This window comes from Python bivittatus, unplaced genomic scaffold (genome assembly GCF_059951505.1).
Source record: "Python bivittatus isolate LINGU-HERP-01145 unplaced genomic scaffold, Pbiv_v1 ctg000330_np1212, whole genome shotgun sequence".
Classification (NCBI taxonomy): domain Eukaryota; kingdom Metazoa; phylum Chordata; class Lepidosauria; order Squamata; family Pythonidae; genus Python; species Python bivittatus.
This window is the reverse complement of record NW_028277058.1, coordinates 58,652,836-58,796,281: the sequence shown is the minus strand read 5'-3', so window position 1 is coordinate 58,796,281 and position 143,446 is coordinate 58,652,836. Positions and strand designations below refer to the sequence as shown.

At 44.9% G+C, this 143,446-nt stretch overlaps 2 protein-coding genes across 4 annotated transcripts; both read left to right on the top strand.

The window, feature by feature from the left end:
- Window positions 1–45,260: 45,260 nt before the first annotated feature.
- On the top strand, window positions 45,261–58,794 carry RBM17 (RNA binding motif protein 17). 2 transcript variants are annotated; one of them, XM_025172215.2, is made up of 12 exons: window positions 45,261–45,411; window positions 46,916–47,045; window positions 48,077–48,193; window positions 49,659–49,825; window positions 51,759–51,856; window positions 52,611–52,667; window positions 53,245–53,386; window positions 54,558–54,709; window positions 55,790–55,863; window positions 56,199–56,297; window positions 57,997–58,069; window positions 58,490–58,794. In XM_025172215.2, the coding sequence occupies exons 2-12, from the start codon at window positions 46,923–46,925 to the stop codon at window positions 58,591–58,593; spliced, it is 1,206 nt and encodes a 401-aa protein (XP_025027983.1). In that variant the 5' UTR covers window positions 45,261–45,411; window positions 46,916–46,922; the 3' UTR covers window positions 58,594–58,794. The 2 variants fall into 2 exon arrangements, with proteins under 2 accessions (XP_025027983.1, XP_025027982.1); XM_025172214.2 differs by having other exon boundaries at window positions 45,262–45,411; window positions 55,787–55,863.
- Window positions 58,795–61,841: 3,047 nt separating this feature from the next.
- PFKFB3 (6-phosphofructo-2-kinase/fructose-2,6-biphosphatase 3) lies at window positions 61,842–122,109 on the top strand. 2 transcript variants are annotated; one of them, XM_088141417.1, is made up of 15 exons: window positions 61,842–61,986; window positions 102,474–102,599; window positions 102,909–103,005; window positions 105,500–105,566; window positions 106,089–106,163; window positions 106,692–106,748; window positions 107,029–107,153; window positions 108,312–108,519; window positions 109,096–109,242; window positions 109,673–109,777; window positions 110,254–110,383; window positions 111,335–111,397; window positions 112,706–112,770; window positions 114,547–114,723; window positions 119,035–122,109. In XM_088141417.1, the coding sequence occupies exons 1-15, from the start codon at window positions 61,971–61,973 to the stop codon at window positions 119,062–119,064; spliced, it is 1,488 nt and encodes a 495-aa protein (XP_087997543.1). In that variant the 5' UTR covers window positions 61,842–61,970; the 3' UTR covers window positions 119,065–122,109. The 2 variants fall into 2 exon arrangements, with proteins under 2 accessions (XP_087997543.1, XP_087997541.1); XM_088141415.1 differs by lacking the exon at window positions 61,842–61,986 and adding an exon at window positions 95,266–95,798.
- The last annotated feature ends 21,337 nt before the right edge of the window (window positions 122,110–143,446 follow it).

The following is a 143,446-nucleotide window of genomic DNA, read 5'->3' as shown; positions in this document are numbered from 1 at the left end:
TCTGTTTTAACTGATAAAGTTACTGGCTATATCAGGTACTCTTCACTGCACGGTCATACAGGACAAGCTTATATTCTCAAACATTTTTTTTTAATTGGGACATAATCCAGAAACTGCAATTAACAAACACTTCTTTATGAAGTCACCTTCAGAAAAAGACTTCCCAGCAGCAGCAATTTCTTTAGAAATCTGAAAACTAATCTTAGTAGCCGCCTCATTTTCTGAGTATATTTTCTTGAAAAACTATTGTTCCCCACTGAGAATTTTCAACAATTTGGATGCTTTAATTTTTCATTAGTGTCCAATTTGGCTAAGTCGGGATGTTTTGATTCAATATGGCAGAGATTGTATTCCTTAGGAACGGCCATTACGTCTTGGCAAACAAGGCACAATATTTTGTCTCTGGCGTACGTAAACAAGTATCTATTTGTCCACTCCGGATTAAACACTCTATGTTCTGGTTCGATCTTCCGCTTCTTTTGATCATCCATTTTACAAAGGTATTAGTCTTGTAGGTCGGGGTAGTGCATACACCGTGTTATGGTGTTCTGTGTGCGATGCAACAAAATAAACAGCCCAGAGTCTGTTGTAGCAAAACTATACACAGACCTTTACTGTACAATATTTACAAGCAGTCTACAGAACTTACAACTGTTTACCAACCGGTACTCCGATGCCCAGCACTCCAACACCCCGCAACCAACACCCATGATGCATTGGGCTATATGCCTTGGTTTGTGCTGTGTCATGTACCTGCCACACCCTACAGGTGTGAGCCCCTGGTACCCTGAGCTAGCAGAGCTCAGCTGTGCTCTGTCATTCCCATTCACACAGACAAAAAAAATTCCTACTCCAGGGTATACCCTGACTTTGTAAATTTACAATTATCAAAATGGCCATTCTTCCAGAGCTGCTTCGGTGAGCAATTTTGCCGCCCTTGTTGCTGTCATAATGTGTCAGCGCTCACAGGCTGAGCGAGCGCTGAGTGGTTATTTCCCGGAAATCACCCCTGCGACAGTTCATCGCGGAAACTTTATTTAAAAAAAAAATACTGCATTTTCAGACCTTGCGCTCATGAGTGATGCGGGCTGCGTGAAATCCTTTGGCGGGCCATATGTTGTGCAGGCCTGGTTTATGACCATATAGTTCCTCCCAGAGTAAAGGATTTTAAAGAAAACTAATGTTCCCCATGTTTCAGAAAATATGATTTGGGGGCTCCTCTTCTTGTGGGGCTCTAGGCAAATGTCTAATTTGCCTTCAGTATAACACATCACTGCCCTGGTTTGCCTTCTTTCTTCAGCCAACCATTGTGGATGAATTCTCATTCTGTCATCAGTGGGGTGTGAAATGAAGTATTCATTGGAATACGAGGATTAAAAGAATGTGTGATGCATATTGTCCAAAGTGTGCTGAAGTGATTGTGAAACATTGTCATTAACAAATTGCCCTTGACCTACAGCCTTGGATGGGAAATAACTCCTGCATAATTAGGAGCAGACTGGAAAGGGATCCTTGAAAGACCACTCCATTTGCTGACCAGTGAAAGCGTTGATTGTTTGATCTGGAGCATGAAAGGACTTACATATTCATGCAGAGGTGCCATTGAGGTGAATGGTCATCAACCATTCCTGCATCAGCCTGTGCAATAACCACTTGCCCTGGACAAAGTATTTTGAGTGATGCACTAGGCAACCCATGACCCGTGTGGTCATCGTTTCAGAGATGCCTCCTTAGCAGATTCCTCAATTCCTTTGATAATGCACTGCTGCCTTTACTGGAAAAGTTTTTTAAAATTCAGAGAGAGGTATCTGCCTTGAAAATAGTCCATGTTGTTCATATAGATTAGGGTTTCAAAGAACATTGAGAATTACCTCTTCCCATATGATCTCACCTTAAGCACTCTGTGTTCCTGGGCCCTAAGCTGCATCATCAGACATACTAGACTGAGTGCAAGATCTGTTGGGCCCTGTTACAGCTCCTCTTTCAGAGGCAATTAAGATCTTCCTTTCCTGTTCGTTGCCTTTAAAGACTGTGCCTCAAGCCACACACTCAAATACGCAGAGAGGTTTGCAAACTTTACTAGAAAGGTTTAAGCAAATAGCAAGGAGTAAAGGAAAGGTATGTGCAAACACACGCACACACAACAGAAACCAAGTCCAACAAGCTTGTCTCGAGAGAATCCAAATCGAATCCAAATCCGTGCAGTATGCACGGGTCCAAATGTTGTAGCGGGGTCGTCCGCCAGTCCAGTTCAGAATCAGGGTCACAAGGCTTCACGTTGAAGGGCACGGAGTTGAGGCTCCTTGTTTACGAGAAGCCGTGCAGACCCCCTTTGCTCTGCTCTCCTCTCTGCACGGTGAGGGGTTCGCCCAGCAATCCTGGCCGTTCGTTGTCACATCAGAGTCTGAGCTGGCCGTGACGGACTCTGGGCAACTTGAGAGCTGGCTGCTTTTAAATCAGGACTACTAGTCATTCTAGATCGAGTTTTATTGTATGTGTATTTATTATATACTGATTTGCTTGAACATCTCTGAAAGAAAAGGAAGATGTATGCGCTAGTGAAAAGGTGCTGATTCTTGGTTTTAACGAGGCAGCAATTCTAACCCCAGGAATAAATCTCACTGGACGCTCTGGAATTTACTTCTGAATAAATATGCACAGGATTGCAACGCAAGTTGAAATGCTAGCACTAAATAAATACATTGCTCTGGCTATTTGTTTTAAACAGATTCCATTGTGGGATTTATGTCTTTTAGACTCATGGCCCCCTTCTGACCTTCATTTATCTCTGGGACCCCCATCATCACCAATAGCTGTAAAAAAAACTCTTCTACCATTTGCACTGTTCTTTAATTTAAGCTATCCTATAATATTGGTGTCTTTATATTATAAAGACAAAGTATTCGTAGTAGCTACCAAAAGTGATCAATTCTAGGCAGACCTAACTCTGCAATAGCAAACAAAATTCTTAAAGACATCAAATATCTAGCAGCAGCATAACCTCCCCCCCCCACTAGAAATATGGCATGGCCCCCGGGGAGCCCATATGGTCCATGCTGAGAACTACTATTTTAGAATATACTATTAGTTCCAACAGATTCCGGATAAGATATACGTGTGTTAAACAGCAAACTGAGGGTTTGAGGTCACACAGAATCTTCCAGATACGGAAGTTGGCCTCATCTAAATAAAGAATATTTTATTTATTTATTAAATTTATATGCCACTCATCTCCCCCAAAGAGAGATTCTGCCTCTTTCCCATTACTGACAGACCCCACCCCAATCCACTGGAAGAAACATGACAAGGTCCAAAAACAGGCACAGTTCTGTCTTCCTCTTCCTCCTTGTTGTATAACTAATGTAATAACCCCGTACTAACATAAACTAGATTTTTATGTTTCTGGTCCATCTGTTGGCACATTTACAGGCAGCGACCTACATCCAATCTGCAGCTTTCCTATTTGTGACTAATAAAAGCAGATACGTATATCTGAAGCACCATTATGTACGTACCGTAACACTGAGCGCTGTTCCTAGTTTATGAAGTTAATGGACTTACCAACTAAGCTACTATGGTTTGTGGTCGTCATTCCTCCCCTGCTTAAAATAAATAAAACTCAAGGTAATGTGTAAGCAGCCAGATACACGTATACTCTGAAATCTCATTTTCAGATGAAATTACTCACTCTCTTTACGCCAGCCTGTTAACCACCTGGCTTTTGCACTGCAATGGTTCTCAGTCTGAGGCTGCTTTTTCCGGTACTGCTTTGATTGTTTTTCTCTTCCATCTGCTGAAGCCATTCCCTGGTTTCCATCGTGCTCGTCAGCCATGGATCCATCTGGGATCCTCTGGTTTCTCTCTTCCTGGTTAGGATCTCCTGCAGAACCAGAAAGACTCCTTTTTTAGCCCTATGCAATACTTCGGTAGCCCTATACAGTCAAGTTTGTTTATTTATTTGTTTATTAAATTTGTCCCCCGCCCATCTCCCCCCAATGGGGGACTCTGGGCGGCTCACAACACGTTAAAACAATAAATAAATATACAATTAAAACGTATAACAATTCACATTCACAAAAATAAAAGGGAAAAAATCCAGGAGGCCGATGGTTCAAGGCTGCAAAGTTTCCTGCGAAAATATGAAATTCTGCAAACATCCATCCTTACTTGCCCAAATAGCCCCAGGCATTTTCTACGTATGCTTGAACAGTGAACACATATGCCTAAAGTTAAGTAAGGGTAGCCTAGCGTAGGCACACACAACATGCAAAGCTTACAAACTCTCCTCAGATGACACTGCAATTCTTCGTATGCTTCTCATCTTAATTCACTATGGTGAAACCAACTGGGTATTTTCTGACAGTAAAAATCCAGTATTTGCTGGTAGCTTAGCCACTGCATATTGAATGCACTGTGCCAGCGAATGAGAGATACATGAGTTGCACACAGAAAGGAGATACAGCACTGAGTTGTTGCATCCAGCCATGTTTGATGTACCATCCAATGCAAAACTAATGCAATTTGGAAGACTCCGGCCACATCTTTTTATTTCCTTTTTATTTATTTTATTTTTTATTTTTATTTCCTCATCAATCAAATTGAATGTATTCTTAGCCTCTTGCACCGGATTTAACTCTATACAGTGCATTCCAAGAGTATTCAGACCCCCTTTTTTCAATTTTGTTTTGTTGCAGCCTGATGGACTTTAAATAATAGGATACTAAAAGAAAAAGATTTTAAACAGAAAATAGAGAAAGAACTTGCCTTCTTTTTTAAGGAAAATAAAAAAGAGGATACATCATTACAGAATCTTTGGGACACAATGAATACAAGAGGTTTAATAATAGATTATACAAGGAAAAAAAACACAATGCAGAAAAAGACCTTCAAATTATTGGAGGATGACCATAAAAAACTGGAAGAAGAGTTACAGAAATCCCCGCAAAAAAAAGACATCAAAACTAAAATGGATTTAATTAAACATAAAATGGGACTAATGGAAAAGGAGGAACTAGCACAAAAAATCAGAAGCGCTAAACAGAACTATTTTGAAGATGCAAATAAACCAGGCAGATGGCTAGCTTATAAACTGAGAAAGGAGAGAGAATCAAAAAGGATTAATCAATTGATAAATGAAGAAGGACAGATCTGCTTTGGTAATGAGGACAAGAAAAAAATTATACAAGATTACTATGGAAAATTGTACTACCAAGAGAATGTTCAAGAAGAAGAAAGACAATATTTACAGAAAGCAAAATTACCCCAGATACCTAAAGATATTGAAATAATGTTAGAGGGGAATATAACTATGATGGAACTAACAGAAGCTTTAAAAAAGCAGAATGTTGGGAACGCCCCAGGTCCAGATGGGCTGCCAGTGGGATTCTACAAAACCTTCCAGGAAATATTGAGCCTCCAACTATTGGAAGTCATGAATGAAGTTATGACAAGAGGATACCTAAAACATGGACTGAAGCATACATTACACTTATACCGAAGGAGGACACTGACCCGCAACAGGTTACAAATTATAGACCTATGTCTCTATTAAGTTCAGATTATAAAATTTTTGCTTCAATTTTGGCAGAGAGACTGAAAAGATATTTAAATAATTTTATTCATGCCGATCAAAACGGATTTCTGCCAAAGAGAAAGACAATATGAGAGTAATTCTGGACACTTTGGAATATTATGAGGCACATCCTAAAAAGCAAATGGCCTTGATATTTTTAGATGCACAAAAAGCCTTTGACAACGTGAGTTGGCGATTTATGTTACTGCAATTGGCACAAATGGGCTTTGGCAAAAACTTTACTCAAGCCATTGAAACAATATACCATAAGCAGACTGCAAAAGTTATGATAAACGGAGATTTAACAGAACAGATAGATATAACAAAAGGGACGAGACAAGGCTGTCCACTATCGCCCCTGTTGTTTGTTTTAACATTAGAAGTGTTGAATAGGAATATAAGAGAAAAGAAAGAAATAAAAGGAATGAAAATCAAAAAGGAAGAGTACAAATTGCAAGCTTTTGCGGATGACCTAGTATTTATACTAGAGGATCCATTGGAAACAGCACCCAAATTAATTGAAAAGAGGGAAGAATATGGAAAAGTAGCAGGTTTAAAAATAAAGATAAAACAAAGATATTAACAAAGAATATGTTAGCAAGGCGAAAGAAAGAACTGGAAGAAGTCCTAGAAATACAGGTGACAAACAGGGTTAAATACCTAGGGATATATATTACACCAAGATGTAGTACATTGAAGGAGGATAATTATGTTAAACTCAAACAACAGATTGCAACAGATTTGACAAAATGGGAGAACTTACAATTATCAATGGTTGGGAGAATATCCGCCATTAAGATGAATATATTGCCTAGGATATTATATTTATTCCAGACAATTCCTATTCGTCTAGGGAAAGAGTTCTTTGATGACTTAAATAAAATTGTATTGAAATACATTTGGCAGGGTAAAAAAGCAAGAATAAAGCTTAAACTACTACAAGACGCAAGAGTAAGAGGTGGGTTTGCCTTGCCTAACTGGGAATTATATTACCAGGCGACAAATTTGATGTGGGTGAAGGATTGGATAACTTTAAGAAATAATAGATTATTGACGTTAGAGGGACATGACTTGTTGCTTTCCTATGGTATAAGGGAACGAAAACACAGGGCTATTTTAGAAGGCATTATATTCGAAAGGCATTGTTTTTAAACTGGGAGAAGACAAGATGACAATATTATTCAAAAGTTCCACGATGGATATCCACTATTGAAGCCTTCTCTTATCCAATAACATATAAAAAGGAACAAACAGATATACTGAGATATTGAATGAAAAGGGTGAACTTAAAACTATGCAAGCGTTGGAAGAACAAGGTATAAAAATGAATTGGTTTTCATATTTGCAAATACAATCTAGATTTGATAAAGATTTTAAAGCAGAAGGCATTTATGATAAGCTGACTGTTCTAGATAAAATTTTGATGGGTACTGATGAAAAGGTGATTAAAAAACTATGGACATTTACTAGAATTTAAAATGGAGGAAGAACAGGTCAAAGAAACAATGATTGCATGGGGGAAAAATTTTGGATATGGAATTGATTTAGAGAAGTGGCAAAAACTATGGTCTCAAAACTATAAAATGACAATGTCAACTGCATATAAAGAAAACTTGTATAAGATGTTTTACAGGTGGCATTTACCCCCAGTGAGGATCGTGAGAATGTCCGATAAATGTTGGAAGTGTCATCAGATACCCGGCTCATATTACCATATGTGGTGGACATGTTCAGAAGCCAAAAGATATTGGATTAAAATCTACACATGGTTAGAAAAAATGACAGAACAACACATAGACTTTAAACCAGAGACATTTTTACTGGGAATTATACCGGAAACATACAGTAAAGAATTGAAATATCTGATTGTAAATGTTTTGACAGCAGCTAGAATTGTATTTGCTAAGAATTGGAAGAATGAAAAAGTACCTATGCAGGAGGAAGTTATTAAGAAAATTGTGGAATGTGCTGAGATGAGTAAATTGACATTTGAAATTAGAGAGCAAGAAGACAAACAATTTTATATGATATGGGATTTGTTTTATCAATGGTTGGACAAAAGATACAGTAATGTAATAGATTAGGAAATTACATAATAGAAACTCGATAAACTGATATAAATTACTATATATATATATAATCAATGGAAAAAAATGATACAAATCTTATAATGAAAGCTGGTGTTATAGACTAGTCACAAATGATTAATAATTGATAACTGATAAATATATAAATATACGTTGGATAGATAACATGAGAATCTATATAAATGGTGAGTGAAGACTATGAAAGGATGGCACAAATGATTGGTAACTGGCTGACACACGGTTTAAGATGGAAGATGGTTTTTGTTCATGTTCTTGTTTGTTTATGTTTGTGTTTGTTGTAAAAAATAAAAAACTTTTAAAAAAATTCAAATTCATTTTTTTCTCATTAATCTACACTCAGGCCCCATAATGACAAAGTGAAAACAGAATTTTAGAAATATCTGTAAATTGATTAAAAAGAAAAAATTGAAACATCACACGCACTTGTATTCAGACCCTTTATTCAGTACTTTCTTGAAGCACTTTTGGCAGCAATTACAGCCTCGAGTCCTTTTCGGTATGATGCGACAAGCTTTGCACACCTGGATTGGGAGATTTTCTGCCATTCTTCTTCGCAAATCCTCTCAAGCTCAATCAGGTTGGATGGGGACCGTCAGTGGACAGCCATTTCCAGGTCTCTCCAGAGATGTTCAATAGGGTTCAAGTCAGGGCTCTGGCTGGCCCCCACTCTAGGACATTCACAGAGTTGTCCCTAAGCCATTCCTGTGTTGTCTTTATGATGTCTAAACAGTCCTGTACTTGAAGGGAAACTCTTAACCTTGCATCCTACATTTGAAAATTCCTATTCAACTTTGGAATTACAAATATGCTGTTATTACTTACACCCTGTTGGAAACCTTGAGTAGATGGAGTAGCTCCATCTGTTAAAGTGCCTAAGGTTACAGACATTTTAAAATTACTCTGTGCAAACTCCTCTGCTAAATTCTCCTTTAGTTTAAAATACTTACTGTCAATAAAACACTTACATAAAACACCTTATCTCTTTAAAAATTTCTTACCATTAAAAAGGAAAAAGGGCTCTTTGCTTTGCTGTCTGGATCAAAAGGAAAAATGCCAAACTTAATAATAACTTTCTTGTTTTCTCTTAAAAAGGTTTATCAGCTTCTCAAGCCCAACCATCCTCTACTACCAATTTGTTGGGTAATGAGATTAAGAGGAGACAAGGTGTATAATATCAACCTTTATATCTACTTAAAATATACAAAAGTAAACTTAAATATAAAATACATCCTCAACAATACAGAAGTGACAACAAAGTATATAAATAATACAATATAAATATATACCAGACAGCAGGGTAAAATCAGGAAAGCAGCAGAACAAGTAAGAGGAAGGATAGTTCTCTTATACAGAGTTTGCCACCTGATTCTAATGGTTCACAGCTTAAAACAATCTCTATGGTTAATGTTGTTAAAGGTGTACATCTTGCAAATGTCCAACAATGCTGCCACCACCATGCTTCACTGTTGGGATGGTATTGGGCAGGTGATGAGCAATGTCTGGTTTCCTCCAGTCATAACATTTAGGATTGAGGCCAAACAGTTCAATCTTGGTTTCATCAGACCAGAGAACCGTGTTCCTCACAGTCTGAGAGCCCTTCAGGTGCTTTTTTGCAAACTCCAAGCAGGCTTTCATGTGTTTTGCACTGAGGAGAGTCTTCCGTCTAGCCACTCTGCCATAAAGCCCAGATTGGTGGAGGGCTGCAGTGATGGTTGTCCTTCTGGGACTTTGTCCCATCTCAACACAGGATCTCTGGAGCTCAGTCAGAGTGACCATCGGGTTCTTGATCACCTCTGTTACTATGGCTCTTCTCCCCCAACTGCTCAGTTTGGTTGGGCAACCAGCTCTTGGAAGAGCCCTGTCGTGCCAAGCTTCTTCCATTTGAGAATTATAGAGGCCACTATGCTCTTGGGAACCTTCAGTGCAGCAGATTTTTTTTTGTGGCCTTCCCCAGATCTGTGCCTTGCAATAATCCTGTCTCTGAGCTCTGCAGGCAGTTCCTTTGACCTCATGGCTTTTGCTCTGATACAGTATGCATTGTCAGCTGTGAGGCCTTCTATAGAGAGGTGTGTGCCTTTCCAAATCATATCCAATCAATTTAATTTACCACAGGTAGACTCCAAGGTCTAGAAACCGCTCAGCAATGATCAAGAGGCACCTAAGCTCAATTTCAAGTGTTGTTGCAAAGGGTCTGAATACTTATGCCAATGTGATTTTGAGTTTTTCCTTTTTAATAAATTTAGACATTTCTAAAATTCTGTTTTCATTTTGTCATTATGGGGTACTGAGCGTAGATTAATGAGAAACAAAAGAATTTGAACAATTGTAGTATCAGGCTGCAACATAACAAAATTGAAAAAAGTGAAGGGGTTCTGAATACTTTCAGAATGCACTGTAAATCTAGTTACAATTTCCTTTGTCCTATCATTTAAAATTTGAACTAAAATACATGTGTTTTTGTGTTGAAATGTCAGTAGATTCATCCACAGTGATGGCATATTTCTTGTTCTGAAAGTCATCAGTGAGATTAGTTTTCAGTGCAGGTGAAATGTTTTTGATTAAGCCTGCACATTTAAGTTCTATGTAACTTTATGTGCTCCAGTGTACTCCCATGCCTGTGTGCTGTTATGATTTCACTCAGGTGGTCAACTGTACATATTGCACAACAGCAGGTCAGTCTTACAACATTTTGCAGCCCTACTGCTTTATCGTTATCTTGCATAGGAGTCTTTCTTACATTAAGTTTCAAGTGGCCTTGTAATGGAGTTCTCCCACTTGTTGTTTCTCCATTTTTTCATGATTTGAGAAGTTACTAATCCTTGGTACAATGTTGAAGTGCACAATTTACAGTAAGCTTCCTCTGTCCACCAGTAGCTTTTTGGACCCGTTTGCTATTGTACTAATGATTGCTATCGTAAAAAGCTTTTCACTTCTTTGACAACACGCCCATGGCTGTTGATAATAAATTGATGGCCACAATAATGGTAATATCCCCGAAGACTCCAGGCATGAGAAAGTTCTGTTCAACCGATTTATTTGGTACCAAGCAAAACAGGGTCCCTCCCCAAGAGAGGGAACCCCTATCTGCGTGCACATAATTCTTACGCCTTGTCAGCCTGTTGCCTATTGGCCATATCCTTGCGCGAGCATTCTGCAGCTTGTGGTTATATAGGTGTTGACTTTCTTCTGACCAAATAAGGTTCCCCCCCCCCCCAAGCTGTGGAATTGCATAATTGGAGTGTTGCTTTTACTATTGTGATGGAAAAATAATAAAATAAAACTAGACACTCTTCCCCCCTCCCCCTTGCCTCTCCTGCAATCTGTTTTCTCCACTTCTTTCTGCCATTCTTTGCTCATGCAAAACAGGATCAGCTCCAGGCTATTGCATGACTCAAGAGTGATCATGTTCTGCTGCCAAAAATAGCCTTCTTAATATTATTCTACTGAAACAATGGGAGGGCCATCACCTGTTAACTAACCTGTTAACTGTTAACTAACCCTAACCCTTAAGGGTTTGCTGTGGTTCTTATCTCACAATAGAAAAACCATTTATCCCTCATTTAACATTTATCCAAACCTATCCTTGAATGAGATCCCTCAGATTTCCCGCCTCTCAACCTCAAAAGTATATAAATTCTATGCTTTTCTGTTGTTCAGAGTCCCTCCTTCTTGAAAGCAGTCACCCTAGTGATCGTTGCAATAAACATGGTTCTTCTCAGCGTTGCGCTCCTGTCTTTGACAAAAATTCCATGACAGTTTTGATGTCGGAAGTGGGATCCAGCGATCTGCTCTGGGGAGTTCTGGCTACAACTGAGACTCAGGTACCCATGGGATCCTTTGCATCCCTTCCTCCCTTGAGTCAGCACCCCCCAGATCACCCCCTGAGGAGAAAGCCAAGAGATTGCCAGAACAGCACCGGTAGGTAAGAGTTGCAGACGGTTTAAGTTGCCACCAGGGTAGTTTTGTGCATCAATAGGTTGTGTGCACGGTTTAGGTGGTGGTTGCTGGGCCTGTCGCTCCAGACAGCTCTGCTGGTTCCCCTTCCAAGCGGGATTCGCGGTGGGAGAAGCTCTGTTGGTTCCTCTTCCAAGCAGGGCGCGGTAGGAGTAAGAGAAGGGTTTGGGAAGAAGCAAAGCCAACCAGCATCGTGAGGGTGAGTCCTGGCGTGGCACCTCCCCGGGCCTAAAGAGAGTGATTGGATCCAGGTTATCCACAGTTGTATGCACACATGTTGTCTGTGTGTTGTTTGTGAGCTCATTTTTATCTCCTTTTTGCTATTAATAGCTCTTGTAGTAACTGATGAAATATGCTCAGAATGCTTCCTTTCCTTTGTCAAAAGCGTTCTTGCTGCAAACAGCTCTTGTAGTAACTTTGATGAAATTCACTCCTCTTGCTGATGCTTTTTTGCCTTTGGGTGCTTTCTCTTCATCCCTTCTTCCATCACCATTTGATCTAATGTTCTTTTCCCTTGGAGAAAATCTTCAGTTCCAGTGGTGTCTGGGCCTATCCCGGTCCAATATTTCAGGTCGCCGTTTTCTCCGGTCCCTTTCTGCCGCACAGTACGTCGACCACAGTGCCTATTAACCCGCCTGCAAACCCATTGCCTTTCTTGGTCTTTTTTTCTTCCGGAGGCTTCGGGGCGTCATAAGGGCTCAGTCTGAGGGGGGCCTGGGAAATTCCCCACGGCGCGCCTGCCCTCCTCAGTTAGCAACCTGCCCAAAGGATATTTTTAGATTTTGGGACCCTCCACCCCATAACCCTGTATTTAAGTCTCAGCCCCTATAGCCAATACTTTAGCTGAAAGTGTAGGGCTGCTCTTTCCTTTTTCCTCTTTCCTTGACTTTTCCTCCTCTGATTTTTGCTTTCCTTGCTGATTTCTTTGCGATTGCTCCACCCACTCTTTCAGGCTCCTGGTGGAGACCCCATCCCACCTCTCTGTGTTTTCTCCTGGACCTCTCTAGCTTTTGCCACCTTTGCACAAGCTCATCTCCATTCCCCACTCTCTCCCTCCGGTTGCTCCACAAACTCTTATGGGGGGGGAGGGAAAGGCACCACCAAGTATAGGAATGGGCAATAAAATCTGAATAATGACTGGAATTCTTTACTTGGTGGTGTGCATTCCTGACATGCCACATATTTAATCTTTCCTTTTAATTACTTTTGTACCTCTTCTTGTACTTCAATTTCTGTGTATTTCTTTTTTTGGGAACTGACCTTTTCTACTTTTCATTTCTCTTCTTGATGCATGTGTGCTGGTGTACTGTTTGTTATATATACTTAAAGCCAATTCAGAACATTACCAGCTGAAACAAATTGTTCAGGGTCCCTCTTTCTTGAAAGCAGGCACCCAGTGATCATTGCAATAAACATGTTCTCCTCCCCAGTGTTGTGCTCCTGTCTTTGGCAAAAATTCCACAACACTCTGCTAATGGACTTGTTGGTGACCTTCAGTCAAAGATAACTTTCTACTGCCTTTACCAATCTAACCCAGTTTCAGACAGCCTTCTCTACATTGCTGGCAGGTGCAACACTCACTTCCCGTGTCACCGCCCTCAAAATGATTGATAAAAACAGCCAGTTGTATCACACTTTACCCACAAAATGATATTATGTATAGAAAGTACACTTCACGGTTGATTTGTATGATTATAAATCCCATCCAAACACTTCGGAGGTCTGAGACTGTCAGAGTCGCGCTTTGTGCCAGTCCTTGAGTGGTACCGGAAGAAAGACAACTTGGACTCTGCTTTAGTTACCGTATTTTTCCATGAATAAGATGCCTCCATGTATAAGACGCCCCCCACTTTTCCAACCCCAAATTAAGAAATCGATATTTTAAAGATAAAGCAGAACACATTTTTATTTAGTAATTAGGTAACATTTACATGATACACTCAGTGGGAGGAGGTCCAAACTCTCTCTTTGCAGCTCTATTTCCATGCTCTTTTGCATAACTGATTACATTCAGTTTGAATTTTGCAGAGTAAGACATTCATTTATTTTTTTATTTTCTGACATCTTTATGGGCTCAGAATGCTCTGACGTTACCAGTCTCTGTTGCATCTGTGCACTGCCTACACCATTGGTTCTCAACGGGGGCGGTGGGAGGATGCTGAGGGGCGGTGAACTTGTTTTGGGCGGTAGGGGGGCAGTGGGCATGTTTTGGGTGGTAGGGGGGCGGTGGGCATGTTTTGGCATTCAAACTTAATTTTAAAACTCCCCCCAAAATTTATTAAATCGATTATCCGGTTTACACCATTTGTACCAGCAATAAAACAAACTTACGCGACGGCTGCCCTCACGCACTTCTAAGAATGGTGAGACGAATTTGTATTCTAGGTAGGATGACCTTGAAGAACTCGGCACTACGATTCTTCTCCGATCCCAACCAGCACAGCGTGTGCATCAGCTGTTTTCCCACGCGATTAATCGCAGTGTGTGCATTGAGCGTCCTTTCAATATGAATGTTTGATTTGACCCGCTCCTTAGGGGGGCGGCAGCTTCAAAAAGGTTGAGAATCACTGGCCTACACGCTCTCCACCTCCAACGGGATGCATTCCAATTGGTTTGTTCAGCATGAGCTGACTCAGTTACATAAGGCTCGTGATTGGAGGAAGTGTTTGGGTCCAGCCAATTGACCCTAATTACCAGGTTCGGGACTTGGTGCGAGGTGAACAGAACACCAAGACGAAAATCAGACTTTTTATCCACTTTATTTCAATGCTCTAAATAAATTGGAGACTCCCAGCGAAAGGAAGGAGTCCTGATTACAGATTTTACACAGCTTATATGCCTTTTCTTCGCAGGATCCACGTGACAGCTTAAACAAAGAAACCGGTTAACTTCTTACAAACATCTGTTTCACCAGGTCACAGTGACTTCAACCAAAGATGGACATCCTTCTGGCTATACATTAATTATTACTCATTATTAAACTTTTCTTAACCCCAACTCTCTTCCCCTTCCCCTATCAGGATAAAAACATTACAGCCTTATGGATCTTGTCTGTCCTGTCAATTGCCCAAGCCATGACCCCTTATCGGGCTGATCTTGTCTGTTCTGTCAGTTGAATAACATTACAGGCATATAGATCTTGTATGTCCTGTCAGTTGCCCCAGCCATGGCCCCTTATCAGACTGACCACAACTGGTCTCTCCCATCTCTGCTATAGGATCAAGGAAATCACAAATCATACAACCATTCTTATCTTCAAGGATACTATGAAAGTATTAAAATAGTATAGCTATATTTAAAGCTTTAAAGACTACAAAAATAAGCAAGGGATACATCACTCTTGACCAGAATGTCATTGGGAAGTAATATATCACTCTTGGCAAGAACACTGAGTACAGTTTCTATCACAGATGCACACATTCTCATATGCCAGCCCCCCCCCCACATGTTTTCATATGCAGGTTCAACTTCCACATACTCAGGCCCACTGTCAAATTCAGTCCCCATGTCCATTCCCATCAGAAGCCTGTTGGCAGAGACAAAGTATGGGTAGTTTCGCAACCGCGCAGTTCTCTCCTCGGCTTACTTCCTTGCATAAGACAACCTTCAATTTTTAGCGTAATGATTTTAGAAAAAAGTATCACCTTATACACAGAAAAATACGGTATTTCTACAGACTATATTATGTACAACTATATACACAAGCTAGTCTTACAGTTGAAGATAGCACTTTATATATATATACAACAATATACCTTACCTATGTGAGAAATGCACTCACGACTCTCTCCTTGGGTTAGTCAGAAGTAGTTTATTGAAGCATTTGCAAAGGCTGGTGGGCTTCGTTGCAAATAAGCCACACTTCTTAAGATTTCAGCACATTTTATACAACCCTAGGCCGATGCTCAAACTTCCCCCATTGGCTGAGGTACTCTGAGGTCACAATCTTTTCCGCCCGCCTACGATTTCTTCCTGGTCCCTCCCACTTCATACATTGCATGTTCATGGTAAATAGGTGATTAGCTATGCAGGGTGTGGTTTTTATTAGGCTAATAAGGGTTGGGTTGGGGGGGCAAGAGTTCATGCATTCCTAAAAGACCTCTGCTAAGTATCACTTTGGACAGGTCAAGCCACCCCAAACTGGTTCTGTCTTACCTTGTCTCACCCCAGAGAGATCTCCCCCTCCCCATTTCCTGTGTTTCTTGTGGCCCCTTGGTAACCATGGCAATGTCTCCTTACCTGCATTGGGCAGCTAGGTACTTAGTATTGCAGCTGCACTCTTAGCATGCTCGTTACTATTTCTTTGTCAATACCTACAATACTCCAGAGCTCTCAGCAACACCCAGCAGTATGCAGACTGCTTATACCCCCACATTGTGCTGAGTCAGTGCTCATCAGGTGTAAGCAATTAGCTCATTAGCCCTGGCTACCTGGTTTGCCTCGCGTTATTCACACAGTAAAACTTCCTTATGAGTATACCTTAACCTGGACCGATGTGTCCACCATGTTCCGACTTGCCAGTTGGTGCCTTCTTGCCCAGATTCTTGGTGGCAGCAATATTGCTGAATGTAACTGGCCAAACAACAAAAAAAGTTTTTCTCTTAAAGGAAAATGTTTAGAAACCAGATAGTATGTAATTTTTGTGCAAATAATTACAACATGTAAAAAAGCCAAATGAATTTTCTGATGCCAACCAAATTGGAAAAAAGCCAAGTTTCTGGAATTTGGTGTAAAAAAAAGCCAATCTGGCAAGCCTGGTCTTTATAGCCAGGTGACCTGACTGGTAGTCTTTAGCCAAACTGGTTTTGGATTGGTATAGGTTGGTGAGGGCTGGTCTCTGACTGGTTCTTTGTGCCCGATCCTGTTTGGTCATTTTGGTAGTGTTGGTTCCTGGTTGGTCCTTTGTTCATGCTGGCTTCTGATCAGTCATTTTTTTTTTAATTTTTTAAACTTTTTTATTCTTAAAAAATAATCTTATCAAACATTGAACAGCGAATCAAAGCGGGTTACAAATACAAATGTGCATAATCATGTTGTCATATTTCCAATATATCCAAGTGTATATGTATCATCAATAAAAATAAAACATCACATATTATCTAATTAAACTTCTTGACTTTTTCTGTTACTCTTTTTCATATTTACTCTCTAGCCAGGCATAAAAAACGTGCCATATTTTATAGTATTCAGTATCTTCCTTATATCTAATCTCCAGTGTCAACCTATTCATTTCTGCACAGTCTAATATCTTCCTTATTATATCTTCATCATTTGGTATCTTTTCCCTTTTCCAATTCTGAGCAAATACAATTCTAGCTGCAGTCAAAACATGAATAATCAAATATATATCTTCTTTACTATAATTTTCTGGTATCATTCCTAATAGGAATATCTCTGGCTTCATTTCTATATATTGAAGTGTCATTCTTTCTAACCATTCACATATTTTCATCCAGTATTTTTTAACTTCTGAGCAGGTCCACCACATATGATAATAAGATCCTATTTCTTGATGACACTTCCAACATTTAGTAGATTTATTCTTAAACATCTTTCCTAGTCTTGAAGGAGGAAAATGCCATCTATAGAACATTTTATAGAGATTCTCCTTGTATGCTGTTGACATTGTCAGAGTATAGTTTTTCTCCCATAAATTCTCTCATTTTTCCAAATCTATTGAATATCCAAAATTCTTTGCCCATGCAATCATAGTTCCTTTAACTTGTTCTTCCACCATCTTAAATGTTAATAAATAGTCATATAGTTTTTTAAGCATTTTCTCATCTTTCCCTGTCAATATCTCATCCAATTCTGTTAGCTTCCCATAAATTCCATGTTGTTTAACATCCTTCTCATATCTTGATTGTATTTGCCATTGTACATACCAAGTCGTGTCAATTCCCTGCTCCACCAACTCATGTTTTTTTTTAACTCCCCCTTATTTAATATATCTTTGTATCTAATCACATTCTCCATTTCTATAAGATTTGGATGTGTGAGTGCTTGCTGAAACCCATACCGGGATTTTCCTATATTGTTGTTTTTTGATCTTCTCCCAAATTATTAGTAAAGCATTCCTTATATAATGCGTCTTGAAATAACTATGGGTTTTACCTTCTTCGTACCACAAAAATGTATGCCAACCAGTCTGTAAATCGTACCCTTCCAGTGTTAATAGTCTTACGTTTCTTAGTTCTATCCATTCTTTTATCCAAACTAGCCCTGCTTCTTGATAGTATAATTCCCAGTCTGGCAGACCAAGACCCCCCCTACTTCGTGCATCCTGTAACATTTTCAAATTTATTCTTGCCTTTTTTCCCTGCCAGACAAATTTCAACATGATTTTATTAAGATCCTCAAAGAATTTCTTCTCTAATTTTATCGGTATTGTTTGAAATAAAAATAGCAAACTTGGCAGGATAGTCATCTTAATTGTTGCTATTCTTCCTACCAATGAAAGTTGCAAGTGCTTCCATTTTTCCAAGTCACTCTTAATTTGTTTCATCAGTCTGTCATAATTATCATTCCTAACTGATACACACCTTGCTGTTAAATATACCCCCAAATATTTAATTTTCTTTGTAATTTGCATACTTAATTCCTCTATCAATTCTTTTTTCTGCTTTTCTGAATGGTTTTTCACAATTAACTTAGTTTTTTCTTTATTAATTTTCAACCCTGCAACCTTACCGTATTCTTCTATTCTTTCCAACAATCTTTTCCCTGATTTCCTAGGTTCCTCCAAGATGAAAACCAAGTCATCTGCAAATGCCTGTAATTTATATTCTTCCTTTTTAATTTTCAGACCTTTTATTTCTTTATCTTGTCTTATCTTTCTATTCAGGACCTCCAATGTTAAAACAAATAGCAATGGTGATAATGGACACCCCTGTCTCGTACCTTTTTGAATATCAATCTTATCTGTCATTTCTCCAATATGATCCTTGCAGTTTGTTTATGATAAATCATATCGATCATTTTAACAAATCTGTCCCCAAAATTCATAACTTTCAATTGTGATAGCATAAAATGCCAATTCACATTATCGAAAGCTTTCTGTGCATCTAAAAAGATTAATGCCATCTGTTTCTCAGAGTGAGTTTCATAATATTCCAGAGTATTCAAAATTATTCGCAAGTTGTCTCTAATCTGTCTCTTAGGCAAAAAACCATTTTGATCCATGTGGATAAATTCCTTTAGGAATCTCTTAAGCCTCTCTGCTATTATAGAGGCAAATATTTTATAATCCACATTTAGTAATGAAATAGGTCTATAGTTCTTTATTTGACATAGATCTGATTCTTCTTTTGGTATAAGAGTGATGAAGGCTTCCAACCACGACTCTGGAACCTTCGCGGTATCTATCAACTTGTTAAAAACTTCCAACATAGGAATAGCTAATACATCTTGTAAGATTTTATATAGTTCCGCTGGTAATCCATCTGGTCCTGGTGCCTTGCCATTTTTTTGTCTCTTTATTGCCTCCACCAACTCCATCATTGTTATTTTCTCCTCCACCATTTTTTTTGTCAACTCTGGTACTTTAGGTAATTTAGCATTTTCTAAATACATTTTGATTTCATCTTTGGAGATTATTTCTTATTGATATAACTGTTCATAATATTTCTGTACTATCTTTTTCTTTTCCTCATTAGAATGCTGCAGGATCCCTTTGTCATCCCTCAATTGATGTATCAGTTTCTCCTCTTTTTTTAATCTGTATGCCAGCCATCTTCCTGGTTTGTTTGCATTCTCAAAAAAATTCTGTTTTACTCCTTTAATCTTCTGTGCTAACTCCTCCTTTTCCAACAAAGTTAATTCATGTTTTTTTTTTTAAACCATTCGTTTTTTAACCTCTTTTTGGTATGGGTTCCTTTGCAGATCTCTCACCAATATTTTATATTCCTCTATCTTTTCTTTAACACATCCTCTTCTCGTTTCTTTTTATTGTATATGTTATTGTCAGGGCTCTTGTATATGCTTTAAATGCATCCCACACATTTTGAGTTGATGTTTCTTCATTTTTATTTTCTTTAAAGAAAAAACCCAATTCCTTCTCCATCAATTGCACAAATTCTTTTTCTTTTAAAATAGCCTGATTCATCATCCATCTCGACCTCTTTTTCTGTCCCTTCCAAATAACACTTATCGGATTGTGGTCTGCCCAGGTACTCGGCTCAATATGAACTTTTTGTAAGCTATTTATAAGATCAACTGAAACCCACAACATATCTATTCTAGACCAGGAGAGATGTCTGTTGGAGTAAAATGTATATTCTCTTTTTTCTGGGTTTACTTCTCGCCAAGCATCATGAATACCCAGTTCATCCACCATATTGAAAAATGTCTTTGGAAGTATTCTTTCTTTTTTAGTTGCTGCCCCAGTTTGATAATCCATTTTACCATCTACGATTGCATTGAAGTCACCTAGTAAGCATATATTTTGATATTCCAAGTCTAATATTTTCACATGTAAGTCTCTATAGAAAGCCTCTTGTCCAATATTAGGAGCATAAATAGCCACTAGCAGCATTTGAATCCCATGTATCATCAACTCTACCATTAATATCCGTCCGTCTTCATCATTATATATATGTCTAGATTTTATTGTGTCCTTAACATAGAGAACCACTCCTCTTTTGTTCTGGTGAGGCAATGTGGTATATATTTTCCCAAGTCTCAAATGTTCCAAAATTTTACTGTGCTGTTTTTTAATATGTACTTCTTGCAGGCAAATTATGTCAAATTTTGATTTTTGTAATTTATCAAATATCCTTTTTCTTTTCACCACCGAATTTAGTCCATCGATGTTAAGTGATATCCATTTTATTTCTTCCACCATTGCTAATTGTATTTAGGGTAGTTGCTCTAGTTACTCTTGTCTCCCTATGTTCCTGGAGTTCTTTAGATCTCACCACCTGCTCTTTCTCTTTACCTTCTTGTATTTCTGTGGCCTCTGTTTGAAGTATTTCTCTATCTCCTATTTGCCATTCCTGTGAAATACTCTGTTCCTTCCCTCTTACTCCCCCTTCCTCTAGTGGTTTCATATTCATAAAAAAATACCTCTGCCTTTTCTATTGTATCCAGTCTGTGTCTATTTTGAGCCCATATAACCAAAACTCCCTCCAGGGTTAACCATCTAAAGTTAATTTCATGTTTTATCAACTGTTTGGTTAAAAATTGGTAGTCCCTTCTCCTGTCCCTCACCCTTCTTGGAATTTGTCTCAAAATTTTTACTTCCTTCTCCTTATACTTCAACTTTCCATTTCTTACTACCTGCAAAATTTCATTTCTTATTGTTTTCTTTGTGAACCTAACATGTACCTCTTTCGGGAATCTATGTCTCATAGCATATCTTGTATATACTCTAAATACTTCATCCATCTCCCCTAAAATTCTGTGAACTGATGTATCTAAGAGTTCTGCCAACAATACTGATATTATCGCTACCAGATTTTCCCCCTTCTCCTCTTCTATATTCTGAAAGCGAAGGTAAAAGTCTGCCTTGTCCATTTCCAGCATAATAATTTTCTTACCCTTATCTTGATCTGCATGCCTACATTTGTAATCCAACTCTTCCACCTGCTTCTCAATTTGATCAGACTTCTCTTCAACCTTTTGTATTCTTTGCTCAAATTTTCCCATTACTTGTTGCATTTTCTCTAATTTTTCATCCACACTGCCCAGGTCTTTTCTAATATCTCTAACGTCGGTTTTCACCGTCTCTGTTTGCATTCATAATCTCCATTTTTTCCATCATCTGCATCATTACTTTCATCTCCTGTTGTGATTGATTATCTTTTCCTGCTGTAACATCGATGTAATAGAGCGTTGTGCTCCCGGACTTATATTTGATTGTATTGGCACTGTGGCGGACACCGCTATCACCTTCCTCGACATTATGGGAATAGTCCAGAGATGTAGTATCAGTTGGAAACACTATAAATTTTATAATCCGAATTGGTTCTCCACAATCAGTCTATCAATTGTAATCCAGTTGGCCCACTCCCAATACAAAACCAAAAAAAGAGTTGTCCAGAATCCAGTTGAACAACAGCAACAAAAAAAGAGAGGATTCCCAGATTCCCAAATATTCAAAAAAAAAAAAGAAAAGGAAAAATAATAATAATAATAATAGTAAAATAGGATGAAAAATAGGGAATAAAAAAAAGTTATTTATTATATCCAAGGGAAAAACTTCGGAAATTCCAAATTTGCAAGAATGGCTTTTCTTTTCTTTCTTATCTATCAAGAATTTATTTTTCCCCTTGCTCAGCGGCTACTATTTTATTTCAACCAAACCTCCTTTCGCAGCTGAACTTCAGGGTCATTGCTAATTATACAATGCATCACCATCTTGTTTCTTTTGCTTTCCCTCCTACAACAACTTCCACTAGATGGCAATAGGGTGGACTAATCTCCCTTACAAAAAAAAAGAGAGGGAGGTCCAATAAGAATCAAATAGTCCTCCCAAAAAAAGACGGAAAGAAGGGAAATTTTAATCTGAGACAAAAAAAAAAAAAAAAGCAAAAAAGGAGGAAGCCTTAAAACCAATTCCAATTTCGGTTACTTTTTTAAAGCGTAGAGCTACCCTTCTTTCCCATTCGCTTTCTTTCCCACACTCCATCTAAGGGAAACAGATTGAAGAACTTTTCCCTCATGCAATTCTGAGGAACAAAAAAATGCCTTTCTCCCCAGCTTTCTAAGTAGCTGCCTCCTTTCCCATTGCCTCTTCTCATCAGGGCTGTCGATCCTTCAGTTCTTCTCCTTCCTTAGACTCCTGGGCTATGGCTCTATTTATTCCTCATGAAGGCTGTGGCTGCAGAGCTCCCAGGCAGCCATGTTGACTTCCATCCTTCTTGCCTCCTCCCAACGCCATTGCCAGATGCCCAAAATTTTTATAGCTCACCCAGTCTCAAAATTTAGCCCAAAGATGGTCCAAAGATCTGAAGAGAAGAACTGTTATGCAAAGAGATTCTGCGGATGTGTATATTAACTATTTATTTATTTATTAGATTTATCTCCGCCCATGTCCCCCTGATGGGGGACTCTGGGCAGCTCATGAAATCTGTTAAAAAATAAATATATATAAAATTACATAAAACATCAAAACTATGCAAAGCATTACAGAAAGAAAAGAGAAAGTCCAAGAGGCTGATGGTTCCAGAGCTGCAGATGACAGGCCTCTAAGGGGCTTTTGTGATGTGTTGCATCTATGGCTGCTGAAGCTTCTCCGTGATTACATCATTTTCTCATCCATATGTGAAGCTACTCCTGAACTGCTTCTTTTAAATAATGTGATTTTATCTTGTGAAGAGGTCTTATGGGGATCTGGGGTTGTGGGGTGGTAGAAGGAAGGGGAATGTGATTAGTCCCTCTCCTGGGTGAGAGCCGGAGGGGGGCTGGTGGAGTGGCTCCCTGCTGGGTGGGCAAGAGCGACTGGGTGCTCCTCTTGGATGTGATGTGCGTGTGGAGGGTGGTGCTGAGAGCTGCTGTTATACCACCGTTGGGTTTTACCTCTAGCTCTGGTGTATGTATGTTGGTGGGGGATTCCCATAGAGTGAGAGGAGAGGTCAAGGATGGGGATTATGGGGAAATATGGTGGGAGACAGGGCAGGCTGCTTGTGGGGAACGCAACCTTGAAGTCTTATGCTGGTTTCGCGTTCCACCCCCTTGAGCTCAACCCATTTACCTGGTCAGATCAACAGAGGTTTGGTTTTAGGCTGCTGCTTTTAAATACCAGATCAGTCTGCAATAAGGCTTTTTGCTGATTTGATCATCATGGAGGAGGCTGATCTGGCATATGTCACTGAGACCCGGCTGGGACAGGAGGGAGAGGTTCCTCTCTCTGAAATATGCCCGGCCAGGTATCGAGTGTGGCACCAGCCTAGAGTGCAGGGTAGTGTCGCTGTTGTCCTCAGAGTCTGGTGGCTACCAGGGTGTTGTCACTCTGCAAGTTCCCAGTTGTGAGGCTCTAGGGATCAGTTGGGATTGCTGCTACTGTACCGGCCTCCCTACCTGAACTCCTAGACTTCACTGCAGGGTAGGTGGTGGAGTTTCCCAGGCTTATGGTTCTGGAGCCCTTCAATCTGCCCTCTTGGGGAGTGGGGTTAGAGGTAGCTTGGGAGTTCACGGGGACCATGACATCCATGGGCCTGTCCCAGGTTATCTAGGGCCTAACTAGAAATAGGGGTCACGCACCTGATTTGGTGTTCTCGGCAGAGCAGTGCCTGACAAAGTCACTCGGATTTGTTCCCACTTGGATGTTAGCATGGACGCTGGCTCAGTGGAGATGCCTGGGGTAGGTTCTTGTTCAGTTATCTGGGAACAGTTTGACCCTGTTACTCCTGAGGAAGTGGACAGCTGTATTTTAGATCTGTGTGCGTCGTGGCTGGTAAAGGCCTTGCGGGAGGTGATGAGCAGGTGTGTAATGGAGGTGGTAATGCATCATTGATTGAGGGCGTGGTGCCCCAGTCCTTCAAGGAGGCTGTGGTTCACCCTCTTAAGAAGCCATCACTAGATTCCCCCCCAGATGGGCCACTTTTGTCCTGTCTCCAACCTCCCCTTCTTGGGGAAGGTTGTTGAGAAGATGGTCACACTGCAGCTCTAGAGGATCCTGGATGAAGCGATTTTTCTGGACCCCTTTCAGTTGGGTTTCAGGCCTGGATATGGAACAGATGGCATTGGTTGCACTTTTTGATGATCTCCAGTGGGAGCGGGATGGAGCTAGAGCGTCCATCCTTGCTCTACTTGACCTTGCTGTGGCTTTTGATATGATTGACCATGGTATCCTTTTGGAGCGGCTCCGGGGTTGGGAGTGGGGGGCACTGTGGTGTCCTGGTTCAGTTCCTTCCTCTGAGGCTATATTCAGTCGGTGTTGGTCAGGAGCTGGAGGTCCAACCTGTGGCCCCTGCTTTGCGGGGTTCCACAGGGGTTGGTCCTTTCTCTGCTCCTGTTTAACATCTACATGAATGATAGAAAGAATCTAGGATCCGATACAAGGCTTTGTCCCTACCTAGATGACCAGAGTTTTCATGGGTTAACTGTAGAATTGGCTCTCTATACGTGTAGAATACAATTATCTGTTCCTGGCACTTCTTAGTTAGGGGATGCTCCCTAACTCTATACAAGACACCTTCCTTAACCTCAACACATAGTTTTTTCTCCTTTCTTTGCTCCCTTTCTTTGCTAGTTCCCAAGTTTTCCTTAAATAAATACCTACTTTATTCATCTAAATTTATATTCCAAGGAATTATTAAAGTGTCTATGGGGTGCCCTTCATTCTTGCCAGCTTTATGAAGACCTGTCTTTTCTTGGCCATCCTGGGCTACCTATTAGGTCTGGATGGATTGGAAGTATATTCCAACTCTCCTGTCTTTTACTTCTTTCCTTGTTTTAGCTGTTTAGCCTGAGCTCTGATAGTAACACCGGCTGTGTTTAGTGGGTTTTGGTTTTTTGAAGGTTTCAATTAATTCTCAAAAACATGGAAAATCTGTTCCTATTAGAAGATCAAATGGAAGTTGTAGAAGTTTCCCTACTAGAATATTTCTCCTTGTACCTTCCACCATAACTTGGGCCTTTACCAATGGTATGGTTGTTTTCCCATATATGCTAGTAAGACTTTCCTCACTCTGGGAAACAGCCTTATAAACTAAAGAGGGCTGCTCTAATGTCTGTCTGCTTCCAGTGTCTAGTAGCCCAACTACTGATTTTCCATTTATCTTCACTGTTAGTTATATTTTGACCCATCTGTTTATTAAAGGCTACAGTGCTAGGACCTTTTAAGGTTTTGCTTTTACTCTTCAGTCATACGTCCTAACTTCTCACAATTATAACATTTTATCCCTGCAACCCTTTTTTTAATCTTTTGGATGAGCAAACTCTTCCAGTCCCTCTTATTTCCTTCCTTTCATTTTACCTTCATATTACTTTCTGCCCCTTTTTCAGCTTTCCATTCTGCTAGGTAATCCTCTGCCAGGGATTCAGCCTTCAGCCCTGTTTCTGGTTGACCCTCCTGAACCCAGAATCTTACTGAAGGTAGCTGTACTTGGAAAAATATCTCTAATCCAGCTTTATCCACCATTCCCTCCATACTGTGTATTTCTGGCTTTAGCCATTTCCTACCTAAATCTGCTAAACGTGCCCACAATTCTCTTATTCCTTCTTGTGGGTCATAGAGGTACTGTTGAAACCTTTGCTGATAAGTAGATTTAGTTACCTCAGACCTCAAATAATACAGCTTCCTTAACTCTATTGTAATCAGTAACCCCTTGAGCAGGAAGTCCTGTATATGCACTTAAGACCTTTCAAGTTAAACAGAGAACTAATCTAACCACTTGTAAGTTGCTGTAACACGTTCAAACATTGTAAAGAATTATTCAGTATACTCCACCTCTGTTAGTTTAAGAATCTTTAAATCCTTAGGTTCCTCCTTTTGAGTTGAATAGGTGACAGGGAAGGAGAAGGGGGAGTAATTGGATGAGTTGATGTTCCTTTCAGGAGGGCAATTGACTCCTTTTATTTTTTTATTTGATTGATTGATTGATCTCCGCCCAGCTCCCCCTAATGGGGGACTCTGGGCGGCTCACATGATCCATTAAAACAATAAATATATATAAAATTACAAAAGCATGAAAACTATACAAAACATTACCAAACGAAAAGAAAACCCAAGAGGCTGATGGTTTCCAGCACTGCAGATGAAAGGCCTCTATGGGGCTAGCCATCCCCACACTTGATGTCTTCCCTCCTCACCCCAGGCCAAGTGGCAGAGCCAGGTCTTCAGATCCCTCCAGAAGGCCAGGAGTGAAGGGGCCAATCTGGGGGCAAGGCAGTCCAAAGGGCGGGGGCCACAGCCAAGAAGGCCCGCTAATTGGAGCTCTTTTACTGAGGGGGGCCGAAGTGTTAGGTCTCCCCAATAGGTTACTGAGTCTTCCCTGCCTCTGATTAAGGAAAACTCAGGAGAAGGTTTGAAGTAAAAAGAAAAACAGCTCGTTATTTGGCCAAACAGAGCAACCGGGTGGACCACTCCTCAGAGACAAGAGGTCTCGAGAATGCCACACCCAAAAAGGTGGCAACAGCAGTATTTATACTAGTCGCAAACCATAGCAACAACCGTTATGCAAATTGGATGTCAATCATTTTTGCCCGCGAATCCCAGACATCCTATTCTAGTGTATGTGTCTGTCATGCCTTAAGCTAATGGCGTCTCCAGCACAAGCGTGGTTCACAAAAGCAAAATGGCGATGGTTAGGCTAAAATGATCTGCGTCCCTTTTAGAAGCATGCCCTCTCTGTGTGATCGGGTGGACAGGTTGAAGTCATGGGGAAGAGGTGTGTGATGGAATGGAATTATGAAGGGCAGACTCAGGGAGAAAAACATTTTCTTTCATCTCCTGAGGCGCGGGGGAGAGATAAGAGGATGAGGCTGGCACCTCCCTGAGGAATTCACACTGTTGTGGCTGGCATTACTTGGGAGCTGGGGTTTCAGTCCGGGAAGATTCTTGCTGGAGGTTGTAGCTAATAAACATTGCTGGACTGAATTTACATGGTCTCTTGGAGTTCCTTGGGCTAGGCCTGACATCAGTCTTCCCAGACTGAAACCCCAGCTCCCAAGTAATGCCAGCCACAACAGTGTGAATTCCTCAGGGAGGTGCCAGTCTCATCCTCTTGTATCTCCCACGCTCCTCTGGCGAGCTAAGAAAATGTTTATATCTCTGAGCCTGGCCTTCATAATTCCATTCCATCACAAGGTGGTCCCTTAGGTAACCTGGTCCCAGGTTAAATTTATTTATTAAACAAATTTATATGGCCACCCAATTTACACACAGTGACTCCGGGTAGCTTACAGAATTAATACAATGCAATACAAAATGTAATACAAAAAACCAATAAACCTTCTCATTCCCCATGGCGGCAACAGACACACTCGCTTAATTTGATCAGCTTCATATCAGCCCGGGGTCCCCAGGCCCACTGACAAAATCGGCCTTCCAGAAAAGTATCAGGGTGGGGGCCAGTCTTGTCTCCGGGGGGGAATGATATTCTATACGGAGGGGGTCACCATGGAGAAGGCCCTTTTTCTGTGTCCCACTAGATGTACTTCCTTCATTGCAGGAACCCACAGCATACCCAACTTCCCCACTCTGGTGGGCCAGGTAGATGTAACTGGGGTGAGGCGGTCCTTCAAATAACCTGGCCCCAAGTCATGTAGGGGCTTTAACCCAAAGCCACTTGGCCTTGCCAGGGTTCAGCTTCAGCCTGTTGATCTGTATCCAGAGCTCAACAGCCTCCAGGCACCGAGAAAGGCGGTCACGGCATCGCTTAGCTCACTGTGGGCAGAGATGTACAACCGAGTATCATCTGCTTATTGATGGTACAGTTGCAATCAAAATTATTCAACCCCCATTGCAAATCAGGTTTTCTCACAGACAGCATGACGTTTTCTCCTAGGATTTCCTGATACTTCAATGAATCCATCTTGCCTTCCACACGCTGCAGGTTTCCAGTGCCAGAGGATACAAAGCAGCCTCAGAGCATCACCGAACCACCACCATGCCTAACTGAAGGCAGAGTGTTCCTTTTCAGCATATGCTTCATTCTTCTTCCTCCAGACATACCGCTGATCCATCGGGCTGAAAAGTTCCAGTTTTGTTTCATCGCTCCACAGAACAGAATCCCAAAACTTCTGTGGCTTCTTTATATGATTTTGAGCATATTGGAGCTGACTTTCCTTGGGCTTTTGGGTCAGTAGTGGTGTACATCTTGGAGTTCTGTCAAGGAAACCTCCTGCATTTAGTGCGTGCCTTACTGTGCTCACTGAAACCTCAGTGCCTGTTGCCACCAAGTCTTGCTGCAGGTCTTTTGCAGTCGCTCGAGGGTTTTTCTCAGCCTGCCTTCTCAGAAATCTAGTTGCAGCCGTTGATAGTTTCCTTTTTCTGCCCCGTCCAGGTAGTGCAGCCACTGTTCCTTTAACTTTGAACTTGTGAACTATGCTTCCAACAGTGTCTCTAGGAACATTCAGTGCCTTCGCTATCTTTTGGTATCCTGTTCCTTGTTTGTGAAGGGCGACGATCTCTTCTCTTAGCTTTTTGGGCCATTCTTTTGACTTAGCCACATTTCTAACATGCAGTCAAACGTGACACTCAACAAAACCCTAGCCAGTTCAGGTATTTCATGTGTTCCTGCTCAAGCACACCTGGTGCAACTAATGAAGCCCTTGAATAGTTGCATCAGGTGTGCTTGAGACAACACCTGTTTTGCATATTTGTGCTGTTGTGAGGGGTTATATTCAGGGGGTTGAATAATTTTGAGGCTGGAGAAGTCATAAGTTGCATTTTCAGTTGAATTTGGGGAAACCACTTGAAGCATTCGTTGCGTTGAGCTATTTCAATTGCTTTTGTTTGATCTGTTCATTGCAAACAGCTGAAAGTCTGTACATTTTGACAATAAACCTGATTTGCAATGGGGGTTGAATAATTTTGATTGTATCTCACCCCAGGGTGATGGGTGATTTTACCCAGCGGTTTCACAGAGATGTTAAACAGGAGCGGAGGAAGCACCAGTCCCTGCAGAACCCTGAAAAACAGGGGCCGTGGGTCGGACCTCCCGCCCCCAGTCAACACTGACTGAGAATGGCCCCGGAGGAAGGAAGTGAACCAAGACAATGTCCCCGACTCCCACCCCCAAAACCAGTCCAATGGTATTGACAGTTGCAGAAAAGTCAAGTACAGCAAGGATGGACGTGCTACCCCATCCCATTCCTGCCAGAGATAATCAAAAAGTGCAACCGAGGCTGTTTCAGTCCCATATGCAGGTCTGAATCCTGACTGAAAGGGGTCCAGATAATCGCTTCATCCAGGATCCTCTGGAGCTGCGGGGGAGGACCACAGCCTCTTTAAAAGGCTAGGGCACCACCCTCTCCTCCAGAGGTGCATTAACCACCTCCAGTATCTACCCACATGTCACCTCCCAGGAAGCTTTCACCAACCAGGAGGGACAAGGATCTAAAACACAGGTGGCTGCGTTCACATTCCCTAGGACCCTGTCCACTTCCTCAGGAGCAATAGGGTCAAACTGTTCCCAGATAACTGGGCAAGAACCTACCCCAGGCATCTCCACCGGACCAGTATCCACACCAACATCCAAGTGGGAATGAATCTGAGTGACTTTATCTGTCAGAAAACCAGCAAATTCCTCAGCATGCCCCTGCCAGTAGACTTTTGAGTCTCCTTCCCCAGAAGGAAATGGGTCACCTTAAAGAGGGCTGCTGGGCGATTGTCTCCAGATGTAATTAGTGCGGAGAAATATTTCTGCTCCACCGCACGAATTGCTACGAGGTAGGCTTTAATAGCAGCTCTTACCTGTGCTTGGTCAAGTTCATTCTTCATCTTCTTCCAGCAACGCTCTAGACATCTGTATGAGCTAAAAAGTACTCAGAGACCCCATCTCACTTCTCCAAACACTGTATCAAGAAGATGCCATGCACCTTTATCTTCACATATTCACTTTTATTCATCAAGGAAGGTTAAAACATAACAAGGCAATCCAAGCATGTTATGCTTCCACGCCCACTCAAGCGAGGCAAATTCCTTACTTTACATCAGCTCAGGGCAGCCCAGCCTTGTCAAACAATCTCTGAGTCCAAATTGTCCCTTTCCAGAGCTGCTGAAAAAACAATTACTAAGGGGAAGAATCATAAACCTCCAAAAGGCAGAGGAAAAGTCAGTCAAACGCCAAACATCAACTTAGCCTCCCCTGACAAAAAGCAGCTTCCAGGCATTGCCCACTGAAGAGTCTTTTGCTGCAGGTGAAAGGGAGGATTTATGGCCAGTTGTTAAAGGAGACCTGTTGGATGGAAGCTGCCCTTGTTATTCCATACAACATCTCTTGACCGGCAGGCCTTCCTTTCCAGCAGATCTTCAGTTATAACCCCCAGCTCCCTCTGAAACCCATCAGGGTCCATCAGTCACTGGAGGTGGACCAATCAAATAGGTCCTGCCTCCCTGCAGAGGGGTACGGCCCTAGAGATGCTCATAGCCACCAAGGTGTGATCCAGCCATGACAAGGGGCCAAAGATAGGTCCACCAATTCCAAATTACGTAGGCATTGCTCTGACAAGAACACCAAATCAGGTGTGTGACCACTATTCCCAGTCGGGCCCTGGATGACTTGGGACAGGCCTGTGGAAGTCATGGTTCCATGACCTCCCAGGCTGCCTCTGGCCCCACTCCCAGGGATGGCAGGTTGAAGTACCCCAGGACCATAAGCCTGGGAAACTGCACTGCCAACCCCACACTGCGGTCTAGGAGCTCGGGCAGGGAGGGTGATACACTAACAGCAATTTCTGCTGGTCCTTAAAGCCGAGCCTAAGAAAAAAGGTCTCATGACCAGGCACTTGTGGAGCAACACCCCAGATAATCTTGGATAACAATGGCCACACTGCCTGGTCCTGAGTCTAGGCTAGTGCCGTAGTTGAAAACGGTCCAGGCACATTTATGAGAGCCATGCTCGGTGACGCGTGCCAGATTAGCCTTCACGATAATCAAGTCAGCAATAAGGGTGCCTTATTACAGACTGATCTGGCACTTAAAAGCAGTAGCCTTTTCAACCCAGACAAATGGGTTGAGCTCAGGGGGCTGGTACACAAAACCCAAAAGCAGCCTGCCCCATACCCTTGCCTATACCCAACGCCACCAAAATATACTGCTATACCCTATTCACTCCATGAATCACTCTGTCCCCCATCCTCAGACCTCTCAATCTAAAGGGAAGGGAATCCCCCTCCAAACAACCAGGGACAGAGGTAAAACCCATCAGGTGCCATAGCAACAGCTCTCGGCACCTTCAAGTTGCTTTTCTCCCCACATCTCCATCAAGAAGCACCACCTTGTCCGGTCATTCTCACCCACCCATTCCACCACCACCATCCTGGACTCTCACCCAGAGGAGAGGATCTAATCTAATCACACTCACCTAAACACTCAACTCCTCCCCCCCAAACAACACCTGGATCCCCATTAAACAACTTCATGGGCCAAGATCACAAACGCTACACACCAAGGACAATAATAATTTGGGAATAGTTTCCTAAATAAAAAGCACAACAGAACTCTTCCGTTCTGGCCTTTCTATCCAGCCTTTCCCTCTCTAACTGATCCCTGTGGTCAGTCTCTTTCCAAGATCTCTCTCCTCCTCCCTCCTGAGCAGGCGAGCTTTTTCCTCCTCCTCCTCCTTTCTGAGTAATCATCTCCTTTCCTCCTCTTGCTACCTAAGCGTTTCCCTCAAGTTCAGGCCGTGCATCAGGGGAAGTCTGTTTACTCTGAGTTTCTACAAGCGGGTAGGTTCTGCCTTGGCCCCTATTGATTCCTTTTCCATGACTAACTTCCTTTTGTAAGCTTTTGTACATGGGTAGATAGCTATAGAGAGCACCTTTACAATATTTTGGAGTGCTCTAGTGTCTCTAGGTCCAAACTCCCTCTTTCTAGGTGTTATATCTGTCTTAAGTTTCCTCAGTACTCTGTTTTTCTAACACGGTACCATCTCACCGCTGACACCAAATGTGAAAAGTTCTTTTGGGAAATGGTGCAGACCATACAGACTGGTTTTATCCTGTGTTTCCATGGAGGCTTTGATTACAAAAAATTAACAAACTGACTTACTGGTAGACTTATGTTACCTTATCCTATGCTAACATCTGTGCCTCTATCTTATTCCCACGCCATCTATAACAACAACCTGTTGCTGCAGCTTGAACCAAAGTCTTTAGCCACCTGCAAGTTGGCTTCTGTTGCTGTCAGCTGCTTTTCCAAACGGCTGCTGAAGCATTGTGTTTGCAGTTTCTCAGTCTCTGCTGTGGGAGAAAGGAAAGATGCTTTACCAGTGGCTGGCTGGCTGTAACCCCTCAGCTTTGCTGCTGGAGTGATGAAGCTGCTAGGCCCTGCTTCTCCTTTCCCTGGGATCTAAAGTGAATCTGAGTATCTGGATGGAGTGGAACGTGGTTTTGGGGCTTGCATTGCTAGAACCTGCTCCCGGTTTAGTAGCCCACCTAAACTAGGTGGGTTCTGTTTCCTGAAAGGGCTGAGTTAGATATCTTGGCGGGGCATTTGGCTGCTATATGTCCCTGGCCCCCACAGTACAAGCAAAGCCCCTCTCTACACCTCCATGTCTTCTCAGCAAGGATGTGCCCCCCAAATCTGCATGGGTTCTTCTGGAGAGGGTTTTACAAGACTAGGCACGGGCAGAGGTGCTGTAGGCTTAACAACAGGTTTGTTAGCACGGGCTCTGGCCTTTCGCGGTTGTTAATGCCCATCTGTTCTCAGGCACAGCTGAATGAATTCCTGCATCGTGTCTGGACGTTCAGCCTGTCCTGTCTCAGGCCAGGCACGCACAAATACACAAGAGGTAGTTGCAAACTTTTGCTCACAGCAAGCAGCAATGGAAAGTTATGTGCAAACCCACGCAGGCAAGAGCAACCAAGTCCTCACAAGTTCAGCAACTTGTCTAAAGAGTTCAGAGTCCAAGGAGCAGGCGCACGAACGGTCAGGCAAAGCCAGGGTTAGTGAGGTTGTCAGCCAGTCTGGGGTCAGAGTCAAGAGGCAAGGCACAGAGAGTCTGAGTTGGTGAACAGTTGTTTCCAACGCCAGTCTCAAGCTCATAGCTCTTCTTGAATAAGAGCAGCCCCAGTGGGGCTCATTTAAGAGGGCGAGGGTGTTTCCTTGAGAGTAACCTTGCTGACTTCCTCTGTTCTGCTCTTCTTTCTACTCTCCTTGCTCTTGCATTGGGAGGGGATGGCAATTCCGAGTCCCCATCTTCCGCAAGCAGTGGCAAGCTGTCCCCACTGATCGCTGGCCAGCCCCGCCCCCTCTGCCTGCTCAGGCGGCTGTTCGTCCAGTGACCCCAGAGCTGACTGCTCGTCCTCCAAGGCCACTTCAGGAGCTGGCTGCCGAAGACAAAGGTCTTCGGACTCTGAATCCGAGCCCCCCATGACGCAGCCTTTGCTAACTCATCCAGAATTTCATCTGCCAACCCTTCTTGAAACGGGTCAATAAGTGCAGCTTCATTCCAGGCCAGATCCTGGACATGCTCAGCCACTGAGCTGCGCCCTTGTTTCAGTCTTTGAATTTGGCAATTCGCTGTCTGAGCTGAGAGTCAACAATACACGGCTGGATCTGTTGCCTGAATGCAGCAAAGTCATTTAGCAGGGGGCTCTGTTAAGGGCCTGGCCCACCTAGCAGCATTTCCAGATTACAGGCTGATTACAAAGCCGATGCAGTGTTGGAAACTTGTCCCCTCTTCAGCTCCGTAGACAGATTGCATTGTGCCCAGAAAGCAGGAAATTGAGACAGCATCCCATCCAATTTTTTCTGGGCAGGCAAATGAGGCATTTTCTGCATGGTGGTGTCGCTTGCCCTGGTTGGGCCTGCAAGGCTTGCAGCTGAGGTGAGAGTAGAGCAACTCAACGTGCCAGTTGGGCATTCTCAGAAATAAGTTGCTCCATGCTGTTAGCAAGTATTTCACTTCCCAGTCAGCCTCTTGGCCAGAAAACCAGTGTGGGGTAGGCATGAGGATCTCCAAATAACACGCAGGATGAGAGAAATCCAAACCAACTCGTTTATTACTGCAACAATAAAGGAGAACACAGGGAGCATGCTGTGTGCTTGTCCCATTAGGGCTTTTATACGATATTTAAACAGGGAGAAAGAATATGATTGGTCAAAATTTGATACAAATCACACATGCATATAACACCTTGCCTGTCCCATAATATACGAGTGGGGGTGCAATTATAATATAGTTATAACATAGGTGTGGTTTTAGGGTCATTATAAGGTCATAACAGTTCACCAGTCTAACTGCAGAACCCGTCTTAATCTGGTTCTGACCATTGGCCTACTTGTCCCTCAGTTTCATAACCCTCTTTTCTGCCCAGCAACAGCCAGTATAAACCATCAAGCCAAGAGTTAATTAGGCTGGAAACAAACCATCCTGCTTCAGGTTTCAAGTCATGCACACAGACACATGCTTTCTCTGCAGTTTATCAGTTTTACTTGTAGGCTGAAGAGTTTACAGTGAAGCCAAGGAACGTAAACGAAGCAGAGTCTTGCCTGCAAAGTTTGCTTTGAAACGGGCACGCAGAAGAATAATCCAGAGTCGGTCCAAGGTTTCAGAGAACCGGGTCAAGGTTGTCAGCTAGTCCAAAGGTCGGAGGTCCGAGAGTAGAATCCACACGCGAGTGTCACGCACAAGCCAGGGTCAGACGTTCTTTCCAGCAAAGAGCCCAACTCAGAGCTGCTCTTTAAATAAGGCTGCGACCAGCTGTCAGTAGTCAGAACATTTACTCCTTTGCTTAGCAAGGAGCCTAATAGACCTTTGCCGTTCTGCTCTTTTCTCTACTTTACTTGTTGTTTGTGTAGGCTGGGAGGCCTTATGTCATCCTCACCAGACTTCTCCAGCTGTCAGGTAGTGCCTGTGATGGATCAGCCTCATGTAATGCCTAGCTTTATCCTTCCTGAGGCTGACATTCCACAGGCTCAGCTGGAGCAGCCTTTTCAGCTTCAGACTCGATCTGAGTCCAGACTCCCGCCATGCCTCCCCATGTCCGTCACCACTCTAATGCCCTGCACTACCATCTCTTCCCTCGCCTTATCTGGCTCCCCTCCCCACAGCCTCCCAACCCCAAGGCACTGGGAACCATCCGCATCCAAGCTTAACGATCAAGACCAGTGATGGTGAACCTTTTGGGTTCGGTGTGTCAAACATTCAGAAAATGCCTAGCTTGACTCTGCTGGCATGTCACATGCGTACCCCGAACAAAAGAGAAACAATTCTTTACGTATTAATTTGTTTTTTAAAAATACAATCCAACCACATGTGATGCTATGTGTTACATAAGGAAACGTCAAATAATTACAAAAGTGAAATAGGAGTAAAAAACACTTAGACACAGGTAAAATAATAATGAAAAAAACAGATTCATTATTAAACCAGTTTCATTATTAAAAAACAGTTTCATACAGCATATTAACTCCGACTAGCGGGGTCCAGAAGATGGGCCTTCTTGGTAGCCCCCGCCCTTTGGAATATCTTGCCCCTGGGGGTGAGATTACCCCCCTCACTCCTGGCCTTTCAGAGGGATCTGAAGGCCTGGCTGTGCCATCTGGCCTGGGGCGAGGAGGGGGATCATCAACTGTGGGGTTGGCTAGTCCCTTAGTGGCCTGGCATTGCTGCCTTGAACCATCAGCCTCCTGGATTTTTTCCCTTTTATTTTTGTGAATGTGAATTGTTAGGTTTTAATTATATATTTATTGTTTTAACATGTTGTGAGCCGCCTAGAGTCCCCCATTGGGGGGAGATGGGCGGGGGACAAATTTAATATAACAGGAGGAAAACTGCAATTATGCAGAAGTATAAAGTGAGAAAAAGTAAAAGGAAGATCAGTGACTTACAATAGAGAAAATGATATGCACACTGATAATTGGGCTTAAAATAGCGCACTTAAAAATTACCATTTATTTATTTATTTTATTTTATTTAAGCAATTTATATGGCCGCCCAACTCACTCACAGTGACTACAGATCTAGAACACCCCCCCCATCCCCCTGGCAACAACACATTTACACTAGCCATTTGATGGGCTCTGGATCAACCTGGGATCCCCAGACCTGCTGGCAAAACCATGTCTTCAGGGCCTTGCAGAAGAGCATCAAGGTGGGGGCCAGTCTTATCTCTGGAGGGATGATGTTCCACAGGGAGGGAGCCACCAAGGAGAAGGCCCTTCTTTTTGGTCCCGCTAGATGAACTTCCTTAATGGGGGGGGACCCATAACATACCCTGTCTCCCCAATCTGGTGGGTCAGGCAGATGAAACCAGGAAAAGGTGGTCCTTCAAATAGCCTGGCCTCAAGCCACGTAGGGCTTTAAATATTTTAATAGTAATTTTGAATTGAACTGAAAAAAATATGGAACACATTGCATTTGATCTGATTAACATCAATTAATGACTTTTTTGTTGCTGAGTTTTAATAGATAAGTCTGAAATTGAGGCTAGGTACTTTATGCACTTCAAGCCCAAGCAAGCAGCACTAACTTTATCTGTCAGTCAGTTTCTTTTGTCTGGTGGTTTACCGCTGAGAATAAGGTCTCGCAAAAGTACGTAGAGGAAAAAATTGTGAGTAAAGCCACTGCTAGATCTTTAAGGGTGCTAAAAGTTTCCGGTATTCGGTTCCAAGCATTCGACTTTTCTTGTTCATAGTGGCACTCTTCATTCTGCAGGTGATTTCTTTCCAGATCCTCAAGTTGAGACCTCAGGTCGACAAACACGAGTCCAGATGCTAGCCTGGAACTCTGCTAACTGCAGCTCTAATCCTTCAGTGTGTAGCCATTGGAAATCATTTAATTCCATCGTAATGTAGATTACTACATCTGGATGCTTAATTAGTTTAATTGTCTGTTCTAAGCTTCTGAATTGATTAAATCTTCCACCAAACTGATCGATTATTGTCTTTAAAATGTGCTGATGCTTTATATGCAAGGGCTCCGGCTCATTTTGCACATCCAAGCTGACCTCCTCAAAATATTTTTTTAGTCGAGGAAAATACTTTTAAGTTTTAGTCCCCACATCTTGTTTGAAAATTTGAAGTTTGATTTCAAAGGCTTTTATGTATCCAAACATAATGCCAACACTTTTACCAAAACCTTATAACTTTAAGTTCAGTTCATTCGTATTTGATCCAGGGGACTCTTAAGAGTCTTCTCCAGCACCACAGTTCAAAGGCATCAATTCTTTGGTGCTCAGCCTTCTTTATGGTCCAGCTCTCACAGCCATACATTACTACTGGAAAAACCATAGCTTTGACTATGTGGATTTTCATCAGCAAGGTGATGTCTCTGCTTTTTAATATGCTATCTAGGTTTGCCATAGCTTTCCTCCCAAGGAGCAAGCGTCTTTTAATTTCTTCATAACACTCCACAAATCTTTTGAGGACTTTTCCTTGGCTCAACCACCTCACATTGTTGTGCATCAGTAGTCCGCTGTAAGTTGATTCAACTTCCTGCAACAGTGCAGAAAATTTTAGCTTGTGAAGGGGTTGAGCAGCTATTAAAGTCACTATTTTTGTTATAACTATCATTATATCATGTAGTTCTGTGAATCCTGCCTTGGCACACAACACCTCCTGGTGGATAACGCAATGAAACAGCACAACTGGATGTCCAAGAGCTTCCATAAGCAGTTTCACAAATCCAACCTTTTTTCCCACCATATTCCCCATTCATGACACCTTCAGAGGAATTACAAGTTAATCAACAAATACTACGATTCTTATATGCATATGGTGTCACATTTACATTCAATAAATGGTACAACTTAATGAAATTAAAATAAGTTGTTGGCTGTAAGTTATATGGGCCAGGACTGTTGTTTTTGCTTTAACTTTAACCCGTGGAGGACGAATATTGAAAGAACATTTTTCCTCCACAGGTGTATTGCCAAATAACTTAAGCATATTCGTCATGTAGTTTATTTGCTCATTTATGGAGGACTTTGCTTTTGTTTATGCAAAACGCCTCATACATTCACAACCGGACCCCATCAGAATGTAAATTGTAAATTATCTATTGGTTTCAATTCGACCTGTCTTGACAACAATTTGTTGCCAACTTTCTCAAGATTAACCAATGGCTTATTGATAATAACATTTTTCTTACCTCTGCAGCAGTGTTGTTGAACTGGCACAAAATAATTCACACTTTTTGTCCACACAAATGCGAAAGGTGATCTCACCCGAACGTTGATAGTGTGCTCATTTTGGAGTCTGCGGTTGCAGGTTATCTTCTGCGCTCACACCTTGAAAATGAGCTTCCCTCGCGACCACCCTGTGCAGCGGTTGGAAGACAACTGAACTGTGTGGCTGCCATGTTCCGATCATGTTTTGCAAATTGCTCTCTCTTTCACATCACAACCGATCACAATTCTGAAGATGACAGATCACATGCAGATACAGATGGTGAGAATCCACTTTAAGCTCTTGGGCAGTGCAGGGTGACATATTATTTGTATTTGGTAACTCAAACAGGGAGAATAGTTGCTGGGTGTTGGGGAACGCTGGCGTCTCACCCAAAATGTCACGGCGTGTCATCGGTTCACCATCACTGATCTAGGCAGGCTCTGCTCAGGTTTGGTGCTTCTGGTACATACTCAGCGCCTCCGCCCAAGCAGACCCTCCATCTGAACACCTCGTCCAACTTCCCTTCCTTCCTTCCTTCCAAACTCTCCAATACCCAAAAACCAAACCTTTCTGTTTCACCCCTTCACCTACCCGTCCCCCACTCGAACCCAGAGAGCGGAGAAGTCACACATACACCCCCCAAAGGGACCGGGCAGCAGCACCCTCAACCCCATCTCTCGTGCAAGAGGAGCAAAAAGGATCCAGCCACACCTAGCCCCCACTCTAACTACCAAAACCATGGAAAAAACTCCTGGTCCATTCAGTATCCTAAGTCTGGGCACCAGCAGCTTCAGTCCCAAGTCTTTCCTCACCTGTAAGGGAATCCATCAAAATGGCTGCTTCGTTGGGGATCAGTGTAGACACCGCATTGTGGTGCTCCGTGAGTGTGGCAAAATAACTAGTCCACAGTCTGTCTGTAGAAAACTGTACACAGACTTTTACTGTACAATCTATACAGAACTTACAGTACGCCAACCTACCAGCCACAACTCCAACCACCAGCCACACCATAACCCATGGTGCACCTTGCTATATACTGTGATTTGTGTTGTGTCATGTAGCCACATCCTTCAAGTGAGCGAGTTGAGTTGATTGCATACGCAGCTTAGCTGTGCCCTGTCACTACCATATTTACACTGATAAATTTCTCCTCCAGCATAACATCCTGACACACTTTACTCTGGCCGCTTGAATGGCAGCTGCAAGACACAAGGCCGCTCCCCCATAGGTCCACTGCCTTCCTCCTGCTCCCGCTGCCACAAACCGCCTGGACCCTGAGTTCCACCGGGGACTCCAACCACCAGGATCCCGTAGCCACCTCTACTTCTTCATCCTGTGCCAGCCCAGTCTGTCTTTGTAGTCTCTATGGAGGCAGACCCAAGAAGGAGGGCAGGGGCTAGGTCCTCGTGAGTCCATTCTACGCCACTCGTCAGCTGAAGCAAGAACAGCTGGTCTGCAGCATCACTGAGCCCTGCAGCCTGCTGCCACTCACCAGGGAGCCGCCTCAATGGAGAGACCAGTCCCCAACAGTCCCGCTCAGCAACTGCACAGGGAAGCACCACGCCAGCCTCCAGCCGCTCAATCTGCTGCCGCTGCGTCGGCTATCTCTACTGCTGTTGCTGCCATCACTGCCGCTTATCCTGTTCCTCCCACCGGCCCAGGCAACTGGCACCAATGCCACTGACCACCCACCAAACCAGCCGGGACCACCGAATATCTCCACACACCATCCACACCATCCTCAAAATCCTCAAACAAATGAGCCTAACAAGCAAGCGTCCACCTCGGTGCCATGATGGGAAAAGAAAAATGTTTGTTTAACAATGGTTTATTGAATAAACTACAATTGGCTGAGTTTGCTCAATACACAGATACGAGATTGTGGAGTTCCCAGGGCTCCCCAGAGTTGGGCACATGTCTGTGGATAAATGTAATTTATAAGACAGATTTTGTTTCTCTTTTTTTATTAACTTTTTATTTTAAGTTTACACACAGTTTTGCTTCATTGTATGGTTTTTTGTCTCTATTTATTTATTTATTTTGAAACTGGTATTTTGAAAAAAGATAGGAGGAAGATTTGAGCACCTATCTGACCGGTGCGGATCATGTCTCCTTTTGGCTGAATTCAGTCATGAGGACCCTGCCTGCTTCCTCAGGCCCAACAGGATCAAACTCAACTCAGATAACAGGGCAAGTCTATGTGCCAGGTATGTACCAAGGCTAGAGTCCCAACTGGGGGTGAATCCGAGCGATTTTGTGGGGTAGGTGCATTGCATATTCCTCTGTGCGGCCCTGCAGATGAACTCCTGGGCCCCCTTACCCAGGAGGGCTTCAGTCACCTTAAACTAAGTTGCTAGGTGGCTATCCGTGGACATAGCGGGGGCAATGAAGTACTGAAGCTTCATTGCCTTACCACTACCAGGTGGGCCTTCATAGCAGCTGTAATCTGTGCTTGGTTGCGTTCACTCTTTGTGACCTCCAGTGGTGCTCTAAGCATCTTTTCATCTGCTTCATCTCCCTCCATTCTTCCATAAACCAGGGGGAGTGATGGGATCCATGGGTGGAGAGAGGCTGCAAGGGCACAATCTGATCAAGGGTCCTACTGCCCTCTCGTTCCAGGCCTCCACTAGACCATGCAGCAGACCATCAGGGACTCCCTCTGAAACCTTTCAGGGCCTATTAGTTGCCTGGAGTGGACCGATCAAATAAGTCCTGCCTCCCTGCAGTGACGGGCAGCACTAGACAACTCCAAGGAATGATCTGACCGTGGCAGGGGAGCAACAGAAAGTTCCCCTAATTCCAGATCGCGCTGCTATTGCTTCAACAGAAAGAATAGATCAAGAGTATGACCACTGTCACACATCAAGCTCTGGATGATCTGGGACAGGTCCATGACTGTCATGGTGGCCACGAACTTTGGAGCTAACTCGGACTCCACTCTGAGAAAAGGCAGACTGAAACTCCATTGCCAGCCAGTTATGGAGCAACTTTAAGATGTGTGGACTTCAACTCCCAGAATTCCCCAGCCAGCATAGCTGGCTGGGAAATTCTGGGAGTTGAAGTCCACACATCTTAAAGTTGCCAAGGTTGAAAAACACTGATCTAAAGTGTTGCCTTGGAATGCTAACTGCTTTCCTTTGCTAGCCTGGCTGTTTAACAAAAGGGAAAAAGGAAGAGATTACGTCCCTTTTACTCAAACTCTCTCTACTGCAGCTTGTGAACCACCTGGCTTTTGCACCACACTCCTCGGTCCAAAGCTGCCTTTTCTAGCTGTCACGTGTGACTGGGTCCTTTTAGAACTGGATGTGTTAGAAGAACGGCAATTGACGTAGAGAAGAAAAGACGGTGGTGGCTTTTATGCCTGTTTACTATATACAGGAAAACTATTTACAAGTTCTCGACTTCCACCTGGTCTCTCTCCGAAAGGCTATTTTTATCTATCTATCTATCTATCTATCTATCTATCTATCTATCTATCTATCTATCTATCTATCTATCTATCTATCTATCTTTCTATCTATCTATCTATCTATCTATCTATCTATCTATCTATCTATCTATCTAACTTGTCATCTCCCATCTCACAAAATGATTCTCTTCTAACGATCCTCCTAAATCCTCAACTTCTTCCTCCTTCACTCCTCCCCCTTTCTGGGTTTATCAAGGGAGAGTAAAAGGAAGGAACGGGCTGGATTTACAAACAAGCGTGCTCAATGCTGCTTGTCTCTTTTCCTTGGATCCACTTAGCTGATCCTCATCTCCATCTCCTCCTCCTCCTCCTCCACCCTTCTTTAGCATCCCGACACTCCAGAGGTGTTCTGCAAGATGCTGTAGAGCCTTGTTGTCCTCCGTAGACCAGTTCAGCTGTTTAGATGGAAGGGCTTCTACTCATTCAGCATTCAGTTCCATGGGATGGCGGTGGAATTTGTGCAGTGTTTAGGCTCTGCTGAGATAGAAACTGGATACTGTAGGAGTTGATTGGAGCTGGAACCAGCGGTAGTGGTACTGCTGGAAGGATCATCTACGCTTTCTGCATTTCTGTCAGCACTGCTGTTGTCTCAAGTGTCTGGGGGATCAAGATGTTTTTTTACTTGTTTCTTTGGAATCAGCAGAAAAGCCCCCTGCATCTTAGCTCAGGTGATGGGAGGTGAACTCCATGTCACACCTTCTCCAGCGGTTGCCACGTGGAGGCGCCCAGGCTGTGTAACTAAGAGAGTCATAGTTACTCCTGCCATTGGGAGAAGAACCTTTAGTGGAAGTCGTCTTCTGCCCAGTCTTTCCCCAGAGACTAGGACTTTGCCAAAGACAGCTGTCTCCTTTCTTCCCATCTTGGGGGAAGATACCATCTCTCTGAGACTTTGCTTCTTTTCCTTCAGAGAAGCCACAGTGGACTTTTCTTCTCCCTCTGTGACCAGGAACCAACAACTGCTCTGCACACGCACGCAACTTTACTTTCACCTTTTCTTTCCAGCCGCTCCCTTCTACAACCGTCTTTGTCATTCTCATGTTCTCTCCTCTCCTCTCTCCAATTTGGGGTCAGACCGGCAGCAGGTCCCCCCAGCAGCTGAGGAGAAGGGTGTCCCCTCCAGGGCACGAGTCCCCAACCCTTATATACCAGGCTGAACCAATGGGTCTGCTGTCTCGATCTCTCTCTACAACTGCCCTGGCTAGCAGTCGGGTTGGCTCATCAGCCCTGTCCTCGTGACAATACACCTCCACTTCAAGGCTGGAATTGAGCTTCCTCTCCCCTTTTTCTCTCCTTTTGTTGACTCACTCCAGCACAGCTGCAACCATACCAGGTCACTAAGAAACATATGCCACACCAGAACTGCTTTGGTTCTTTTTCAACTGCTGCAAGCATTTCCGGGTTCCTTTGTGCTCCTCAGCCACGGATCGTCTGGTCTCCTTGCTCCTCTGGTTGCCTCTCTGCTCTATCTTCATCTGGTCTGGTGCATCTCACTGGCACCACTTCCTACAGAACCTGAAACAAACCCCTCTTTTGAGTTTTCTTCCTTTTTGACCTATGTACCTTACCTCTAACATGCTTACATGCCAGCTTGTAAGTTCTTCTAGAGAGTTTAGGGGGTTTTTTTCCTCCCTGCCAGATGCCTATACTGCATCCCAGCGCTCAGCCATGAGATCTCTCAGGAAAAAAATCAAATATATTTCACTTGGATACATGCAATTCCCTAAATATAATTCCTCATATAACTCAAACACATAGTGCTCGAGTTATGACTGCAACTGGGACTGAGATTGCTGTCGCTAAGGTTGCGGTCATAAAGCACGATGTCACGTGACTGCATCAAGGGCAATCCAGGCAGTCCAGGTTGCTGTTGTAACCCAAGTCGTGCAGGTCGTTAAGCGGGAAGCAGAAGGAGTCCCAGGTAAGGAGTGCAGGGGTGCTGCGGGGGGTCGGGGAGGCCTGGTGAAGGCCACGAACAAGTCGGGAGAGGGAGTGTTCAGTGCAGTGCAAGCTCAAAGTCCAGGGAATGAGGGCACAAACTTTAAGATGGGTGGATTCCAACTGCGGAGATTTTCAGCCGGAGTTGTTCTGCTTCTTCAGTGGGTAGGTGGTTGTTGCAGATGGCAGATCCTGTGGCCGTGATGAACTCCACCACAGGAACATTTTGGGATGATGGCAAAGTTGAGGCCTTTCGCTAGGACATCTCTCTCTGGCTGGGAGAGTTTCCCACCTGAGAGGTTCTTCACCCACTTGCTCTTTATGTCCTCTGTTGTTCCTCCCAGCAAGTTCTTCAGCTCTTTGTTTCTGCTTGCTGCGGGAGAGAAGGATGTCAGATTTCTTGGTTTGTCGCTCCTTCACTTTGTGGTGCTGGGCTAGTTGTGTTCTGTTAACCAACTGAAATACTCTGTCCAGGACTGGGTTAGATAGGGTGGCAGTTAGTTTCTGGTGAAGGTGATCAGCGTGGTGTTGCAGGGCGCCAATGGTGAAGTGGACCTGCCTTATCCTTTCCTTAAGAAGGTGTTCTTGTGCCTTCTGTGGGGTTTTGTCTGCTCTGTGACCCTTGACAGGGGCTCGCAGGCGTAGGCTAGCTGGGATGAGGCTCTGTTGTCCGCATCGGACGTTGAAGAGTGGGTGGTTTCTGTAGCCTGCCACTTTCCTTGCTCTCTTTGCAAATTTCCGCACCAACTTCAGGGTTCCTTCCCCAACGTGCATGGCAATATGTTGATGAAGATTCTCAGTCATCCAGGTGGAATTACCTGGAGGTTGAGTCCTGGACTCTGGACTTCTTTTCTTTTGGTTAGAGGCCTTTTGCTGCTTGTCATCAACGTGCATGCAGTTGTTGTGCATTCCACCAGAGGATATTTTGCTTTTCTCGGTTATTTTTTAAAATCATCCGAGTTTCTTCCAGCTTAGGAAACTGGCAGGTAGGTGCCGAGCGAGGTCAGCAGTGAAGTTTTTAAAAAAGGTTAAAATGCAAACAATGACTGCACACACACAGCATTGTTAATCTAGTTTCAGAAGCAATCTAGTTTTTCACTATGGTTTACAACGCTTTTGTACTTGGCTGGTGCAAAATACAGTACCAAGTCACAAAAAAAAAAAACACCCTTGCACGTCATGCACATACAATCACTCGGACATTAACTGCTTAAGTGTGTCGCGTGCACAGATCCAAAAACACATCGCTCCCTTTTTCGACATTTTTCACCTACGCCATTTGCGTAACACAGATCGGGCCGTAAAGGCCTTCACCTTTCGACTTGCGATGAGAGCGTAAAAGAACGTCTTTCCTCCGCCATTTACGCATCGCTGGTGCCGACGGAGTTGGCGTAGCTCTGCCCCAAAGCGGAGGGCGAATCCTGGCTCCACCCCCCCCACCGTGGTCACCACGGAGTATGCGCAGAGGCGGCCTCTGTCGGCGGCAGCCAAGAGAAACGAAGCCGCTTCCGGGGCGCGCGCTGAGAAGGAGGAGGAGCCTGATTGGTTTGCGTTGCCCGTGACGCGGAACTTCGCTTGGCCGACGAAGAGGCCCTCTTTTCGGCCCCGGGCCCTACGCGAGGCCCCGGCTTGCGGCCCCGGCAGAAGGGTAAGAAGAAAAACTCCTTTGCTGGGGGAAAGCGAGGGAGGGCCGGAGGTCGTTTTAACTGAGCCCGCGCGAGTCCTGGTGTTAGGAGGGTCGCCCTCAAAGGTCTGAATGATAAAATGAAGAGCGAAAAGAAGAGCTGAGGGGCTCGTTTTGCGGGAAGGATTATTCGGGGGTCTATTGCAGCCCCTTGTGGCAGGAATTCCCCCCTCATCAGAAGTAAGACCCGTTTTTGCTCGTCACTCTCGCCCGCCCGGGCGAACAAGCGAGTTCCTGAGCATGTGCAGAGGGCCGTCTCTGACAACCGCCCCCAGTCCCTCCATCCTAGTCTGTGACTGCGGGGTTGCAGGAGCCCTGACTCGCAGGGCATGGCCTTTAGAAAATTGGGCTGAAAAAGATTCCGGGTTTCGAGTGTTTTTATTTTTCCTGGCCTTGAGAGCCAAATGAAAGAGCCCCCCAAAAGGAGATTCAGAGCAGCAGAACCCTTTGGCTGAACCATAAGCGCTGCCAATAATTTAATTTTAAGTTTTGGGCTTCAGGAGGGGCTTTTGGGGGGGGGGACTTTGGAGACCCAGGTTCAGGTCCACCCTTGGAGTGATTTGGGACCAAATGTACTAACAAGTGGGATATGAGTAAAATAAGTAAGTGAATCCCTCTGCAAGGCTGCCTCACTGCAAAATCTTGCTTTGATCCATCAGTTACATATGTGGACTTGAACTCCCTGAATCCCCAGCCAGCATGCTGGGAGTTGAAGTCTACATCTTCAAGCATGCTGGCTGGGGAATTCTGGGAGTTGAAGTCCACACATCTTAAATCCTGCCAACGTTGAGAAACACTGAATTACAGTAGGACCCTTTTAAAGTAGCCTTAGACAGACAGACAGACAGACAGATCATAATTTTTTTTCCTTTCGTAATACAATAAAATACAAAAAAAACTATTATAATTGTATTGTATTGTATTGTATAGATGCTGTGTTTGGGGGGGGAAATATCCTTTCATCTTTTTGTCCTGAATCTATCTAATCCGTTACAATTTTGGATGTTTTTAATTCGATATAAATAAAGAAGTTTATAAATCTCACTTCTTCCAAGGTGTTCTACATGGCATTGACAGTTTTATTATAGTTAGTTCATGTAAGAATAGGGCTTAGTACTAACTATTGTAACGTGATGTTCTGCTAAGCAGAAAATGACTGTTTTTCTGTGGCATAGATTTTGTTGTTTGGAATGTTCTGAGGTAGATTTAGAAATGTGCTTGACATTTTAGATTTAGATTTAGACATCTGCTTGACTATGAGGTGATATATAGGCAGATTGTTTTCCCCTTTACTGTGTTTCGTTTGTTTTGTAGTTTTTCATGTATTTCTTTCCTTTTGCATTTTTTTCTATTTCTTTTTTTGTAAAACTTGTTAAGATAAAATATTTAAATAAAAAATATGATAAAAAAAGAATGTCCTATAGAAAGCAAAAACATTTATTTTTTCTGTTTCCTTGTTTTGAACCAGAGAAAAAATGTCCCTCTATGATGATCTGGGAGTAGAAACCAGTGATTCCAAAACAGAAGGCTGGTCCAAAAATTTCAAACTTCTGCAGTCTCAGCTGCAGGTGAAGAAAGCCGCTCTGACTCAAGCAAAGGTACAATAAAAGTCTGGAGAAAAATGCTTTTTTTTAAAAAAAAACCTGTTGGTGCCTAGATAGCATACTGCTAAATAAAATGCTTAATTTAGCAAGTAAGTTAACTTCTCATGGATCTTACCTCCAATCCTTTGACACTGATCAATAAAAAATAAACTTACCAGGATTTCTGAAGTTTCCTTAAGCTCTGGCTGTATTTACCTGGGCTAGTTCATTACTTGCATGTTTAAAACAACCATTGTTGTTCCAAGGCCTGCTAAACATCTGTGCCAAGGCCTCAATACGAAGCCATTCTGCAACGGTACTAGCTCTCTAATTCTAAAAGCGCATCTTCTTCTGTCTTGCACCTGTTGAAATAAGTACGCCTAGCCATTGGTTGAGAGCCCAGGCTGAGCACTGGATGTTTTAACATTTACCTAGAGCACTGCCTTCCAGAAGCTGGAGAGTTTCTGTTTTATTCTCAGCATTCATAGCCGAAAGGAATCTCTTGCACCAGTGTTTGGTTCTCCGGATCCTGTGAATTATATGTGAATTATAACTGCAACATCTCGGGGGAGAACCGTGTACTACAATTCGCAGATTTCATCAGCTTTGTTTGACTTCCGTTATATGAAAATCAATCTTGAGAAGTACACAGTCATCTCACAGCATCCACAACGTTAATCCTTTAGCAATAAAGCCTTTATTTAGGTAGCTTTATGAGTGTACAGTATACAATAAAATATACATGTTTTAATCAAATTGCCTTTCTTCTGATGGCATTTGCTTAAAAGCACGCATTGTCCTCTTGACGATTCAGCAGTAGATCCTTTGGACTACACTTCCCATCTCCAATGTCTGTGCTGAACGGCAGTGATAGGAATTGTAGTCGAAGCATTCTAGCTGTGTAAGAGGTTTTCTAAAATGCTGCCCTGTATAACCTCAGGTTGTAACAGGAGGAACAAAAACACAGATGTGGGACAGCTCATGGAACAGAGTTCTTGAAGCTGGGTGAAATGTATGTTTTAATTTTTTGGCGTTTTTAATTTTAGAGTCAGAGGACGAAACAAAGCACAGTCCTTGCTCCTGTCATTGACCTGAAACGAGGCAGCGCTTCTGATGAGCGCCAGATCGTAGACACCCCACCCCATGTGGCAGCTGGGTTGAAGGTAAGATTGGGCTTCTCAAACAGACCAGCAGTCTCCAGAGTGAGAAGCCCTCAGCCCTTCGAGGGTAACTTCCCTCGTCAGCAAAACGCCTCTCATCAGGCCCAGCTAGAGTGAAAAGACAGATAACTTTTCCTGTCTGTTGATTATAAGCCTTTAGAACTCCTTGCCCATGTGCCCGTGGGCTTCTGGGTATGATTTGGCGTTTGTATTCCAACAGGCTTTTCATCTATCCTATTTTTATTTCCTCTTGAGTTTTAAGTGAATACGTCGTTTGATACGGTATTGTGCTTTAAAACGACGGTGAGCTGTGTGAATGTGTCTAGACCGGTGTTTCTCAACCTCAACAACTTTAAGATGTGTGGACTTCAACTCCCAGAATTCCCCAACTGGGAGTTGAAGTCCACACATCTTAAAGTTGTTGAGGTTGAGAAACACTGGTCTAGACCCTTAAGGGGTTGAGATATAAGGAACGAATGCTTCCTTATAAATTATAAAATTAATATTTATTTGTTACTCAACTCACGTAGCCACCCATCTCAAATACGTGATTCTGGGCAGCTCACAATGATTAAAAAACAAAATAAAAACATAATAAATCAATAAATAACATTTACGGCAGCCAAGATAAAAACCCAACACAGCAAGTAACATAATCATGATATGGGCTCAACCACACACCCAGAGCCCGAATATTAATCTCAGGGTAAACGTAGGATACAGCACTGTTCCATGATTGCTTCTGAAATTGTTCCTCGTAGCAAAGGTAACTGCACCAGAATAGTATTTTGAGAGAGAATACGTTGATTCCATCGTTAATATCTGAGGATATTTGCTAGTTGGCTTTCTTTGTGAAATGTCTGCATTGGTTTCCACAAAACAGGCAAGCTGGGGAACAGCAACATTAACAGTATTTCAACAGTTAAAAAAGGAAACAATCAAGAACTTGCATGCAGCCACCAAAAAGGAAATATCATTTCGCAATTTAAGTTTTAAGGATCCTAATGCTTGCAAGATTTGAACATCTGGCGGTGTTGTCCTGCCTGTCTGCTAAGGGTTCTACATTAACACACTTGTGAAAAAAAAATTGCACATAGGTCCCAAATGAAAGTACAAAGGGCGTAGGCTCCTGCTTCATACAGAAAGCTCATAGGGGTGCTTTGCAAAAGAACATTCGCCTAAGCCTTTCATGTTTCGTAGGTGAGAACTAGTGCCTTGAAATGAATCCAGGAAAAAAAACCTGGCAAATGCCATGAAGATGAAAAACTGTCCCCACGTAAACAGGAATATTATAAAGTAAAACGATTACTTTGAGCCATTGGTGCACAGCTAGCCCATTCTCAGTGCTTTTCTGCAGAGCAGTTGAACACAGTTTCTATCTTATTCTGGCAAATACGTGGAGCACCTTCTTTTGGCAAGAACTGCATCAGATTGTTTTTATTGTTGTGTCTTCCATGTTTTATCCCAGGACCCTGTCCCCAGTGGCTTTTCAGCAGGAGATGTATTGATTCCTTTAGCTGACGAGTATGATCCGATGTTCCCAAATGATTATGAGAAAGTAGTAAAACGCCAGCGAGAAGAACGACAGAGGCAACGCGAGCTGGAGAGGCAGAAAGAGATTGAAGAAAGAGAGAAGTGAGTAATCAGGACTGTATGCCCTTCCACTTAAGGTTAGGGTTTTGATTGCCCTGAAGTCCTCACTTGCTGAGGAAGCAAGCCAGTAGCAGGAACTCTGGGAGCTGGGAAAACAGGGCACTTGTACTGTAATGTTTCCCCTTGCCCTTATCTCCTCCAGTTTGTGATCCAGTTATTTACCTGAATGGAAGAACTTGGATTTGAAGGGAAATACAGTGCTGTTCTTTTAAATAAATAAATAAATAAATAAATAAATAAATAAATAAATATCGTTATCTTGGGGCGTTACTGCTTTTCAGGTGTGATTTTTCTGTAGGAGTTGGACATCAACGCATGTAATTTTGTATCTTTCAGATTAATGTTCCTGGACATTTTGAGATCAGTATGCAATAAATTAGGAGAGAGGGTTTCTAGGTTCATGAGACTTGTGGGGGATCAGCTGGAGGACAGAAGTGCTTCTCCAGAAACAAGAATGTTTATTCCATCAAATAGATTAGATTGGATTGGATTAAATAGATGGCATATTATGCCAAAATTGCAAACGAAAATGGATGCGTCTTCAGAATGAAAAGATTTATGTTTTATAATTCTGTGCATGGAAAATGATAAACCTGCATTGGAAAAACATGGGTCAAAACATTTATTGTAGATGCAATGAAACATCCTTTTCTAAATCATTCTCTTGGTCTGTCAGTTGTAAATCCACTTTCAATACCATCTTTGTCTTGTCAGATAAAATTTGTTCTACATCTTACATTTCTTCAATAACATCTTTTGGACATAGTCTATCCATAGAAGCAGTCATCATTACTGACATGGTTGATATTGTGGCTATTATTTTCTGATTTCATTCTTCAAAAGTCTCCTTCAATATTTTTATTGTCATAACATTTTGCATCATTTTACAGGCCTGTATATCTTTCCTCTACCTAAAATCTTTAGTCCCCTCTAGTGTCCAGTTTCTGAAATCATGAAATTGCTTATCTATGTTATATCGTGTAAAAACCAAAACAGTATCTATTTCCCACAAGATGCTGTTTGTATTTCATAATTAATTCCAAAAGCTTATTGTAGAAGTTTCAATATTCCAATTTTATCTGGACCCTTATAAAGTCCATTTATAACTTTCTAAGATCAAAATCTTATTTAGCTTTTTGCTATTTATTCCAGGTTCTTTAAATTCTTAGGCTTATGATTAAAATTTTCTTTCGTTCAAGATTGAAGGCAGACTCAACTGGCATTTTCAAACTTGTTGGTCCGAAGGTCTCCAATAGCTTAGAAGTAGCTATTAAGCAATTTCCGGAAGTGATTAGAAAGTGAGGTTTGCGAACCTAGTGTCCATTAAAAGTCTCCACCACAGTTGTGAGTAAGAGGGCTAATCCTGTCGTCTCCCGGTGCTCAAACCTGCGAAAAACCACTGTCCTGTGGTCTCCTCATGAGGAGCAGCCATCCAGAGCACGCATGGGCAATCTCCCATCCTCTCCTTATCTGGGGAGGTTCTGAAGAACTGGTCTACTCGTTCTTTGATCTTTACTGGAGTGGTTGGCTCCGCTTTTGCAGAACTGTCTTCAGCTCACCATACTTCTTCTGGAAGTCTGAAAGCAGAGTTGTGTGTAGTATATGTATAAAAACTTTATCTGTAACTAAGGATGTAAGTAGAATTAAATTTTGTGTATAAAATAATTTTTGTGATTAGAACTGCATTTCATCTAATTTTTACGAATGGCTAGTGGAAAAGTTTATAAGGTTATTGTTCTGTTGTTCATTTGAGTCATCTGAAACACATTGGAATAAATGGTATAAAGGTAGATTCTGGAAAGGAAAGGAATAAAAGCAGAGTTCACTAAGAATTTAACCAGTGTTTGGATTTGTTCTTACTGTCTAGATTTCCTTTGAGGAGGATTATCATCTTAATTTCTGTTTTAATTTCAAGGAGGCGCAAAGACAGACACGAGGCAAGTGGATTTTCCAGACGGCCAGATCCAGATTCGGATGAAGATGAAGATTATGAAAGGGAGAGGCGGAAACGAAGTGAGGAATTCTCTTAGTTGTTACCAAACGTGCATGGATCAAACCCTCTTGTCTCAAGCAATCAGAAGGTGTCTGGTAGCATCTTCTCCGAAAAATACATTTTATTTAAAAGGCTTTCGTGACCTGCAACTTATGTTGCAAAAGGCTTCTGCCTTTTAATAAAATTTGTTAGAAAACATGCTACCAGGCTTCTCCTGATTTTTGGCTACTGTACATTGTCCTCCTATGTCGTCTCAAGTGAATGTAGATGGCGTTCCCCCTTTTCCATAAACCTGGCACCTCTCACTCCTGCCCCAATTTTTACTTAGTGCCTGCTTGTTTACAGTAGGGTTTGTCTGACTACATCAGCAGTGCTGCAGTGCACCAGCTAAGGAGCGCGGGAGGGAACCGGAAAACTGGCTTCCCCACTCTGCTTGCATCAGAGATAATCTGTTCCAAAAACGTCCTTTTTCAGCCAAAAGCATTATGGCCCATTTGAGGCAGTCATGAGAAGTACCATAATTCAAACCAGGGTGAACACTGGGGAAAGTCGATTATTCTAGGAACCTGCTTGGGCATTGATCATAGACCTGTTAATCTTTGAGCGATCCGAATGTATGCAGAAGAAATTCTCGTTATTCTAACCAGCCAGACTTCTAAGGCAACAAACTTTGCAGCAGAAAAAGCAACGAAGAATTGTGGCACTTTGAAGATGAACACATTTATTATGGAATAGCTTTCATAGATGACTGTAATTTTTTTTTTTCTTATACAGGCATGGGAGGAGCTGCGATCGCACCACCTACTTCTTTGGTTGAGAAGGATAAAGAACGTACGCACCTAGATCGTTTTTCTTCAAATTAGTAAAAGCTGCTGCTGTTGAAATTTCTGACTTTAAGGATCTGTTTCCCAAAGCACTCAATTGCTTTGGACATCTGCGGTAGATTGATGTATTGATATTCAGCATATGAATAGGCAAATTACAGTGTCTCATAAATAGAGATTTATGACTGCAGGAATGCCTGAAAGGGATCTTTAGTTCTGAACTACTCTGGGATTAATAATCTCAGTCTGAAAAGGAAGCGTGAAAGATACCTGCAGATTTGGTAATGGGAGGAACAGGTGGAAGGCAGTGGGATCCAGAAGCAGCTTTTAAATGCTACCTTGCGTTTAATAGCTCTTGAGAGATGCTTCGTCAGCTTGCAAAGAGCATGTCCGCCATGAGGCAGATAGGAGGAAAGAAGGGATGCTGTGACTAATTAGATAAAGGGATTCTGTCTCATTAACAGGGCATTGATGGAGGGCCTTAAATAAAACATCACCTGCTATTTTCAAGGTCAGGTAAAGCATAGAAATCCATGCCTACGGGTTTTTGCCTTGATGGTAAATTATCCTGCCTTCTTTTCCAGCTGTATCCTCGTTTCCATACGAAGAAGAGTCAAGGCCTCGTGGTTCGTCTTCCAAGGCTGCCATTCCTCCCCCGATGTACGATGAGCCCGAGAGACCTCGTTCCCCAACCGGGCCCAGCAATTCCTTTCTGGCAAACATGGGGTGAGCGCTGGTGAAGCGTCCTGCAAAAGACCACTAGGGGGCAGTGGCGAAGAGCGCTAGGGCATTGGGAGTCTCTTGGGGGTAGTTGGATTCTCAAGGCCCGTTGGCGTCAGGGGGATTGTGTTAAGTTACAAGTTTGGAAGTGCTTTCTGTCAACAACGGTTTGGCCTACTGCTGTCTGAGGCAATGTTTTGGGCAAGAAATTGGGCTAAGATCCATAAGCTTGCCGATGTAATCAGTGCTGCTCTCAGGCCATTAAAAGTATGGTGGTTCAGCATAGTTAGCCCACATGTATGTCTGCCTTCCTTGCATTTGCCCTCATTTCAGTTGAGATCATGGCTAATTCTGCAGGAGATCAAGTAGCAGCTGCTGAGCCCAGAGATGGAGATTGCAACCTGGGCTGATGTGGAAAAGGAAAGTGAGACTAGCAGCAAAATGAAGAGGAGATGTCACATTTTAAAAGTTTACGTTTGCTTTCTCTCTTCAAGGTCTCTTTCAAGTTGGGCTCGACACTTGATAATTTCGTGGAATTAATTTCCCAATTTATAGCATTGCCTGGCATTTCTTAGTGGTCTCCCATCTCAGTCCTAGCCAAGTCCAAGCCTGCTTAGCTTCCAAGCCTTCTATCTTTACACAATACAAAAAAAAAATCTCTATGTAGAAAGTCGGTTTATACATGACAAGGTTTTGAGTTTGTCTTCCTTTACATACTAGTTCTGTGTGAACCAGGAGTGTTTTTGCACGGAAGAGCACTGAATTATATGGAATTAAATGGCCAGTCTGGGGAAACTGCAACGTGAGAGAAAGGGTTGGGACTCTTCACGGAGAGGCCATTGAAGATCTGCGTGGCCAAGTCTGGCTTGGAGAGTAACCTATGCAGTATGAGAAGCGCTATGTAAACTTGCTCACTACTTCTCAACCTAAAATTTCTCTTTAGGTTGTCTTTATTAGGGGTGATCCAGTTTGTCTGCTGTCCCGCGTTTAGTGAAGTTTAACCCGTTCGTGGTATTTCAGAAAAGCAATGGTTGTGCTAATTTATTTCCCCTGTTATTTAGAAATAAGGTGATGGCATGCTAGTTGCCAGTTCAGCTTTTAATACTTCAGAGAACCGTCTCACATGCCCACATCCCTTGATTGCCCATGGTCAGCTCATTCTCCCTTCTGTCTTCAGAGGCACGGTGGCGCACAAGATCATGCAGAAATACGGCTTCCGAGAGGGCCAGGGTCTGGGGAAGCACGAACAGGGCTTGAGCACTGCCCTGTCGGTAGAGAAAACCAGCAAGAGGGGCGGCAAAATCATTGTGGGTGATGCTGCTGATAAAGGTAAGTTGGGGAGGCCTTGTGGGGTTAAGTGGGGTTGTCTGAGGGTGTCTTTCTACAACAATGTCTGCAAGTGTCATTGTAAGGTAGTTGCCATATGGATTAGATGCAGAGTGCTGACAGATCTGGGCCATTTAATCATTAACAGCTCCATTGCTTTCCTTTGCTTGAATCAGTCTTAAAATCTCTTCGTGTTCACCTGCAACAGGTTTAAGCAAGATTTATCTGCTAAAGCCCTTTTGTACAGGTTGTGTTAATTGAAAGTTCTGTCTGTGGATTTTGGATTATCCCTCCGGCCGCTATGGAAGCCGTAAATCTTTTGGCTTGACAAACCAGAACGTTGCCAGCTTCACCACGAGAAAAGAAAGTTGTCAGGCCAAGGCGCCACTTAGTGCCTGCCAAGAGAACAGCAGCCATGGAATTTGGGGCAATTCCCAAGTCTGTTGAGCAGATGAACGATCTCTTTCTGCAGTTCGTGTTTTCATGGGAGGAGGAAATAATCTGGATCCCTGATTGTTTACAATGGCTTTTCAGTGCTGCTAAGCTCTAACGAATGCTAATTGGGTTATATAATTTCAGCTTGATGTGTTTTGTCATATATATTCCCATCTCTTAAGGACATGAGGGATTACAAGAAATAGATGGCTTTTCATCTTGTATTCTGCCCTGCATTATGCTTTTATGTATTGACGTTAACTCCCGGGAAGGGAAAATCTCAGATAAAATACAGACAGTTTATCACTGAAGAGGTGTTAAATGGTTTTTTAAAATAACTTTGCAATTATAGTTAAACATAACATGGTTTGTGTAAACGTTTACTTTTTAATGAAATGAACAACAAAGACTGTACTTACTTTGGTTGTAATGGTGTGTATGTGTGTTTGTATAAAAATGGTTTTAGAACATCTTCGTCATTCTGAACGTTCAGTTTTTAAAGACCGAAAAAACCATTTGTACTCGAGATTTCTTTGGGAACACAGATAGCCTCTGATTATCACCCTTTGATCATCTAGCATGAGATTATTAAACAATACTGCATTTAATATGAAACTGTTACCACTTTTTTTCTCTTTGGAATAGCAGATGCATCCAAGAAGTCAGATTCAAACCCTTTAACAGAAATACTGAAATGCCCAACCAAAGTGGTCTTACTGCGGGTGAGTTTCACATGTTTTGATTCATCAGCCGTCCTGGATTGATGATTCTAAGGTTTGGGTTGGTATTAAGGCTGGCTTTTTAGTTTAGATGACTTGCTTAGTTGGAGGAAGTGACATTAAAATGATTAGAAAGGATGTGACGGGACATTCTGCAGTGGCAAATATTTATTCTCTCTAAGCTGCCAAGGATCTTTCTGATTGCAGTGGGATAGAAATAGTTTGGTAAATAAACATTTGTGAGAAAAATCTCTTACCATTTAAAGAAAAACTATTGGGAACTGGGAGCAAAGGAGCAAAATTTGCATTTCAAACTTACGGTCTATTTTTTGTTGTAGAATATGGTTGGAGCTGGGGAGGTTGACGAAGACCTTGAAGGCGAAACAAAAGAAGAATGTGAAAAATATGGCAAAGTTGGGAAGTGTGTAATTTTTGAGGTACTGACCAGCATCCTTTCCTCCCACAAATTATTCCTTTTTTTTTTTAAGCAGATTTAAAATACATCAGTGCAAAAATATGTTTAAAAGTAGATCTTTGATGGAGGTTACAGGTTTCAAACCTGAAATATTGGGCATATGGAATGGCAAGAGGAAATCTCTAGAAATGTACTCCAAGATGGCACACCTATATACTGCTTTATTTATTTTATTTTATTTTATTTTATTTTATTTTATTTTATTTTATTTTATTTTATTTTATTTTATTTTATTTTATTTTATTTGGAAGATCTGTACGGCCACCCCTTTTAGCATATGAATTCTGGGAGGCTAACAGCAAATAAGAAAAACAGTATAATCCTCTACAAATTCTTCTACCAGAAGAAGCAGAGTTAAAATAATCATTGTGCAATAAACCCAGGCACTATATAATTCAATGCGCCAATCACACCTATCTTGGGCTCATCTAGCATTCTGGCCTAGCACTTGGGAGAGATCCCAAATTGCCCTCTCCAATTTTAAAATCTGGGAAGTAATTTCCTTCCACTCAAAGAATGTCTTTTCTTGGTCTATTTCATCAAGTAGCACAAAGCCTTTATCCCACAAAATTGAGCTCTGACCTCAAGGGATCTCTTTTAAATATGCAGTACAATATTCTGGATTAAAAGTTCTTTTGATTGGGTACCCAGTTTTGGCACAGAGTTTCCATCACTTTCAGTTGCTTGCTAACTTGATCATTTCTCACCTCATCCTCACATTAGCCCAGTCCTGACCTAGCTGGGCATCATCTAGTCTGCATCTGTCTGGCATTTAGCTCAGGTTTTAATATTAGGCTATCTACAATTGCTCCAGTTTTATATATCTGATGTTAGTGGGTCAAAACTCATCAAGCAGGCAATCTGGGTTGGCCAGAATCTCAGATGATACGACTGCTGAGAAATTGTTCAGGCCATCTGTATCCAAGAAGATGGACAGAGTTCATTGCATCTAAAGAGGTCTGCCCAGAAATTGAATTCAAATGAGGGCTGGCTGAGTTTTCAAATTGGATTTCAAAAACACATGCCAATTATCAGATCAAAGCAGTTACTTCCAAATCAGTCCATTGATTCTATGACGTTGAGGATTTCCAGAAAGACTTTTTTTCCTGAACCAAATTGGATTTCTGAATTGGACTGATCTGCTTCAGCAGTCTGGCCAGAACATCTGACATAAAGCAACAGTTCAGATCAAATTGCTTCAGGATCTCAACTGAAACAGTGATTTAATTATAGCTGACCCAAAGAATTGTTGTAACTCTTTGGGGTATTTAAAAGTATTAGGTTTTCTCTGTCTCCCCCCGCCCCCTGAGTTCCTACTTGTTACTTCAGCAGTCATGCTTCTGATGGGTTCCTAACCATAAATTATAATGAAAAATAAAATCATAAATCACCCAGAGTTGCTGGGAGTCAGGCAGCATATACTTTTTTGTGTGTGTGCGCCTTTAAGTCTAGAGCAGTGTTTCTCGACCTTGGCCATTTTCAGATGTGTGGACTTCAACTCCCAGAACTCCCCAGCTAGCATGCTGGCTGGGGAGTTCTGGGAGTTGAAGTCCACACATCTGAAAATGGCCAAGGTTGAGTAACATTGCTCTAGAGCCTCGTAACGTATTTATGTTGTACTGTAAAGGCCCTGATCTTTGTAATTGCTGTCTTTGATTCAGATTCCTGGTGCTCCTGATGATGAAGCTGTGAGAATATTTTTAGAGTTTGAAAGAGTAGAGTCTGCAATTAAAGGTAAATAATCTAATAACCACTTCACTGCTTCCAGCGAATTTCAGTTGGACAGATGGGTGCTGAGAGGGATATTCACCCACTGCTTTGCGTATGAACCCACCAATTGTAGCTAGTTTTTATCTTTCACCCTGATAGGCTTTGTCCTCATTGCTGCTTTGCATGATGCTAATCTCTCCCCCCCCTCCCCACCCCACTTTCTTAATTGATTGGGGAAAGGAGCTGAGAATCCATGTTTCATCCTTCCTCATTTAAATACCGTCCTAGTTTATGGTGGTTGCAGGAACCATCTGTTACCCTGTTCTGACCCAATTGGGCATTCTGCTTACCCTAATTTAAAAGCCTTAACTCAGTGGGGTCCTGTCCCCCAATATTTTCTTACCTGGCAATGTGGCTAATGCTTATATTTTGCTTGGGTTCCAGCGGTTGTTGACCTGAACGGAAGATACTTTGGAGGACGAGTGGTGAAGGCGTGTTTCTATAACCTGGACAAATTCCGAGTCTTGGACCTTGCAGAACAAGTCTGATTGGGGTTTTTTTGCCTGAAGGCCAAACCTGGACACGTCTGGCATTTCGCAATTTTCAGCTGCATGTTGAAAGCTGAGGAAGAGGGAACGTGGCATCTTTTCTAGCAAACTGGAAATAATTCTTGAATGGCCTTTACTTATTCATTGTGATGGACACACTTTATTTGTATTTTTATTGTCGTATAAAATTCCTTAAAGATACCTGGTTTTTAAATTTTTTCTTTTAAGATTTCAGCATTTGTTTCTTGGCTATTCCATAACCCTCTTCTGATTTGCTGATGGTCCGTGGGTCTCCTCCTCCTAAGCTCGCTCTTTTGCCTTCTGTGCTGTGATTCCCTCTCTCATGTCCGATTTAATGGCAAACCATTGTTTCCATTTCCAACCAGCTGGGAAACTAATTTGCTGCTAAATCAGAAGTGACAGAAGACATTGAAGCACAGAAGAGAGAGAAAGGAAAATACAAGGCTCGTTCAGGTAGCCTTAAATCACAACGTGGTGGTTTGTATGAACCAATTCAGGTGCTCAGACATGGTGGCCCTCTTATGTGTGAGGTAGGGCATGTCAGAGCAGCTGCTGATCAAATTCAAAACTAGGGGCTGCATAGACCGGGGGTCTACCTTAGTGTAAAGGTAAGTCTGTATCTTCATATTCTTCTTTGAGCCCATGAGATAATTGTTTGCAGGTTCAAAAGACTCTGTGCTCCCATAATAGGACTTTTCTTGCTATAGAACATAAATGCTAAAAAATATATATTTAAAAAAAAATATTGAGTTACAGGGTCTCTTCCTCGCCACCCCTCATATCCATGAATTAATCACAAGGCATTGCATTCAGCAGTGATTTCTTCCTGCTTAGCCAGGATCTGTTTTTTCTGCTTTGTGATTGTTCCCAGGGTTTAACCTTATTTGCGTCTGCTACCTCCTATTCAGTGTAAAAACCAACATCAGTTAAATTTAAAGGAAAAGGAAACTACTTTAATATACATTGATTTATTCAATGTATATCTCACCTTTTAGGAGCTCAAAATGCCATATAATTGTTTGCCATAACAACAACCTTATGACCAGGTTCAGAAATAGCGACTGGTCCAAAGTAATACCTTTAGTTCCCCGAACTGTAGATGCATTTGAATCTGGTTCTCTCCCATTCTAGTGTAGCATCTTAACTATTCCGCAGCATGCTGTGGTGTTTTAATATGGAAAAGAAACCCATATCCATCTTCTTTATTAGTATGATCTATGATTTTTTTCCCAGCGGGAGGGGTAACATTGACAGCGATGAGCAAAGCATCATAATGCTGAACGCTCCCTAATCCTGCGTTGTTAAGGTCAGTTCCCACAATGCAGTTATTTGAAAGGTGCACTGAAAAATGGGAATTGTAAATACATTTTTCTTAAGCTGGTGAGCATTGCATTTGACAATCTAGCAGGATACACATCTCTGATGGTAAAGAAGATACCAGTAGAGGTGAATATGTGTAGCTCAGGGTTGAACTGTGAGGTCCTTGGGGTTTTCTGAGCTTGGTACTTTTCTTGCAAATGTTTCATTACCCAGCTAGGTAACATCTTCAGTGATGTTACCTAGCCGAGCAATGAAACATTTGCAAGAAAAGTACCAAGCTCAGAGAACCCCAAGGACTCCACGGTAAAGAAGATTCTGTCCTTCGTTGACAGAGAATGAATTTTTTGTACGGTGACATCTGTGTCCCACATTCCTCTGATTATCTCTCGGTGTGCAAGACTCATAAGGCAGGCTAGCTTGGTCGTATTGATAAAATTATTCCGCTACAAGGTAGTCAACCACATTTTAGTCTGGACTGCAGTGAAACCCAGCTTGTGTGGTGGATTAATAGTGTATTCTGTGAATCCAGGAAATTGAGCGAAGTATGGATATTTAACTGCATAATCATGTGTGAACATCACCACATTGATTACTTCCTCTACTAGCAGAGATGTCCTCTGTGGCTGTTTTTGCAGCATACAGATCCATGGTTATCTGATTATCTGGTAATTCAGTCAATTGTCTGGATTGCTATTATTCCCTGAACTACAAACAATTCACATTAGATGAATAGCATATTCATGATATGAATAGCATAGCAGGATATGAATATGCATATGAATAGCATAGCAGGATAAGCTAAAATGTTCACTCGCTTGTGATTTTGTGTGGTGTGGTTTGTGTGTTGATGGTGAAGGCTGAGAATCTTGTAGAAATCGAGGAAAGAGTACAAAATTTTTTAAAAACAGCTATTTTATCACTTGCTTATTAATAGCAGTTGAGCCTTAATGCATACAAGAACAAGAAATCCTAAGTGATCTTAAATCGGGCAGAATGAAAGCAAAACCTTTATTCTTGCTAAAAATCATTGAAAACCCACTAGAATCATAAACTTTTCACAGCCTGGTTAAAAATAATAAAGGATGAGCCATTTTTGCTTGGAAGGAAATGTCTTGGGAAGAAATGACCTGACAATAGCCTACCAGCACAGCATTTCTCACCCTCAGCGATTTTTAAGGTGCGTGGACTTCAGTTCCCAGCATGGCTGGCTGGGGAATTCTGGGAGTTGAAGTCCACTCATCTTAAAGTGGCCAAGTTTGGACAACACTGCTATGCAGGATCGGACTGGGGAAAGACTTGGATAGGAGGCCAGTGGGAAATCTTGAGAGCCGATGTTTAGATTACAGCGTTAGGAAGCAGCATCGCGTGTCATGCGGACTGACAATTTACAATTCAACAGATTGTACAAACTCGGGAAAAGCTGCACCGCGAGCTTCCTGGCACGCTTTTCCTCTAGTGCAGTTTTTCAGACTTGGCAACTTGGCTGGGGAATTCTGGGAGTTGAAGTCCACTCATCTTAAAGTCGCCAAGTTTGAAAAACCCTGATTCGCGAGTGGTGTGGATCCAGCCATCGGGCTGAACCAAGCAGGAACTTCATGGATGATTTCCACCTCAGCGCCGGGAGCCTCCCGGGTGCTCCTCTCTCCGAGAAAGCTTTTGGGGAACCCACTGGCCCTCTCCTCGAAGCGTCTCTTCTTTTCTTTGCTTCCTTAGCTGCAAGAGGGACAGCCTTCCCCCCTCGGCGTATCCCCCTCGCTGCAGAAAGCTCTACCTGTGGCACGTCTGCCTGGCGCGGAGAAAGCAGGGCGCGGAGGGTGGCACCTGGGCGGGGCGCACAGCGCGAAAGGCGGCTCGCCCGCGGCTCCCTTTCTCCGCCGCGCTCCGAAGCCGCGGCGCGCCCAGGAGGGATTCCTCGAACTGCTCCGCTGCTTTCCCGGCGCTCCGATCCCCGCGGGCGGCGTGGGCAGGGGGCAGCGCCCGCCCGAAGGCAAGCCGGCGGCCGCGGGGTCTCCGCGCGAGAGCCCGGCGCTTTAGCCATGCCTTTCCGGAAAGGTAAGCTTCCACCTGGGCGCGGGGGGCGGTCTGGGGGGCTGGCGGGATGCCCAGAGAGGGCAAAGAAGCCCCGAGCTTTGGCCAGGCGCCTTCCGCGCTCTTGTCGCGAAGCCCGTTGAAGCGGCTGGACTTCGCGCAGGGAGTGAACTTCCTTCCCTCGGCACGGCGTCCCTTCCGACTGCGAGTTGCGGGGGCGGGCCGTGGCAAGATCGAGGGCTTTTTCTTGACCGAAAGCGAAAGTTCCTTGCATCTCGAAAACAAAAACAAAACTACAGCCCTATAGCCTTTAAAGCTAACGGCGGGGATTTTCCTGGAGCGGCTGGCTGTCTAGATACAGGGATGTTCACTTTGTCAAACAACCCCACACCCCTCCCTGCAAAATGGAGTGAAACTCTGCCCCGAAATTAGGGCTCCCTGTTTCCACAGCAGACTTCCTCCACCCGTGGGTAGAAATTCAACCTGTCGTGACCCCCCCCCTTTTTTTTTGGACAGGTAGTAGAATAAAGTGGGTCTGAATCCTCTGTGAACTTGCTTTAGGGTCTTTTTTAGCCTCAGCAGTCCATCTTTAACATGGAGACAAAAACGGAGCTTTCATTTTCACAAATTCTTTTTTTTTTTTTTGCAATGCCTGCGAATCATAACAGGAAGCAAAATGTTCACACCCCAAATCCCGTCTGCTTGCATTGGGTGCTCACTCTTACTCTTTAAAAAAGTGCTGGTTAACTGAAAGTTGTCTAATGCAAGTTAAGCTTTTATTGCTAAGCGGCATCTGTTTTCATAAGAAATAGTAGCTCAGTTAATATGTAATAGTTCCCCTGATCGGCTGAAGGGTTGCTCCAGCTGTTATCAAAGGATGAAGGATTTGGAGAGCCGACAGAAATTAGGACTGGTGGTACAAACTAGTAGGAGTAAGTTAACAAGAACCACGTTCAGACTTGTTTCCACTGCTGCATTTAAACTTGTTTCACATCTGTGTAGCTGTCCGGATTCTTCACTAAATAGTCTGGTGGCTCTACAGAGAATTTGATGGTTTCTAATAAAAAATAGCAAAGAGGGCTTTAATAAACCAGATAAAAGGTGTTTTAATAAACCAAATGCCCACAATCCTTCTGGAAACCTGTTCCCATTGCCATGAAATTCAAGCCAATCCAGTTTAGTTTGATAAACTTCAGAGTTTGTTACATTATAAGTACATCAGCAATATATTTTTCCCCTTTACTATAGAGCAGTGTTTCTCAACCTTAGCAACTTTAAGATACAGTATGTGGACTTCAACTCCCAGAATTCCCCAGCCAGCTGGCTGGGGAATTCTGGGAGATGAAGACCACACATCTCAAAGTTGCCAAGATTGAGAAATACTACTAAAGAGTGGTACAGTGTGTCTAATAAATATAGAAAAACAGTTTATAGTTTAGAATGCAGTACGTTCAGTCCAGAAATCAGGGTGCTACCAGCAAGAATTATTAGGAAAAAAACCAGGGCAAAGATCCAAAATAATTGTGTTGTGGAGTGTGGAACTTCTCCTTTGCTTGAGGCCAGTCAGCAAATTATATGATGGGTCTGAAAGCTAAACTGGTCAGTCAAGCCTTAACTTCACCCTCCTCTCCTTCCAAGGAAAACTTTCCCTGCAGCTCTTTGACCCTCATGCTCTGCCTTCCCCCATCTACTCTTGCCTCCCACATCTGGGGATATGGGCCAGAAAGAAAGATGTAAAACTAGGAAGGTGGATTCTGGTTGAATGTTAGGGGGGGAAATTGCAAATGGTCAGAGCAGTTTTGTTGGTGAGACCAATGGCTTAAGAGCAGTGGTGGGCTCCCTTCTCTTGGAGGTGCTCAACTAGAAGCTGGACAGAAATGCTTTAATTTGGATCTCTGCACTGAAGAGGAGGGTGGGCCTGATGACCCCAAAGGCCCCCTCCCAACTCTAGGTTTCCAAACCCCAACATTCTCTGACCCTGGATATGTAGACTCAGATGTGATCTGAAGATCTGTTCTCTCCCATCCCAAGAAGGGATGTCAGAGTCGGACAGGAGGGCAGGAGGTTCTACTGAAGGTTGGGGAGACCAGCTCAGCCGTTGAAATCAAGCCCCCAGAAAGGGGGTGGGCTCCCCTTCCCTGGATGTGCTCAAGCAGAGGCTGGACAGCTATCCATCACTGAGCTGGAGGTTGCACATGATGTTGGACATGCTCAAGGAACATTTCCTACTCCAGGGTTTTGGTTCTGCACACAGGGTCAGATACAGCCTACCATGCCTGTTTCTAGTTTTTCACAAGACTAGGTTGGGGAAGCCCTGAACAGGGCACAAAGGGGATTGGGCTATCAAGAAACCTGCTTCCTAGAACAGATAGTCCTTGGGGCTAGTAACTGGTAGCCAGGCATAGCCACCCCCTTCATGAATTTGTCAAACCTGAAGTAGGTGGTTCCAGGTCAGCCAAGGATCAAGGCAACCCTATGTAATTTCTCCATATTTATTCAACCTATATGCTGTCTATATATTGAAGGAGGCTAGATAGGAAGAAGATAAGCACGATTTTAAAACGGGTGGAAGAAATGGCCATAACTTGTGCTACGCAGATGACGTGACTCTGACTGCTGAAAATGTGCGTGATGTGAAAGCTCTGGTCATGAAAGTCAGGGAGCACAGTGGAAAAATGGAGCTAAGAATTCAATTAAGGACTGTAGGTACAGCCACCGGCCTTAGAATGGACAAGGAAGATATTGGAGGAGTGGAGAACTTGTGTCTTTTAGGATCAGCGTTCAACCGTGAAAGAACCAGACGTCACGAAATACACTGCAGATTAGCCCTTGGTAGAGTAGCCATGAAGGCCTTGGGAAAGATATCCATTGCCATGATGCGTCAATGCCTCTATTCCAAGGTCATTGGGCTGGTTGCCAGCAGACTTCCATCCCAGTTTAAGGCGCTGGGTGTCACCTACAGTGCCACATGAGGATCAGCCAGGCTCTGCCAGACCATAATAGGCTGTCTGATCCACATGTCTAGGGAGGCCTTGTCAGAAGCCCCGTCTTGTGAGGTGTAGGCAAGGTGATAGGCCTTCTCCATGGCTGCCCCCACATTTTGGAACACGTTCCCCCTAGAGCAGTGTTTCTCAAGCTTGGCAACTTTAAGACGTGTGGACTTCAACTCCCAGAATTCCGCAGCCAGCCATGCTGGCTGGGGAATTCTGGGAGTTGAAGTCCACACGTCTTAAAGTTGCCAAGCTTGAGAAACACTGCCCTAGAGATATTCTTCCCTTCATGTGTGTCCACAATTTTCTTTTTTATTCCAGCGTGCCTTTGGTTCTGACTGATTCTGTGTGCCTCTTATAATTAGGCTAATGCATTCGTGCATTTTGCTACTGCATGTTTTTTAAAAACATTTTTAATTTTTTTAAATTTAATTAATTTAAAAGCATTTTTAAAAACTGCCGCTTGTTGTAAATTGCCTAGAAGCAGTTGACAAATATAGTTAAATAAATAAATGCATCTACCGAATTAACCAAATTAAGTTTCTGTGATCTAGACCACCTTTCTTCTCTATAATTCTCTGAGTTTTCAGGAAACAGCCTATTCTGGTTCTTTGTTTTTATTTTATTTTATTTTATTTTTAAAACTTGGAGGCTTGCTTTCAAATCTGGGGTTTCCCCCCCGCTGCCTGGGAATGAGAAGGGGCTAGGAAATCCTACAGCCCGATGCCAAAATGTGGGGTCAGTTCAGACCTCTGGTTTTGTCTTCCTTAATGTAAAACAACTTGGTCTCTTCGTCCTGCTGGTTGCCGGAGAACATAATTAGAGAGCTGGAGATGGGGTTTTAAAGGGTCTGTCCCAATTCGGGAAGCTTTCTTCTACAAATAATAGGGGAAAAAAAGTTTGATTTCCTCACTGTTTCTCTCTCACCCCCCTCTTTGCTGCCAGGGCGAATCAGAAGCACCGTGATTGGAACTTTCTTTACATTTTGCACGCTTGATTCACGCTGGCTGGGGTTCCCTGCTCAGGCAAGCCTCTTGTAATGTTGACGAAAAGACACGCTCTTTCGGGACGTGCCAATATGGGGCTCCACGTGCCTTTGCACACAAACAGTCTCTCACTCCTCCTCGCCCTCACTCACCCTCCCGGATCAGGAACACGAAAGGGTGTTCCCTTTCTCTGCTCCCTAGGCGGACCTCTCCAGCGCCCTGCTGCGTGGCTCAGTTTACAATCACTTCTCCCTCCCTTTCCAAAGCAGCCCTCTTGCATAACTTGTACTGTATTCATGGATTCTTGTTTACAGGACAGTGTTTCCTGCAGAGCGAGAACAGTGTGTAGCTTTTCAGGTGTTTGGGAACAATTCAAGAAAGGTGCACCGTGTGGGGAATTACCAACGGGCACTTGGAGTTCATGTCCAATTCTAAGATATGGCTTAGGGTCATTTAGACTCAGTTCACAGATAAAAGGGGTTAGGAGGAACCTCAAATGGGGGGGGGGGAGCTGCAAGGCACATGATTGTCATGTGCAACTGAAGGCGCCTGCAAACTTTATGACCCCTATTTTAGCTTTCTTTAAAAAAAAGGTAACAGATCAGCACAGACAGAGAACAGAATCAAGGGATCCCATTTCAATTCCCAGCAATGCTGCTCTCGTGCTAAGTGTATTATGGGAAATTCCTCTCCTCCAGGATGTTCTCCCTTGAAGCAAAAAAGTGTTTTCCATCTCTTCCTCCTTGCCTCCTCACTCACTGTAGCCTAGGCTGAAAATCCATCTTAAAAACTGTGAAAGCTTTTTTCCTGCTAAGATGTTGGCAGAATATAACAGCATGTAGACATCCCCCGATGCTCCAAGGTATTTTGCCCGGCTCCAGTTTGGCGGACCTGAGTGCTTGTGGTTCAGAAACCCTGGCTGATGGCTGAGAGGTTGTATGGATTCAGCCGATTGTGGCTCGCTGAACAAGCCACGGTCAGTATAGTCTGTAGCTGTGCACGAAGGTGAACCCAGAATTGTGAACTTCTGGTTGTGAGCTTTTGGACACTAGGCTTCAAGGGGCAAAGAGGCTCAAAATAACCGGCCGCATCTTAATCATGGACTCGGTGCAGCACTTTGGAATGTTGCTTTACATGATGGGTTTTGTTGTACTTCTGGGTCTTGTCTTTGTGCACTGCGTTGCTACAAAGGGGTCTTTACAACACACAGTAATGCCCTGCCCTGAAGAGTGTGTAGTAGGCAATTGAACACAGAGAATCTCAACCTTGGCCAGTTTAAGATGGGTGGACTTCAACTCCCAGAGTTCCCCAGCCAGCCATGCTGGCTGGGGAACTCTGGGAGTTGAAGTCCACCCATCTTAAAGTGGCCAAGATTGAGAAACCCTGGGCTAGTCAGAGGGGGAAATGATAACAATTTTATTTTTTCTTTCATTGTTTCTCTTTCTTCAAAAAAACAAACACAAAGCTGCTGTTAAACGTCCCTGGCTGCCTTTTGCCACTCTTGCAAAAAAATTCAAGTGAAATCCAAGGCTTAAAGCCGGTTTTAAAGATAACCCTAAGCCTCAGCCCATCACCGGGGAGGCCCCGTTTATGCCCCCGGGTGCCAGCGCTTGGCAAACGGAGGGCACCAAGGACTGCCTCGCAAGAACCCAAGAACCACCGGCCGCTGCCAGCCCCGCCTGGGCACGACCTCCCCTCCCCTCCCCTCCCCTCCGCAAAGCAAACGAACAGCCGTCAATGCACCCAGAGGAAGCCCTCCCGGGGGCGACTGCAGCGGAGCGGGCCGGAGCCTCCGCTAGGGGGCAGCAAGTGGCCAGAACGGCGCCCCCTAGCGGCCGCCGGCAGCTCGCAGCCCAGATCTGCTCGCTTTCGCAGTGTTTCTCAACCTCGGCCGCTGGAAGACGGGTGGGCGTCTGTGGGGGATTCTGGGAATTGGAGTCCACCCATCTTCCAGCGCCCGAGGGGGAGAAAGGGTGCTTTGGATCCGTTGGCGCGGCTCTGCCTCGAAGCAACCCTCCCGCCCCTGCCCCGGAGCGCTCGCGCGTGCAAACCCGGGGAGGCGCGATGCGCTTCCTCGAATGCAGCCACTGGCACGTGAAATGCTGATTCGGGGGGGATTGGGGCCCGGGGCGGGGGGAGCCCCGGATTCTCCCCCTCGCCTGCCCCATAGACGGGAAGATGGCTCGCCCGCCTGCCTCCCGCGAGCTGTGCACGCGCCCGCTGCATGGCCCGACCATGTGAAAGGGGCGTGCGCGCGCCGCCCGCCCCGGCGGGCTGTTCACGTGTCTCCTCCGTGCCCGAGGGTTTTCCGAGAAGCCCGCGGAGCACGCGAAGCTGATAAACAAGCCGAGCCCGGGCGGGGGGGTGAGAGCTGGCGAGCGAAAAACATATTTTTCCGTCGCCAGCTGTTTGTCTTTCTTTCCTACGGCTTCGGGCGGCTGAATTCGTTGCATCATGTCTGTCGAAGCGGATTGCAATAAATACATTTCATAAAGTTGTTCGGGGTTGTTTTCCGGAACGCCATGTGCAGCTTTAGCGATTTTGTTTTCCCGAAACGCGGCTAAAGAAGACGGGGTGTAAAAACCAGCCTATCGCCCGGTGCGAGTCGTTTTTCTTTGGGGAGAAGGAGCGTGGAGGGCTGCAAGCGCCCGGGGGCCCCTCTGGCCGCCGAAGCCCCGCGCCTTTTCCCGCTCGGCCCCTGGGCGCAAATCAAGGTTGGATGCCCCCTTTTCCCCTTTCATGGCCAGACTCGCTTCTCGCCCCTGTCATTTTTGCGGTGCATTTTAAATGCTCAGGAAATGAGAAACGGAATTGGGGTTTTGTCTTCCTAGCTGCACGCCTTGGGTGGACGACCTGCCTTAAAAAGTCATTTTTCCTGTGTGTGCACTTTCCTTCCCTGGCTGACTATCTAATCTGTTCAGTCTGTTCAATTTTCAAAGATTGCCTGGGTGAGTCCCTGCAGTTTTCCTGGCAAGATTTCAGACGTGCTTTGCCCTTGCCTCCTTCCTAGGGCTGAGAGAAAGTGACTGGCCCAAGGTCATCCAGCTGGCTTAGTGCATAGGTGGGATTAGAACTCAGGCCTCCCATTTCCTAGCTTGATACCTTAATCGCTAAGTCAAACTGGCTCTGTGTCTATAGCAGAAGCTAAAATATTGGCAAATTGCTGTTAGGAAGAAGAGGAGGGAACCCTGTGAGTTTTCAACCTGTCTGCTTGGGGCACAGCTGGCCAATGGCCTCAAAGAGCAGCCAGTCTGAGCTGGCCAATCAGAATGGGGCACAGCCATCTGCTCTCTCAGGTTTCAGAATCACTTTCCCAGGACTTTAATGCTGGAAACAAATGTGATCGGCGTGGTTCCTTAGCACATTAGTGTACAGCACAAATTAAGTTTTGTCCAAAAGACAAAAAGTTGTCATTTGGGTTAACAGTTTTTCACTTCCTTAGGGGGGAATAGGGTAGACCAGCATTTCTCAACCTGGCGGGGGAATGCCGAAACATTGATGTACTCCAATCTTTCTCAACCTCAGCAACATTAAGATGTGTGGACTTCAACTCCCAGAATTCTGGGAGTTGAAGTCCACCCATCTTAAAGTGGCCAAGGTTGAGAAACCCTGTGCTGGCTGGGGAATTCTGGGAGTTGAAGTCCACCCATCTTAAAGTGGCCAAGGTTGAGAAACCCTGTGCTGGCTGGGGAATTCTGGGAGTTGAAGTCCACCCATCTTAAAGTGGCCAAGGTTGAGAAACCCTGTGCTGGCTGGGGAATTCTGGGAGTTGAAGTCCACCCATCTTAAAGTGGCCAAGGTTGAGAAACCCTGTGCTGGCTGGGGAATTCTGGGAGTTGAAGTCCACACATCTTAACGTTGCTGAAATTGAGAAACCCTGTGCTGGCTGGGGAATTCTGGGAGTTGAAGTCCACACATCTTAACGTTGCTGAGGTTGAGAAACACTGCACTAGACCAAATTGGCTCTCTAAACAATAACAGTAATCTCTTATTGTACTAACAGAGCTTTCTTGAGATTTGGGATGCCGCAAAGTTCATTTTGATAGAAAAGGACTTAGGGACGGAGACGGGTGAAGTGGCCAGGAAAGGTCCTGAACAGAAACAAGGGCTGTGCCAGTCCAGCTTGGTGCTGCACCCATGTAGGTTCAGCGTGCCACAGGAATTCCATGGGTCTTTGCAAGCTGAGCTGATGAACTTCAATAACCAGCAGGCTCAGCTGTTGCTCCGGGGGAGTCACACTGAGGTTATTGTGTTTCACCCAGAACCGAAAGCGATTTCTTCCAAGTTCCTCCGCGCTTGCAGAGGTGATCCACGTTGTTTAAACATATCCCACTCCAGACCTGGACTCAACTATTGTGGTTTGTAAAATGGGGCTTATGGCTCAGTGTGATTCTAATAAACCACGGATACTTAAACCCAGACACTACCAACAATACAAGAATGGTTGTTAAAACTGATGGAAATGGCAGAAAATGATAAACTGACTTGCTTATTAAAAGAAAACTCAAATAAGTATTACCTTAAAGAATGGAAACCGTTGATGGACTATTTGCAAAATGCAGGCGAGGCGAAGCTTACATGGGGATTTGAAGATTAGATTATAAATGTAATGGGATATGTTTTGACAAAGAATTATTCCTACTTAATGCATTAAAAACTAGCACTTATGATACTCTTATTATTCCTAAGACCAGAGATAGATTGGAAGTTATCTATTTTTCTTATCTTTTTTCTTTCTCTTTTACTTTATCTCACCTTTTCTTTTCCTTTTCTTTATAATTTGTATTTTCACTTTTCTTTTTCATTTCTAACTTTTAACTTTGTAATTTTAAAATTCCAGTAAAATACTATTAAAAAAAACCAACCACGGATACTTAGAACAGGATGGGACCTAGATCTGTCTGTCTGTCTGTCTGTCTGTCTGTCTGTCTCCAGACAGTCTCCAAACTCTCTAATCTCAGGAAGTACAGTGCCCAGGAAAGGGACTCCAAAAGCCTTAATTGTTATTTATACTGCGCCATCAATATGCAAGATCAGATCTTTGCCCTAGTGAGCTCACAAATTAAACTTTCATGCAAGGAAAACAACAGGGGAAAGTGAAGCAGGAAGAATAAGGAAGCAGAAGGAAGCAGACTTACACTTGGCTGCAGATTGACTTGCCCTAAAGAAGGCATGGAAATAGAGGGGAGAACAGCTTTGTAGAAAAGATGGCTCATGAGAAGGAATTTCAGTTCCTACATCTTTTGAGGGAAGGCATGCACTGGGTGTCACAAATCTAATGTTTGTAACCACGGGGTTATTGAGTGTCAACTGATCTTTGCAGTTTTAGGAATGGCACAAACTGCCCTGCTTGGTCACTTTACAATTTAAGGCTTTGTAAAACCCAGAAAGTGAGAGCCAGTTTAGTGTGGTGGTTGGCATCAGGCTAGAAACCGGGAGACCATGAGTTCTAGTCCCGTCTCAGGCACGAAGCCCGCTTGGGTGACTTTGGGCCAGTCCCTCTCTCTCTCTCAGCCCTGGGAAGAAGAAGAAGGCAAGGGCAAACCACTTCCAAAAATCTGCCAAGAAAACTTTAGGGACTTGTCCAGGCAGTTTCTGAGAACTGGACATGATTGAATGAAAAAAAAGAAAGAAAGAATGAAAAGGGGATAATTCAGTAACCGGGTGGAGTCTGTTGTATGAGCACAACTCCAGTGTGTCTGGTCTTGGTTTGGGTTTTGTGACTTTCTTAGATGGCATGATCTCTCATCTTTCCATCAGGAGAACAAGGTGGTGCACCCAGGGATCCCTCGGCCAATTTTCCCCTTAAAACACAGCTTTGGGAGCAGGATATGGTCAAAAAGGTCAAGATGGCGCCCACAATGTTGCAGTTGAAACTGCCTGTTTGTTTGGATTTTTTAAAAATGTGCATCAAACATGAAAAGCTGCTTGTTTTCGTGGGATTTCATTTATGGTGCAGGTTTTATTCATCTGTTGTTAGTGCTTTGGAATCCACCCAGTATCTAGAGAGGGCGGTACAGAAATTTATCAGTACATAAATCAATGATTCTGATCGGATAGTGAAGGAATACTTCCACCCAGATGGGAAGTACTCCTGAGGCTGAAATCCTATGGCCAGTTCCCTGGGTTGAAAAACCAGTGAATTCAAACATTTAAAATAAACTATTAAAAAAACGAGTGAATTCAACGGGATTTACATTTATGCAGATATGGGTAAATTCGAATTGCCATTCTAGCAGCGTGGGTGGAAGAAAGGGGACGCTTCATTCCCCCATGAGTGTTTAGAAAGTATTTACGATGACTCGCTGACTAATACTCCAGCAGGGCTGAAAGACAAAACAGGAGAAGACAATGCAATCTTGACAGACGCACGCCTGGAGCTACACGTTTTTGGATGCTTCTGCTAAGCCGGAGTGCCTGAGTCACTTAGTGATGTCACCAGGCTTTTGTAAAGTGGCTTGGCTGGTTGCCATGGCAGCACGGGCCTTATGACATCATCGGAGGAGTCAGAGTCCTTGGAGAGGCAGTTGGCTCATTTAACGGGCAGCTGGGGGACTCATCAGCCATGGATCCAGCCAGCAGAGAAGCAGAGGTGAGCAGGCTCCACGGAGTGGTGGCCGTAGATCGAATCTGGTTAGTATTTGGAGAGAAGATCACCAGGAAGTCCCCAAAGGGTAGACCGGGACTTAAAACTTCCCAGCTCAAACCACTTCTGTATTGCTGCTGAGCAAATAACATGGATGTGCCCATGGAGTCACCAAGAGTTGGGCACAAACTTAAGGGGGTCTTCCCCTAACTTTATACCCAGTTAGAGCAGACCAGCCCAACTTGGTGTCCTCCAGCTGCACTGGGATGCAGTTCCCAGAATTCCCCAAAATGGCATAGGGATCCTGGGAATTGAAAATTGAAGGCATCTGGAAGACATGAGGTTGGGATGGCTCCTGAAGATGAACTTGGAAACTGCCTTATACCGAGTCAGATCGTTGGTTCACCGTGCTCTTGTCTTTCTGCTACCCTGATTAGCAGCGGTTCTCTAAGATTCAAGAAAAAGTCTTCCCCAACTTTGCTGAGATCTCAAGTGTTGTGTTGTCGCTCTTCTCAATGAAGGCTCCTGGGAAGGATTTCTTGAAATATGGAAAGTGCTGGGCCATGGAGTGGGAGGTAAACAGCTAGGCACATTGATTTTGGAAAATAAGAACTCTTTCCTCCTAACCAAGAACCTGGAAGCCCACTTCCTGAACCCAGTAGAAGTCTACTTTAAGAAAGGGATGTTTCTTGACATATGTTTTGTTTTCCCTTGGTATGAACTGGGTCAATTGTAGAAGTGGCACTATTCAAAACCGATTGCGTAAGCCCTTTGTGCGTTCTTCCTAGAATGTTTCTGCTATTGAGAAAGGTTCCTGGTGTTCATATTTTTCTAACAGAACGCAACTTCCTTTGAAATAATCATCAGTGGTCAAATAAAGAGTTCAGAGTGTGACAAGCAGAATGTCAATTGCTTTGGTGGCTGAGTGACATGGTACATTGGAGAACCACAAGAACATAAATGAAGACGGGTTGCAATGATGTGTCACTGGACACCAAATATTTGATTTGCTTGATGGGTGGTTCTTTACCAACACATAATTTTATGAGGAATTCCCATAATTCTGAATAGCAGAAGGTCCAGTACTGAATTCTTGGTGAGAAGTTAAGGAGAACCTCTCTTTGAAGCCTTGGAGAGAGAGACTATGCTAAACTAGCTAGAGGACAGCTACAAAGTGGTATAACATAGCTTGTAGTGTTCCTTTTTTTTTTTACTAGAAATCCACCTAAGGCTTCAAGAACTGCCTTGAACAACTTCATCAACTGCTGAATGTAACTCAATGAGACCTCTCTCTCATATTCTCAGCCCGGTTAAGTAGCACAAATTTCTCTCAAGAGCTCTTGCACAAAACTTCCCAAGCTGGCTTTCTTCAGCAATGTTTAAGGATGACAAATCCCAGAATTCTTCAGTATGGAAGGGAAATTCCAGATGTATCTCAGCCCATCTGGAGTTTGCTGGATGTTGTTGTTGTTGTTGTTTAGTCGTTAAGTCGTGTCCAACTCTTCGTGACCCCATGAACCATATTGCACCAGGCAATTTGCTGGATAGTGGGAGCTTATTCCTGTGGCCATCACTTAGGTCATTTTGTTGTTCATTCGTTAAGTCGTGTCCAACTCTTCGTGACCCCATGAACCATATTGCGCCAGGCCTTCCTGTCCTGAGTTTGCTCAGTTTCATGCTCACTCCTTCAGTGATGCCATCTAACCATCTCATCCTCTGCCGTCCTCTTCTCCTTTTGCCTTCCATCTTTCTCAGCACCAGGGTCTTTTCCAAAGAGTCCTCTCTTCGCATTAGGTGGCCAAAGTATCTGAGCTTGAGCTTCATTGTCAATCCTTCCAATGAGCAGTCAGGGTTGATTTCCTTTAAGATTGACTGGTTTGACCTCCTAGCAGTCCAGGGGACTCTTAAGAGTCTTCTCCAGCACCACAGTTCAAAGGCATCAATTCTTCGGTGCTCAGCCTTCCTTATGGTCCAGCTCTCACAGCCATACATCACTACTGGAAAAACCATAGCTTTGACTCTGCGGATCTTTGTCGGCAAGGTGACGTCTCTGCTTTTTAAATATGCTATCTAGGTTTGCCATAGCTTTCCTCCCAAGGAGCAAGCGTCTTTTAATTTCATGGCTGCAGTCTCTGTCTGCGGTGATCTTGGAGCCCAAATAAATGAAGTCTGTTACTGCTTCCATTTCTACCCCTTCTATTTGCCAGGACACTTAGGTCATAGTATTCCTGAAAGTGGATAGGTGTAAGCCATGAGAGGAATTTGATTTACTTAAGGTTTAATTAAAATGAACTGAACATGCTAAATAATTTCACCTCTGCGTTACATTAAAAGTTACAAATAGGGAGCAGTTACAGGGGATCCACAGATTGTCTCTTTCTGTTAAACTCAGACTTAGACATTCTTACACGTTCTTAGCTGTAGTGAAGATTTTTTAACAAAACAAAGCACAAGTGTGCAGAGTAAACAACATAAGACCCACTCCGTTCAAGAGCATGATTACTTAGGTTTCTGTATTAGAAACACGTCAACACTTCCTGTAAAATGTTCCAGAGCCCTTTGTCATCGCGTTTTGACATAGTAGGAAAGTCCACCATATTGAAACAACTGAAAAAGTAAAAATTGGAAATGAATGAGGTGGAAATCTTAAAAAGATATTGAGAAAAGATGGGGTTCAGCAGATGTCCAAACTGTCACCCCTTGAATAGCAGGGAGAGTGGGTCTGACAATGCATAGCCCCAGGAGGACAGTCCACAATTCGTGGGACCACAGTAGGGTTGCATCTTGGTTTATATCGATGATCTCAGCAACTGGGCAGGTGCATTTAAGGTTTTGCGTACCTTTAGGGTTGCTTTCCTAGAGGTGACCCACACTTCCACAGTTGTAATATTATTTCAAAACACAATGGCGAGAAAAGGGAGATGCAATCAAAACAGTGTTCCATCACCAGTTGCATAGTTTGAAAAAGAAGAGGAAGGAAGGTATTTTAGTCATCAAAACTCTTTAGCCACAGGAACATTTCAAAACTGTTTTGAAGCTTCCAGGTCTCAGCCCTGTGGCAGAGCATTTACTTTTCCTTCTGATGCTCTGGCGATGCGTATTAAAAACAAGCGGGGCTTTGATTGCGCCGTTTTGGCTGATGTTGGCATTTTTGACCATGCCCTGTGAACACCCCTGGGGTCTGGGTTAAGCATATAATTAACTGTGTTTGAAAGGGAATTAAGGAGAGAGGCATGGTGTGGATTTTAAAGGATGAGTCTGTGCTTCCTAGGGAGAGATCAGGATTCAATCAGAATTTTAAGTGGACAGAAGCAGTGCACAAGTTTTCTCCGTATGATGATTTTCTCCTGATTTCTTGCTCCTCCCTCCCCAGGCATACCTCCCCCCCCCCAAAGTAATTTGTTCTGGAAGATTACTCATTTCTTGAAATTGTAGTGGTGATCTTCAGCAGCAAAATCATAAGGGGGAAAAGCTGACCACATTCTGACCTTCTGTTCTGAATCAATCACAAAAGAGGTCCTGATGTAACGTGTAGTTTAGCCCACACAGGCTAGGGTCATACAACACACTTAACTCGCTTCTTGAATTAAGCCAAATTCTAGGGTTATACAGTACACTGAACAACAAAAATCAAAAGATTAAAACGAAGAACATCCTTAACAAAGTTAAAACTAACCGAGCTTCACACCTTCTGTGTTACCTGAACTGGTTAAGCAAATGGTATGAATCAAACTAGTGTATTTTTTCTCCTGCTGTAAATTTCATTGCTTGCCTGTTTGAAATGAAGCCCATGTGTATTTATGAATGTTGATTTCTTTATTGCCTGGAAGAGCTGGGAGGTCTAATTTTAGTGGGTTTCAAACTGTAGCCTCCATTTCTAAGACTTGGGAGAGCTTAAGTGGATTTACTGTAAAGCAGCCAAGAGTCCTGAAAGTCAGTTTCCTCTTCATTAGGTATTGTTTCCTATAACTTGCAGGATTCTTCAAGCAGCTTCCAGCTGTCTGGGGTTTTTTCCCCCCTGCATAAAATGACGCAAAGAGGCGGAATATTCACACAGATGCCAAAACAGCTGCAAGTAGCAGCCGAAACATTCTTGCCCCCCCCGGAACAATCAACGCGGTTGCTTTAATCACCTGAAAAGATGCTTTGCTCCCCCGTGTTCCAAGCACCTCCATAGCACTACAGCCTATGGAGAATTCAGTATTCTGTGCACAAATTCCTTTCTGCAAAAGTTCACACAAAAAGATTTTCTGAGGGTAGGAGATAGGAAAGCTGACAATCTAAGGAAGTAAATCAGCATTTCTGCAGCTCATCCCTAGAGCCCAAACCGCTTTGGGGCAGATAATTAGGGAGCTGTTTCTGACCCCATACGCTCTTTCCCTGCTTCTCTACTCGTAGCCATTGTCACATTTTTGCAGAACTGCCCGGCCAGGGAAGAGAACGAAGCCTCTTAAGCATTTGGCAGGTCTCCAGCAAGACAAAAATCTTCCCAAATCTTCAGTTCTGGGGCTAGACAAAAGAGAAGCTTTCTCCCCACTCTCCCTGCCCATCCACACCTCCAGATTTAGGGGTGAGGGTGTAGAGCCATCGAGAGAGCAAGCTAACCCGCTCCCTGCCTCACGCTCCCACAATGCTGTTGCTAAGCTTGTGTCATTCCAGCACAACACTGAGCTAGTGTCAGCTTTTTCTGCAGACAGACCGACCCTCTTTCTCAGCATGGAATGTTGTTGTGGAAGCAGAATGCTTTCACTTTCTTGCACGCCTGAGAAAATGTTAGGGAAGATGCTTAGCACGCCCCACTCTCCAGCTACAATCTCAGCGCATCAGCAGAGCGGCCCAAAAGGAGCCCGAATGCAGGAGGCAGGGCAGGAAAGACCCAGCCTGCCACCCTGATATTGTGTGAAACAGGAGAAACAAGCCCCCTTTAATTCTTATACTGGCAAGAGAAGGAGTTCTTCTTGCAACACGCAGGAAAGGGAGAAAAGCTTTGCAGCAGCGACTAAACACCGTTGAGTGGACAGTTCTCAGATATTGACCAAAGAGGCAAGCGTTGACCGGCTGCTGGTTCCCTGCATGTGAACAGGCCCCGAGATCATCATCTTCCAATTCTCAGCATGGTTTGAAGCAGCAGCTCGGAGCAATGCTCAGTGGGTTGGTCAGTGAATTCTGTAAACTTTGTGGATGGGAAAAGTGGTGAGTTGGATCTGTTTTCAGAGCAGGAGTGAGAGATGGAACGGCTTGGGTATCCATTTTGCTTGCCCCCCTGCCCCCAAATCATAGGCATGGCAAACTTCCCAGCCCTGAAAGACAAAGCTTTTGAAATGTGGGTGTTCCGTGAACATTACGAAAGGGGATGGCGAAGGATCGCGCTCACCTTCCCCCCAGATTGCCACCATTTCATCAGCCGACGGCAATATCTATGCCTCTATCCAGACAAGGTTATTTTCAGCCAGCCCTCTGGGGCTCGGAATTGGAAAAGGCTCCAGAAACTTTACAAGGCACCAAACAGATCTTTGTTTGGAGGAAGGGAGAGGAATTCTATCAGCCCAGTAGAATTGCAGCATTGCTGGTCTGTTTCCTGGCCCAACTCAACCAACTCTGGGCTTCAGCCCTTGTCTTCCCCAGTGGGGTGTTCTTTAGATCCATCAGATTGTAGCACCCGCTCTCCCCAGCCAGTGCAAGATCAGGATACCTGAACAGTTGGCTTTTCCCTACATTAACCACTGTGCATTTTATTTTATTTATTTATCATATTTATATAGCCACCCATCTCACACAAGGTGACTCTGGGCGGCATACAATAATGAACATCTTCCCAACATCTGAAGGTCTCCTTATTGAATGGTCTTCACCTCCCTTGAGTTGCCAAAGATGGGAGGGTGAGCAAGACCCATTTTCATCAGTGCCAGGGCAGCAGTGATGCTGTCTTGGACAACTCTTAAGCCTATTCCAATTTATCTTGCTCTCATTTCCTCCCTCCTGGTCCCTTTCTTTCTCTCCCAATCTCTCTGTTCTGTCAATGTTTTCTCCTTGTCTTCCTTCCTGCTTAGCCACGCAATGACCCTGAGAATCTCAAAGAACAGCCTGGGTGGATCAGGCCAAGGGCCATCTTACTCCAGCATTTTTGGTTTTCAGAATGGCCAACCAGATGCCTCTGAGGGTCCTATAAGCAGGAACTCCTGCCACTGTTCCTCTTCCATTTCTATTTTTGCAGACATGCTTTCCCCAGTCGTGAGCCTTCAAGCCCTCCTCCTTGAATTATCCAGTCCCTTTTTAAAACTAAATGAGTGAGTGGTCACCACCATGTCCTGTGACCGTGAATTCCATGACATTATGCATCTTTTTGTTCCCTTTCACTTCTGTTTCAAAGGAGCTGTGCTTTTGCAGAGGACAGGCATCCTTGCCTTCTAGATAGACATAGGATTTTTTTAAAAAGAGGTCTGTAGCATTGAATTTGGGAACCATCTTTGATGACGATCTATATCTGGTAGCCCAGTCCTGATGGGACTTAAGATGTGAAATGCCTTGTTTCAAGAGGCCTGCCTGTCTCCATCAATTGAGATGACTTCCCATCTGGAGAGGAATATGAATGTAATTGCCTAGTGACCCATTCGTTTTGGATTTTAACCAAATTTGGTCATTTTGTTTTGTTTCTAGTTTCTTGTTCGCCGCCCAGAGTTGCAATGTTCAAGTTGGGCAGCTGTAGGCATTCTTTAAATCAATTAATCAATCAATCAATCAATCAATCAGTTAAGCTGAGCCACCAAATGGGACAAAAGTTCATCAGTGTCCCGTGGGCTCATCCCCCATTGCAATCACTGTGAAAGAAAAGCGGGATGTGCTGTGGTTGGTTTCTATTTGTAAGACCCTGCGACTTTTCGAAGTGCAGAGGCCGCCCAAATGATTTTGATGTATTAGATACCTCAATGCAAGGGGGCATTCTTTTTCCCCAGGAGAGGGTCTCATTGTAGGTGGTGGGGGCAGTGAGTGAGAAGAAGATGGGGAATCTTAAAAGAGAATATGAGGACCACTTTCCCCTTCAAGGTGCTGATTTTTCATTCATGCCAGAGGCTCTAGTCCAGTGTTTCTCAACCTTGGCAGCTTGAAGATGTCTGGACTTCAACTTGACTGGCTGGGGAATTCTGGGAGTTGAAGTCCAGACATCTTCAAGTTGCCAAGGTTGAGAAACACTGGTTTACACTGAGCAAAACGAATGCTTTGGCAGAAGTCCCAGGCAAGGTACCAACCGAAGGTGCCCTCTGCCTTGGCTGGTAGAGATGCCTCTACGGGTGTAAGAGTTTGCATTAAGCCAAGTGGTTGCACTGAGCCAATCTGTATAAAGAAAAACCTTTGGTTGTTATTTAAGCCAAGAAAAGAGGTTAAAGACCTCTTATCTTCCTTATGCAAAAGGAGAAAATACCAAGAAATGGACATGTCTGGGCGATGGCTAGACTGGATCCCTTATCACTGACATGCTGGTTTTCTGTGCACAGGGAAGCATTTCCTAACGCAGGTGGAGTCAGCAGTGTGAATCTCCACTTACAGGGATTCCAGATCTATTGCAGATAAAAGCCAACGTTGGCCCGTTGACCCCCTCTTGATTTCATCAATGTTTAAAGCTGGCTGCTGACCAGGATTTATCAACTTCTTCAACACCTAAACCAGTGTCCTCCAAACGTGGAAGTTCTTTTCAGTTTCCCAGAAAGGCTGGCTTGACAAGTATTTGGCTTCATCCAAATAGAGAAATTCACCGGAAAATCTCTCTTGAATGAGAATAATCATAATTGCTGGTAGGGACCTTGTGGTCAAATGCAGTCAGATGTTCAGATCCCCAGCAATATACAAGCCAGAACTAGTTAAGGCTGAACTGTTTTCCACCTCCCGCATCTATCAACATCATCCTAAATATAGCCCTGGGGTGTGCAAATTACACATTGCTCCAGTGCGGTCTCTTCATTAGCAAATGTCTTGTCTTCCTTTTTTTAGCTGAGTTTAATTGTGCCAGATATTTTTACGCCAACCTGGTGCTGTAAAAAGTTTGTTGACAGGGTGATTTCCAGCTCTCAGGCAAAAGTTCTTTCCTTATTGCAGCAGAAGTTGTATTTTGTAGGAGTCAAGACACCCATGATTGCTGTTAGTCATCTTTGCAGGAATTGGGTTCCTACACCCTTCCCATCTTGGAAATAAATAACGGAAACTTTTCTTTCTCTGCAATTTCTTTACGATGGTGGAACAGAGGAAAAGATGGAGGGAAGGGGGCAGGTTGAGCCTGTATGAATTCCTCAGCCCACCCCAGAAAGTTCCCTTCCCCAATTTTGCAACAAAAGAGAAGTTGTGGGGGCCTTGGCTTTAAAAAGTCTTGTTTGTAGTTTTTCTCTTGCTGATCTTGACATATTTAGAACATTTACATACCAATTTCCATTTTAGAAAAAAAAAAAATTCAAAGAAGCCTTAGCAAACTGAAATACAGTTCAGTAAATAAATAAGGCAAGCTTGCAGATAAGTACAGTGTTTTTTTTTATACTCTCTGCTCCCAAGAGAACATCAGTGCGTTCTTGTTCTTAATTTATTTTCTGTGCATTAGTGAGTAGTTGTTTCCCTTATAATTGCTAGGATTTCTGCAAATGCTTAAAAACAGGTCACATTTCTCTTCTGCTCTCCTTCCAATCGGTTTGTTGGTTCTGCCTTTTAAATCTTAGCTCTCCTTGTCCTGGACATTTTTCCAGCTTTATGGCTAGTCTTTCTGTTTTGCAGCATGGGGCTATTCAGAAAGCCAGGATGTTTGGCACTTCCCCTGGCCAGTACCGGGCAATTTTATGAAAGAAATCCATCACGGGTGACCTTCATGTCTTATCATTTCATTATCTGCCTCTGAAAGTGAAAGAACATTTGTTTGGTGCCCTCTGAAAGGCCGTGTTCAAGTCAAGCATGCTGGGGCAGCTGGGACCCAGGATCCAGGCCATTGCGTCAAACCCTTTTCAGCTTTTCACTTTCCCATTGGCGTCAGCTGGTTTCTAGGGCTTTGCGAAGCAAAATTTGGCCAGCGGTTCCTCAAAGATTGACCTCCGCTTTGCAAGACATTTTCTAAGCACTTGGGAACCGCTCCATCGTCCAGCCCTTGTAGGAACCTCGGCCAGATGGAGGCCACATTCGGACAATATTGAAAAATAAATTCTGGAGGAGGTTGAACTTCCCCTAAAAGAGCAGGTTTGAAGCTTAGGGATTCTTCTTTGATCCAATGGTGTCAGCATCTTTTTTACCAGTCTCGGCAACTTTGCCCTCAGGATTGATTTTTGCTTGGGGATAACTTAGGTCGAGAATAATCAGGCAGGAATGACCCTCTTTTTAGAACTCTTCCGTGTTGGGATATCACCGTGTTCGTGGAATCTGTCTCTAAATGGAGTTGGGAAGCTTCGGTTTGGATGTGGTAGAACACATATACAAGCTGGCTGGGGAGTTCTGGAAGTTGAAGTCCACTCATCTTAAAGTGGCCAAGTTTGGACAACACTGTGGTAGAACCATCTGAATGGAGCAGCTGAGTAGGCCAGCCCTACTCAGGATCGTCTGCAGCCCTAACGTCTGAACCTGCCACACAGAATGTTCTAAGGACAGCAAAGGTCTCCGTTTCTTAAGGTTCAATTGTGTATTTCGTTCATTACGTGTTTGTTTAATTTGTTTTCTCTGCTCTCAGTTTCCACAGGATATGAGTGGCTTAGAGCAATCACCATAACAGGGCTCGAAACAGAACAAAACCAGAGAATGATTAAGAGCCACCACCAACCTGAGGAGCGCTATTTGGGTGGAATCATACAGATTTGTCCCCAGGTGCTCTCCTGAAAAACCACACTTTCACAACTCTTTGGAAGAGCAAACTAAGAAAGGGGTGGGCTGAATAATTAAAAAAAAAGAAAGAAAACATGAAGAGAATAGGATGATAGAAGGGAAATAATATTTAAGGGCATGGAAGCCAACCACATTAGCCATATTTGATCCATTTTAACTCAGTTCAATTTGATGTTTATCCTGGGTCAAATCAGTTCATTCAGGTGTGCAGGATTTCCCTCAAACTCCAAGTACAAAAAGGGAAAAATTGCACCCCCCTTGCCCAATGGAAGCTTTCTGATCATATAAAATGTTCTCTCTACATGCTGGAAAGCATATTTTAAAAAGGATTGTTTCAAGGGTTGCATTAAATGGTTGGCATGACATGACTGACCTGGGTGGCTTTTGTCTCCATTGACTGACTTGACTGAAAGATTGGTTCAGTTGTCCTTTGGCCAATGTTCAATGTTCAGTGTTGCCAGCAGGGAACCCCATTTCCTGGTCCCCCCCCCAAGGGACCATTTTTCTGGATTCCTAAGGCCACTCCCCCAGGATCTGGTTAACTGTTTTATGCAAACAGAACCTCTGAGTATTTAGAAAGTGTGGGTTGCAGATAATTCATCATAGGCTACAATTCTTCCTTCTTTTTTAAACAAGAGGCTGTATTTCTCTGAAAACAGAGCTTGCTGGGTGCTGGGAAGATTCATCCTGATAGGAAAATGGAAAGGGATCTTTCCTGCTTTTAAACTCTTCTTGTACACCTCTCTTGCCCCTTCTGATCATTCTGGAAGGTCTCTCCATTCCTGGGGGTGAGAAAGCTAGGCTCCTCCATCATGCAATTCTGGATTCAAGCCATGGCTTTTATTCACATGTAAATGCATGCTGCTTTAATTAATCGACTGAAACGTCATGCCTTCAACCAACTGAGCTCCCATATTTAAGCAAGAATGATTTCCTCTTTAACATGCATACAGTAAAATCAGAGGGCAACAAAATGCCTTTAAGATTCATCCCGCATTTAAGCTGGTGGATTTTTTTAAAAAAAGAAATCAATCAAACAGGCGTCGGAGAGACTTCTATTCCACAAAAACATACTCTTCCTGGTGCTTCCTTGTTCGGATACTGTTGACAACCTGCATTCAGCTTTTGAATGTATTTTTTCTCAAGCCTTCCAGCTCCACAACGCTTCCCATGGAAATGGAAATCTGTTCTTTTTCCATATTCTGCTGCCAGCTGATTGAGATACAGAGAGTTCTTTGCAGCTTGATATTTCTTCTTTTTTGAAAGAATCTGGGTTGCCAGCCGGGGTGAAATAGGAGCTCTATGCAGCTGTTGAATCACCCAGTTCTGCCCTTGCGGGCCTCACTCACACAACACGCTTACCCAGCTTCGTTAAAGACCTAATAGCTACAGTTGTGCAACATGTGAAGCTTGTCTTCTATTCATCTTGGTTAGGAGATAGACAGACAGACATAGCCTTAGTGTGTTGCTCATGGCCTGTTCGATTAGTTCAGTGATGGTGAGAAGCTTAAACGGGATAATTCGGTAACCAGACTGAACGTATTGTGTGAAGGTAGAAGGTTCATGACAGAGGCATTGTGGAGTCCTTGAGAAGATGGTAGAAACTGGAAATACTAGAAAGTATTCTATTCCAAGGTGAGAATGCTCTGTGCTTGCACTACCTGAAGAACGATTCTTCTTGCTTCTTCAGTCAGGATTGGGTTCATCACAATGGCACCATCAGTAGTGTTTTAAGGGAGTGTCAAGGACCCTGTTCCCTTGCTTCAGAGTAAGTGAAAGTAATTCCTCTCCCCCATTAAAGACAGCCCTTCTAAGAATCCAGAATCTAAAATTATTTAGCTGAAATCCTTCGTTCCTCTGCCTGGGACTCTCTAGCCTACTTAGGAGATGGGAAGATCTTTGTATGAGTTTGGAAGCAAATTGATCTCATGAGATCCTGCTCCGCTGGTCAAGGTTGAAACGTAACTGGAAGGGGTTCACGCTCGCCTAAAAAAGATAAGCATTTAGAGTTTGGGTCAGTGATAATTGGCTCACAAGCCGGCTGGATCCATACGGCATGCTAGGCAAGGCTAAAATGAGGTTGCGTCTTTTGTGGGTTGGTGTGTGATAGGAATTCAACCATTGCTTAGCGTGCAGTCATGCAGTGTTAATTATATTAAGCCTCCATACTGTTTGGAGGAATTGCACTTTCTGCAAACGCAGGGGTTATGCATGGTTAACGTGAATGTAAGCTCTAGCAAGTGGTGTGAACAGAGCTACAGAGAAGGCTGAGCAGGGGAAAAAAGTGCATCTGGTCATTAACCCAATACGCCCATGTGAAACGTTTAAGGCTGCTGACCCCAACTTGGTGGCCTCCCAGAATTCCCCAGCCCACCTGGGAATTCTGGGAGTTGAAGACAGAGTAGCTAGCTTGAGGCCGTGCTAGGAAGCCCACCCCTGCGCTCCCTTGATGACTCCCTGCCTCAAGCCTGGAGTGACCCTCTCCCTCCAGATTTGCAGCGCAAAGTGAAACTGAATTTCTCTCCCGCTGCAGCATTTACCTTAAATGACACGATTAGCAGACGGACCCGCACTGAGTGATGGAGTCCTGTCAGAAGCTCTGAGTGAGACTCGTCAGGGGAACTTCCCTTCGAGGAAATGAAGAACCCGAACAGCTTGTGGCCTGGGGAAAAATGGGGACAGAAGAACAGGGCTCATCTCTCCGTTGCTGATCCCCTTCCAGAGGGGTCCCAGGCTCCCTCCCCGGGTGCAGTTCGCTCCTCCCAAGCCACGTTTCTCCGCATGGGGGTAACCAAAAGCAGTTTGGCCATGGATGGTGGTGGTTTTGGTCTCCACCCCCACCCCACCCCACCCCACCTTTCATTTACCGTAAACCCGCTTCCATGAGAAAGGTGCTTTTTAAAAAAGAGATTACTTCTAAAAGCTTGTGGTTTCCTGGTTTAAAAACCACTGAAAGTCACCTCAGTGTCCTGATCAGGGTTGTGGCTGAAGGCAGAGATGTTTTGCCCCTTTTCCCCGTTCTGTCTGCGTTCGCACAACACTCTAGACTAGATTCCCGTGAATTAGATGGCTTATGGTTCAGCGTGTTAGGGGAACCCAGTCAGCGCCTTTGGCTGTTGTGTGAATGGGGTTATCGTCATGCGCCACGGAAGGTGGGGTTGGACAGGTGTGAGTCCCACAGGAGTGGCGTGAACACAAATCACACAACCCGTTTCTCAGGCTGCTGCTAACTTTGTAAGGGAAACACTATGGTTTTTTTTTCTTTTTCTTTTGGTTTCTTTTCTTTTCATGAGACTAATAGCAGCTGGGAAGAGATGATGCTTTCTGTTCTGGCTGCGTTTAGAGCTGGGAGCTTTCATGCGAATCTGAAAGTTACCAGTCCCTGAGGCTGTTGAATTTGAATTGAATTTCAGCATTAAAAGGTGGGGAGATGTTTGGAGGCCTGCCAAGAAAACAACACGGATGCGTCCATAAAGTCCGCAGGAGCGAAGTGTGACGGGAAGGAGACTGTTTTTAGATTCTTCTTTAGAATTTGTCAGGCTGACTTTTTGTTTTTCTTTGATGCCTTTATTTATTTAGATTTAAAGGCTGTCCAATTCCAGATGCCTCTGGGCAGCTTATAAGTACGATAAATTAAAAAAAAAAAGAAAGAAATTAAAGAAAGAACGATAACACCAAGGAAGAAAGAACCACATACATCGGAAACATTCATTTCTCTTAAAACACACAGACGCAACTATTGCAAGAATAGAAATGAGAGAATCTAGGTGCAGTTCGTATCCCAATTTTAATAATCGTGCCCCCCATCTCATCAACACTAACAACTTAGTGGCAGAACTCTGGGCCCTGTGGGGAATCCTGAAGCATCGGGGTCTACCCTCTGTCCCAAGGGCTGGCTGGTGAGGGGTCATGATACCAACAGCGTTGCTGGATGAAGGGGAGATGGTGGTCTCTTTCTTCCCCACTTCTTAGCTTAGCTTAGAGGATCTTTGGGGCTGAAAAATGTGGGTTGTGTCCAGAAATCTCCAGGCGCTGATCCTCCAGAAAATCTCCAGGCGCAGATCTTTGAACCCTTAAAATTCTAACTAGCTTAAATCATTGTAGACTTCTGTGGACAGGAAGCAGCTTGTATGTTGACTAATGACTAGGACAATTCAGATTTCACAGTCAGGAAATGTTGCCCCTTTCAGCACTGAGCCTACCTCCTAGGATATACTGTGGGGGAAATCCCTGTGAGCCACTTGGAGGCAAATTACAATGTGATAGCCTAAAACCCGTACCGTATGACTCAGAGGAATCCCATCCATAATGTCTAACCTACTCAGTGCAACCATCCCTTAGAAACGGGTTAGGGTTTCAAAAAGGAGCTCACCAACTCCCTTGGCCACTAGGTCCTCAGTGAAAGCATTCCTGTTGTTGAGAAGCTCCTCCTAAATTTCCTTGAAATCATCCTTCCAGGACCTCATGACCATTATTCCACCTGTTCCCTGGGACGTCAGAGGTTTTAAGAGGTACCACACCCTTTACTAGAAAAGTATACCCTATCCTCTTTCCATCTGTCTTTTCTCAAACTAAACATCCCCGCTTTCCCTGGTCTCATCCTGTAAGAGTTTTCAGTCCCAGGATCAGTTTTGTTGCCCTTCTCTGCCTACTTCTCTGAATCCTCCTTCAAGTGTGGTGTCCAGACCTGCCCTCAAATTGGGACTGACCAACCCGGATCAAACTGGCACTTTCATTTGCCCAAATGTGGAAGGGCTCTTGATACAGTCTGAATCAGCCTTAGCCCTTTTTTGCAGCAATCTTGCGTTACTGACTCATATTCAACCTGTAGCCAGTCTATCTTCCAAGATCGTTTTTTCACATGCTCTGTTAAAGAACTTAATAGAGCTTAAGGGAGAAATTTGTATCTGTTAAATTGAATTAATTCAGCATGGGGGTGGTAAAATGCTGGCTGGCTTTTGGGGGGGGGTTCTATAGGAGCTCCTTCATTGCAACTCTGAAGGCAATCTGGGAGCACCCTGAATTACTTTTGGTGGGTTTAAGAAGAGCTCTGAGTGACTATAGGAACTGAGTCATTCTGCCTTATCTTTGTTATTTATACCCTCCTGCCATTTCCTCTGAGCAGCTGACCGATCGTTTGCGTTCTCATCCTTTTATGCTGAACGTCTCTGAAAAAGCCCTTTGGGTTGTTCTCAGCATCCTTTGCCAGCCTCTGCTCCTTCTCACTAACTTTCTTGACACATCTGTCCAATTCTGTGTTGGCACGCTCAACCCCCTGGGGCTCCATCTCTCGTTTCCTTCTCTTGAAGGATGCTGTGCCACCCACGAAAGGGATTGCACAGGAGATTGTAGAGAAAGGTAAAGAAAGAGCTGGATGGAGCCTTTATGGAGAATGGGAGTGAAAGCTGCTTTGACCACTTGCTCATTAGCGTTAGTGGTTAAGCCACAGGGGCAGTGGAGGACCAAGTGATGATCGGGGAAGGAGGGGGATGGTCTTGCTTTGTGTCGGAACACTGGATTTTAAGTGGCACTTAGAGCCCGTCCCAATATCAGTTTGGATGCTTTATTTTTTGACATGCCATGTAAGATGTGGTCACTAAGCATCAACACCGACTCGATGGTACATAATCATTCAATGAATCATGTAAGATAACACACCTTCGGACATGTAACATTTGTAGGTAATGTAGTGATCTTCTGGGTAGCTCTGGAGCCGAATACATGGCCTGCTCCATCGGTAACCAGAAGTGAGTCTTTGTATGCTAGGGACAAGCTGGGGCTACTGCTGGTCTCTGAGCTAACAACTGAGTCTCTTAGACTTGTGGTCCTGGGAGGTACCAACCTTCATGGGTTTTAGGAGCGGACAAGGGAGTAGCTCCAGATTTCACAGCTGCCATGATGATCACGGGTTTTTCCCAGGTCATCACTAGCCCTGTCTATACGCTAGACATTGTTATGACCTAAGAACAGTTGGTTTGTGATCTGTACACTTTCATTAATCCTGTCTCATGGGCAGATCATTTTCTGGTCATCCTACCTACCTACCTACCTACCTACCTACCTACCTACCTACCTACCTAATGGATCCAACTGGTTTCTAACAGGTGTTTGGGGAATTTCCTAGTGGCCAGGTAAACTTCTTCTGCTCCATCCCTTGCCAAGCTCTGGAATAGGGAATTGATGAGAACGTTGAATGAAGTTTCCTTGGTCCACAGAGGAGCTCCAGGAGATGAAACAGAAGAAGAAATGCTAGAGTGCCAAGGGCACAATATGATGAGCTAACACAACTGAGTGTGAGTACAAGCTCAAAGTGGGGCATATACTGTGGCATAAGGGCAGCAAAGTAAAATTACTTCGCTGCCCTTACCACTTCTGTAAAATGCCACCCAGCTTTACCGCTTCTGCAAAATACCAGCCAGTGGCCTTGTTGAGGGAGCCCAAACCCTTTTATGGAATGATGGATGTGAAGATTTGCCATGAGGCCACTGTGCCCTATTTGTGAAGCACTATAAAGATAAATTGCTCATATTCTCTCAGATTTGGACTTATGATGGACAGAATCCATTAAGCAACATTTTGCAGTATCATCTGGGATTTTCTTGAACCTGCGGCATGTGAAGAAGTGTGCAGGGCTCTCTGTGGTATGAACTCGGCTACATGTGAGCTGGCCCCCTGCTTGAGCTGCCAGGGAAGGAGCAATTCCTTGGATTCAAGGAATAGTTAATGCTTCTTTGAGAGATGGAGTTGTACACCCCATCTGTCTTGAAGGAGGTAGTCATCACTCCTTCTGAAGACCAGTCTTGATCCAGATGTTCTGGACAACTAGTATCTAGGACTCCAACCTTTCTCTTTCCAGAGAAGGTTGCTGAAAGTTGTGGGGTTTATCTGCAGAGGATGTTGGTTGAAATATATCATCAGGACACCTTCCTGTTGAGTTTCAGACTTGGTCACAGAACTGAAAGGGTGTTAGCTGCTTTTGGGGGAAAGAGTGTGGCCTTCTGATGCTGCTGGATATCTCTGTGGTGTTTGATATCATCAATCACTAACTCTCTGGACTCCAAGAGTTGGGGTTCAGAGACATTGTATTACAATGGTCCTGCTCATTCCTGAATGGACATGTTCAGTTGGTAGAAGTAGGGGACAAGGGGTTCAGCCCTTGGCCACTTCAGTATGGGGTGCACCAGGGCTACATCCTCTCCTTGTCTTATGTAGCATCTACCCAAAACTATTAGGGCAAGTTATCTGGTTGATATACAGATGACACCCTGCTCTACATCTCTACTCAGGCTGAGCTGGAATTGATGACCTGACCCTGTGTGTGAAGGCTTTTAAGAGCTGGATGGGACAAACAGACTCATATAAATCCCAATGAGTCTAAGTGGTTGTTTATCCAGAAACCAATATATTTCTATCCTGAGCTCTGAATTCAGGCTATTTCTATCCTTAGCTCTTGACAGGATTGCATTCCCTGGGAAAAAGATGGTCCAGGATTTGGGGATTTTGGACTCATGCCTCCTGCCGGTGGGTGGAGACCTTGGGTGGGGAATCTTTGCCCTGATGCAGTTTGGTGGCCAGGTGCAGCCATTTCTAGCACAGGATGCTCTGGGGACTGTCCCTCCTGCTCTCATCACTCCGCCTTCACCTTGGAGCAGCCTTTGAAGACCGCTTGGAAACCCAGCTGCTCCAAAATGCTGCCGCCTGGCTGCTGATGGTCCAGTCTCCATCTGGCGGGAACTGCATTGACTACCTGTTGGCTTCCAGGTACAATTCAGAGTCCTGGTTATCACCGGTAAAGCCCTGGGCGGTCCTTAGCCCAGTTTTTCTCTTAGCCACCTCCTGTGCAAGGAAACTTCCTATCATGAGTGTACTAGTTAGGAAGTATGTTAGCAATTCCCTCTCCCAGTGATGGTTTGGGGTTCAGTGACACAGAGGCCAGTTTTCCGGCTTTGTTCTGATTCTTTGGGATTCTCTGCCTCTTTAAGTTAAAATGGCTCCCTCCATACCTACATTCTGGAATAGGCAAAGACCATTTTCTGTAGCTGAGGCTTTGCAGGGTAGGAGAGAAGAATGCTGGCTGTTCTATTCTTCTTGGAGGTCAGATCCACCACAGGGATTAAGAAAAAAAAAATGCAAAGCAAGAAAAGGGTAGAGCTTTGATCACACAGTTGAAGTTGCCATCTTGAATTTGTTGACATCTCCCCCATGCCCCTGTTGGTTAGTTGGTGATTGATTGATTGATTGATTGATTGATTGATTGATTGATTGCTAACCAGACATTTTCAGTCCAAAGGCGATTGTGCGGCATCTATAATGTTAGGTGGATGTTTTATGGTTCAATATTCAGGAGACCTTGAAAAGTTTGTACTCTGGCGAGTGCCCCCCAGTCTGATGAAATGGGCCCCCTGTGAATAATATAAAATTATTCAGGCCCCAGGAACTATATTCACATAATTCTAGTTTCAGCCCTCTAAAGATAACTCTGCTTTATTTATTTATTTGTTAGATTTATACCCCAGCAGCTCAAAGTGGCCTATGTCGTGCCTCTTCCTTTTTTTTTTTTTTAATTTCTCTACCACAATAATTCATTGTGGTAAGTTGGGCTGGAAGAGAGTGACTGACCCCAGGTCACCCAGTAGGCCTCCATGGTTGAGGTGGACTCAATCTTGCATCTCCCTGGTCCTGGTCCATACTGATAAATACATGATAAATACACCCCACATTTTGCACAGCAGTGGGCCACGAAGTCTCAAATGGCAGGGCACCCAACATTGTTTTACAATGGATGTTATTCATTCTTTGCAAAGTACACAATGCTGGCTGTTGTTGTCGTTATACCCTGCCCCAAGGAGCATGCTGTTTAAATTTCTACAAAATAAGGGAGGAGAAGACATTTCATCCTGATGCGAGCTTTAAGGACAACATGAATTTTGAAGAGAGATTTTTGCAAAAAGGGGGAGAAATAGGAATGCACCTTCCTTTGGAGCAGAAATAAGCAGAGCACAGACCCAGCTCCTATAGGTGGGTTGGGGAGTCGCTCTTTTTTATTCGCACACTTTCGCCCCCGTGGCATTTGATGAGCCCCTGTTTTGCTGACGCAGCTTGAGTGCAGCAAAATCCAGGGTGGCTTATTTTGAGCTATACTGGGTGAGTCACAGGAGGTCTCTGGACCCCTTGCCAAGGTATGCCCGCTGCTTCCGAGCACTGGCAGCTGAAGGGCACTTCTGCGCATGAGAGGAACGCATGGCTGCGCAGTGATCAGACCAAGAACAGCTTGAACAGCAGTCGCCTCCGGGCTGGGGGGCGGGGGTTGTTTCTGCAACCAGAGATCAGTGACAGGCAGGCCAGAGGAACGTGAGGAACGTGCTGAAGTTACAGAGGGAGCAGCTCATACTTTACACCTTTTCCTTTCTCTTTTGCTGGCCTCTTCCTTCTTAAGGGTTTAATCACTGGAGTATTTTCACCAAGCAAATGCCACCCAGGCTCTCCGAGCTGGTAGACAAACTGGGCTATAGAAGAAATTCCCCGGGAAGGGAGGCGGCAGTCGTCAAAATGCAGGATTTTTAGCAACGTGCTAATAAAAGAGCCCCCACTCCCTTTTTAAAAAAAATTACAGTTTATTTGATTGCTATTTCCAGTCATCATTTGGCTACCCATTTCTCTGGGCATTTAGCAGGATAGATGAAACCTTGATGCCTTTAAAAAAAAAATAACACAGGAAGGAAACATTTGATGGAAATATGGAAATGGTTCCAAGCCATATCCCTTCCTCAGTACTATTATACTTTATTTATTTGCTACATTACATGTCGCAATCCTAGGACTTTAGGTTATCCAAAATCCACAGCTGGGTTTTGTTTTTTTTCTTGAAGGATTGATATGGGTCCTGTTGCTTTTTTATATACTTTATACAGAGGACCATCTGATTTTCCTCACCGCGCCATCAACAGACATGGTGTTTTTCCAAGGAGCAAACTGAGATTGGTCCCTGCTGCCAAGGAACTGGTTTAGCCTGCAGTCAAAGTGGTATATGTTGCAATCCCCCCATCAAGTCAATTGTGCAAAATGAAGTGGCGGTTTAGCAAATTGCTCTTTGGCACATCGTTCTGGTGGAAAACATGGCTTGTTTTCTGATTTTGTGCAAACCTTTGTGTTCTTAGTGGTATCAGAATCTGAGGTGACTATGGAGATTGAAAATTTGTATGTCGGTTTCCAGCATTTTCTATTCCCAGAGACACCAACCATTTTATTTCCCAGAACGCTCCACAGCAGTGTTTCTCAACCTTGGCCACTTGAAGATGGGTGGACTTCAACTCCCAGAAATCCCAGGTGTTGACACTAACCCTGTGCTCTAGCCCATGATCAAAAGGCACAGCTGTCAAAGACAGATGGCTATCAAAGCTCTCTCTCTCTTATATTATGCTAGACCTGCCTTCCTGTCTTCGAGTCAGTTTTGGCTCCTGGCAATTGCCTGGGCAAGTCCCTGCAGTTTTCTTGGCAAGGTTTCAGAAGTGGTTTGCCCTGGCCTCCTCCTTCTTTCCAGGGCTGAGAGAGAGGGACTAGCCCAAGGTCCCCCAGCTGGCTTTGTGCCTAAGGTGGGTCTAGAAATCATGGTCTCCTAGTTTCTAGCCTGGTGCCTTAACCACTACACCAAACTGGCTTCCTATCAAAGGACAGCAAAAGATTGCTTTGGAAAAGCCACCAGCTATGCCAAGGGATTTGCGCATCTTCTCTCGCCCCACCGCGTCTCAAGCACCTTCCCCACTGTGTCCCCCAGCTCAGAAAATGGATTCCGTTTGAAGCGTCTTGAGATCCAAGGTGGACTAACACCTAAGGCATGTGGAATTAGCTCCAGGCATTCCTTGTAAGGTTACATATATTCTGGGATGTCTTTGGCCCCACTGGCCAGAGTGACATCACTTGGATGTTCTTGAAAATTCCCACCCTATGATTTCTCTTGTCTAAAAGTTGCGCCAGGTTTCCTGAAAGCCCTGGGGGCTGCCATTGAACAGCACTGATTACTTTCCAGAGACAGCCTGCATTTCAGTACCCGAAGGATATTTTTTCTCCTCCTTTCCATGCACATTTTTCTTACTGCAGCTGTAACGTTCCAAACAAATTCCTTGGGGTCTTAATTTGCAATGAAACGTATGGCCCTTCTAGTTTCTTACCAAACCTGAAAGGAGAAAAAAATAACCGTTTTCTCCCCCCCCCGCCCCCATTTCTCATGTTTGCCTTTTCAGTTTCTTTGCTATCTTTGTGGAGAATGATGGGTTTTGACTTAATAGAGCAAAAGACTCCTTTTTTTTCTTTATGATCCATCCTAAACAATGGGATCATCATATAGGGAAGTCCCTTTTCCTGAATCCAGTGTGCTTATTTGCTAGAAAATACTAACGTTGGGAGGAAACTATCGCTAGGCTCATAAATGATGCTAAATAGACCCTGTCTATTCATGGCACAAAGTTAGATACTAGCTAGAAGAGCTTTGTCACTGTCTATGCCAGTGTTTCTCAACCTTGGCAACATTAAGATGGGTGGACTTCAACTCCCAGAATTCCCCAGCCAGCACAGCTGGCTGGGGAATTCTGGGAGTTGAAGTCCACCCATCTTAAAGTTGCCAAGGTTGAGAAACACTGGTCTGTGCACTCTCTGCATGTGCACCGTTCTGCTTCTGTAAGTTTTTAGGATGTTTCCTTGTAACTTCCCTATTTCATTAATAGTTACCCCACCAGCATGAACACTCACTAGGTTATAATACAGTTTAATGGATTTTTTTGCATCCATAAATGCGACCAGGACCTGGGGCATCAGCCAGGCGTCAGCCCTTCTATTGAAACTCCTTGATCCGGACAGGTGAACCCTATCAGGAGAAATATTGACTGAATGGCAGAGTTTCTGCTTTGCAGCAGTATCCTGGTTAAACCCTTAGGAATGCTAGATTAAGGGGATCAGGCAGCAGGTGGTGCAAGAACATTTTGCTTGAGATCTGGCGAACAACCGCTGCTACTCTGAGGGGCAAATCCGGAGGAGAGAAAAAGAAATAACGCGATCGGGTGTAATGCAGTTTCCTGGGATCCCCACCGCCTTGGGGTGCAGCTTGAAATATGTCCGGCTGGACACATGAAGAGAATGGATCAAGAGCTGGCTTCTGAGGCTGGCCAGAACAGGGGAGATGATCCGTTCCACACCACCTCTTGGGTTCAAGCCGCCCTGGGAAGTATCGTTCCTGATTTCCCAGTCAAACCAGGGGTGGATTTTTACTATTTTGGAAGTGTGTTTGTCTGGACCTGTAGAGTAGATTCAAAACCTTTGGAGTAGATTGGTTTTAAAGTGGCTTCTGTAATGTTCAGTGACCAGCCGCCTTGCAAAAGGCTTCTGCTCTGGAAACACCGCCCCGTATAAGTTAGACCAGGGTTCCTCAACTTCAGGAACTTTTAAGACTGGGGACTTCAACTCCCAGAATTCCCCAGCCACACTTGTGCTGGGACCCTCCCCTGGGGGTGTGCGGGTGTGTGTGGCTTTGCAGGCCACTCAAAAGCCACGCCGAGCTGTCATTCCCCCCCCAAATTGCGCGTCACCCTCCAGATGCTGAGCCATCCCCATCCCCCCATTGGGGCTGCTCCTGGGGGAGTTTCCAGCTGCGCCCCTCCGGAGAGCAGCAAAGGAGGGCTTGTTTCGGCGCCTCCCGTGCAAGCGGGATGTGTTCGCGCAGCATTCCCGTCCGGGGGCGGGGCGGGGGGCGACGTCGGGCTTATTCCTGCCCCGCGGGCGCGCCTCGGTGCAGCCAGGCGCCGGGCGGGGGCAGCAGCGGGAAGCGAAAGAATTCGGCCGCCCCGCCCAGTGGCCGCGGGGGGGGGCGGGGGGCGGGGCCAGACCCCGTGACGTCACTCCCCTGCCGGCCGGCTCAGAGAAAAAGCTGCGCGGGGCGGCCGCGATTCATTCCTCGCCGCCGAGCCGAGCTGAGCCGAGCCGGTTCCGATCGCGAGCCCAACTGTAGCCAAGGGCGCCCGGGCGCAGCCGAGGACCGGCGCGCCCCTCCCTCTGGGCAAGGCGGTTCTCCAGCTGAGCCTCGGGACTGAAGCCTTCGGGTCTCCTGGGCCCGGGAAGGAACCTCGGAGCCCCGATTTACGCTCGCGTCGGGGGTGCGCCCGTGCGCGCTTCCTCCCGCTCGCCGAGCCCGCTGAGAGCCGTTCGCCGTTCCTAAATCCTCGGAAGCGGAGCGAGCCGCAGGAAGCCCCCCGACCAAGCGCCCCCTTTTGTGTTCGTTCTCCCCCCCCCCGTCCCTCCCGCCCGGCGGCCGCGCATCCGCAACGAAGGTGGAGTCGGAGCGCGGCGACACCTTGCTCGCCAAGATGCCCATGGAGCTGACGCAGAGCCGGATCCAGAAGATTTGGCTGCCGCCTGACAACCACCCGACGCTGCCGCGCAGACGTGAGTAGAGGGCCGGGGGGCGGCCGGGGCTTGCGGCGACGCGCCGGGCTCCGGAGGGCAGCGCGGAGCCGGCGTCGTGCTGGGAAGGGAGAAAGAAGGGAAACCGGGGACGGCGCTGCCGGGAACGAACGTCGCTTCGCGGAAGGGGGAGCGCGCATGGGCGGGCGGCCGCGGCTGGGGCTTTCCAGGAGGGGAGCCGGCCGACCGCCCGACCGGGAGGGAGCCGGGCATCTCGGGTGCGGCGATGCCAGGGGCGGGGCGGGCCGGGCCGATGGAGCAGCTCCGGCGCCGCTGCAGAGGCTCCGGCGGCCGCTTCCCTTCCCTTCCCTTCCCTTCCCTCCCCTTCCTTCCCCCGCGCTTGGCGACACGTTGCCGCGGGAGCGCGGGCGGCCGAGGGGCTGCAGCAGCCCGAAGCGCGCTCCGCTCCTCCCGCGACAGAGACCCGAAGCCGCCGCCCGGGTGCGGTTGGCCCCGTTGCCCGGGCGCCGCAGCCCGCCGAGGCGGGGAGTCCTGGCGGAGCGCGCGCTCCATCGCGGCCGCCGGCGGGCTGGGCTCGCAGGGGCGCGGAGGGGCTGGCGGCGGCGGCGGCGATGCCGGGCGCAGCACGCACCGCATGGCGGAGGGGCGGGCCGCTGCTGCACGCGGGAGGCGGTGTCGGCGGCTGCCCCCGGGTTCCCCAACCGGGCGCCCTCCCGGCCCCTGGGGCCGAAGCGCCGCTGGACCCCGGCTGGAGGCGCGCTTGGGGCGATCGCCCCTTGGGGCTAAAGGGTTTCGGGCTGTGCGAACCGCAGCTCCGGAGCCCCCCTCCTGCCCGGTGGTCTCTCTGTCCCCTGCGGCTGGGGAGCCACGGAGCTGGAGACGTCGCGGGGGAGTCGGGAGCCGCCGGGAGAAGCGCGCTCCGCCTCTCGGGTCGCCGCGTGGGGAAGATGCCTGCAAGAGCGGGGATCTTCCGCGAAGGGCGGGTTGCCCTGCGCGTTGCACCTCCCAGCTTCTGCTCCCCTCCCCAGTTGCTGGTTCTGCGGCCCCTTAACTGCAGTGGGGAAAAACGGTGCAGGTCACACCCGAAGGTCCCCTCGCCCCCTCCGACCCTTCGTGGTTCAGGATGTCGGCTTTTCGGCCCTGTGCCTTTAAGAACCCCTTGCCTGCAGGGAAGGTGAGCCAGGTGGGACCTTGGTCGGAACGTGATAAGGCCCACGTACGTGTTTTCTCGGATCCAGCTGCTGTTAAAGGTACCGGCCGGATCAGATAAACCATAGCAGCTGGCTACAGTTCTGCCCCTCGGAGCACCGGGGAAAGGACACGGATGCTCAGCTGGCTTTGCTGAATTTATCCTACCTTTGCCCCGAACTTTACCTGGGGGGAAGCTGCATTCGCTAATAAGAGAATATATGGCAGCACGTGCTGAGTCCGTGTCAGCCAAAAGTTACAGTTAATGACTGTAATAAAGACTGATTGAGCCATAAGTAGCTGGGCGCAAGGGAAAACAGTTTCTCAGCCAAAAGATGTCACTTCTTGTCACCTTGACATCTCCCAGGTTAGAAGATTGAAATCCTCACCTTCCTGACAAGGTTGCCGGGAGGAGAAATGAGAAAAATCTTGCAGTACTTCAGGTTCTGGAAAATTGCTGTATTATCTGATCTTATGCAGAAATAATAATCAGGTGCATTCTCTTCTTGGATTGGACTGATACATTTTTTTTTAATTCCCTTCCCTTGCCCTGTGCAAGGGTTATTAACTAGTTGTGTAAGTACCTTTTCGGAAGGACCATGATGCTGTGTGAATGTGTATAGCTGCAAATTAAGGCTGATGAAGAGCTGGGTTGCAGCTGTAATTCCAGGAGGTGCCTGTTAAAGCAGGAGCAGGTCATGCCGGATGACTCAGACAAGAAAGTGAAGTTGCAGAGATGGAACCACCTCCCAGAAGTTCCTCGTTCATCCAGTGTGAAAGTCATACTCTTTTGGAACCAAGCAGCCAAACCTTTTCCATTGACTGCATCCGAACAATTGTGTATTTGGTTCCTGTTTTCACACAGTACCTTGAATCGTAACCAGACTAAGTGGGTTGGCTTTGCCCAAACCTGATGTCATCCCAAAAAGTTTTGCCAAGTTTAGTCTGGCCCAGTTGTTGAAAGGCCAGGTTAGGGACAGATCATTGTAGAAAAAATCTATGTGGTCGCTAGGAGTCAACCCTGACTTGATGGCACATAATTAATTAATCAGTCTGGTCCCAAGTACAGTAAATGTCCTGTGAACATGTAAACCCTTCCAATTTTAAAAAAAGTGGAGGTGAGGAGTGAGATGCACCATAGGACAGACTCTAATATACAAATTATTTTAACGCTGCTTTAATTGCATAAAATGAGTTTCTAGGACTTCCCTTTTGCTGTCCTGTCCTAATGTGTTTCTGGGCAGGACAGTACTTGACACTGTGTTAATCCTTGTGTTTTCTCAATCCACTCCTTCCCTTTATTGTCCTTAAAAGCCACCAAGGGAGAGGCAGATGTCACCAGTCAAAGTTCTGTCCGGCCGCATGTCTTGGACGGCCTCCCATGGGGGGGGCAGGAATCCCTTGCTGGAATGAGGCCAACCCTTGATGGGGGCAGCTTCTGGGTAGACTCTCATTTAACCTGGGATAGCCTTAGATGGGGCAGGAAAAAGTCCCTCTCAAATCCTCCCCAAGCATCACCCATCTCTTGAAAGTCTTTCTGAACTGGCTCAGGGAGGAAGGAGAAATAATGGGCCTTAAATTCTCCTTTGTTCTCTTCCTCCTCCTCCTCCTCCCTGAATTATTTGTAAAAAGATTGGTGAAACCAAGATGCCAGGGGACTCCCTGGGGACTTTTCTCCTACCATGGTTGGAGAAAACTGAGTTTCCCAGCCTTTTGTCATTCGTCAAAAACTTTAAAAGAGGAATAAATTCCAGAAGTCTGGGCTCTTCTACCTATGTTGTCTTGCATCTATAGATTGCTAATAGATTGCTGATTTGTAAGTCATCGGCGCTGTAGTTGCACTCATTACGCACACAGTGGTTTACTGAACAAACCACAGTTTATTGGGTTCAGAAACATGCAGGAAAGCCAAATCAACCCTCCCTGAGAGGTCCAGCTTCTTCGTAAAACCCTCTGAAGTTTAAAGCAGTTGCTTTTTTAAAAAAATGGCTTGATTTCTTTTGACCGTTTGTTTCACAGTCAGCTCATTCTGGTAAAATAAACACATTTGCTTGGTCTCCGCTTAGGGTGTTGTATGAACACAGCCCGCACCAGTGCTTCCCAAACTCTTTCCTTCATTGCCCAAAACTCAGGGGGGAAGGAGGGTGCGGGTGGGTGGGTGTGCGCGAGCAAGGGCATTTTCTAATTAAACAGTCTTTCATCAGATTAGCAGGCATTCAGAGCCACCACAAAAGCAACTTAAAAATTCTGATGCTACTCAGAAGCGCGATACGCTTGTCGGCGTGCAAAAGCTGTCCTTTTTCTCTAGAGGTTTCTGTTAATCCATAGTCTCGGTTTGGGAGCCACTGCCACCAATACTTCTACCTTGCCCCCAGATTGGGGCTTTTTCAGACACTTAGCCCTGTGGCTTAATTGCAGAGGAAATGCTTTCTTTTGTGTCGGGATCACCCCTTCTGGATTCTCCCCAGTGCCCCTTTGTGCATTTCAGTCCTCTGTTTGATTCTTCTTCGCCACCAAGTTAATTCCACTCAGCTTTGCAGGAACGCACATCTCCTGCTTTAAATAAAAGGGAAGGGCTGCGCATAGCTGGCTGGGATGCAGGCTGGGGCTCTGTGTGTGTTCCGTGCACCTCCGATGCAAATAGCATGAAAATCCCACAGCCAGGCGGTGCGTTGCTTCTCTTTCCAAGCGCCCTGCGGCAGGCTCCCTGGTCCTGGACGCCTTTTGAGCCGGGAGTGAGCGTGTTTGCACGCCACCTAACACACTGACTCCTCCTCCTGGGAAGAGGTGGGCCGGCTGCAAAGTGATGCTTTAGCCAGGATTCCCAAGGACGATCCATTCGTTTTCTGCCAAACTGCACGTCCTCCACGTAAGATCTCCGGAGCTACGTTAGGGCTGGCTGAGGATGGAGTGAGAGAGAAGCGGTAGCTGTGCTTCGCTGCCCACAGGGGCATGTGAAAGCTTTGCACGGAGCGCTTTGAGAGAATGCATGTCCCACCTATCTTTTTAAGCCTGAGTTGCGTGATTGCAGTAACATTCTTCAAATATATTCTTTAAAGCCTTCGGGTTGCTCAAATATTGATATTTTCTCTATCTCCTTTGCAGGGATGTGAGCTTTTATGCTGTTTGATCCACTCCATTAGCCTCTGCCCGTTAAAAGCATCTACATCTTGATGAACTTCATAATCTAGGAGGGGGAAAAAGATACGTTTTACATAGAAGCTTTTAAAAATCACATTTGATGCAGAGAGACCCGAGTTTCTTTGAAACCAGTGGATTGGATCCTTTCAGATTTTTCTTCGTAGCCAAATGAAACTACCTGTTTGCTTAGCACGTCTGCTGGTTTGTAAAATAGCTGCATTTTGGAAAGAATAAAAACCCAGACAGTTTAAAGCACGCACATATTCAGAATTTATCCAAATTCCAGCCAAATCCCCCCTGGCTAGAACTGGTTTCCTGCTGAAAGGGGATGAGCTTTTGATTCTGCGTTCCAGCTCTGAGACTGGCACTAAATGCGCATAATAAACTCTCTTGAAATATTTAAAATGCCAGGGAGAAAATCTTGATCTAAATATCCCCTGACAATTTATTCACTAATCCTTAGTAGTGTCGTCCTTGATCACCACGTAGTAAACAGGGTTCCGCTCCATGCACCTTTTACATTATTTGTTATCCCAATTCAACAATATTTATAAGGTTAATTCAAGTATAGCAGATATCATTCCTGGTCTTTTCAAGCTTTAGATGTGGCAATATGAGGAATACTCGCTCCGTTGCTCCTTTTTACGCTGTTTCTTGCTATAGGCCAAGTTTGCTAGCTCTGCGACTAAATTCACCACAAGCCATGAAACGTGGTTTATAAAGCACATTATGGCTTAGCGTGATGCACAGAAGATGCAGTCACATGTGCCTGGCTTCGCCATTGCTATATCAATGCATGAGAACAATGGATCTGCACGACCGTCTTGGTGCACGTAGAGAAACAGGAGCCGAAATAGCAGATCTTTCAGAATTGATGGCTGGCTGAACAGAGGCATTTTGATGGGATGGCAAAGTAAACCGCAGATTGGAAGGCAACTCTGGGTTTAGCAAAGCCATTAATTCAGATTTATGAGACAGTAAGTGTAGGCTTAACAGAGTCGAGGGAAGATTTAATTGTAAGTTACCATTTTTTTTCTTTACCTAAAGGTTTTTTAAACATCTGTCGTTGTTCTAAAAGATTGGTTTTTAAGTCCGGCAGCCTAGAGAAAGGTGGATCGCTCTGTTGCACAGCCCTGGGGTACTTAAGTCTAAGCCACATGGGCTGCTGGCTTATTGCAGTAGCCATCCTGGCTGAGCTTGATGAGATTTGTAGTCGGGTGCATCTGGAATGCGTCGTGCCGAGGAAAGATCGTTTTAGGAGAGCTGCCGTGACATCGTGGTGCTGAAGCATAGAGAGAACATACTGTCTTGTGGGATGGGCTGACAAGACGCCCAGCCAGGTTTCATTTCTGGTGCGTGTTTATCACCCAGGCGCAATCTGGTTTGCTGGCGATGTGTTCAAGAGGGGTGAAGGAAGGATGCGGGCTGCCAACTCCCTCGATCAAGGCTCTCGGGCTGCAAGAGGAGTATTTTGCATAACAGCCTGATTCGACTAGTGGGCCCGTTTGATCTGGAGAGAGGAGGAGGCAAAAGTGGGGTGCCGAAGCTTTTGTCCGGCTGAACAGCAGCCGACCTGAGAACGAGAACGGATGAAGCTGTGAACCTCCTTAGCAAGATGGCACGGATGGCAGGAGAAGGATTTGCCCAGAAAAGGAAGACGCTTTCGCTGATATTTTCGAGTTCTGTGATCTCGCAGACCATGAGGTCTGGCAGGTCGCTGAGAACAGTTGGCGTGCTGAATTTGAACCTGGTTGGGGCCATATTTAAATGTTTCAGCTGAGTGGCGTGTCAGTTAAGCTTTTATTAAGCAAGTGTAAATATTTCTGTTTGGGTGGGATAGCTTGGTGACAGCTGCATCATTTTCTGCCCTTGTTACGGGATGCCAGACTAAGTGTCTGTTTTCTCTGGGACGTAACCTCCTCTGTTCAGAAGTCAGCCCATTTTGCAAACTTGAGGTATTACATGCCGAACGAGTTTTGTTTCATCTGGACTTCATTGGTAATCCACTCCTTGTGTTTTTCAAAGTGTTTTGGTTATTTGTGACGCTACCCCCCCCCCATACTGCAGATAAGGAAGACTGAGGCTGAGAGATAGTAGTATGTTTACAGCTGCTCACCAAGATCATCAGCAAGAGTTTGGATTTTTAAGAGTAGGCTTTTTATTTGCAAGTGAGCCTTTTAGCTTTCAGCTAACTAAAGTTCCTGGATTGCCTGTTTTTGCTATTTATATGTGTATCTGGGGGAGACGGGTGGCATATGAATTTAATAAATAAATAAATAAATAAATATAAAAATGCAACCTCCCCTAAAAGTTTTTGAACTGTCTTTTTTTTTTTTTTTTCCTGCCTCCTTCTCTGGGTCCCTGCAGTATGTGGTCCGCAGCTGACCAATTCCCCCACTGTGATTGTGATGGTTGGACTCCCGGCTCGTGGGAAAACCTACATTTCCAAAAAACTCACCCGCTACCTCAACTGGATCGGCGTGCCCACAAAAGGTGAGCTTCGGGGCTAATAGTTTTTTAATTGGTGCAGAAGCAAAGGCTTGCAAATGTTGAGCTTGACGCCCTCAACGGTAGATATATGGATATATGTATAAGGTTTGTGCGGCAACAGTACCAAAGTGGGGTGCCGTTAACATCCGACAGCGGCTCCTGCAGGTGTATAAACCATGAGTCCAGCTTGGCTGCAGCATCTAGCAGACCTTGGCCGATCTCAGGAGCCAAGCAGGGTGAGGCTTGGATGGGGGACCACTAGGAAGACGCATCATGGAAGAAGCTTGATTGATGTCTTCATCTGCTTTGCAGTGTTTAACGTTGGCGAGTATCGTCGCGAGGTTGTGAAGCATTACAGCTCTTACAACTTCTTCCGTCCCGACAATGAGGAAGCTATGAAAGTCCGCAAGTAAGTCTGCTGGGTTCCCAGATTTCCTTGGGTTGGGCCCGCCTGCCCCCCTCCCCTCCCCTGTTCTCTTTGCCATCTTCCTGCTGTCTGGCCAGGAAATTAAACAGGAATATTAATCGCGTTGCAATGTTCTTTTCATTAATTCCAAATTTCTAAGACAAGCAGAGGAATAAAATGATGACTTTGGGGCCAGTTTGGATGATACCTTGGCGTGCTATTTGGGAAGACAGTTGAAGGGAGCACACTGAGTCGTCGTACCCGAGATTCGTGTGTCTTTCAGTTCTGCCAATCTGGAGTCCTGCGCGGCATTTGTCTTTCTGAGAACCCAGGCTGCTACCTCAATACCAACAAAACAGTATTCTTGCCACACAACCAAAGAATTGGGAGGGACTTTAGAGGTCTTGTAATCTACCCCCATCGAGTGCAGGCTCTACTACAGCATCCCGGGCAGAGGCTCTCCGGCCTCTGAGGACTCACCACTTCGTGTGACAGCTCGTACAGTCAGGAAATTCCTCCTGAAGTCTGTGCTGAGGCTCTTTCCTTGTAGATGTAATCCGTTGGTTCTGGTCCTGCCCTTTGGGCCGCAGAAAATAAATCTCCCTCAACTGGGTGACTGACCACCTTCAGTTATTTGAAGGCTGCTATCAAATCTCACCTCAGTCATCTCTTTCGTAAATCGAACCAACCAAGTTCGTTTAACCTTTCCTCAGTGGGTGTGGGGTCCGCCCCCCTCACCGTCCTGGTGGCCTTCCTCTGAATTTTCTCCAGTTTGCCAGTGTCATTTCTGAACTGGACACAGAAGTCCAAATGGGGTCTGATGCTTCCTTCCCGTTCTGGTCTTCAGAGCTGTCCTGAGTGCTCAGGTCACCAATGTCGCCCTGGTTGGAAACTTAATTTTTTCATGGGGTGGCCTCTTTTGAAACACATACTGCTAAAGAGGAGGATTCGTTATCGATTACTTTTATGCCGCCTCAATCTTGCTGAATTTAAGTGGGTTACACTGACGTGCAAAGGATCTGGGAGTCAGTCCGACGTGTTTGATATTTCGAACGTTTCACCAAAGTGTTGGGGAGCAGGGAGAGAAATAAGTCAGAGCTACTCTGGTGTAGGGGAAGGTGCTGGACTAGAAACCAGGAGAGTGTGAGTCTAGCCTTCCCTTAAGCAGGCAAGCCAGCTGAGTCAGTTACTTTCACGCTGCCTTGAGTTTTTCAAAATAAAGGTGGGGTATACTATAAATCTAGCAACATACCAATTGGAGGATGTAAAGAATACTTCTTGTTATAGGGCATCAGTTCTTGGTGGCTGTGAGAACAAGTCCCTGCAGTTTTCCTGGCAGGATTTCAGAGGTGGTTTGCATTGCTTCCTTCCTCCCAGGGCTGAGGGAGAGGGACTGGCCCAGAGTCACCCAGCCGGCTTCCGTGCCCAAGGTGGGACTAGAACTCACGGTCTCCTGGCTTCTAGCACGGTGCTTTAGCCACTACACCCAACTGGTTCTCGAGAAAACTTTCAAACCTGAACCATTTTGCACCCTTCTGCAGAAAACGGGAGACCACCAGGAAATAACAGGGTTGAGAAGTTGGGGGGGAAAATATTGTGGAAGAAGGCCGAGGTAGATCTTTTCCAACAATGTCAGCAGGTTGTACGGGAAAGTCTTTAATCTGCCTGCTTTCAGCACTCGAGGTTCTGAAAATCCACAGGCGTAATCTTAAATGGGTGAATGGGGACATTGTCCTTTGTTGACCGTTCCGGCTGACTGTTTGAACAAGACACAATTGCCTCCTTCTCCTGAGCAGCTGGGGAGGCATCCAAATCGACGCTTGGTGGAAGAGAGCCCCAGCGGATTCCATCCAGCTCCGTGGCAGAAGGTCTTTGCTCCAGCTAGTGAAAGACAAAGCAGTTGCTTTGCAGGAGTCAGACCATGTGCAAGTGACCTTATTTCTATTGCTAACGGAGGATTTTTATTGCTAACGGAGCCGTCGCGCTTCCGGAATCCAGACTGCAATGGCCTTGCGTGTGTGAGCTTCCACATATGTGTCAATTAAAGAAGGTGCTAGTCCTCAGGGTTATGGGTGAAGCTGCACAGACATCCACCTGCCTTGTTTGAATAGCAGTTCTGGAAAATGTGTGAATGTCTTGCTTCCGCTTCCTCTCTGAAGGTTTTTTAAAAAAATTATTATATTTTGCCCTTCCTGAAGCTGGTTGCAGAGAAACTCTTATCTGCATTAGGTACATTCCTGACAAAGTGAAATGTGCCTTGAGGGAACTGGGGTGGTTGGGACTGAATCAAAGACCATCACATCTGGGCTGAAAAGAATCCAGGTAACCCCTACAGGACAGCAAAAAGATCTCAAAAACGTGACCCCCGTGCTGCTATCTTGCAGCCATCTGAATTTTTACAGGCCAAACCGGATGACCCTACAAAATAGCCTGAGGGTTGCTTCTAAACTCTTGTGCGATCTAAACAGTCCTTAATCTGCTTTTCCTCTCCTTGCAGACAATGTGCCTTAAGTGCCTTGAGAGATGTCAAACTCTATCTGTCTGACGAAGGTGGTCAGATTGCGGTAAGCAGCGTTCCTTGAAGCAACTTGGAGAAGACCCCTTGCGAAGGTGTCCCGGTGCAGGAGAGCCCTGCCTGGCCTAGTTTAAATTGTTTTAATGAGCTTTTTAATGAGCTTCTAAATTTGCAGTGCAGGAGGTGCCCCTAGAGATCCCTGAACCCACCGCAAGGTGAAACTTGTGGTTCTTAGAATCTTAGCTGGTCTTGATGGCCAAAAACAGGTGGGATGGTATCCTACCTTTCTGAAGAGGAGGAGAGATAAACATTATACTGGGGGCCCTAAAAATGTGCCACAGTTTAAAAAAAGCAATCAAACCCTAATTCTTCCACCCACCCACCCATCCATCCACCCTATGTCCATGATGGAGGAATTGTTGTGAGTTATGGAAAGGAACTACCAATGGACCACTGCCCAATTGCTCAGAGCATGCGGGTTGGTTCCACTCATCTTGGAAAATTTAATCTCTTCTTCCTGCAAATCAACCTATAAAAATGAGCAGTCTCTTCATTTTTCTTCCCTCCCCAGGTTTTTGATGCCACCAACACAACGCGTGAGAGGAGATCAATGATCCTGAATTTTGCCAAAGAAAATGGATACAAAGTGAGTGAATTTCTTGTACAAAAAGGAAAGGATTTTAAGACCTGGTCTCCTGCTGTTTGCACAAGTTCCCTCCCCTGACTGTAGCTGGCACCTTGACTAGACTCAATCTTTCCCCAACTCAATTCCCTACAGATGTGCTGGGTTACAATTGCCATAATTCCCAGCAAGGTAGGGATGATAGGCCTTTCTGCCCAGCACATTTGGGAGGGATCACTTTGGAGAACATTGCTGTAGTTGTAGGTCTGCTCTTCAGGATGTACACAATTGAGAAATCTATAACAATTATGAATTCTGGACTCATCAGGACAGTGTGTGGTTGGAGAAGGTGGGACAATCCCATCTTACTGTGTACATATTTGGCATGCAGAAGAAGCCTGTCATGAAGTCTCCTTTTTGAAGGTTTTTCTGAATGACTTTTCTGCAGGAGCTCTAGTTGGAGTAGAGAACTGGAGTAGAGAATTCAACTTTGTATCCAGCAACTTCATACGGCTGTGATGCCTTAATTCTAATGTCTTCTGCTCCCCTCAGGTGTTCTTCATTGAATCCATCTGCAATGACCCAACTGTGGTTGCTAGTAACATCATGGTAAGTATGAAGAGGGTTTCCCATCTGTCAAGTCCTATCTGGACTCAAGAGAATCCTTGAGATTGAGCTGGACGATCATACTTATGGGAAGGGATCATAGCTGAGTGAGACAGAGTCCATCTTGTATGTTCTGAAATTTCTCCATCCCATTCTCACCAACTAGTACTGAAGCCACAAGTCAGATTGAACACTGGATCTTATTCTGTTAGCCCTGGGGTAGAATAAGCTTGACTTAATGATGGGCTTGTTATTCTTACCCTTGGAACATGTCCTATTTTAGGAAGTCAAGCTGTCCAGCCCAGATTATAAGGACTGCAACTCAACTGATGCTATGGAAGATTTCATGAAGAGAATCAGCTGCTATCAATCCAGTTACCAGCCTCTTGATCCAGACGGATACGACAGGTAAAGAAACACCAGAATAACCACTCCTGGTTCAGCTGGGTCTAGTTTTGTCTTCAAGCAGCTAAAACCTGTTGGCCAATAGCATGAATACTGCTCCTCTATTTAAAATACAGGTAGTCCTCAGTTAACATCCATTTGCTCAGTGACTGTTTGAATGTACGATGGCACTGAATGAAGGGACTTACAACTGGTCCTTGAAGTGCCAGCTGTTGCAGTAACCCCATGATCACATGAGCAAAATTTGGATGCTTGGCAACCAGCTCACACTTACGACCAGTTGCAGTGTTCCACGGTCATGTGATTGCCATTTGCAACCTTCCTTGCTGGCTTCCCACAAAGTCGATGGGGGAGCCAGCAAGGAAGTTTGCAAGTTACTTGGGTAAGTGTCCCCCACCCCCACCCCTGGCCTTTCTTTGCTCTCATGCACTACACCCTCCTTCCTCGTTTTGCTCGCATACACTGTGCCCTCCTTCTCCCCACTTTCCTATGCTTGTGCCATTCAACAGCACCCCCTCCCTCAACTCGCATGCAGCCTGCGCATCTTGGGGTTACGGCAGCAACCAGTATTGCCATCACTAAGCAATGTGGCCATGTGACATCGTGCTTTACAATTGCATCGCTTAGTGACGGCAGTCTCGGTCCCAATTGTCGTAACTTGAAGACTAGCTGTAAAGTTAATCATTCAGGTGGGGCTGCTGTTTGTCCCAAAAAAGCAACCAAAACAGTGCTTTAAATAAGTAATTTTGATCAATGTCTCATTTGCTGAAGTATTTGGAAAGATCATTCCCTAATTTGGTTCACCACACAAGATGGGTTAGATTCCAGGCTGTTAGAGTTGGCAATTGGCCAAACTAGCTGGGAATTCTGCCTTTGGAAACTAGCACATTGGGAGGAGCTCCAGACTGGGGTTTCTTGGAAATCATGGACCTGAAGGACAAGAACCTCAGAACTTTGGAATCCTGTTCTGATCTTTCTGTGGTGAGCCTGACAAAAGGAAGTCTAGGGAAATCCAGTGGGCATCACCTATGATTGAAGGGTTGGTGGAATCAGTTGAAAATGTCCAGGGTCCCACTGCTTTTGTGGATTTGAGCTTAGAATAAGACGGCTGCTTTGTGGCTTCCATGCTACCATGGTTATCCCGTGTGTTTTCTTCCCTAGAGAGTTATCACTTATCAAAGTGATTGATGTTGGTCGAAGATACCTGGTGAACAGGGTCCAAGATCACATCCAAAGTCGAATTGTCTACTATCTGATGAACATCCACGTACAGCCCCGTACCATCTACTTGTGTCGACACGGCGAGAGTGAATTCAACCTCAAAGGGAAAATTGGTGGTGACTCAGGGCTGTCCAGCAGAGGCAAGAAGGTACGGGTGGGATTTACTTCTGAGTAAATGGGGTTGGGGTGGTAAGAGCATTAGCAAGAATTGCCTTCACAAAGAAGAAGGGGTGACTTTCACAGAAGGCCAGTGAACATCCTGGGAACACACCTTATGATGGTTGTGGGTGACTATCAAGGCTAACAAATTTCTAAGGTATTCCTTGAGAAATATCCTTTAGAGAAAAGACAAACTCCCCTTTGCTTTGCTGTTCCATAAAATAACTCATTTTGGAAGTCAAAGGAACTCTTCAGGAAGCGTGGGGAGCCTTGAAGCTTCTAGAGAGCTGTCTAGAAGTTGTTCCTGAGCGAGTTCCATCTTTCCCAATTCAGCAAAGGAAGATCTCTTTGAACAGCTCAGCTTCTGTTGACTTTCAGGACCCATCCCTGTAGTTTTCTTGGCAACAGCATGGAAGTAATTTCCAGAATGTCTTTCAGTTTCCCTGTCTGGCCCACAGCCTTGGGCCAGACCAAAGGATTTGTCTTTGGCACCAGGAGAAGGTTAACAGAAAACCATAGGAGCTGAGTCATTCTTTTCCATATTTTCTTTCTTTTTCTTTTCTAGTTTTCCAGCGCGCTGAATAATTTTGTCCAAGACCAAAACCTGAAAGACCTCAAAGTATGGACCAGCCATCTAAAGAGGACAATCCAGACAGCAGAAGCTCTTGATCTGCCCTACGAGCAGTGGAAGGCTTTGAATGAAATTGACGCTGTAAGAACCTTTCTTGGATTGCAGAATAACCCGATGGGTTTTGGGAGGAAGGGCTGAGAGGGACCAGAATTGGACAAGCACCACTTCCTGTCATTGTGGAAGGACGGCACCTTCATTTTCCTGTCCTTTCTCAGCGTGAGAATTAGTTCTCACGCAGTCTGTAAAAACCAGAGCAAGTCAGACAAGTGCAGAAAAAGGGGCACGTGGCCAGCCTGCTCGAGAGAGAGGACAAGAGGTCCGTTACATAAAGCTGGAAGGAAGAAGATACGCGAGAGAGTTTGAATCTTGCTTCTATATAGCAGTTACAGCAGATGCTGAAATTCTTTGAGTTACGGCTGTTGAGTGCAGTCTTGGCAGAATTTGGAGAATGGGCTATAAAGTGGATTTTGATTAAATCACCGTCATCGTCATCATCTCTCTGTTCTTGTAGGGTGTGTGCGAAGAGATGACTTACGATGAAATCAAGGAAAAGTATCCAGAAGAATTTGCCCTACGCGACCAGGACAAATATTATTACCGCTACCCATCTGGAGAGGTTTGTGTCCTGGGATGCCAGGCATGTTTTTAACCACTGGGTGGGATACCTAAACAATGTGCTAGCCCTAACCTCCTGCAGCCTGAAATTGGGGGCCTTAGCTTGCCCCCCACCCCCCATGTGGCTCTTATGATTAAAATAAAGGTGCGGAGGCTGGGAAAGGACTGGGAGAGACAGCAGACCTAAATCCAGACGCAGAAGGGGAGGCAGCTTAGCTCATAAACAGCAACTCGGCCCAGGGACGAGAAACCCGAGCAGAAGCATTTCAGATCCTTCACGGAGCTTCCACCTTAATGTCCTCACTCTAAAGGAGGGTTGGAAATTCCTCTGGCAGGTTCTAAGATTCTCTGTTTCTAGCACTGAAGGCACCTTCCAGAAATCTCTGTCGCTTCCTCGATCCGGCTCTGCAGTTCCTCTGTTTCTGCCGAGAGATGAACCTGTTTCTCATCTCTTTCTCTCCATCCCTTTTTCCCCAGTCCTATCAAGATCTGGTGCAGAGGCTGGAGCCAGTGATCATGGAGCTTGAAAGACAGGAAAATGTCCTTGTTATTTGTCATCAGGCCGTCATGCGGTGCCTGTTGGCTTACTTCCTCGACAAAAGTGCAGGTGGGTCTCCGCGCTCACTCCTGTAGGCTGCCAGCATGACATCAATGCAATTGTAGGATCACCTGTTAAAGGGAAAGGTGGGGAGATCCAGGACAATGAAAGGAAAATGTTCTTTACACAACTCTTTGGCCATTTTCTCACAACCTGTTTAACCTGGTTGTGGAATTATCTCCTTTTTGGATTCTCCTAAGGGGCTGAACTGTAAGCTGGGTTTGCACAAGCTGCTAAGACACATTCACCCATGCACGCAAATGCTAACCATGGTTAAAATTTAGCTTCGTCTGTTGTGTGAATGCCACTCCTAGGTCTTTAACTGACCAGGTTAAGCATGCTGTGGGAACTCACGCATAATTACAGCAAGGAATCAGCTGCCCTCAGGGCTGAGGACAGCCAACAATATCAGCGCTTGGGGAAAAAAATGACTGCAGCTCACTAGGCATTCAAGCAACTGGCAGGGGGTCAGAATCAGAAGCCAAGAATCATGGTCAGGAGGCTAGGGAATCACAGTGAAGGAGGGTGATCACTTTCCTCCCAGGTCTGGGAGTTTCCTGCATGCAGGCTTCTGAAATTTGGACCCAGAAGCTGAGTCTTGTCAGGTTTTGTAGTGGTACCTCCAAGTAACTGTTGCTTGTAGCAAGACAGACACTGCCGGTGAAACTTCCCTGGCGCAGGAACCGAAGAAATCAGTTTAGGACTGGTGGCGTAACCTTGCAAGGGTGATGGGACAGCTGAGCCTCCGAGCAGGAGAAAAAGGTTCAAGCAGCGTTTTTCAAACTTGGCAACTTCAACTCCCAGAACTCCCCAGCCACTATTCTGACTTCTGAATTCTGGGAGTTGAAGTTTGAAAAACCCTGGTTAAAGGGAGCATCAAGACAGTTGTCCCATTTATAGCCCAGCATGGCATCGATCCAGTGGATCACTCGAGTTTTTCCTCCTTTTGTTTCCTTTCAGAAGAAATGCCGTATCTGAAATGTCCTCTCCACACAGTCCTGAAGCTGAGTCCTGTAGCTTATGGTGAGCCTCTCCCGCAAAAGATGTTCCGTAAGAGAATGGCTGCGTTCACACAACACGCTCGGCTTGGCTAAAATCAGGCGAGCGGGGTAGTTGGGGTGGTTATTTGGGTGTGGCCTGCCATGTGAGCACAACCATTGTGTTTGTTAACCTGGGTTTAGCCTCTGTGGGAACCCAGCCTCTGTGCCTCAGGCGGATGTTCAGTCTCCCCCCAAGTCTTCTGAACCTGCAGTCCTCCAGATACGTTGGGACCTCCACTCCCAGAGTTCCTAGATGATTTTGTAGTAGCTGGGAATCCTGAGTGATGTAATCTCAGCATATCTGGGATTTTGGGCTGTTTGGGTTTGTTGAAGTTTTGAGACCTTCAGCTTTTCATAAGCAAAAAATGTAAGGCGCTAGACCTCATTGTGTTGAGTTGTCAGAGAAGGACAGTAACATTCCAGACAAACTGAGAGAGCTTTATGTGGGCATATTCATGAGTGGCAAGGCTACCCGATATTTCATTGTTGATGAATTCTTGGTCTTCATATCCCTCCCACCAACATGCGGAGTCCACTGAATATGGAGAACCTGGGAGTTTAAGAACCCTGGCTTCGATTTTTAAAATCAAGTTCTAGCATTTCCATTGACTGAATATATGCAGTTTGCCTGGGGAAATCTCCCAAGCTACAGAGGGGCACCCACAACATACATTTTTAGCAACGACAAGCAAATTTAAGTTTTAATGCCTCCCCACCAGCCCTGAGATCTTTACTCCTATCGGTGAATTAAGATAAGATTTAAGGTAATTCAGCTAAAATGTTAAAATGTTCCACAGAATGTAGAAGGATCAATTTAGCACCGATTGTATAAGCCCCAATCAATACCCCATGGTCATATTTTACTTTATTTGCAGTCAGAACAGATGGTTTAGCCCAGGAAAAATGTCCTGTGGCTCATTCCAGGGGACAATTTACCCCTTCTGCTTTTGCCAAAGTCACCACCAGCGTTATCCTACTGCAGTGCAGAAAATTCTTGGGGCTGTTCCCTGATTAAAGAAATTAGCTGATGCTATTATATACTTCTGATCTGATTTGATTTAATATCCTTGCCTTTCTCTGGCATCCGAGAAGGACAAATGCTTTTCTCAGGCCCCGTTTGACCCTTGCTGGTTCAAGTTGCTTTTAAAAACCCAGTCATTTTAATTTGAGTTACTTTAAACACACACACACCCTTTCCAAGGACTTAGTCTGTTTTGATCTCATTGTCTGGCTAAACAGCGTAGCAAACTGATGAACTGTGCCTCATCCCTCCTCCTTTCTTCTCTCTAAGGTTGCAGAGTGGAGTCCATATATTTGAACGTGGAAGCTGTGAACACTCACCGGGACAGACCAGAGGTGAGGGCCACTGACTTGCTAAGGGGCCCTTCTATCCCCCCGCCACACACGATCATAGGATAGGCACCCTTATTCCCCCAAAATGTTCAGCACCAGGTCCCCTTTCTTGGCTAGCGTTCACTTCCTCACACCTGGTTAGTGATAGAAGGATAGCAATTACAGCAGTAGGAAGAGGTAGGAAAAATCAACTTTACCTGCATTGTTGACTGTTCAAAGTGCCTCCCAGATACAAGGCCCTAGTTCTCAATAAGGAGGTCAGACTTGTGCATCAGCTGTTCCATTCCGATGGCCTGTGCGGGGCCCCCATGACCGAATGCTCCCCCTTTGGCAGGGAAGAGGAAGAAACTACCCCATAGTACCTCCTTGACATCCGCTACGATTTCAGATTCCGCTACCACCAACATCTGCTTCCGTGTCTTTTCTGAATAAGTTTTTTTTCCTAACTACGACAACCCTGGGGGTTTATTGTAAATTGGGCTTTGCTTGTTAAAACAAGGAGGCAAGAAACTGCCAGGGAGCTAGCCCCCGTTGCCAGGATCTGTTTGGTGAACAACGCAGCTTCTCTCTTGGGGTCCCATAAATCAAGGTTCCTACTTGGAGCTACGATGTGAATGACAGTGGCTAGTTTCCCCCCCCCCCGAGTGGCCATCTTCTTCTCTGCTGCCTTCTCCATCAGGCAATCCCCCCCACTTCCATCTCAGCCCCCCGCTGGGAAGATCACAACCGAGAATCAGACTTTACCAAAAATGGGAAAGTCCTGTTGTCCTTTGCAAGAAGCAGGGCTTTTTCAGTAGCGCCCCCTTCGCCTTGTAGTATGCTCTCCCCTGTGAGACCCGCCTGGCTCCATTTGTTAAGCCTTAGAATACTGGCTAGATCAACACATTAGGCCAATTTGTTTCTTGTTCATGGGGGTGTGCGCATGTAATAGACAATGTGCAAAAGTTTCCCAGTTCAGTCCTTGAGCTTCCAGCAGCAGGGCTGGAAATCTTGTCTACAACCCTGAAGAGCTGTTGCTCATCACCGGGGCCAGCAAATAAGGACCAAGAGCTGATTGAGTCGAAGGCTTCTTTCTGTGGCTTAAAGGCGGGTTGTGGACCTTTAGAACGATCTAAATTCGGGAGCTACCAATGTAGGAATTTTGAGCTGAAAGGCAAAATTTAAACTGGTTTATGCATAAAAGGAACCGGGTATTATGCAATGCTTTATAGTGCTGGTAAAGATAAGACAGTGTTCAGATTTGGTCTTCTGTGGCTTCACTTGCTGTCTAGGGTGTCTTTATTTGCTTAATAACAAATAATCTTCTCCCCTATGAAAGCAGCAGGTTCTCAACTGTTTAACTAATAAAAAGCTGCTGACTTCCACCCCGCCTTTTGCAGGGAAAAGATGGTCGAGGCTAATTGAATGTTGATTCTTGTCTGGCTCCGCCTACCTCTTTAGTCTGGCCCCGCCTCCTGTTAGGGGTGGAAACCCTGATCAAGTGAGGACCTCAGCCAGAGAGTAGCTGAACCCCTGATCCCCAAAGTCTTTCCGTCCTCTTCGTCTGCCTGCAGAAACTAGAAACGCTGGTCATTTTTAGGCTTTCAAAATCCCGTTTCCTAGAAGCATAGAACGTAAGGGTTGGAAAGAACCTCAGAGCTCACCTAGCAAAAAGTTCGCTCTCTTTGCTTTTGTTTCGTGGTGTGTTACGGCGAACCCATTTTTTTATTTCTTTCTTTTCATACCTCTCACCTCCTTTTATATTGTTATTTTTCTTATCTTTCTCTCGCTCCAATTTAGGATGCAAAGAAGGGACCTAATGCGATCATGAGACGCAATAGTGTCGTCCCTCTGGCCAGCCCCGACCCCATCAAAAAACCTCGCATGAACAGGTTCGAGGAACACGCTCCTGCTTCCGCTGCCATGCCAATCCATTCCTGCCTACCCCCGGAAGGGGCGGTCCAGCATCCCGCACAAGTTGGTTCTCTTCTTTTGTTGGTGTGTTTTTGTGGTGATGGCCGACGTGTGTTGTGACTTTTCCCGCTCGGCGTGCCTGAGCGTCCTGTGGCTCGACCTCTTAGGAGGGCGTTCTTGGTCTTGCTTGATGTGGTTTGGATGAGCGCGACACCCCAGGATACTTCTCTCTGACCCCCACGGACCTTCTCCCCTGGTGTCATTGGAGGACCGGAGGTGTCCTGCTCGCTACCTAAACTAACTTGCACGTGCGTGTGAGTGAGTGAGCGAGCGAGCGAGTGCCTTGATCTTGACTGGGCAAGACCTTGAGTGGCCACGAAACCCGGTTGCGCTGAATGATCGAGGGAGCCATCTTCTCCTTGCAACCTTTGATGGACATGCCTTTAAGAACGTCCAGTTGGTTTCTACTTTGGTTGAATGCTGCCTTGGTTCCTCCCGGTCCATGCTTTTAAGTTGATTATAGTCTCCCTTTGCCATTCTCAAACGACGCCTCTGATTATGGACCCAGATTAGGAACTAACCATTTCCGTGTCATCCGATCCCGCCTGGGTTTTGGTGGGGGGGGCGGCTCTCCAGCAACCCAGACCACAGCAATCCTTCCCGTGGAAGCAGACCAGGAGGAGTCAGAAACATGTTTCACGGGAATAAGTGGAAAGTCCGCCAAAAGGAGCGCTTTTGCATTCAGCTTGCTGGCGGGCTCTGTGACCCTCAAGCGGGAGAAGTTCCTCCTGGGAATGCTTCGTCTGTTTGCTTGTAATCTCTGCCCCAAGGCTGTTTTGGAGGGCCAGAGGAACAAGATTGCCACGACTCAACACATTTTCTTTTCTTTTTTAGATGGGACAGGTTAGATTTCTGCAAGTTTTTTGCTGGATACGTAGCAGTCAAACCGGCCTGGCCTGATTCTCTACTGCAGTGTTTCCAACCTGGGCAATTTTAAGATGCGTGGACTTCAACTCCCAGAATTCCCCAGCCAGCATGGCTGGCTGGGGAATTCTGGGAGTTGAAGTCCACGCATCTTGAAATTGCCCAGGTTGAGAAATGCTGTTGTAATGTGAAGCCTGAAGCAATCTCTGTTAGCACCTCTCCATTCCCCCTCCCCACCATGGTACTGCTGGACACTGATGCTGGGTGCTGGGTGCTTCACATCTCTTGGTTTATCTCTCCCTCCCCTTCCCATCTTTGGGCTGCCATTTTCCAGGTGCTGAGCTTTTACGCACCCTTACGGATTTCTTTACCTTTATTTTTTTCTCTCTCTCTTTTTCCTTTGTCTCTTTACAGCCATTACTGGGGAAGGCTTGCCTGTAAGTAATTTTTTTTTTTTTTTTTTATGGCTGTGGTGGTGATTGAACGCGTTTCTTCGCTGCCCGGCTGGCTGGGTCTTCGTCTTGCTGCCGAGAAACCGTGTTTTGCTCTTAATTTTCCACGAGGTCTTTGCACCTTTGTTTTTAAACCCTGGGAAAGCATTTCCCATTTCGGTGCAACAAGAATACCACGATGGCCTCAGATAGCTTATAAAACCTCTTATCTGAAAGCGGCCAAGTCACGATTTGCAGTGCAAGGGGATGGTGAATCCCCGTTGGGACCTGCATTTTGCTTGTAAGGTTTTTTTCTTTTTGAAAGGCTTGTATCTCACCACTAGAGCCCAAGACATGAATTCAGGGAGATGCAGAAAGAAGATTGGTCCCAAATCCCTGCTAGCCGGGGGCTCGTTCACACAACACGTTAGACTAAGCTAAAACGGAGGTGGTTTTTTGGAAGTTCTAGCTCTTGTGGGAACCTGGCCCATCTCTTAACGTGTGGTGTGAACCCAGCCATCGGGGTAGAGCCAGGGTTGGCCAGTCTGGGCATAGCATGTTCTGTGAACAGAGCACTTCTGCTTCGTGATCCTGAGTTTAGTGCGTTGTGTGACGTTGGCAGGGTAAGCGATCCTTCGCTAGATGGATCAGGCCGGAATCCTGCAGCTTCCTGGGTTTAATATTCGATCGACGCGCCGCTTGGTGAAAAGATCCCAAGGGCTGTTGGAAAGGTGTAAAGATCCTTCTTAACAAGTACTCCTTCATTGCCAATAGCTTGGGCTAAATTCCACGTTCAAACTGATGAACGGAGCTGTAATCTGACATACGCGCAGGAAGACATAACGTTATTCCTGAAACGGAGCACGGGAGTCAGTCCTGGGGCTAAACACAATTCTTAGGAATAAATTCTGGCAGCATCTTTTCCTGGCAAGGGAGCAACAGGTCCGTGGAAAATCCTGTCTGCCCCTGACAGAAATGCATTAAAATGGAGATTTTCTCCTCCACCAAGCCAGGGGCCAAATGTTTTAAAAGGGCAACAGAGAAGACTTGGCTTAAAGGTGGAAACGGACGCCAGATTCTGGTGCTGGCCCAATTTTGGGGTGCTGGTGAAGCGTGTGCACCCAGGTGTTGAGCAAATGCCATGGCAAGCCTTTCCCTTTCACCCATGATAGATGGCCGTCCTTCCCATCTCCTTCTCTTCGTTCTTCTCATACTGAAATACGGGTGCATGGCCTTCCCTTCTCCCAACTTTCAGCTTCACTCAGATTTCCAAAGGGAGTTTGCTGTGTTGTGTGTTGCATTTGTGCTAACCTCACTTCTTTGCATTGGAGTAACAGCTGCTGCAAAGATTTTTGGTGTCTTCCTCCTCCTCCTTCTCTCCCTCCTTCCTCCTTTCCTTCCTTCCCTTTCCCTCCCTCCCTTCTTCTCCTTTTTCTTAGGAGGAGGAGAGAGAGAAATGCATATTCATTTGGGGTTAGGTAGCTCTTATAAAAGTGACCCTTCTGGTAGGGCATGGCTCCCTTTCCCTGAAATAACTTTTTTTTTTTCTTTTTTCGTTTTAATGAGGTGCTCTCTGTGCTGAAGGCTTTAAGGCTCGGCATTTGCTTTTTGAGAGCAGAGCAAATGGTATGCAGAACATACCGAGGCTGAAATCTCCTGATCCCAAAACATCCTGTTTGGAGCAAGAGGCTTTTGCAGGCTGGGATATTTCAGCCACCAAATGTTTTGAATGCTTCTCTTTCATTTCTGCTCCCCCTCTCGCCCCAAGGGGTTTAATTGATGATTAGTGAGGTAAAGGAGATAATCTTCCAAGGAGTCAGTTTCTTTAATGGTGTGGTCCAAGGATTCTCTAGCAGCCCGGAGGCATGCTATTTTTTGTGTTATCTATAGGAGCCTATGGATCATCGATGGCTCACCTCCAGTTTGTGTGCATATTGTCTTTAAAGTTACACTGAATGTTTGTCTACTATCAGGTGTTCTTCAAAGTCCCTTTTAAGTCAAGCTCAGCTCCTGAGGATTCTGTACTTAGCAGAAATATAGAAATTGTTTCCCGCTCCCTTCTCCAGAATGTTTTTTCCAACTTCTCAATCCAGCTATGCCCATAGGATTTCCTAGAGCTCTCCCATCCCATCCTAACCAGGTCCAATTCTGCTTAGCCTCCTACTCCTAAAGCGTTGAGCCAGGCGATACCATCCCCGAGATGACAACAGTTATAAAAATGCATTCCTAATTTGTTGATGGAGCAGAACAAGATAGAAGGGCAGGCAGTTCCGTTCTGGAAAGCGGGGGGAAATTGTGCCACTTCACCCCTGCTGGGATTGAAACTTTTTGTGCAGAAAAGTTTGCTTGTATGTTTCTGAAACGAGCGGTCAAAATGATTATGTTGCATTTACAATGTGAAGTGGTGCAGGGCTTTCTTTAAGAGAATACTGCAGTGATAATTTTAGGTTCCTGCTTTGTCCTGTTTTGTGACACTAAGCAGGATCCAACTTTCTCGGTCTCGCTGCAGGCTTCATCCATTTTTCAGACGCTTGGGATGTCCTACAAAAAAAACTTTAGGACATGCCTTTGACGTGGAACTGTAGGACACAAGGCACAACCCATATGCGCAATCCATAGGTCTCATCTTTAAAAGTAACATGTAGTTCTCCCGCAAAGCATCAGGGCATCTCCAGGCTCCTTTCAGCCAGCAGATTTGTGTTAGCCTCAAAAAGCAATCAATTGTCTGTGGATCTGAGGTGACTTGACCATTTTTTAGAATTCAGTCCAAGAGACATGGAAGACATAGCCCCTGGTACAGACAACAGGGATCTTGCCCGCATATCTAACAACCTTTTTCTCTTGGCATCATTTCACCCCCAAGTTGCCCCCCCAGATAATTTTTCTTACTTGACCGCCATTGTGTCTTCTGCTCCTCTGCATGCTGTTTTAATTGTGCTGTTTCTCCTCCCCTTTCTCCAAACACAAAGCCACTGGTTCATGCGGGTCTTCCCGTCTCTTTTCCTTGCTTTGTTGCCAGAACCTGAACTGTTCCCAGACGCAATCTTGAACGACTTTCGGCGGTGTTTCAGGAACCGCGGGTGGAAGCCAAGCGCCACGGCGTCACTCATTTCCGAAACTTGCAGTCTGCTCCACGTCTCCGTTCAACTCCAGGTCTAACTTTTGTTGATGATCTCCATCGCTGGTTATCTTGCCTTCTTGGGCTTAAGAAAATGGAGCTGCGGAAGGAGGAAATACCAGGAAACGCGAGAGAGAAGAGAGATGGGGGGAAAAAAAAAGGAAAAGAGACTTAGTTCATCAGCATATAAACTGTGGATCCAAACCTGATTTTAAAGCTGTTTTTTTCTTCATCTGCCCCACTTTGGTAGACTTTAGCAAGCACCAAAGTGCTCCTGTGCACACCATCTGTCCCAAGTCCTGGTGGGTGTTGTTCTTTTTTTCTTACGCGACAAGAAAGCTTCCCTTGCAGGAAAACACTGTGAGATCCCAGCTGGTCTAAGATAAAGGGTCAATGTAGGTGGGCTGTAGCTAAATCAGTGTAGCAAAGGGGAGATAAAAGGTGTCCTTGGTTATATCTGTGGGTCTGTTCCATCACGTTGGTTTTCACTTCGGATGTTTACCGAGAGAAGGGATTCTCCCGTAATTTTAGCTGTTGTTTCGAACTGGCCCAAGAGAGACCCGATAGCTTGTTCACAGACCTGGCAGAGAAGAGGAATAGAGGCCGAACGTGTGGAAGAGCGATGATTAAAGGGCGTTTGTAGTTCCACGGAGCATATGCACAAACCAGACTTTGTAAGTTAGCGCCTCCCATCTCATCTAGGGGCGCATAAAAAGTTCCGTCCCTGAACATCCCAGTCCCCACACGGATTGCGTTCTGGCCCTGCTCTGGGATGTTTTTTTGTGACGTGTATGACACTTTGCACACCTTTGCTTCTTTTCTTGGGGGGGTGGGGGACGTCCCACTCAGGAAGGACCCCAGCCCATTTTTAAGTCCAGTGTTATAGATGCACTGGTCATCTTTTCAGCCCTGCGGGTGTGGTTCTGCTCCACCTTGCCTCCCCCCGCCCCCCGGTTTGTGTCTCTGGCTTGTGGGAAGGTCTGTTTGGAGACCACTGAAGGCTTAACATGCATATTTATGTACGAGCAGCTCATGGTGCAAACAGGGCGTGTGCATGTCGACCAATGAGTGAGCCTTCGGCAACGGGGTCACTCGTGGAGGTCTGCAAATCAGAGCCCACGGGGCTGTTTTTTCCAGCTTTCCCCTCTTGAGTTAGCCACTGACAATGGTTTCCCTCAAAAACGTATCCAGCATACGTCTGTCTTGGAAAGTTTTTGTATCAAGGAGAGGGAGAGAACTGCAGGGGTATAGTTTCTTCCTAATGAGTGGCCAATAGAAATGTAACCGTGAAGAGTGTGATGTGCCCCAATGCATTAGAACAGCACGTAGGACAAGGTAGAGGTTGGTTTTGTTTGGGTAGGTCGATTATCGTGGGCCTCCTGGGCCCCCCCTTTTTTATTTGTTGAAATGTTAGTAGTAGTAGTATTTTAAGTGATCATTTCACTAGTTTTGAAGTACTTCTGAGCAAGTTCGCCTTCCTTTTGACCAGAGCTTCTCCTGCTGACTTTTCAGCCATTCTTCAGTTTCCCAGTTATGCCCCCAAATCCTCAGCTGACCGCCAGCTCAAATCAAGTGAAAGCTTAAAAAAACCAACCAAGCCTAACCTAATTTAAAACGTAGTTAGGTCTTTGAGGACTTGATGTCCTTCAGCCGAACTGAGCTGGAACTACCGTCGTGCAGTGGGCGTTGCCTGGCTAGCTGGGGATGAGGGGTGTTGTAGTCGCGAGCTTTGGAAAGGAAAGCCGGTGCCGACGTTACGCTACGATGTGAGCAAAGACGGATGCTGAGGCTGAAAAGTAACGGTAGCCTTGTTTTGCACGTAAGCCCCCTTTAAAACTGAATTGTGCTACCAAAGTTTTGCTGAAAAGGCTCTCCTGGATGAGCCAACATGGGAGTTGGACAGTTCATGGGCAGGTTGGGGTCTGCTGGAGGAGGGCAGACAGTTGCCTTGCGTGGTAATCTTGCAGGGCAATAAAGGTGGTTTTATTTCCAAAATAAAGGATTGCTTGAGCAAGGCCCGAGGTGTTGACTTGCTAATCCGAGATGGTTTATATGTGTATAGTAATGCTAAATGTAGATGAAAGGCTCTTTCTGCTTGTTATGATAATTTGTTTTGGTTTTGGTTTTTTTAAAAGACATTCTTTATTCTGAATGTTTTTGGAGCTTGTATATGCCTGAGCACACGAGATTAATCTTTTTTTTTTTCCTTTAAAAAATAGTTATTTGAAGTGTGAATGACCTTCTCTCCAACACGGCAAATATTTCCCTTTGAAATTCTGCCCCAAATAGGCCAAACGGGTGCAAGAGAAAAACTAACCCTCCCCCCCCCCCCCAAAATCTTCCCGACAAATTGCATCTTGCATCCTGCGATAAACATTTTAGGCCAAGTGTTCCTTGCAAATATTATCTACCTGAAAGAGATGGAAATGGGGAAGAGGGGGGAATAATAAGGGTTTCTCCCACCCCTCTTTGAAATACAGAAATCTCAGAACAAAATGGATTATTCCTGCATGAGGCTGAGAAAGGAGAAAGCTTGAAAGGCTGGTACTACGGTATTATTGTGAATTGTGTGGGGAGTTTCTGTTTGCGGGGTGTGGGGGACAAGAATGGGGCATAGCACGGAAATCCCCATGGAGTGGGGGAAACACCATTTAAAACCACGCCAATGATTCCTCCTTGGGTTGGGCTTTTTCCTTTGATACTTGAATTTATATTTTTTATCATTTTTAACAGCAAAAGGCTATTTATTTATTTAACTGATCCTGCAGAACCACAGAGTTCCTCCCCCTTGTTCCCCCAATTTCTGTGACATTAAATTTTGCGTGTATGTGTATGTACAGAACGATTTCCCCTCTTTTCTTTCCCACCCCCCCCCCGGAGGTGAAGAGCAGTGCGGCTCATAAAACAGGTCTGCCTTTTGGAAATTTGTATATTTTGCAGTTGCCGGACCAATTAAAATACCATCTTTAACTAGAACCATCTGGATTGTGTTATTTTGTTCGCCGAACGTCTCCTCTGTTAGAGGATATTGGACGATGTGTTTATGTTTGGGGGGTGGGTCCGTTTTGGAAGCTGGATTAGGTATTTAAACCCCCGTGTCCACCTCTCGAAAAAAAACGTGCTTCCAGGATGTCACACTGGTTGGTTTCTCTGCAGGAGATGGTGCTTGACCAGTTCTGGTGATGCTATGGAAGATTGGGGTGATGGGGAAGGGGAAACAGATGTTTCCCACACTTTGCATGCTTTTTGGAGCCAGCTCCTGTTCCTTTTAGTTAGAATAGAGCAGTGTTTCCAACCTGGGCAATTTTAAGATGTGTGGACTTCAACTCCCAGAATTCCCCAGCCAGCCATGCTGGCTGGGGAATTCTGGGAGTTGAAGTCCACGCATCTTAAAGTTGCCCAGGTTGAGAAACGTTAGAAGATGGAGTGGTCCTGAACTTTTCAATACATATTTTGACAGCTGGGAGTGGAGTGGGTAGCAAAGTGGAGCCAGATAACCCGGGTGTGCATTTTTTTTAATGTAAAGGGATTGGAAAAACTAGAGTTTCTCCACTGAAAATTAACACTTATAGCCAGAGGCGGCTCTAAGGCAGTGTTGTCCAAACTTGGCCACTTTAAGATGCGTGGACTTCAACTCCCAGAATTCCCCAGCCAGCCAAGGTGGCTGGGGAATTCTGGGAGTTGAAGTCCACGCATCTTAAAGTGGCCAAGTTTGGACCACACTGCTCTAAGGGATGCAAAGCAAGAGTCATGGGCTGGTTGGAGCTGTGGGTTATCAAACAACCCACAATCACACACCAGGCTACAAGACACCATCATTTCCATGAGCCATCCTGCTTTCTGCCAAGACATTTTGGGAATATGTGAGTGTTTAAGCCCTGCTCGTGCTTTCCAATGCATCACCCTGGGCAGTTGCTTCAAGGAGGGTGCTAGGGGTAGGGAAACGTCCTTTGGGTATTCTAGTTGCAAGGGGTAAGAAGTTTTACAGGTAAGATCAACCCATGGAGGTCCCTGCTGGTCGCTAAAGCAATGCAATGGGATTGTAATATCCACTCCCAGAAGGCAGCATGACAGAGCTGTATTTTGGACAAAGTCTACCTAGCCAAACTTGAAAAACCAAACAGAGTTGGACCTGGTGAAAAACCAGCAGGAAATTTAAAAATTTTAGAAGAATTCAGTGCTGAACCACTTCTGTGCTATTTGATTTTTCAATATTCTCCTTCTCCAGGTTTTTCTAGAAGTGAAAACACCTTCCCTAAGTGTTTTCTTCTTCAAGCATTCTTCAAAAGCAATAACAAGCTTTTTTTTTAAGAAGCTTTTTTTAAACAAGCTTTTTTAACAACCAATTTTTCTAAAAATTTGATACAGATGCAATGAACAAAGCAATCTTTAAATTTTAAAAAAACTTCAAAAATTAGAAAAGTGATGACCCCAAACAAAGAAAAAACAAAGTACTGTAAGAAAAAAAAATCTTCCTTACATTTTATACTTACTAATAGTCACTGATTTACTAAAAAAAATTCACTACTATACTGTAATATGAACAGTACAAAATACTATGGTATGACATCACAATATTGCTCCCATAGTAACACGTATTGCTGCGTCCTTTGATTAGCAGAAAATGCTGCCTTTGCCAAAACAGAGATCACACATTTCTGACAACTCTCCGTTGACATCTGGAAAACAATCGCATTTCCAATTTCTCAATATGATTCTTTTAGACACCCCCGTGCTTGGTACAACCACAATTCCTGATAAACAGATTCCAAAGCTTGAGTATATAGTTCTACATCATATTAACATCTTCAACGTTTGAAGATTTTAACAAGAACTGTTCTTGCAAGAAACAGATTCTGGAAAATTGCCAATACCCCCAGCCCGCTCCCCACTTTTCTCTGACATAAGGAAAGCCATTTCGATTACTATAATTGTCGTCATTCCCACCTCCTAAAATCCCCTGCTTCAGTGGGGGGTGGGACTCTGTCCTCCAGATGTTGCTGGACTACAGCTGCTGACAGAGGGACAGCATGATCAGGCCAAGGCCCACCCTAGGGCATCCTTTTGTCCCTTCCAGCAGCCAACAGATGTTCACAGGACGCTTGCAAGCAGAAGATTGTCCTTGTTCCCCTGCAAATGGTTTTAGTTCCCCAGAGGGAACGTTGAGCGATCAAGACCACCGACCAGCTACATGGTCCAACAGACCCCGGTTGCCCTCTGGAATGAAAAGGTAACGGAGGCTTCGGATTGGATCATGCCCACGTGGCCACTTTCCTTCTGTGCATCCCATTATTCTCCTTGGTTTACCAGGGAGTTGAGGGAGATGGGACGGGTGAAGATGCCTAGAGCATCGCTGGAGGGTGACGAGGAATGACTCTGACCAGACACAAGTTAGAGCCGCTATTCAAATCTACCTTGTGGTGATGAGGGTGGTGAAACATCAATATTTCTCTGCCTTTATTGTGTCCGAGGATGGCTGCTCGGCAGCCTCGTTTAGGCTGACTCCAGCCCTTTTGGGTCAATTGGGCTCAGAGGTCTACCTGCAAGGCCATTCAGAGGAATATGCTGGGCATCTGTTGGACAAAATCACTTGGATCAGCTCCCAGTTAGACTCCATCCTTGGAGCATGTCCTATGGAGGTGACTGGGGCACAGTCTTCCTCATTACCTGGGGGGAGTTTGATCCTGTTGGACCTGAGGAAGTGGACACGGTCCTCATGACTGTGAGCTTGGCCACCTGTATGTTAGATCCATGTCCATCCTGGTTAGCTAAGGCCACCTGGGATGGGACATGTGGTTGGGTGCTGGCAGTGGGGAATTCTTCCTTGCCAGAGGGGGTTTTCCCTTCTTCTCTTAAAGAGGCGTTGGTTCACCCCCACCTCAAGAAGCCATTCGCTAGACCCAACAGTTGCGGACAATTTTTATCTAGTCTCCAACCTTCCCTTTTCAGGGAAGATTGTTGAGAAGGTGATTGTGCAGCAGCTTCAGAGGATCCTGGATAAAGAGGATTATCTGGACCCTTTCCGTGTGGATTCAAATCTGGGTACGGGACTGAACAAGCATTGGTTGCACTTTTGGGTGATCTCTGGCGGGAGCGGGGTGGGGGTAGTGCATCCATCCTGGCTCTTCTTGATCTCTCGGTGGCTTTCAGTACCATCAACTATGGTATCCTTCTGGACCAGCTCCAGGGGTTAAGTGTGGGTGACATTGTATTGTACCAATAGAAGTGAATATGTGTAGCTCAGGGTTGAACTGTGGAGCCCGTGGGGTTATCTCAGCTTGGTTGTTTTCTTGCATCACCCAGATAAGCAGAGATTAACCCCAAGATTATCACCAGAAATACAATCAAGCAGTAAACAATACCCTAATCAAGGAACTACCAGGAGAAAAAACAAAACCCCCACCCCCACCAACACTGGCACGGCAAGCCACTATATACAAACAGAGAGCAAACCCCACTCCGTTCTAGCACTGAAGATGTTACCTAGACGAGTAACAAAACGTTTGCAAGAAAACAGCCAAGTTCAGAGAACCCCAAGGACTCCACATTGTATTGTGTTGGTTTGCTTCTTTCCTCTGGGGCCAGTTCCAGTCGGGGTGGATTGCAGGGGAGAAGTCCCACCCTTGGTAGGGTGCCCCAGGGTTCGGTACTTTCTCTACTCCTGTTTAACATCTATATGGAGCCACTGGGCGAAGTTATCCGTGCCAGTTGCCAAGCGCCCGAATTTTGTTCATGTGACCACGGGGACGCTGCGACAGTCATATGTGTGAGGACTGGTCATAAGTCACTTTTTTCAACACCGTTGTAACTTCCAACAGTTGCTAAATGGATGGTCGTAAGTCGAGGACTACTTGTAGTGGGAAAACATTTTTTTTAAAAATTGGAAGCAAAGCAATACGATGAGATGGAGTTTCTCAAGGGTGTGCAGGGGTATCAGCAGGGAAGGGGGTCAAAAAAGTCAAGATGGCATCCACAACCCTGGGACTGAAGCCCCATCCCTTTGTACCTGGGTCAAAAGAGTTGAGACGGCAGCCCCAACGTGTGATCAAAGCTCCACTGTGTTTTTTTAACGTGCATTGCCAAGGGGACGGGGCTTTGACTACACGGTGGCGGCTGCTCTCTTGACTTTTTTGACCCCTCTGGGGACACTCCTGAGCGTGTGCACTCCAATTTTATTTCCAACGCTTTTCTTTCCACATCATTCTTCATTATCCGAAAAAAATGGTTGCAGGATCAGTTTCACACGTGACAGTACAAACAGTCGCCCAGTCCCATTTTTAAGAGGAAGGCAAGATCATGATGCGGACTCTTTGCTGACTGCTCGATTACCATCTTTCATCCCGAGGCCCGCTTTTTTGGCAGGACAAAGGGTCATTCAAAGGTATTTTCGATAATCTTCCAAAATAGGAACACCTTTGTTCTCCATAAACCCTTGCTGATCAAAGCGTGGTTTCAAAACTAGGTATGGTTTATGGCTGGGATTTTCCTTCTCTCTTCTGCTGGACAATCCCTGTGTATCACTAGAAGAACTTGGCCAGAGACATCTTCAGAGATGCAGGACTTGCCTGGGTCAAGCCAAGGGTCCCTGAGTTATTTCTGCACACCGGTCAGCCCTGCTTCAGCTGTCACCGGCCCTTCAGAACCCTTTTAATGGTGGGCTGGCCTGGCTTTGGGTCATGGCAGCGTCCCACTGAGTTTTCTTTCCAATTAGAAAATTCATTGAGTCAGGAACAGTTAGTACATGGATGGGGGACCACCAGGAGACCCCCAGAGCTGTAAGCTAAACTAGGAAGTTGAAAAAACCATGCTGGAAGGAGGCTACAGTAACCACTGCTACAAGAAAACAAGGTGGCTGTGTCTGTGTAAGCATCAGAAACTGAAACTGACTCAAGGGAGTTTTTATTTATTCAGAAGGTGAGGCAGGCTGACTGTGACCTCCAAAGACTGCTGATCTGGGGAAATGACTGGCCTCTGCCAGGCTCAGATTTATTACTGTAAGAGCATAACACCAGGGCACAAGATCCTCGCTTTGCTTCTACACGCGATGGATCAGACGCTGATGAACTCCATGTCCCATCAGCCCTAGCCACAGCCAGGGATGAGGGATTGTGGGAATGGTAGTCCAGTAAAACCCACCTGTTACTCTGTTCTGTGGAGAGGAGAAACTGCCCCTCCTTTTGAGCCATGGCCAACGTAGGAGAGACTGCAGGATACTGTGCCTGGAAGTTTATGGTACATGCTCAAAAGATGGGCAGGTGAAATTAAGCTGCAGATGAATAGGACTGCTAAAAAGTCATCTTGCAGAACGACGGGCCGGCCCTGTTTCCATTTATTGAAATGGGAGGGGAAGCTCAGAGGCACTGATCTACCCCAATCTTTCTCAAGCTCAGCAGTTTTAAGACATGTGGACTTCAACCCCCATGCTGGCTGGGGAATTCTGGGAGTTGAAGTCCACCCATCTCAAAGTTGCCAAGCTTGAGAAAAGCTACAGAGTTCAGCCTTGGACAACTGGCCCACATAAGGTCAAGGAGAGGCTGTCCCACAGGGTGAGACTCTACGGCCCTGTTTTAATAAGGACTAGTGACATTGCTTGCATTTGGATCTGTAAACACAACCCGGCCAGCTCCCTTTTGAAACCCTGGGCCCTGTGGGAAATTTAAATCTCAAGGGAAGAGCTGTTACAACTTTCCTTGTTTTCTTCTCCTACACAGACACCTGTGAGGCATCTTGGCCTGCTTGTGTGATGAGAAGTATCATGTCATGGCTATTTTTGAATATTTTCTCCAGAAAACCTTTCTTAGAGGCAGCCAGCATACCCTTAATAAAGAGTTTGCAGCCATGCTTTCCAGCTTTTTTGCCCCATCACTAATCCCTTTATGAAAACCCAGTTACATATTATCAGTGCAAGGCTGTGCTTTCTTCTAAAACCCTTATTTGAAAGGAGTTGGTGCGGTAGTTTAAGTACCCCATAATTTTATACTGAAAAGATGATTTTGGATGAAATAGAAAAGAGACCACCAGGAAACACAATGGCAGTGAGCTAAACTGGAAAGCAGGAAAAAAGGCATTCAGAAGAAGCCAACAGCAAACAACTTTTGCCAAGAAAATCTGCAGAGCCATCGATTTTAGCCTTTGCCTTTACAGAAAGAAAGTTCAAGCTAATTTATATTTTGAAATACAAGGAAGGAGAGATAAAGTATTATGGGAGACCCAGAACTGATAAACAAATCAGTGTTTTCAGTCTTGGGAAAGGCATGATCTTGTAAACAAGACAGTGGTAACGGGAAAGAGTGGATACACTTAAAGCAAGAGAAGATAAACAGCCTCATTAAGGTTGATTGGAATATGCAGGCGATTGCTGAGTGCTGATTATTGAAGGCAAAGGAGATTATCTCTAGAGCATTTAATATGATAATGCTATGTCATGCATTTATGGCTGGGGCATTGATTATGATTTGGCTGTGATCCCACAGTCCACTGAACCACAAAACTTGCCAACTTACTTTTAACATGCGTTGGGTGAGCCCAGACTAGGGATTCCTGACATCTGAAAAGGCGAAAGAGGGCACAGACAATTGGAAAGGAGAACGAATTGGGGGAGGAGGCAGACACATGAACTCGAACTTTCTTGGCATCTGTGACAAAAATTACAGCAACTTACTGCAAAAAATATACTTAGGCCTCCATGTATGCAATTACTTTTTCCAGCAGCAGAAAGACTGGTTTTCGGTCAATGATGTGCCATCAAGTCAGTGTCACATCTTAGGTAGATTTTCTCCAGGAGGGATCTGCCCCCAACCTGGTCCTTCAGGTCTTCCAACGGTGCCCCCATCACCACTGTAACTGAGCCCAACCCCCTTGCTGCTGGTCATCCTCTTTTCTTTCCCTCCCTCTTTCCAATCATTATAGACTTCTCAATAGAGCTAAGTATTCAGATCAATGATGTGCCATCAAGTTGGTGATGATTCTTAGAGGCTACAAAAATAGACCTTCTCCAGGATGATCTGTCCCAACTTGGCCCTTCAGGTCTTGCTGTAACTGAGTCCATCCACCTTGGTGCTAGTCATCCTCTTCTTCCCTTTCCTTCCACCTTTCCTAGCATTAGAGCTTTCTCTAGAGGGCTTAATGTGTCCACACTAAGATAGTTTGAGCCTGGCCATTGAACGTTGCTGTCATTGTACAACACGCAAACCCATTAGCCATGGTAAACAATGGTTACGTTCACACAACCACATGGTAAGAGACCACATTTTGCTTTAATGGGTTTATATGGTGTTTTTGATCTATTGGTCAATGTGTGGACATACATATTTAGCTTACCATATAAGTAGCAAGAGCTCTTTGATTAGAGGTGATCTTCCAAGGCTGCTGTGTTCTTCACATCTGTAAATGAGTAGGAAATTCAGCAGGTGAATCTTTATTTTCTAAAGCGATGGGGCAAAGATTCCACTCCTTAAATTCCTTAGCAATTCCAGGACAGTGAAGGCACAAGAGATTATTATTAATTGCATGAAATGCTAAATGAAGAATGAGCAGACAGCTGGAAGGCAAACAAATCTTGTAATTTTCTCTCTGTTTGCCAAGGATTTGGCATGCAAGATAAGGCCCCAACTGATCGCAGATCCATGGGAAGTCGGGAAAGGGTTAAGGATGCTGAAGCAGCCTTAAGGGAGGAAGAGGACCAAAGAAGATGCGCTGCCTCCGTTGTCATGGCAACTGCCTGCACCAAACCAGGCAGAGTGACCAATGAGGAGGTGGTTCACAAATGCTGAGGGTGGAAACTGAATTTTAATTGGATGCTGAGCAAGCTCAAGCGATGGGCTTCCAGACTGTCCTACCAAGAAGCAGGAACAGAAAAACAATGGGAAGATCTCTCCCTTCAGAGGGAGGGGATGGGAGGTGAGGTCCATTCTTTGTTGCAGCCTGGAGAGTCCCCCAAAATTCAGTAGCTGCATTTGCACAGACATGCTTCCTCTGGTTTCTGCATTAACCAACGTTCTGCATTTGCCAGTACTGTACGGCTTTGTTTCCAGCGGCCTCTGTTCCTGCTTTTTTCTGACTGCAGGTTTACTTCTTTTCAGCAGATGTAAGAGGACACCTTTCATTCACAGGTAAATATTTGGAGAAAGGAGAGACCTGCAAAGGTCAGCCAAGTGCTGCCACCTGTTGAGGCGCAACTGAAGAGAGTTTCAGTTTCGTGTAAATGCAGAGGAGTGAAAGGAAGGGCACCTTTGCCTGAAAGGAGCACGCTGGCTCTGTTTTTATCACCTGGCCCGATTAAAAAAAAAAACCAAAACTCATGAACAGGCAAGGGGGAAAAAGAAAAAATAATTGCACTGGATTAATAACGTTCCAGGAAAAGGTCATGAAAATACTTGGGGGTGTGTGTGTCTTTTTTTCTCTATCTGAAGAATGTTTTTGTGCACCCCTTTTCAGCTTCCAGCAAACAGCTCCTTCTTTGGGGAGCTGAACTGCTGCCTCACTGCATTTTCCTCCTCCTTCAGTAAGCAACCTTCCCACGGCTTTAAAAATAAGTGGGTCAAAAGTGGGGGGGAAAAGGCTTTGGGGAGAGGCTGTCCCCGATTTGGGACTCTCCGGAGAGGCTGGCATACAGTTCCCATAGTCCCCCACCGCTTTGGGATGTCTTCCAACCAGACCTTGGAAAAATGGTTCCGTTAAAGAGCCTCCAAGGCTGGCCGCTGAGTTCCCACAGCCCTCTCCTGCAACTTGGGCCAAGACACTCTCCTTCCTCCTAGCTACAGGAAGGTTGCAGTCCAGTAACATATGTTACTAAGAATAAAGCTTCCTTCAGTCAAGCTCTGTTTTTACACCTCCCCATAATTTTCTGGGTTGCAAGAGACAAATATGTTTCTTTCTTCTGGGTTTTTTTCCCCTTCCCAATCTGATCTTCCAGCCCTGGGGTTTCCTGGTGGCCTCCCATCCAAGAGCCAGATTAGAGTCTGCTTCGCTTTTTGAGGATCAGCCACATGCCGCTGTAGCAAGATCTGTGCACGTCCTGTGAGAGCTTGGCCTTGAGGCCTGGCTCTCGGCTCCTGCTTTGGAACTGTTTGTGATCCTGTGGGACAAGTTGGCTCTAGCTGAGGCTGCTCCAGTAAGCAAGCACTACCAGGATACCAGCTTAAGGAGATGCCCAAAGCTAGGGTTAGCCTTGTACCTGATTGCCATTCAGGTGGCAAGTTGACTACTCCCATTTCCCACATACTAGCTGGGGTCACGCGTTGCATTAAGCCAGCTAGTGATCTGTTCAGTTTTGATTGAATGCGTTGGGTGAAACCAGCCACAGGGATCTATAAGCTTCACACCGCCTGCAAACCCAGCCAATTTTAACTTTTTTCAACACAGTGGTTTCAAAAGTCAAGCCTTCATGTGATGGGTGAGCCCAGCCACTAAGCCAGGCAAGTGTTTTTCCAGCATTTCCTGGAGCTGCTCTGCATGAGAGCGGGGACAGCAAAACCCTAATCAACCACTAGATGGGAGCAAGGAGGTAGAAATTCTCAGTGTCTTTTTTCTGCCCCCTAGTGGCCTTTTGGATGTGTGCAACCAGATCTGCTAAGCCTAACTTGGAACCGTCTTCAAAGTTCTCTCCCACCGCGTTGCTACCCGATGCAAAGGACAGGGATCATATGATGCCCGTCCCAGAAGATTTGCACTGTTTGCTCATTGTTTAGAAGGAACAATGCATTGCATTGTCTTTTAGGCACTGACCTTTGAAGCCCTAAACTTCTAAGGCAGTGTTTCTCAAACTTGGCAACTTATAGACATGTGGATTTCAACTCCCAGAATTCCCTAGCCAGCATTCCCCAGCCCGATTATCTAAGGAACTACTTCTCCCATTGCAAACCCGTCTGTCTGTCTGTCTGTCTGTCTGTCTGTCTGTCTGATTGAACAGTTCAGGAAATTATATACAAAAAGAGAAGGAGAAAGAACAAAAAAAGGGCTAAAAGAATAAGATACAACGAAAAAACAAGGGATTTACGAGCACATCACAGAAATTATAAATTTTTCAGTGTATCATTTATTGACTGTAAATCCCTGAGTATATTATAGTCTTTTAAAAACGTGAAGATCGCTGTTAAATTCTAAATGACAGGAATTATGGTGAGCACAATGTGAATCATACCGTGAAATTGTAAGCTATGATAAATTCTATCCACACTACTAAAAGCCTGTTCTAATTTAGGTATTCTTATATAACTGAAATATTAAGGCATTGTTTAAAGAGAAATAATCATTTTGCTTGTGGTACAAATCCATGTATTAAATGGTAACCTAGAAGTGCTTTCCAGTTTGAATTAAATTCCATGTCAGATATGAAGTTATTCTGGACATCAAAACTTCCACAACTTGGTTAGCTCTTCACCCAAGGAAGGACTCAACACACTTTGCAATACGAGGTATAAAATGTCCTTGCATAGATACAAAGCTAATTCAGTATACTTTTATGGGAATATATGTTTTAGTAAAGTTTGATAAAACTATCATGGTTAAAAAGGAAATTCAACTTTTAAGTTTTGTTTCATTAGGAGAGGCCTTTGAGATATGTAGACATATTAATCAGTGCAGCTATGGAAAGCTGATTCCCCCCCCCCCCCTTTTTCCATTAGGAATAAAATATGATGAGCAGGATCAGCCTGGAGAAAATGCATGTCTTTTTTTCCGGATTTTATACCACCCATTTTGAATTATTCTGTTTTTTATTACTGAAAAAAGATGCATAGCGGTTCCAAAGCAGGAGAAAAAATCCTAATGCCCTTAGGGTCTTCCTATTCGTGAAAAACTTAAGCATTTGCAAAAAAATCCAAAAAACCAGTATAGTTCCTACTGCTGTGACCCCCAGCTCCATTTTTTTTATTTTCACTAAGCCTTAGATGCAACAAACGGGCTTGTAGGCATTCCGCGAGACATGCTCCACGTTTTGGATCTGCAGCCGATGGAAAACATTTCATCCTTTAACCCAAAGGCAAGAATATTTTATCTTCTAATCACCTGGCCTTGGTTTGCTTTTTATTACTATCACACTAAATTGCCTTTTTCTACATAGCTTAGATAAATAGAGCGGAGACACCCTCTTTCTCGATTGGGGTAGGGCCCCGAAGGAAATGTTGAAAGACAGAGTTCATGATTCCCCATGGAAGGTGATGAAAAGTAATATTACAAAGGGCCAGGTTTATAAAGTCCACACGTCTTAAAGTTACCAAGGTTGAGGAACCCTGGTCTAGAGAAGTCCCCAAAGGCAGTAATAATTCTTGAGATGTTCTTTTAACAGACTAGTTTAACTACATGGAGTAAAACGCAAGATACCTCTCATAATTTCAAATATCGAACTTCACTTTGGAAGAAGCCTTCATCTAAGGGTAGGGTTATCGCTTTGTCCTGTCCACAGCAGATCATTAAGCTGTGGAACCCCCTGCCCCAAGACGCCACGAAAACCAACTTGGATGGCTTAAAAGAGGATTCATTAAATCCAGAGAGTATAAAACTATCTATTAGCTGTAGGGTATCCTCATGAGAGCACAAACAGGAGGCTCCTTCTTGCGAACTTCCCTGAGACATCTAAGTGGCTACCTTGGGGACAGGATGCTAGTTTAGGCAAAACTTGGTCAGACACAGTCCATGTTTCTGAAGAGAAAATAGGCCATGTTGGTTGCAAAAGGAGCAGATGAGGCCCTTCAAATTCCAAAAGAGCTCATCTGTCCAGAGTGTAAAGACCAGATGTTTTAAAGATGCAGCTCATAGCTAGCACCAAAGATGGCTTAAACCAGTGTTTTTCAAACTTGGCCACTTGAAGATGGGTGGACTTCAACTCCCAGAATTCCCCAGCCAGCACGCTGGCTGGGGAATTCTGGGAGTTGAAGTCCACCCATCTTCAAGTGGTCAAGTTTGAAAAACACTGGTTTAAGAGGTATGTATGGCAGTGCCAAGTAAGACCAGTGAATATTTCTGTCCTTTTTCTTTTCTTTCTCCCAACTCTGTTTTATGGGCTGGCGGGAACAGAAAGCAAAAGTGAGTTGCCTTTTCCATCTCTTTTCCAATCTCTTAATGTGCTTCTAGTCACATCTGCTCGTCCTCCTGACTCATCTCTCCATTGCAAGGGAACTGCCGAGCGGCGTGCAAAACCTGACTTGGGTCACATAGACAGCCTTCTCATCAGGCAACTCAACTTCCCACAAAGAGGCAAACCCAGCTAATTGCACAGGGTTGGGCAGGAAGGCGGCCTTCTTAGGCCTTTCTAGGGCGTCTCCGTTGGATAAATTAGATTTTTTTCCCCTATGCAATGGAAGCTTGGACTCTGAGGTGACTTGGTGGTTTATTCATTGATTTAACACCATAAATTCCAGTCAGATCCTCCTCATAACAATCCTCCCCAAACTGATCCACCCGATAAAACCAAATCAGAATTCACATCTTGGCTAAATCCAGCAGGCAGCAACACAGCTAAAATTCAGGGTCTGAATGGCTGCTGAAATGGTGTGTGTGTGAAAACAAGGTTTTCAGCCCTGAATGGAGGTCTGTAGAGGGTGGGCTAAGCACCCTTCTGGGGGGCAACATGTTCCACAGTTTTGGGGCCACAGTGGAGGTTTGCCTTCAGCTCCATGTCCCCCTCACTTCTTGGGGGGTCAGGACCCCTGTCAACCCCTTCCTAAGTGACCACACAGGATAGGCAAAGTCCATTTGGAAGAGACAGTCCCTAATGTTATCTGAAGCCACACCATGGGGAGCCCCATGGATTAAAACCAGCACGAGGAATTAGGCTTGGAAGCCTATTAGTAGTCCATGGGTAACATGTACAGCACCTGATGTATTGGCGTTATGCTGTGATAGCGGGTCTCCCGTGCTACAGTCTGACCACTGCCTTCTGTATCAAAGGTAGCTTCCAAGTCATGTTCAAGGGCAGCCTGAAGCAAAGCATGTTATAACTGTTGAAGCAAGAAATGCTGAAGATGTGAGCAACTGTCACCAGGTGTTTTGGCCCCAAAAGTCATTTAGCTTGGAGACTTGCACCTGAGTGGGTCACAGAGGGCCTTTTGAAATTCTCCACCAAGTTTGCAATCAGGGAACAATGTCTCTGAAGTTCTCCAGGGAAGGAGAAATCCTACAACCAAGTCTCACCAGCAGCGTGGTCCTGAGGAAACTGCAATGACGGTGCTCCTTCTTAATGTCTGGGAATGGGGATTCAAAGGAAATGTGCAAGCTGGGGAGGAAGGCTGGGGAGAGGACTGGACCATGACAGACAGGACATTGACCCTACACCAGAACATCACACTCCAGCCATGAGAATTTCTTTGAGTTTGTCTTCTTGTCTGAAATTATATCTAAAGCAATTTCTCTTTCGTCCAACTGGGAGAAAAGAAAATACAAGAAAATGATTGAGCCCCGGACTGTTTAGAATACACTGGAGCAGCCAGAGGCCTACAGATGTGATGGACTTCAACTCCCACCATTCCAGCCAGGATGGCCAAAGGCTAAGCAGCACAATGGGAGTTGAAGTCCATTATGGAATCCTTGGGGTAGCACTGAAGATGTTACCTAGCTGGTTAATGAAATGTTTGCAAGAAAACAACCAAGCTTAGAGAATCCCAAGACTCCACAGTCCTGAGCTACACATATTCACCTCTATAAGTCCATTATATTTGGAAAGTACAGAATAGGGAATGCTAAATAGTGGGAAAACGAATGGAGGATGAAATGGGGCTTATGTCACAATCTATCTGCATTCATTTTTGTTAGTAGGCTGGTCTTTCAATTATACTTTCTTTGGAGTAAATCCCATTCAGGCCAATGGCACTTACTTTTGAGTAGGCCTACATAGGTTTATTTATTTATTGGGCTTCTCCCACCTCAATCCTTCACAAGCAATTACCAAGAATAACAGACGTAAGATTAAAACAAATGATACCAGTTTACATTAATGCCAAAATTACAGTAATCATTTCAGCCTGGGGAATCCAGTTTCTTCATTTATTTACTTATTTATTTTTTAAAATTTCTCAGCAGCAACCTGAGCCCATGGTCACCGAGCTGGCTTTGCTGGAGAGAGAAATCTTCCCAGGAACTCTTTTGCAGAGCCAGAAGGCACCTTCAAATATTTGGGGCAGAGAAATGATCTGTTCCCTTTCACTCAGGGACCGCTCAGCAGGCGAAGGAATCTGTAGAACGGAGCCCCTGGTTTTAGAGGAAAGGCAAGTTGTAAATATGATTTGCACAAAATGAGTAAGCCTCGTTCAGAGGCAGCAGGTTTTTCCAGGTGCGTACAGTCTCACGCTGCAAAATCTGGCCGTTGCTAAACTGGTATTTACAGTGCGTGAGCCTGTTGTGCTGCAAACATGTACTGTCCTATACGGTTGTGTAAGCTGGAGCCACACCCCTGCGATTCTAAACAGGATCTGAGCCTAGATCCAGATCAATTACAGTTACATAAGCAGATGATTATTTACTGACCTACATCCCTGAACAAGCGCCTGGCAACATATATACATTACAGCATCACAGGATTGGAGGACTGCCCTGTGCATGGATTGAGGGCCGCTGACGTGTCCAAGGTCAGGATTCGACAACCGTATGTGAACCGCGAGGGAGAAGTGGTGCCGGTGCGCTAACGCAGCACGCTCTACATGGGGCCGCCCTTGAAGACCACTCACAAGCTGCAGCTGGTCCAGAAGGCCGCGGCCCATGTATCTTTTTCCTTTCTTTTCTGTTTTTCTTTTACTTTTTTCTTTCTTGCACTTTTAGCTTCCTCTCTGAATTCTGTTTTTCTTTTACTTTTTTCTTTCTTGCACTTTTAGCTTCCTCTCAGATTTCTGATTTTCTTTTACTTTTTTTCGTGCACTTTTAGCTTCCTCTCTGATTTCTATTTTTCTTTTCTTTTTCTCTTTCTTGCGCTTTCAGCTTCCTCTTTGATTTCTTTCTTTTTCTTTCCTTTTCCCCACTTTATATTGGTTTGTGTTAGCTTTTAATCTTCTTTTTAAAGACATCTTTAATAATTAAAACAAGAAACAGAATACCGCAGCCCAGACAATGACGGGCGTTCCACAGGATGCCCATGTCATATCTCTGCTTTGTGAGTTGCAGTGGCTGCCAGCATCCTTCCGGGTACAATTCCAGATGCTGGTTACCACCTGCGATGCCATCTGAGGGACCGCCTATCTCTGGTAGTTTCTGACCATCCTATTCAATCAGGCGAGATTGGCATGCTCTGGGCACCATCAATCAAATAGTGCCATCTGAGGGGAGCCAGGAAGTGGGCTTTCTCCGCTGTGGTGCCCACGTGCTGGAACCGCATCCCCCCAGAGATTGCACAGCCCCTCTCCTGACTTCAATCAAACAAGCTCTTGAAACCTATTTTTCCTCCCAAGCCTTCAACAGGGAAAAGATGGCAGGCCCCTTAAGGGAATATATACACTAGATTGCACAGCCACTGCTCTTTCTTTTTTATTATACGATTTTCATGCTGCTTTTAGTCCTGAAGGCCACCCAGAGTTGGTGCAGAGTCGGACGGCCTTAGAGACTTGATAAATAAGATTAATTAATAAATAGCAGTCTTTGGAGCTGCTTCAACAGTTTTTGCTGGGACCGTTTTTATCTCCTCAGCAATATTTCCCCAAAGGCATCAGATGTGCCAGTTTAAACATTTTTAAAATGAATAGTAGCCCCTTCGCAAAGCAGGCCTAGCATCCTTTTCCCAGAACGATTTATGACTATCTCATAAAATCCACTTTCAGGTTGGAGGCAGAGAATTTATTGTAAGCAGAAATCAGTTTCCCAGCATGAGTCACAATGGTGGCAGTTTCAGTGTGTGCCACTGACCTTGAATTTTCCCATCCCCTTTGAAACCCTTCTGAAATAGGTTTATTGCAATATACAGTATGTAGTGCTGAAGGAGCCAGACTGGCACTGGGGAGGCCCAGGTTCAAGTCACTGTCTCTCAATCTCTATTTTAATCCAGCCTACCTCCCAGGGTGGTTGTTGTGGGGAAATGAAGAGGCTGTATGAACCAGCAACAGCAACATTTCTTTCAGCCATTGACCAGTACAACACATTAATATCATTCCATATTATAAAACGCTAGAACCAACATAAATAGCATTAACGTATTATGTTATAGTCTAAAATCTACAAAAACAAAAGCTAATCTAAAAGAGTGAAGAGAATTAAGGTGAGCTATGCCATTTAGGAATAGTAAATACATAAATCTTTTAGCTATGTAGACCTGTTGCAACCTATTGTCTATAACAGTGTTTCTCAACCTTGGCACTTTTAAGACATGTGGACTTCAACCCCCAGAATTCCCCAGCCAGCCACCCCACAACCCAGGGGTGCGTGGGTCTAAAAAAGAAGAACCATCAGAAATGAGAGGTCTTTTCATTTCAGTCTGAAATCATATAACCCCACCGTGGCTGTCTCATTCGAAGCTAGTCTTTAGCTGAGTTCACACAAGGTGCTAAACCCGGGTTAACAAACATGGTGGCTGGGTTCCCTGATAGGTTGTACCCACCCACTGAAGTCTTAATATGATGACCCGCTAAGGAGATGGCTAGGTTTCTTTTCCTTTGCTGAATTACAAACCGCCCAGAATCGCTGAGAGTCGGGCAGCATATAAGTTTAATAAATTATTATTATTATTATTATTATTATTATTATTATTATTATTATTATTACCCAACCTCCATTTTAGGGTAGCATGACCCCAGCCACCATGAAGATCAGTCTTTCCCAAGCAGGCACAAATATACAGGACTCAAAGTTAGTATCTGGCTGGGGAACCCTTCAGGCAATTCAGAAGACCATGTCCAGGTCATTTATAAAGCAACATGTTCAACTTTATTTAGTGCAAATCTGCTTATTTCTGGGGTAATCCAGCCCCTTCGATTTGTACAACCGCCACCGGTAGTGTAACATTCTGTTCTTTGGATGAAATGTGATTATTTGACTAAAGCTGTGGTTGAGCAATTAATTAGGAAGATTAATGGGAATATAAAAGGCCTCCTTTTCTTCTCCTCTTAATCTAATTTCAGGACAGGTAGACGCCACTTTGCTTCCCCCCTTTCAGTCTGAACAATGTTGTTTACGCCGTTTTGTGAAGGTCACTGTGATAATTGAGCGAAGAAACAGGTTTATAAATAGGCAGGGGTCTGTTTTGGTTTCTTGGGCTCATCTGTTGAGTCTTCCTTGGTCTCAGTATAAGCAAGAGGCTACAAAGGAGTCTGTCAAGCCAAAGACTAGGACAGGGAGGTCAAAAAAGTCAAGATGGCGGTCACAATGCCTGTGATAAGCCTTTGATCGCACAGCCATGGCCAGTGTCTTGACTTTTTTGACACACCTTTCAAATGCCCCTGCTGGGTGACACCGGTCAAATGTTGGCCTGTTCAGGGGATGCAACAATAAGCAATAATGTGCAATGGGCGGTATCTAAATTTGAAATATAAATAAATAAATAAATAAGCAAGCCCTGCCAGAGTTTTGAAGGAAGTAAAGCTAGGTGACGTGCGAGCAATCCAAAAAACGATAGGAAGATTTAATTTGTTAGGATGCTAATTATCTCCCTGTATATATTGGCCCGCTGTATTTTTAAGCCACAAGCCTTGCCAAAAAATATTTCTTAAGCTGCTCTGATACCACCTGGACATAAATTTAATTTCCCTTTGAACTGGGGCTATCAACTAATGGAGTGTTTCCCAGTCTTGGCAACTTCGAAATGTCTGGACTTCAACTCCCAGAATTCCCCAGCCAGCAGGTAACCAATTGACCTGGTTAAATTATAGCCCAGTGTGTTGGCAACCCCAAAATGGCCTTGATTCAGCAATACATCATGATGTGTGTCCTGCAGATTTGTAACCACAGGGTTACAAATTGGCCCTTAACGTCCTATAGGCCTGTGAATGCTTGCTTTGAATGAATGGCATTATCGGTAGCCGAGTTGATTTCTCTGGCTAATCGAGGCCCTGGGTTTCGTGCCTGCAAGCAGTGCGACACGAGCAGAGCAAAGGAGGAAGATTTTGGGTTGTCGCTAAGGATGAACGCAGGATTAATTTATCTGCCCGGGGCCTCCGCTGAGCAAACACGTCTCACAGACTCCTTGCGTTCCACAGCCTTTTGGTGGGACCGGCTAGCGCATAGTGCTAAGTAAATAAACCAAAGACTATCTGCGATAAATCTTGCCTCGAGGACTGCTTTGATGCTCAGTTTCAGTGTTTCTCAACCTTGACCACTTTAAGATGAGTGGACTTCAACTCCCAGAATTCCTCAGCCAGCCATGGCTGGCTGGGGAATTCTGGGAGTTGAAGTCCACTCATCTTAAAGTGGTCAAGGTTGAGAAACACTGCTCTATTTCCACTCCAAATCCCTCTTTTGCCAGATTCCCCACCCCCTTATTTATAAATAATACATAAAATTGGAAGACTATTTTCTCCTCAATCCTCAGCAAGTGGGATTCTGAGCTTTTCTCGTCCTCTTGAGCAAACTTGGGAAGTTCCCCAATTAAGGAACCTTCCCATCGACGTGCAACCCGTTGCAATTGTGGAAATGGAGAACTATCTAGACTGAAAGAAGTACGGACTCCCCAGTCTGCAGGCAGATGACCTAACAGCATATCTTCTACGTCGATGAGTGTGGGCATATGTGTGTATTTGCAAATTACGATGCTCAGCAGCCTCAGCTCATTAAATCTTAAATCTCAATGAATTTATGCTGCCAGGGTTCCTGGGAAAGCGCTCCGGGGGCTTGCTATTTCTAAAATCACTCCCTGTCTAGGCACCCACTTTTCATATCCCACTCGTGTTTCCCAGCAGAAATACATTGCCTCCCTTTGCAAGGACTTTCAGATGTGTGTGTGTTTGTGTGTTGAGGGTAAATGGAAATTCCCCCTTTTTCTCCTTCCATCCATTAGCTTTCAAGGGGCCATCACCATCATTGGCTTGGCAAACGACTCGAGCTTGGACGTGCCCATCTGTGGACCACTATTATTCATTCGTTCGTTTGCTTACTCATTCCTAAGGTTTGTAGTCCACTCGCTTCAAGCCAGCATAGGTTTCCTCTACAACAGCCCTAGAAGGTAGACTAGACGGAGAGACTTTGCCTGGCCTTCAAGGGAAGGTTTGTAGCTGCTCATCCTCCTGTTGCTTGTGCACCTTAACTACATCACACTCTTCCTCTTTTGTTTCTTTCTTGACTGCTGCAGCAGACTAACATACTTCCCCAATTCTAACAAAACCAACCACGGTTTGCCTCTGTTTTTCCAACCCACCCCTTCTCCTCCGATCTCCCTTCTGCCATATTTTATATTGCAGGTTCCTGGGGTGAAGGCTGGTCCATTCATGCTTGAATTTCTTGGCCAGGGGTTTGTGGTACTCATAGGCTGGTCTAATGCAGGACCTGATGCCCACAAACCATGAGCCCCCCATCCCCAAACCATTATCTGGGTACCCACTTGGCTCTCAATGTTTGTTGGGGGGGAAGGGCAGTTTGGTATAGTGGTTAAGGCACCAGGCTAGAAACCAGGAGACCATGAGTTCCAGCCCAGTGTTTCTCAACCACAGGCTGGCTGGGGAATTCTGGGAGTTGAAGTCCACCCATCTTAAAGTTGCTGAGGTTGAGAAACACTGATCTATTCCTCCTTTAGGCAGAAAAACTGGCTGGGTGACTTTGGGCTGCTTGCTTGCTCTCTCTCTCTCTCTCTCTCTCTCTCATTCAGCCAACCCACCTCACAGGGTTGTTGTTATGGGGGAAATAGGAGGCTGGAGCATTATGCATAGTCTGCCTTGAGTTGCACAAAACTGCACAAGGCGGGATAGAAATCAAATAATAAATAAACGAAATTAATAATAACTTAGAAATGGCCTGGGAAGACTTGCACCCATTTTAGCATGAGATTCCTTTGCAGCAATGCTTGGGGGTCCCACGAAGGTCCCCCTGGAGTGGAATTGAGCCCCCAGTTGGATGAATTTCCTTTTGTTAATTAGATGTTTTGCAACTGGCGGTGTCCTTCCTGAGAGCCACATTGTCTGGGTGTTTGCTGGATGCTCTCAGAATTGTAGCTCTGGTCCCAAAGGATGCCCACCCCTGCTGCATTGTGTCTCTGTGTGAGCTTGCTCTAAGGCCACGCCATTTAAATTGAATTAACTCAGCGACCCTTTCAGCCACACCGGGCTGCCTCTCCAGCAAGCATTTTTCTCCTGGAATTCGGTGCATTCTTTACCTGGGTGCGTCATCCAGACAAAGGATCTTCTCCCCAGCAGGTTTCAGTCGGATGACGACAACCTTTCCCCATCCGCTCACATGGGGAATATTTCTCACCATGTGATTTCAAACAGGGGCTGATTCATCCTTTCTCGTGACATTAACCTTGGAGCCAGGAAATAATCTGCTCTAGCGGCGATGCTAAAGTTTGGATGCAAAAAGCAACCTCTTTGCAATCCCCAGTGGGGTCATCTATGGGGCCAGCTGGCGTTTCTGGAAGCCATCGTTCCCATTCACCTGAAGGGCAACAGGTTGGAAATCTCTGGTTTCTTCGCCCGTCCTGCCTCCCTCTTAGTCTGACAAAGACCCTTCCCCTGGAGTATTGATAACGCAGGGCTTCCATATCTGGGCTGTGAGAATCCGAAGGGCCACAAGGTGGCACCAAAGACGCACAGGTACATCTGGTGCTTTGCTGCCATCTGGTGGCTGTGTGGAGCTCTGCACTCCAGATCACTGGTAGCCTCAGATCAGTGTTTCTTAAACTTTGGGCTCTCAGGACCCCTCCCACACTTTTAAAAATTATGGAAGACCCCAAAAGAGCTTTTCTTTGTATGGATTATATTTATCGATACTTACCACATGAAAGATGAAAAGTGATACATTTGGAGATTATGTATTTATCGAGTCAGGTAAAAATAACAGTATTAATCCCATTAGATATTAACATAAGTAAAATATTTTTCATGAAAAAACCCATTTTTTTAAAGAACAAAAAAAAAATAATGAGAAGAGTGACATTGTTTTAAATTTTTGCAAATACCTTTAATACCTGGCAAATAATTTTGATTTCCAGGGGTCCTCGGACCACACTTTAAGAAATGCTGCCCTAGATCATCTAAAGCAGTGTTTTTCAAATTGGGCAACTTTAAGATGCGTGGACTTCAACTCCCAGAATTCCAGCCAGCCAGTCGGCTAGGGAATTCTGGGAGTTGAAGTCCACGCATCTTAAAGTTGCCAAGTTTGAAAAACATCCTGGCTAGGGGATTCTGAGAATCGAAGTCCGCACATCTTGAAGTTGCCACGTTTGAAAAACACTGATCTAAAAGTATTATCCCATAAT

What these genes read in the sequence shown, in the direction of transcription:
- RBM17 (XM_025172214.2), top strand. Translation starts at nt 46,923, where the DNA reads ATGTCCCTCTATGATGATCTGGGAGTAGAAACCAGTGATTCCAAAACA. An exon ending in GAGATTGAAGAAAGAGAGAA is followed by an intron (nt 49,826 to 51,758) that starts GTGAGTAATCAG and finishes TTTAATTTCAAG; the next exon opens with GAGGCGCAAAGACAGACACG. An exon ending in GGAAGTGTGTAATTTTTGAG is followed by an intron (nt 56,298 to 57,996) that starts GTACTGACCAGC and finishes TCTTTGATTCAG; the next exon opens with ATTCCTGGTGCTCCTGATGA.
- PFKFB3 (XM_088141415.1), top strand. Translation starts at nt 95,720, where the DNA reads ATGCCCATGGAGCTGACGCAGAGCCGGATCCAGAAGATTTGGCTGCCG. An exon ending in ACGAAGGTGGTCAGATTGCG is followed by an intron (nt 105,567 to 106,088) that starts GTAAGCAGCGTT and finishes TTCCCTCCCCAG; the next exon opens with GTTTTTGATGCCACCAACAC. An exon ending in CTTTGAATGAAATTGACGCT is followed by an intron (nt 109,243 to 109,672) that starts GTAAGAACCTTT and finishes CTGTTCTTGTAG; the next exon opens with GGTGTGTGCGAAGAGATGAC.